The following is a 144,179-nucleotide window of genomic DNA, read 5'->3' on the forward strand; positions in this document are numbered from 1 at the left end:
TTGCAATAATAAATATATGTGTGTGTAACTAATTGGAAAAAACCAACAACTTTAGTGCGACTATTCCTGCTAAAAATAGCTGACAGAGAAGCGTGTTTCTCAATCGGGAAAATATTTTCAGTTGTCCCGGCCTATAAATCAAAAGCTCTCTTACCAATGCTTTGCTGAAGTCTAAAGATTAGGCGGCTCCTTATTGGATTCTTCCTGCAATTCTGGGTGACTAACTTCTGTTAAAAGGCCACAGGATCAGGGCCAGCTGAAAAGCTGTTAACCCTAAATGTCTAACACTCAACATCCAATGGCATTTAACTTTCAGTGTTCAGTATTTCCTAACCTATATTTTATTGTCAGCCATGTTCCACATTCTATGTATAACATACAAATCACCCTTGTCCAATTCATATTCTTTTTCATATTTTCATTGTTTGATACTCGAGCTGTTTTTCAGCTGGAGCTCACTTGAACTCAGCTCCAGCACCTCTCAGGTGGGCACCATTGCCATTCTAAGAGAACAAGTTCATGATGAAGTTCATGGTGAGCTCTGACACCTCTTTTTTTCCTCTAGAAAAATGGCACTGCCTGATACTCAGAAGGCCAAACTACATGTGGTAACACATGCAACATTCTTATCCTGTTTCCAAAAAGCATCTGAGAGAGATTGCGGCCCTGAGTGGAAGATCCACAAAGGGGAAGCGCTTAACCCTTTCCCTTCGGGGCCATTTTCCCACTCAAATCCCCATACCCTGTTAATTTTGGGAGAGAATATTAAAAAGGTGAGGGGAATCAGAAAATCAGCACCACCACAAATTTTTATGAGTCTCCAGTGTAAGAAACTATTTCCTGTCTGAAATACTCAGAAATGGTAAACAGATGAGAAATTGCAAGAAACAGCTGCCGGAGGGGTGGGGGGTGCAGGTTGAGCAGAAGTATTTCTTCTCGAAATGTGGGGCTAATTCCCCACAAGTGAGTGACACTAATCATACACTACCTCTTGCAGGCAAAACTTGCTGCTTAATATATAGAAAAGATCTCCAAACAGTGCACAGAAAACGGAAGCAACAACAGACCACTCAAACAAAATATTACAAAAATACACTGTCACGTATAAAAATGTTACATTGGTACAAAGTTGCTAATATATATAAATCAATTAATTCCACTTCCCCCCACTATTGGGAGAAAATGTTTTTAAAAGAGAAAGAACTAGGGAACCAGCACCACCATGTTTGTTTGTTTTTCCCCCATGGTGCATTCTTGCATGGGGCCGTGCATTGTTTATATGACTGACTGCCCATGATTACAATTGAATCAGGGTTAATGCCTTTAGGACTGAGTGATGGCACATGGGCTTCTCCCTGTGCCTTCATCTCATGATATTTCAGATGATGCACGGTTGTAACCCAGGGGTTTACCAAATGTTGGTCCCATAAAACAAGGTTGACCCAGCCTTGCGGTTTTATGTTTGTCTCAGTAAAGGATAATAGGTAGTTAGCAATATGATTTTGGGATAATTGGTAGTGGGGTGTATCTTACGCTCTGAAATTTGTTCCTCATAAAATATGTTAATTACCGCTGTAATTATATACCTGCCAATTTGCATCCCATTTGAAGGGGAGTATACTTTTAAGCATGTGGGTGCCCAGGAAGATGAAACTCCCCAAGACAAGCTTGTGGTGCTTGAGGTGGATTAGTTCACGGTGTGTGGGATTTCATTAGAAAGTGAACACACAAAGCAGAATGTACAGAAGGCACTCAAAAAGCACTTGATGAAGTTTCTTTTGGTTGCAGAACTGACTTTTTAACCTGCATCTCATTTCCAAAAGGGACTCTTGGAAATCTGAACTTGGATGCTTCTGAACTATTTATTTGGAGGCTATCATCTCATCCATGTCTTTATTAAACAAAGTAGTTAGGCAGATGCTTCCACCATAGCATGTTGTTCATTCCACTGATTGCAGACAAGTGTACTTAATTTTGCCTTTTCTTTCTTTCTTTCCTCGATCCAGGTTCAAAATGGCACATGATTCAAATGGCACTAAGAGTTTCTAAATGGCAAGTCTGGATAATATTTTAAGTTGCAGTGAAACAAACAAGGCTCGGCACATTTTTGAACTCATAAGCAAAAACAGAAAATTGGTTTTGTTGGACAGAAAATTCAAATTCTATCTGAGAGCTTTTAAAAACAGATATGGTACTAGGTCGAATTCAAATATTAGTCTATTAGGAAATTCACTCAAGGCAAGATGTTCATCATCATCATCATCGTCATCATCATCATCATCATTTAACCGAGGGTTGGAAAAGGCTGCTCTAGAGTACTTGTGTTTTCCCCAAGATTAAGAAATGATGCACAGGATTTCTCTGGAATAATTTAATAGCATCACGTTCATTCTTTCCAACAGTAAAGTCATTTGTAAGCTTTTTTTAGCTGAACAAATACCTGTGTGATGGTGGGATGCCCATAATTCATTGGTGCATTATCCCAATTAGCTGTGAGTCCAAAACAGTCCACACCCAAATCCTGCGTCCTTGCACCTGTATGAATTACTGATTGCAAGGACAAAATGAAGGATAATCCCAAGGATATAAAGCACACCCCTCTCTCTTGCTCTCTCGTTCAATGTGTTCCAGCTTCCCAAAGGGTCAATGAGATTCTACAGTCAGCCTAAGTCACTCATTAAAATAACGTGAGCTGGAAAGAACGTTAAAAAGTCAGCCTTGAAAAGCTTTCATGTTGCTTCGCAAAATGATTGGACCCTTGTTCTTTCACTTTCCTTTTTTTATATTGCCTAGATTAACTGAGTGAATTTGTTTCGGAGCATTTTCCTATTAACTAACATCTCCCAGAGGCTGCCTGGTATTTGCATTCAATACCATCAGTAGCAGTTGCAATGCAGTGCCTCGTATGCCATCTGCCATCTCAAGGGAGCTGCTGAGGAAATCAGGCACATGTTCCTTGCAGATGTTTGACCTGAGGCTGTTCGATCTACCTACAGTTAACTTGCTGGGGACCTCCAGACAGCAGGTTCAGTCACATATAAATGAGCTATCTCAGTGCCTGCAGTTAAGTACCCCACTCAAGGTAGCTTGTTGTTTAAGGGTGTTGAGTTCTCCCTTTTTTTAGATATACAAAAAAATTGCAATAAGTGATTATACATCTGAAAACTGCCAATGGATACTAAGCAAAGGAATTCTTTTTTGGGTGTCCAGACCAGATAGCTATGGCTACAATCTTATTACATGACTATTTGAGCATAATCTAATATTGATGCTTGGAACAAGAAGAGTCAAGGCTTTTTTTCAACTGGAACTTGCCGAAACTCAGTTCTGGCACCTCTCAGGTGCACGCCATTGCCATTGTAAGAGAACAATGGAGGCATTCATGGTGAGTTTCTTTTTCTAGAAAAACAGCACTGAGAAGAGCACTGCTGGGGCAGACCAAAGGTCCATTTAATCCAATATCCTTTTCTCACAATAATCAACTAGATGCCGGTCAGACCTCCATGAGAAAGACACAAGAACCACATCATTCTGCCAACTTGGGATCCCCAACAACTGGCACCCAGACACATACTTCTTCCAACACTAGAGGTGGCAAACAGTCAGTGGATAGTAACAATTGATAGCCTTATCGTCCATTGATTTGTAGGGATGCAGGTGGCGCTGTGGTCTAAACCACTGAGCCTCTTGGGCTTGCCAGTTGGAAGGTCAGCAGTTCAAATCCCCACAACAGAGTGAGCTCCCGCTGCTCTGTCCCAACTCCTGCCAACCTAGCAGTTCAAAAGCACGCCACTGCAAGTAGATAAATAGGTACTGCTGTGGCGGGAAGGTAAACGGCGTTCCTGTGCGCTCTGGTTTTCGTCACGGTGTTCTGTTGTGCCAGAAGCAATTTAGTCATGACCCGGAAAGCTGTCTGTGGACAAATGGCGGCTCCCTTGACCTGAAAGCCAGATGAGCGTCGCAACCCCATAGTCGCCTTTGACTGGACTTAACCATCCAGGGGTCCTTTACCTTTTTCTCTTGTTTACCATTTAGCTCCATTTTAGTATTGTGTGAGAGAGGGAGAAACTTCTGCCTGTCCCTTTCCCCTGTACCATGCCTCATTTTATGCACCTCAGTTGTGCCCCTCCTTAATCATCCTTTCTCTAAACTAGAAAACCCCAAATGCTGTAACCTTTTTCATAGGAGAGTTGCTCCCTTGCTCATGTTGGTTGTTTTTCTGAACCTTTCTGAATTCTACAGTTTCCTTTTTGAAGGGTGGCATCCAGAACTGTACGCTGTATTCTAAGCATGGTCTCAACTGTAAATGTGCATAACACTGGCCATTTTACTTCCAATGCTTTTCTTAAAGATCACTAACACAGAAGTTGCCTTCTCTACAGCTGGGTCAACATCTTCATCAAGCTATCCACTACAACCCCAAGGTCCCATTCCTGGTTAGTCACCACCAGTTCAGTCCGATTAGCATATATGGGAAATTAGGAATTGTTTCCCCAACATGCAAAACTTCGGATTTGCTTACATTCAATCACACTTGGCCTTTTAATACCCAACCTTTAAGACAGTCCCCAAATATAATTATTCTCTTATGGCGAGTCAGAGGCTACCAGTCTACCAGTAGGAGCCTTCTGAGGAGGCTATGGTGGGTTGTGGCAGGCAGGGGTGCCAACTTGAATAAAATATGGGGCAGCTGACACCCTCAAATATTTTATGGAGTGGTAAAGGGACCTCAGCCCCTAGGAGTTGGTTCCTACAGTGGCAGTGGTGATGGTGAGGAGATGCCAGGGACTGAACGTTGGACCTTCTCCAGAAAAGCATGTGTTCTACCAATGAGATATGCCTCTCCCCACATTATCTCTGCAAACAATGATTTGAGAAGATACATTTGTCAAGAAAATAGACCTTCCCCGTAGCTTCAGTTGGAAGTTTATTAGCTTCACTAACCTGAAAAAATATATTATTTGGTGTTTTCCCCACCCCTCATTTCTCCAAAGGCAAAATACTTTGGAGTCAATTGTTCCTGTTTGTGTTCAATCATACATTTTATGGTCTAAAAATGGAGAACATTCCCAGCTGCTCATTAAGAACAGGAGAAGAGCCAGATCAAAGCCCTATCTCGCCCAGCATTCTGGTCCTACATTGGCCAACCAGATGCATATGGGAAGCCTGCAACAGCACTCCCCCTAGTCGAATGAGTAAACCTCTAAGCCATCACTTGCATCTTGTGATCCTTCCCTTTGTCCCCTCATTCCCCTTTCAGCAGTATCTCGAAACAGTTTTATCAATCCATGAAGGCCAGTAAGCAGTTGGAAGTCAACCTTTCTCTAAAGCTGCTTGATCCCAGATGCTGTCTATGGCTCTGTGCTATATAGCAGAAGGCAAAGGGTTTCCTTTGCCTGTGTTTAGTGAAGAGTTCAGCAAATGAGCATGGTCTGAATCATCCTTTTAGCAGTATCTGGCTGAAGCGGCAACTCAGTTTAGATGAAATATTTAGGGAGACATGAAGGCTCGAGTGCTGTTTCAAGCCCATCCAGCATTCTGACATGAGCAGTGCTCTCTTCCCTTTGGAGCCATGGCTACACACACCAAAGGACAGGCTGGAATGCCAGGAAGAAGGCCCTAGACAGGAAACAGAAGTGGCCCTGTCTGCTCTGCTTACATCACCCACAGCCTCAGCTTGTCTGGGTTTGTAAGCAAAGTTGGGTTGCAAATAGATAAGCCTAAGCTCTCTGAATACACAGAATTGCTTTCCTCAGGCCTTAGTGTAACCCCAAGCTGTAACAACAACAACAACGGGTGACATAGCTTCTGCTTAGCTAGGTGGAAGCTGAAAGCCAGATTTGGACTTTAAGCTAAGGTGATGGAGGGGCAGTAACAGCAAGAGTTTGGATTTAGACAAATTGAAGGCAGCTGTGTCTGGCAGCAAGGTGAAGGAATCTGCTTCAAGTGGCATGAGGGGGCACAAGGAGGGAAAAGAGACAAAAGCAGGAAGGAACTAGTGTCATCATGGAGCAGAAGCATCTTGGCCCCAACTGGAGAGGCCAACTTCTGCAATAACTCAGCAACTTCATTCATTCATTCATTTTCAAATTAAGACAGCGCTCTGTATACAGTATCTGCCTGATTCCCACCTGCTCTACATATATATAGAAACTAATGTCAGTGTACTGGAACAAGCCAAGATCCCCAGTGTTGAAGCAATAATTCTTCAACATCAACTTCGTTGGACTGGTCATGTGGTTCTGATGCCTGACTATCGTCTTCCAAAGCAACTACTCTATTCTCAGTTTAAGAATGGAAAGCAAAATACTGGCGGACAACAAAAGAGGTGTAAAGACATTATCAAGATAAATCTGAAAAAATGCTGTATAAGCATGGAAAATTGGGGGAAATTGAGCACTCCAATTGGAGAATAGCCTTTACCAAAGGTGTCATGGACTTTGAAGAAGCGCAAACTCAGGACAAAAGGAAGAAACAAGCTACAGTAAGAGGAAGGCTCATTTGGCAAATCCTCACTGTGATCATCTCCCGCCTGGAAACTTATGTCCCCACAGTGGAAAGATGTGTGGATCTAGAATTGGCCTCCACAGTCACTTACAGACACACTGTTAAGACCATGTTCATGGAAGGCAATCTTACTCAGCCATGAAGGATCACCAAAGAAAGAAGCCATTTATCATAATTAAACACCAACAGCAAGGTAGGTGAAGTCTCCAGGGTTCTCCTCTTCCAGGAGCACTGGACCAGGAAGGGTACCCTAAAACTTCAGAACACTTGAGGAAGTGGTGACACAAAATTTAATCCCCAACCCAGCCTAGTCATCACTTCAGCCAATTCCAATGCTTTATTTGGTAAAGACTGTAATCCTTTGCACACTTACCTGGGAGAAAGCACCACAGGAGACAGTGGGATTTACTTATCAGAAAGCATTTGTTTCTTTTGGTCATTTCTGGTATAGAAATGTATTTAAATGAGACACATATATCACTCCAATCTACCCTTTTCCTGCTTGCTTGTGGGTTAATGAATGAAACACTCAGGTAAAGCAAGGTAAATCTTTAAACCTAACATGGAAAGCTAACATACTGGGGAAGTATGTTCTAAGTCCAGAAACTTGAGTGTATTATTGTGCAAACCTTGATGTTTACATTATTTCAGAGATACTTTCATGCCTAGATAAGATAAGATACTTTCATGCCTAGAGCTCACACACATTTTCTCAAAAAGCCAAAAGCAGAAACAGTTCACAAATGCCTAATAGAATACAGATCATATTTTGTGATGGGGAAAGTTCTCCCCCCCCCCCCACAACACTAAAATTTGGAAAAGATTTTCTTTCTCTCAAAGATGGGCATGATTGAAAAAGAAGCAGGGGCAAACTTTCCCACATGAATTTATTCCAAAAATCCAACAGGCAGGTCTATCTGATAGTCGTAAGCTGGAACAGAATTTCCCCCAAAGTCAGATTCTGTTGTATGGGGGTGAGGTTTTGACTTCCACTGAAGCCAAGCTGGCTTGTTGTTAGAACCTAATATTTCTTTCCATCTGGCATGGTGAATCTTGGTCTTCGTAGCACATTGTCATCTAAGTTAATAATAGACTGCATTCCATTCCTTCTGTTGCACAGGCTCATCTACTGGGAATATTTAGAGAATCTTGTCTCCATGGTGGAGCAAGAAGGTTTGACTAGATAATCTTCATATCCATGCAAGTTTTACAGTTTTATAGCTAATGATAAATTTGCAACACCCCACACACTGAGAGAGAGCTGTACTGCATAAGGATTTTAAGTATGTAGCAATATATTGTTTCAGAAATATGTCTCCTCCAACAACTGTCACTATATATTCTTCCATATTGTTCCCTGTCTTTGGAGTTATCTCCATGCACCTAATAATTAAAGCCACCTTGCTCTTTTAAGGGTTTTCTCAAGATCCACTTATTTTAGCAGATTTTGTCCCGAGACATTATAACCTCATCTTTCTTGCTCCTTCATCTGATTGTCCCAGCAAACAATCTTAAATTCACTTAAAATTACAGGTTATTGTTGTTTGGCTGGATGGGCTTTGGAGTTTGATAAACCCCCCCCAAAAAAACAACAACAACAACAACAACAACAACAACAACAACAACAACAACACACCCTGTAGTGGCATGCCTATAAATTGATAGCACTAAAAGATGGGTGAGGCCTTTGAAAAAGAGGTGGAGTGAAAAAAGAATGATCTTCATGTGAAGATAGCCAATGAAAAAAATTGCAGGACAAGATTGATACGTGCAGAGTCAGAAGACAATTTCCTTCCATCTTTCTTCGTTGTCATCCTCGTCTTCTTCTAAACAGCATTTAAGACTAAACTGAAATGATGCCAGACAAAAATTAAGGCCCAAGGAGTCTTGCTATTTAAAAGTCTGGGAGCGAGGCAAAGCAACAAGGTACGTGCATAGATAATGGCTGCAGTCTGAAGTTAGAAAAATTGAAACTGGAAAGAGGACAAAAACTGTCTGGACAGCAAGAACAAGTCACTGCTGGAGCAGCCCACCAAAGGAAATAGTAAATTCATCATTGCTTGCAATCTTGAATTTAAGACTGGATTGCTTTCTGAAAGATATGCTCCACTTCAAGTATGAGTTGTTGGACTCAATGGTATTCACTTGCTTCTCAGAAAGACAAGTAATTCCTTCCAGTGAATGACTACCTAGGGAAACTTTCACCATCCATGCTGGAGAAGGTCAGACTAGATACCTCTGGTACTTGAAGATGGCCCAGGAAATTTACAGCAAAACCATCACTTACTCATAACCTACTCATCTCGCTTCAGGCCGAGGGAGCTGGTGTTTGTCCAGAGACAGCTTTCTGGGTCATATGGCCAGCATGACTAAATCGCTTCTGGCACGACGGGACACCGTAACGAGTGCCAGAGCACATGGAAACACTGTTTACTTTCCCACAACAGTGGTACCTATTAATCTACTTGGACTTTTGAACTGCTAGGTTGGTAGAACTGGGACATAGCAATGGGAGCTCACCCCGTTGTACAGATTCAATCTGCCGACCTTCCAATCAGCAGGCCAAAGAGGCTCAGTGGTTTAGACTTCAGCACCACCTGCTCCCTTACCTTCCCATCTATGATACCATAGGTGGGTATAGACATGGAAGGTGGGATGGATTCCCAAGAGAAGAAGACTCTTCATATGTATACAGCCACATATCTGGAAGCCTTTCTTCCCTTTCATTTCAGCTGGGAATCCATGTGCGCACTTTCTGCCTTACTGAAGATGCTAACAAGGCAAGAATGGCTACAGAAAGCTAGTTGAGTAGACTGACAATATTAATAGTGAACCACATCTGCAATTACCAATGTAGGTGACTTTAGGCCAGGGGTAGGGAACCTGTGTCCCTCCAGATGTTGTTGGACTACTACCTCCATGTCCCTGACCATTGGCTGGAGCTGAAGAACCAGGTTCCAGTCCATACTAAGTCATGAAGCTCACTGGGCAGACTTAGGTCAGTGACTAGCCACCTGAACTTCCCCATATAATTGTTACAAAATTAAAGTAGAGTGCATGTACACTGCCCTGAACCCTCTTAGATGGGTATGATATAAATGGTGGGGGGCCATGAGGTTGACACACTGAGGATTAGACTGATACCTTTCTTCCAAATGTCCTAAGTAGTCCAATTCCTGAGCTAACTCATTTTTGTTTTGGTCAGAAGATTCACTACTTTGCTAGATTGCTTAAAACGAAGTACCGTATTTTTTGCTCTATAAGACTCACATTTTCCCTCCTAAAAAGTAAGGGGAAATGTGTGTGCGTCTTATGGAGCAAATGCAGGCTGCGCAGCTATCCCAGAAGCCAGAACAGCAAGAGGGATCGCTGCTTTCGCTGCGCAGCGATCCCTCTTGCTGTTCTGGCTTCTGGGATTCAGATTTTTTTTTTCTTGTTTTCCTCCTCCAAAAACTAGGTGCGTCTTGTGGTCTGGTGCATCTTATAGAGCGAAAAATACGGTATACCAAATATGATGATATGAGGTGCTAGTACTGCAAGGACACTGGGCCAGAATCATCCAGTCAAATATTTAGAATTGGAATGCAAATTCCACTGTATGATTAAATTGGATTCAATCCAAATAGTATTTGGATTTAACGAGTTTATGGATTTCAAACCGACATGCAACAGAAATCCCATCCTACGAATGTCAAAGGCATGAAGCTCTGAATTCACTTGTGCACTTTTTATGTTGTATCTTTATAAAGGAACTTACACTGGATAAAAGTTTAGAGCCATCTTAATCTATGTCCAAGTGGAGGAGGTCTTTGACTCCAACCCCACTCGGATACATTTTTCATATGAAAGGAAGGGAAGGCTATCTTTGTTTTAGCAGCAAGCCAAATCCACAAGTGAATGCAGCAAACATTTGCCCAAAGTCAGCCAACTGACTCCGGCACAAAGACTCCTGCAAAAACTATTGAGTTCAATTAGGTTCCTCCAGGGATGAATTCGACTCGTGGTGCTCGATCCATTTATAACCACAGTACATTTAGTTAAGACAGAAAGGCATACTGTGCTTCAAGTCTGAGTGGAATTCCACATTTACAAAGATCTCCTAATACTTGACACAGATTAGAAACCAATGCTATACAGTCTTCCCTCTCAAATTCTCCTACAGTCAATCAGAGCCTGCTGTCACAAGCACACATGGATACAAACCATCTCTCATAAATCAAAACATTGCCTTTCTTTTGCCTGTCATGTAGAACTCTGGAGTCCATGTGATAAGAATAATAAACAAATCTGTAAAAAAAAAAGGGTGCAGAAAAACCAATGGTTGCGTCAGACTTTTCCAGGGTGAACCTAGCCTCATTTGTGCACATGGGAGAGGATGCTATAAAACTAGGATGGGGACCCATGACCATTCAGGGGTTGTTGAATTCCCATCAACCCCAGCCAAAATCTTGGGGAAGGGTCCATGGGTATAGCCAGGATTTTTTTTTGGGGGGGACAAAAAGTTGCTGAGCTTTTTGGGGGAGATCACAGGTAAAAATCCCCCGAAAAAGGACATTATGGGGAACAGGCTTTTGCTAGGGGGGCAGATGTCTACTGGGGGGGGGCAGAACCTCAGTTAATTTTTAACACTTTTCAATAATGTTTGAGGATTTGCCCCCTGGCTATGCTCAGAGATGTCTTTGCCAAGGATTGGACCCGGAACGTTCCATGTGCAGAGTGTGCTCCAGCCCTGGGTGATGCGCCCTCCCCGGACAACCTAAATACTCATTTTTAAGAATAGACGTTGACCGAATATGGACAGCCCATGAGCAAAACCAGGAACAGCACCAAAACGATTTCGTTTTGTTTTCACAGCAACCGGCCCAGCACTTTTAGAAAATATTTACTCGGTGTATATTCTTGATTAATCTTTAATTCTGATGTCAATTTTTGTCTTCTCTTTAAATCACAGCACATTAAAGCACGGAAAGTTTCCTGGCAGCGCCAAGCGTTCAGGCAACCCTTCTCAAACTTTTGGACTGCCCTGTGATGTTTCTGCCATTTATTCCAATCCTCCCTTCTCCCCACTATCAACGCTTGCCCTTTTTCCAGGGTGAAAGCCCTTTCTGGGGGATCTGTTTTTTAAAAAAACAGGACAGATTTCTTACCGTGCCTTGAATTCCCCTTTTGAATTCAAGGGACCCTAATCTTGTCTGATAAGAGCTCGTGGGCAGGATTCTCTCGGGGATCTTACCTCCCTGACCGATCACCTCTTTGGACTCGAATCAGAAAACTCTCTTTTATTTATAACTCAGATAAAAAAGATGACAGCACTCCAGGAGATAACTTGTGTTCTCCTCAGCTCCCAACCATGTGTGGGTTATAAGGGAGGCATTCCTGCTCATGTATTCCTTTGCTACAATGGCTGGGAGCAGGGGGAACCCGATCAGAGAGGTGTGCAGGCCTGTCTTTTCTTGACGCCTCTGAAATTTGTAGCTCTTCCTTCCTTTTGTAGAATTATATATAAAGGTTGCGGTGCCCAGCTTCAGAATAAAATATGCACTCCCAGATGCTTTGCATACCTTCATGAAGGCAGCAACATCTATTTGCCCTTCCTCTTATTAAATGCTTCAAGCCTCAGTTTTCCCCAAAGGAACAACCTTTCTCCACAACTTCCCTATTCTTTTCTGAGAAACAAAACCAAGTCAACTGGGGAAACATTTGAGGACCTGAGAAAGGAGGGAAGGAGAGGTGGGAGGAGCCATTTCATATTGACGGACAGGCCTAACTTTTGATGACAGTGAGTGGCTGCCCCATTGCATGCCAATCACAGTAATCGGTGGGAGGGCTACTAAAGCAAATAAGCAGAGTTGTTCTTCAGGTGGGTTGTCATTGTCTGAGTTTTGGCTCGGAGAGGAGGGCGTGAGTGGCAAAGTTAGGCTACTGGGGTATCCTAATTCTTTCCCAGTAATTCTATTTCCCAACAAACAAAACTGTAGCTCTCTTCTTCTTTTCTTCTAGGTACTTCCAAGAAAGTGAGGAGAATTCTGGTGAGAAAAAAAATGGTTACTTTTCCAGTTTTTTCAGTAACAAACTCACCTGACAGTCCCAGGACATATTTGTTTGGACTTTGGCAGGATTCTTACCCAGGGCACCTCCTCTGTGTCCCAGTTGTCAAGCTAATTGCCCCAAAGACCCTTTGAGAGGGTGTGTGATTTCTGTTTCCCCACCCCAAGCTGACAAAGAAGTACTACACCCATCCTTCTAAAATTTGTCAAGCTACATCCCCTCAGAAGGGATGACCATGCCTGCAATTTGCATCCTATTTTGACGGGGCAGGAATTAAAAAGTTGCAGGCTTAAAGAGAAAAGGTTTAAAGGTTCCCCTGTATGATCCCACCCCCTGAAATTTGGCAGGTTTAATCACTCCTTTGCATGCATTTATTTATATGAAAACTGGGTGAGTCATAGATTCCCCATGATTGTCAAGGGGGCAAAACAGCTTCAGATTTCACAGAGCAGATTCCGGCCCAAATAATGAATCAGAATGATGCAAAGTGGATCAGGATGCTTCCAAATGCCACTAATACAAGGTGTATTTGGGGGAGTTGCTGCACACATCTAACATTTACCTACATGACAACCTTTAAAGCGGCAACCATGTGTGTATTATCAGGCAACATCAGAATGGACTATTTGTTGTAACAGCTTTATGATTTTGCTATCTATATACAGCAACATAGCTATTTGAAGCACACACATCCCCCCCCCCATCCTTAAAGTTACTCTCCTGAAGAATCATCTGTTGCTCAAGATACACTGGGACCTTTTCTGACAGGAAATATCGGTTCACACTATTTGCAATGTAATAATCGGAAACCATTCTTATCTCTTGAGTCCAAGCAGATGGAAGCTTCTCATTCTGCAGAGACCAGGGGGTTCACACTTTTGCATTCCAGCAAACTCTGTGTTGGGGTGTGGCTAGAGGCACCGCAAGCCCCACCAGCACCCGGGAGGAATGCTGCTGCCTTGTGCTGCCCTCGCGCTGCTTTCTTGGACAGCGTTGGGCCTGCAGGGTGCCCGAGCTGCCATGCCCCTCCTGGGTGGACACCCGGGAGAAGGAGAAGAAGAGTTTGGATTTGATATCCCGCTTTATCACTACCCGAAGGAGCCTCAAAGCGGCTAACATTCTCCTTTCCCTTCCTCCCCCACAACAAACACTCTGTGAGGTGAGTGGGGCTGAGAGACTTCAGAGAAGTGTGACTGCCCCAAGGTCACCCAGCAGCTGCATGTGGAGGAGCAGGGAAGCGAACCCGTTCACCAGATTACAAGTCCACTGCTCTTAACCACTACACCACACTGGGAGGGACATGGCAGCTCGGGCATCCTGCAGGCCCAGTGCTGCCTGGGGCTATCAACCCCTTCTGCACCCCCTAGTCGCACTGCTGGGAGTGGTTCATGCTGTGCTTCACCTCACCTGCCTTGTGCCCAGGTGAACCTCACAGAAGGCAACAAGAGTTTCAGTGAAGGAAGTTAACTTTTCCAAGCTACTGAGCCTATGGGAGAATACTGGAGACTTCTGGGGTTCTTGTAATATGTATCCATTTACTACACATGTGGGGTCAGTAGAAAACAGGCAGACCCACGTGGTGCTCCCAGACAGGGAGTTTGCTTTTTCAAAAGGGTCGTAGGGATATTTCAAATGGGTCATTGGTAATAGTCTTTTTTAACATCCGATTTTCTGCAGAAAAAGGTAAATCCTTATTAACATTACAACAATGCCATGTGGACTTGGTAGAATGAGAAGGTGCTGAAAGTACTTCACAGCTAGTCTGTAAACAAGAAAAAGAATTCTCAGAAATTTAGAGTACAAGCACCAAGGGATGTTTCAACAAGAAAAAATGTAAAGCATTATGTACCAGAATCTCTAGCACCTCCTTTGAAAAGTGTAACAAGCATTTAACAACAGAAACAGCAAGATTCAGCCAGGCGGCTGGAGTGTGACTCCCCTCGGTTTGTGTATTGGAGCATTTGCAAACAAGGTTTACTCTAATCTGTTCCCCTAGAGAGTTTCACAAAAGCATGCAGCTTTAATCTGATCAAATAAATTAGTGCTCTTGGGCTGTCCCACTGAAAATCTAATCCTCACCTTCAAAAAATGAAAGGCGGGGGGGAGGGGGGAGATAGAGAGAGAGAAATCCCATTTTGGTTAAATATTGAAAACTTCCCCCGCCAAGGATGAATGGGCAGATTAAAACAGAACGGAATCTCCATGAAACCATGACAGTGTTTCTTTGAATTGCTTCAAAAGAATATAAGTTGATTAATTGATTAAAATATGGATGGCTGATCAATTTGTTATAAATTTCCGTGCATTTGCAAAACGATTTGCAAGCTGCTTTGATTTTCATTCTCTTTAGAAAATAATTCTAATTGGGGTTTTTTTTTCAGATTTAGAACAGTAGCGATTCAACAATCAGCTGCAATTCAATGATCAGCTACAAACTCTTTGAGGAACAGAATTCCGGAGTCTGATGAACAATAATTCAGATACTCTTTGTGAGATACAGAAGGGAGCATGAAATATCTGTTCTGTCTTTAAAATCCAATTGTCAGTATATGATTAAAGGAAACCTGACAGTGCAATTCTATCCATGTTTACTTGGTGTGGAACATGTGGAGGGACTCTCTCTCCTCCACAGGATTGTAATTGCATGAGGGGTAAAATGTTCTCTGAAAGCTGATTAAACCATGCAATCTATGCAGCTCTCTCTAGGAACCCTCATCATATGCCTACCTTGTCCTTTCTAGACCACAGAAAGACCTCCTTAATCATCTGAGTTGCTTTTAACCTCTGTCTGTCGTGCTTATATTATTTATTAGTATTTTAACTAATTTTTACTATTTTTTTCTGATGTTTGTTTTAGTGTTTTTGTGAAGTCCAGAGCATATGGGGAGTGTTTTCTTCTTGTTTTGCACACTAACTAGAGGCTGCATGCACACTAAACATTTAAAGTACATTTCTCCACAAAGAATCATGGGAAGTGTAGTTTACCCACCCCCCACCCCCCACCCCACAAACACACACACAAGCAGCAAGTTCCCTCTCCGTTTGTTTCCCAGAACCAGAAGAGGGCTGAAAAGGGCAGAGTGGTGACAGGCTTCATGAAGGCACACTCTCTGATTGCTTGGGGAAAGCTCTGGAGAAGATGGTACTTAGACAGCTGTGGGAAGACTTTCAGTCTCGGCAACTGATTTTGTGGCGCAAAAGCCAAGCCTTATGAGGAACAGTTGAAGGAGCCTGGGAAAGAGGAAACTGAGAGGAGGTAGCCTTCCTCAAATATCTGAAGGGCTGTCACATGGAGGAGGGAGCAAATTTGTTTTCTCCTGCTCTGGAGGGCAAGACTCAAACCAATGGCTTCATGTTGCAGGAAAGTAAAGGTAAAGGGACCCCTGACTATTAGGTCCAGTCGTGGCTGACTCTGGGGTTGCGGCGCTCATCTCGCTTTATTGGCCGAGGGAGCCAGTGTACAGCTTCCAAGTCATCTGGCCAGCATGACTAAGCCGCTTCTGGGGAACCAGAGCAGCGCATGGAAATGCTGTTTACCTTCCCACTGGAGTGATACCTGTTTATCTACTTGCAGTTGGATGTGCTTTAGAACTGCTAGGTTGGCAGGAGCAGGGACCGAGCAATGGGAGCTCACTCCATGGAGGATACTCGAACCGCTGACCTTCTGATCGGCAAGTCCTAGGGTCTGTGGTTTAACCGACAGTGCCACCTGCATCCCTTGCAGGAAAGTAAGTTCCAGCTAAACATACAAAAACAAAAAACCACCCTTCTGACACCAAGAGCTGTTTGACAATGAAACAGTCTCCCTCAGGGTGTTATGGGCTCTCCTTCGTTGGAGGTTTTCAAGCAGAGGTTGGGTGGCCATCTCTCATGGGTGCTTTAGCTGAGATTCCTGCATTGCAGGGGGTTGGACTAAATGACTCTTAGGTCCCTTTCAACTCTTAAGATTCTATGAAAACCATCAGGAATAATGTGCTCATTAGGCCTGACACTCAGCCATGTCTGTGGAGATCATGTTTTTGCTAATGAAGAGTTAACTCCAGCTATGTGCTGTGTGATTACTGAGCATACTCTGACAGTAGGCCGGACAACAACGGGGATTTGAGCATCTTCCAGGCCCGAGCCCTCTCTGGCTTCAATTTGATAGGAAGCAGCTCTCTCCCACTCCAGGTGCCTCCTCTGCCTTATCTCTCAGGAGGTTGTTATCCAGACTCATTTTTCACACTTGGAGAAGCCAGAGAGGGAAAAGTCCACAGTCTAGGCCACTTTCTGAAGTGTTTTGATCTGGTGTTACAATGAGCATCCACATTTTGAGGATGTGGACAGATGGAGCTGTGGTCCCCTTGTGGAAACAACTTCTAAATAGGTAGCTTAGGGCTGCAATCCTGCACAGGCACTGCGCTTGCCACTGCAGGCATGCACTTCCCTGAGAGTAAGGCACATTGAACATAGTTCTGAATTGCTGAGGATTTTAAGTAGTGCAGCCTCACAACAACAACACCATCCATACATTATTGGTATGCCTGGAAGTGATTGTGTAGGGTTGCCATATGTCAAACAGTGAAAATCCGTACATTTCAGCGATTTCTGCCTGGACACTGCTTCCGACTGGATATATCCAGGAAATTCCGGGTGTATGGCAACCCTAGATACTGATATTGTAACAACCTGAATTTTAATATATTAGAACCAGGCAAAGTGTGTCAAGGGACAAAAGAGACTTAAGCAAGTCCTAAAAAGATTTGTGTGCTTTATGGATGGTCCCCGGCAGTACAATCCAGTATATGTTGTAAAGGTAAAGGACCCCTGACCACCGAGCCTAGGGCTTGCCGATCAGAAGGTTGGCAGTTCAAATCCCCGCGATGGGGTGAGCTCCCGTTGCTCAGTCCTTGCTCCTGCCAAACTAGCAGTTTGAAAGCAAATCAAGTGCAAGTAGATAAATAGGTACTGCTCCAGTGGGAAGATAAACGGTGTTTCCATGCACTGCTCTGGTTCACCAGAACCAGCTTAGTCATGCTGGCCACATGACCCAGAAAAACTGTCTGCGGACAAACCCTGGTTCCCTCGGCCAGTAAAGCGAGATGAGCGCTGCAACACCAGAGTCATCTGCGACTGGACTTAACGGTCAGTGGTCCCTTTACCTTTACCTTTACCCTTGAACATACTGGGATTTTACTTCTGGGCAAACATGCATAGGATTACACTGGTCAATGCTTCATGGCTAAATTCTTAAGTCTGTTCAAGCAAAATCCTCTGTTTTAAATTGATCTGCACTGCAGCCTTATGCATACCTGCTCAGCTGAATGGGGCTTACCTCCCCCCGCCCCCCACCTGCAAGTATTGCAACACCCCATTGCAATACTATAATGATCCATCTTAATCCTGCAGTACGGATTTGGCAGCCCAGTCCTATGCATGTTGGGACCCAATCCTATGCATTTAGTCCCCTGCATTCACTGTCACCTCCAAGTATGCATAGGATCACAGTCTTCGTTTGTTAACTTGCAATACAGACCTTTACATTTCTACTCTGAAGTAAGTTCCACTTAGTTCCATGGGGCTTACTGGGACGTGGGTACAGGACTGCTGCCTTTATCTGTTAAAGTTAAGACCACATTTAAATTAAAGCTGTGATTCTCGAAACCAAGGTCATTAACAGATTCAGTGTCTACAAAACAATACCAGATAGTAGCCGTGTAAGGTCTGGACAGAAATCACGGGCTTTGCTAAAAGCATTTTTAACAGAGGGAGTGAAAAGGTCACCCAGCCATGTTTGCCTGTAAAATGCCAATTTATTTTAATACTTAAAAAAAAAAAACACGCACGCACACAAATAAATCCAGTGATAAATGTTCATTATCAAGAATCAGCATAAAGTGCCAAATAGCAATAACTTTAACCAAAAACATATTGGAATGTCTCATTATTATTATTTACACTGCTAAGGAGGGTGGGAAAGACAACTGGGGATAAAACTCTCAGGCTGAGATTTGTCAAATGCCCCCCACCCCACCCCATCAATTCCATTCACTCCCCATCCATAACTTGAAAGTACTACTAAGACCATACTGGGCACAGCAGTCACTTTGATTTATTGTTGTCAACTTTTGCCCACTTTCGGTGTTTTTGTGTTTGGCTTTGTTTAAATAAATCCACCAGCTACAAACCACTCCCAAGGCACTAGACCACAAACAAACAAACAGAAACCCCAGGATGTTTGCCACAGTGTGCAGGAAGGAAACCCACTGATGGGAAGACTTGGGTGTTAAAAATCTGTAGAGGAACAGCAAGATCCATTACATGGGAGGGTCATTCGCTTCCTTTCAAACACAGAGTTTATCAGTGATCTTCCTTCTCATCTCAGGAGTGCCTAAAACATGAAGCTGGTTTCTCTTAACCATCTTCTGGATATTCTCTTTGGAAGTATGATGAATGATAAGCCTTTTAAACAGTCACACACAAGCATACAGAAAGGATAAAAATTTTAAAAATTAAAGAAAAGCAAAAACTTCAGGAAGCTACTTTGGGTGTTGTTTGCCTCGTAACACAATGAAAATTCCTCTCTCCAATACTTGAGCACCACCTTTTGACGTAAAGTTTAGCAGAGTCATGCAAGGTTTACACTCCTCTGTGTAACTCGGAAGCACCCAGGTTTTTGGGAAGGCTGGCTGCATTTGTATGTGGAGAAGGGTTGAGTTTTTCTTTTCTTAACAAATTTAAAATTAATAGTGTTCAGTGCTCCACAACGTCTCTGTCAAGAATTTGGTCTAAATTTCGGAATGCCGGGTATGGGGTGAAGTTCATGGGGGCTAGAAGCTTTAGCATTTCATTTTCGAAGGTTTAAGTTCCTTTACTTGTGTGTGAAGTGTCTTGTGAACAGCTAGAGTCCTGGATTGGCAAAATCCTTTCCCACATTCTTGGCACTTAAAGGGCTTTTCTTTAGAGTGGATATATCTGGGGAGAGAAAATAGAGAAAGAGAGAGAGAGATTTTAGATTTGATCAGATGACCAACATACATTTCTGTCTTAGCTTGCTAAAATGTACAGGTGGAAGGTCAAAGTTTTGGTGAAAGTTCTCAAAGGAGAACAATGATAAGCAAAGAAAAATCTAATAGCAGGGCATATGGATCTGGAAATTCCACTTTGAGCCTCCTGTGTGCTTCTGTATATCGTGGAGAATTCAGTATATCATGGAGATTTCAGTACATGGAAGTTTTTCCATTCACGTCAATATATAGTTGTTCTCCAGGTTCAAAGGGAGATGTTTTTGGAGGATCTTCTCCATTGAACTGAATGGGATCAAACAGAACCAGAGCTCCCTTGCCTACAGGAGATAATTGGACTGAAACGCTCAACTGCAATTTAGCACACAATAAATGCACACGGCTTCCAATGATTTCAATGGACTTGGGATGTACATCCTATATTTAACTGAAGTAAGTCCTGTTGTGTTCAGAGGGGCTTACTTTCAGGGAAATGTATGTCTGGTTAAACCCTAAAAAAGCACACGATCTATAACTATATTTTAGTTTGTGCCCCTTGAGTTGAAATCCCTGGTTTGTACATGGACTATCCAGTTAGCCTTGGATAAAGGGAGATGAACCATGGGAAATCTGTGTTCAGATCTCCAAATACTTTTCTTTTTATCCTAAAACAGAGCTCCAGATTTGATCAAAGCAGCAGTGATGAGAGAAAGGGATTGAAAACCGCTGTTAGCTCCGCAGCAGAAAACATACAGGCATCTGCCCCTGGTGTAAGATGAGAACCATCGTAAACTTACAGTTCACCTTAACTAAATGCATCGTTATAGAGCTTCTGTAGCAGGGCAGTCTATAAATTAAATAAGTAGAGCTTCAATCCTATGGGATCTATTACTGGGTGTTGCAGTTTCTTTTTTTAAAGTTCTTCAGAAGTTCACTCATGCTTCCCTGCACAAAATAATTGTCAGCAATAAAACAGAAGGGGGAAACAATTGTTGGGAAAGTCCTGAAACACTGAAAGTAGAATGAATATGATGTTTAGGGGGATATGATCCTTTCAGAGGACAGAGGGATTGTCCCATGGAGGAGTTTGTCATGAATCTAGGTTGGTACCTTGGCAGGTATTTACACTGCTCATTTAAACTGGCTTGAAACCAGTTTAACTCTCACAGCTTCTTCTAGAGAACTGTAGTTAGCATAATTTGTTAGGGTGCTGATCAGGGGTGTTATTAGGGAAGGTCAAAAGACCCCAGGGCCTGATCCTTTTACCCTGGGGTCTCAGATCTCTTGTTCCTTATTTTACATTTTGCTTCCAGGGCTGCGGCAAACTGCAGTTCTGGTGAGACCCACTCTATTTGCCCAGAAACCTAAAAGTACACCTATGCATAGAAATTAGCATACACAAAGTCTTGTTGCCATCTGCCCCGAGACTTTTAAGTTGTCAGGGACACTCCTGCAGCTGAGACTTTCTCTGATGTCCCTACCGTGTCCGTAGTTCCTTGGCTGAGAGACGCAACAGTATGAAATCAGATTAAATAGGTAGCATAGACATGTTTTTATTATAAATAACTGGAAGTGATGGAATCAGTAGCAGGTGGGGACTGATTTTATTATAAATGAGATTTTTGCTTATTTTTCTCCACTACCTGCTTTGATGCGAGTGATGAGCATGCCAAACCCACATATAATATCTGAATAAATAAGACTATTTGCAGACTAAGATTGCAGTCCTAGTAATCAAGAACTGAGTCCAGCTGGGCATTAGGCTGCTAAAATGTTTTGTGTCTTCAGTGGGTTTCATGCACATAATATTCATGAGTTGCCCTAAAAAATTCTCACTGTGCAAAAATAGAGGGAAAGAACATTGCATATACATCACAGAGAGTTCTAAACAAATAAATGCCCTGATCCACAAAGGAGCTATCTATGTCTATCAGTATTTAAGCATCTTCCTTCATTCCTTAATCCTAAATGGGACTAAACTCACAATCCAGTAAATCCCATTGTACTGAATGGAATGTGCTTCCACTAAAAGGTGCTCAAGACTGGGCTAAAATGGATTTCAGCTGAAATACGTGGCTTCATTTAGGCTGTGGGTAGACTTGGAATACAAGTGAGCTTGTTATTCATGAAAAGTGTAAATGCATACTCATTTTGTCTCGTATAATTAGTAGATAGAAAGGGTTGGGGCTCTAAGAGAATAGAAGAGCACATAATGTTGAGGTTCAACCCTCAACATCTGCAGCTGTTATAAGGATCTTAAGTTGGTGTGCTTGGAGAGACCTCCATCGGAGGCAGTGGAGAGGGCTTCTGCCAACCAAAGTAGGCAATATACTGTGATAGGTAGACCATTGGTCTGACTTGGTACATACAAAGCCCTTCCTATGTTCATAAGGACCATTGCACTGCTATCAACTTCAGTTGGTTTTCCCTTGCATAAGCAGTTATCTGTACATCTATATGTAGGAAGGCCATTGTCCCTTCTTAAGATTACCATCTCATGTGGGAAAGAGTAGGGTGGTGCTTGTGGACCCTGCTCTAACCCCACCCTCCATGCATGTTGGCTCCTTACATGGTTTAGAACCCTGATTGCATGGCATGGCATGTGATAGTCACTAGAGGAGATGACCAAATAAGACTTAAAGGCATCAGATATCAGGACCTAGGACCTAACAAACCAATTAGCATCTCCATCGGTCCCCCTACCACACTCTACAGCAGGGATACCCAATATGGCACCCTCAAAACATTGTTGGACTATTCAGCTTCTATCGTTCCTGGTCATTGGCAATGCTGGCTGGGGCTGATGGGAGCTAGAGTCCATGACATCAGGAGGACACAACGTTGGCTAACCCTGCTCCACATCATTCAATCAATCAGGTATTCAGGTGCAAAAGATCCACATGTATCAGTGAGGTATGCTTATCTGCACGATCCACTGGTGAATCAGCTCTAGCTTGTCATTTAACAGCCCAATCCGATTCACGTCTGCCCAGAGGTAAATTCCATTGAGTTTAGATGAGGCTTACTCCCAGATTCATAGGACTGCAGCCTGCATCAGCAATGCTCACACTTGGGAAGGAAAACAATCATCAAATATAATTTTGGCATGAATTCTCTCCTGATGCATTCTTTTCCTCCTGCCCCTGACAGGGTTTCCCTCACCTGGGATCTGATCCAGGAAGTGAAACGTTAGCTGTGCTGGGCGAGGAGCCTCAGGAGGAGGGGTTTAAGGAATGGATGTTTGTTGACCACCATGATATTCTCCATGGGGATTGTGGATGCAACCCCTGGTCATCTGCTCAGAAAACAGCCTTCCAGCCAACATCAATGGTACAACCCTGACGCAGGTGAACTTTGGTGAAATAATGTTATGCAATTACGAAACCCAAAAAACTCAATAAATGCATTTTCTGCATAAGAAAGAGAATATGAGATCCTTCACACAGATCATTACTTGCTTGGGCATGACAGTAGGAAACGGGGTGTAATAGTAGAGCAGATGTTGACTGTGGTCCTCCAGGCCATGAACCCTTTTCCCAGGTCATACCTCTCACTTGCTTCATTTCATCTCCCAAGTGTTTTTTGCCTGGCTGGAATGTATCATTGAATTCTTGCTTGCCTGGACGGGAGGTAGAGAGAGGTGTGTGTATCTACACTTGTTCTGGCTAACTATTCCCTGCTGGCATGTGGCCCTGGATAGGTTGCCCCAAATGGAGTGTGGCCCTCAAGGTGAAAAATAGTTCCCAACCTTGCAGTAGAGGATGGAATACGTCACATTACAGATCTGTTACTTAGCTGGAATTTCAGCTAGGAAACATTTTTGGATTTCCCAGCTCTACCTGAAGGAGCATCTCCACCGCCATCGTTCAGCCCAGAAACTGAGGTCCACCTCCCAGGGCCTTCTGGTGGTTCCCTCTCTGAGAGAAGTGAAGCTACAAGGAACCAGGCAGAGGGCCTTCTCAGCAGTGGCACCCATGCTGTGGAATGTCCTCCCATCAAGGAGATAAAGAACTACACAACTTTTAGAAGGCATCTGAAGGCAGCCCTGTATTGGGAAGGTTTTTTTATGTTTGATGTTTTATTATGTTTTTGTATGTGTTGGAAGCTGCCCAGAGTGGCTAGATGGTCAGTGTATTATTATTATTATTATTATTATTATTATTATTACTACTACTACTACTACTACTATTAACAGTAGCATTAAAGTCACAATGGAGAGTCACCATTAAGCATATCCAAGTGTTACCTAATGTGTAATGGGCATTTTTTACTGAAGTAGCACCATCTCATTTGTCTGTGATAACAGTTATCCACGACATATAATCGGGTATAGCTACTAGATGAGACACTGTAATTGTTGGCAGTTAAGATGGGCTTCAGGAGAACAGATCCATTAAACGCTCAGGCCTACCTGTGATCCCTCAGGTGATCTTGTCTTCTGAAGGCCTTGTGGCAAATGTCACATGTGTACGGCCTTTCGTCCGTGTGGGTTCTTTCATGGATCAAAAGGTTGTACGACTTGGTGAAGTGCCTGCCGCAGAATTTGCACACAAATTCCTTCTTGGTTTTGGAAGGTAGCCTTCCCCGCGTGGGTTTCTTCTCTGGTGAAAGCTTGGTCACCTCGAGCAAGGAGCCAAGGCCCGGAGGGGAACCTTGGCTATCGATCTGTCCCAGTTTCGAGTGATCCTCCTGAGTGGCTGCCACAGCGAGATTGGCAAAGTCAAATCGGGGCTTGGCTTTGAGCGGCATGTTGGCAGCTTCGTGTTTGGGATGGATGACATGCGGGAAGAGAGGGAAGGCGGGCAGCTGGAACCTGGCGTCCACCAGGCTGGCCACGCCGGGCACTTTGGCGAAGGACGAACGAGGCAAATGCATGGCCGGGTAGCCCAGCGTCCACTGGTGAAGATGAACGGCGTGGAGGGCGCTGAAACCATAGAGGTTGGGCAGATGTTCCGAGGGCACGGCGGGCAGGCCATTGAAAGCTTGCAAGAAGGAATAGTTGGTGAGCTGGAGGGAGGGGTGGATGGGCACTGGAGCTGGCAAAGTCTTGCTACCCATGATAGCCGAGAAGCCTGGCAGCAAAGGCTGTAAGAAAGAGAGAAAGAAGGGAGTGGGGAAACACACACACAAACATGTCTGATTACTGGATGGAACAGAAGAAGAAGAGTTTGGATTTGATATCCCACTTTATCACTACCCGAAGGAGTCTCAAAGCGGCTAACATTCTCCTTTCCCTTCCTCCCCCACAACAAACACTCTGTGAGGTGAGTGGGGCTGAGAGACTTCAGAGACTGGCCCAAGGTCACCCAGCAGCTGCATGTGGAGGAGCGGAGACACGAACCCGGTTCCCCAGATTACGAGACTACCGCTCTTAACCACTACACCACACTGGCTCTCACACTGGAACAAATAAAGCTGTGAATCTGAAAGCCACTTGTTCAAATCTCACCTCTACCATGAATTCACCAGAGGGGGTCATAGACAAGCCTCTCTCTCAGACTCAGCCACCCACCCCCATCTGCAACAACACAGGGTAATAGTAAGGATTCCAAGGATACCAGTGGGACAGACAGCCTTTAGTTGATAGAGCATGAGACTCTAAATCTCAGGGTCATGTGGGTTCGAGCCCCACATTGGGCAAAAAAATTCTGAATTGCAAGGGGTTCGACAAGATGCAGGGGTGCCAACTTGAATAAAATATTGGGAGTCCCAGGTAAGCCCTATTCTGCATAATTGATCATGTGCCTGGATAGCTCAGTGGGTTAGAGCGAGGTGCTGACAAAGCCAAGGTTGCAGGTTCGTTCCCCGTATGGGGCAGAAGCATATTCCTGCATTGCAGGAACTAGATGATCTTTGGGGTCTCTTCCAACTCTACAGTTCTGTTATTCTATGACATGGCACCCTCACACCATTTGAATGGCAATGCCCATCAATTATGGGAGGGCAGGCCCCCTCAGATATTTTATTGGGAGGGCGGAAGGGACCTCGGCCCCCTAGGAGTTGGTTCCTATGACAAGATGACTCTCATGGTCCCAACTTTGCAATTCTATGAATGCATGTGAAGTGCTCTGAATACTTGTAAGTGCTATACAAGCATTATGTACGGTGGTACCTCAGGTTACAGACGCTTCAGGTTACAGACGCTTCAGGTTACAGACTCTGCTGACCCAGAAATAGTACCTTGGGTTAAGAACAGGATGAGAACAGAAATCGCGCGCCAGCGGCACGGCGGCAGCAGGAGGCCCCATTAACTAAAGTGGTACCTCAGGTTAAGAACAGTTTCAGGTTAAGAACAGACCTCCGGAACGAATTAAGTTTTTAACCAGAGGTACCACTGTATTCTTATTTGTCTTTTAAAGGAGTTATTTAAAGGAGTATACAATGTATGCAAGAATGTTTCCTGTCCCAAGTAGAAAGTAAGAAACTAAGAGAGGCGAAGGAGAAGCGCTCAACAGTGGGCAATGAACAAGATGAGATCTTTTGTAGAAACCACTGGCACTCTCAGCTGTGGCTCCAATTCACAAGAAGCTGCTGTTTGCTACTAAATGTATTGTGATGGGCATCAGACCTGTGCTGTCCATTGGGAAGGGGGAGGGAAAGACAGGAGATTTGGGAGGCAAAGAACTGGTGTCCCCAAATGTTTTTGCCACAGTAATAATTGGCAGGAGTTTCTAGCTTACATATAGAAAGAAACGCCCCTTCTGGAAGTTGGGATGAATAGCTGTGCCCCTGATTTCTTGATGGTAGAACTTCTGCTACTCTTTAGCCACCAAAATTAGCTTCCTCTTGTGTAATTTAACAAGAGCCGAGTCTTACACTGAACGTAACTAAGAGACTCTATGATTTTTGGGGGGAGGGAGAGAGACATTGCACGTTCTTTTGTAATTCAATAAAATATTTAATAAAAAATATTTTCCCCAAAAAACACAAGAGCCACTCAGCTTCTCAAGGGACACCACCGATACAGAGGCAACATCACAAAAATGCCTTGTTTCTTGGTCATACCAAGGGTTGATGGAACTGCTTTTTATTTATTGTGTCATCCCCTAAACCGCGCATAGTAACACGCAGGCGGTGTTTCCATTGGCCCTAGGACCTTTGGACGCAAAGCAATCCGAACAGATGCGCTGCAAACCCGCCAGCGCCCCTTGGCCCCACCCAACTAGGTGAGAGTCCGGTTTGGTTTTGGAGACCAGGCAGCGCGAGGTCCGTGCCGCTGCTGGCGAGAAGACCTGGACCTTCACTCAGGCAGGAAATTCCCCGCTTTGCTCGCGGCTTCTCTGCCCTCTCCTCTGCTCCCCGCTCCGCTTCAACTCTGACCTCCAATTTGCTTCGGAAAGCAGAGTACAAGGATTTAACATAGCTGACTTCAAAGCTCTGCGTCGGGGCCCCCTCCTTCCTCCGCCTCGTCCACTGCTACAAAACGAGACAAAAATCCCACACACCCCATCAGGGGTGCCAATTTGAATAAAAGGGGGGCAAGCCCCCCTTTTATAATCGATTACATAGGAGCCAACTGCTAGGGGCCGAGGCATAGCTGTCAACTTTTCCCTTTTCTTGCGAGGAAACCTACTCGGAATAAGGGAATCTCCCTTTTAAAAAAGGGAAACGTTGACAGCTATGGGCCGAGGGGGCTCCGGACCCCCCAATAAAATATTTGAGGGGGCTGGGCCATAGTCAGGATTTGTTTTAGAGGCAGGCTTTGTGTTGGGGGGGGGCAGAACCGAGTTATCTGTGATGCGGTTGGTCAGTTAGTAAAGTTTTTTTTATTTATTTACTTGATTTAGGGGGCAGCTGCTCCCCTGCACCCCCTGACCACGCCCATGGACGGCCTTCCCCAAAGTTGATGGTCATTGCCATTTAAATAGTTGCGTCATGCGATTGATTATCGGGGCGGGGTTTATCGGGCCCCCACGCAGTATTTTATTAAAGATTGCACATCACGCGGGACACTCCATTTGATTGGCAATGCCCATCAACTTGGGGGACAGACCCCTCAAATATTTTACTGGGGGAGCGAAGACGCCCATGGTCCCTAGGAGTTGGCTCTTATGCACTCCATTCCTTAGGGGTGAACAGGAGCCGTCTAAGCAGGGAATGGGACCTCGCAACCCTAATGCACGCCCAGGAGGAAGTCAGCGCTCCTTGCCGCTACTTCGATAGGCGCCTCCTTACCTCCTGTTAAGTGTCCGTGGGATGGCAGTTGATAGCAATAGTAAATTAAGAGCTGTCGCCTTAGAGCAGAGCGAGAGGAAATTTAGAGGAGTTTTCTAGGCTGTTGGACGGCCCTAGGGATCGAGCCACGTGCACAAAGCGAGCAGAACGACCTGTGCGCCCTTGTGTTTGAGACATAGGAGCCAACTCCCCGGGGCTAAGGTCATGGGCGTAGCCAGGATTTTCTTGAGGAGGGGCAGACTTTTGTTAGGGGGGCAGAAGTGAGGTCCCTTCGCCTCCCCAATAAAATATGTGAGGGGGCCGCCCCCAAAGTTGATGTGCATTGCTTTTCAAATGGGGTGCGTGCACCACATCTTACGATCAATTGTTCGGGCAGGACTTACCTATCCCTCCCCCCAATTTTTTTTTTACTCAGGTTGGCACCCCTGATTTCGGATCAGCTATAAAAGCTAGAGAGTGTTTCTGTCAATTCTGGGGGAAGCAGGAGTTTTAAGCCAAGGCTGTACTTTTCAGTCTCATTTCTCCAGCAGAAGGAGATGGATGGGGGATGAAGGAGAATGACTGTCCTAAAATACGAAATAAAACCTGCAAACGATCGGACTTTTTATGCACGTTGTTGAAATCCAGGGCCCAATGGTCACGGATGTGATTGACACACACACACCTGCGGGCTGTAATTCAATAGGCGCCCTCGGCTCTCCGATTGAAGCCAGAAGCGTGTTTTAGGATAGGGGCAAAAGACTTGGGTAGATTCGGGGACTGGGGTCAGAATTGCACTCGCAGGACAGAACGCTGCCCTTCGCTTTCAAAGCGAGAGGTTGATTTCGATTTCCATCAGTCAACTAGCGCCTCAGAAGCGTCCTCCGTGCGGCGGAATGGTTAGGTTTGCAAAGGTCGCTGACGGCCTCGGCAAGCTGTCCTTTAACCAGTTATGCCGGAGTTCAGATGCTTAAAGATCTGGAGCTTGATCCAGAAAAAATCAACCCCTACCAAAGTCCTGCAGATTTCTGCGAGATTTAAAACACGTGCATTAAGGCTGCAGCCGAAAACGTATTTCGGCAATAATTGTGCGGGAGTGCCTGTACTTTCCATGCTTGGGGAAATAAAACATTCCCCAAAATATCTTATAATTGCATTTACATGGGGCTTGGTTCTTATTTACGATCGTTGCACATGTTCGGGTTTAGACCTTGCTACTTATTCTGAGCCCGCAGCAGATTAACGGCTGCTGCAAAACTGCGGCCTTTTACTTCTGAGTAAACATGCTGGGGACCGCGCTGGGCGTACCCACGACGCAGCGCAAACTTGCAACCAGAGAGAGCATTTGCCTCTGCTCAGCGCTCAACGAGTTCCTTTTATAGTTTGCATTTGACGTAACGGTGACGCGTAGCCTTGCCCCGTGACGTCACGCCCATGCTCTGCCACGGGTGCTTGGAAAGCTCTTCCCAAACAAAATAAAAGAAATGTGGAGGGGGGATTTTGAAGCCTCTCGATCTAAACATATTGTTGCTAAGTTTGCTTTTTAAGTTTGCTCCCCCCCCACACACACCCAAAGCTACAGCAAAACAAGAGCGCGCGCGCACCAAACTGCTGCAAAAAAGGATCGAAGCGAAAGCGCAGGGATTGTTCACGAGCAGCTGAGATGGGATGGATCAGACGCGAAGCCGAGAAGATTAAAGGGCGACGCGCTGTTTGTCTGGCGGTTCTGCTGTTCACGGATCTTCTCACTAAAGATGTGCCCCGAGTCCACCTTTCACACCACTTTACATAAATCAGCCTTAAGAAAAGGCGGGGGGGGGGGAGGGAGAAGGAAAAAGGAAAGTCTACAGAAATTCCATCGCACTGACCCAGAATAAACGAGTGTGACATTTGGCCAAGATTTGCCTTTTCTAATTGGATAAATTTGGTATACCGGTCGATTAAAACACACACGCTGCAACCTCCCCCCACCCCTCAGTTAAATTTAACTGTTTAAGGACCAGGGTGCTGTGTTTTTTAAAACGTGTCCCCCTCCATTATTATTTTTTTAAATATTCGCATCCACAGCCGCTTATTACCAAAAGATATTGATCAAACTCCTTATGTTTAGGCCACATTTGAAATAGAGCCGGGCAGCTGACACGGGGATGGATCCCGTTCCTTTTCAGACGAGACGATAAAAGCAGATTTCCTAAACACCGTTTGCAAGGAAGTACCATGTCCCGTGAAATCAATAGGACACTTCTGAACAAGTGCTTTTAGCGTCAGAAATGGCATATTCTTCAAGGAACGAACACGTTGGACCCGTTCGCGTTCCTCCTCCTGAGCATGTGAATCCGTGCAGGGTCCAATGGGAAGATTCACTGCGATCGGAAATCGTGCCTCAATATATTGGTTTACAGGCTTATTTTGAAGGCTTGGTGGTGGGCGATTTATGGAATGCAGTTTAATTCGGAAGGTGGAGAGAAATCTCTGCTACGGCATATCCCCATGTACTTTAAGTCCTGCCATGTGTAAATATTTACAATCCGATTCACAGCCCAGTAAAGTCCTTGTATTTTATTTAAACGCGTGTATTCACCTGATACTTTTACTAAGAATTAAGGCTCCAATCCTAGGACTATGCGCTCCACTAAAAACAGTTGCCTTGCTTCCGTATGTGTGTGTGTTGAAGGTACGGATTTCCCAGCATACAGTATTATTATTATTATTATTATTATTATTAACTGTCAACGTGCTTAAGCATGCACCCTTCAGTTTTCAGAACTGAATTTATTTTTTAAAATCGTTTTAAATCCAAGGACTGTGGTTTAACCGGATGGATGTGTTACTCGTAAATCTAGCCCTGTCAGAGAATGTCGCGCTGGGGCATGTGTGTGTGTGTGTGTGTGTGTGTGTGTGTGTGTGTGTGTGTGTGTAACAGAGAGAGAAAGAGTGGAGAGGGAGATAACTTTCAAAGTTTTAAGTCACACCAATCGCATAAGAAGCGGCCTTTCACCGGTTCTCCTGAAAGGAAGAGGGGAGAAAAGAAACATCGTGATTCATAATAGCATCCATTGTGCTAACGATTTTGGTCGCTAGAAGCAGTTTAGCTTAAAAACAAAGGGGAGCGGAGAGAGAGAAAGAGAGAGGAGTCAGGCTGTTACAAGTTTGCTGGCCTTGGTCCAGATCTGTAAGTTACACTTTTCCTCTGTTACAACCGAGGAAAGAGACAGAGAAGGGGACGAGTAACTTGGGGGGGGGGATAAGCGAGTGGCGGGACCCTTTTAGGACATCAAAGCCAACGATTCTCTGGAGGTCTGCAGTGACACTCACACCCCCCCTTGCGCTCTACTTTCCTCCCCACCGCAGAGCCGGTTGATCCTTTTATTTCGGTGTCACCTCCACCTTTCAATTCTGCTTCATGTCAACAGATCTTTATCGGCTCCCCCCCCCCTTTCTTCCCCTAAATGAGAAGAGTCTGGGAGTTCTCAACCACCTTTCCTCTGCCCTCGGTGGCAATAAACAGAGTCCCGTTTAAAATAATATTTCTTTCTTTTAAAAATAAAATAATAAAAAATCAGGAGGCACGTCTCGCTGGGTAAATTGAAGCAGCTACTCGGGGACTTAACAACTTTGGGGGTTGGTTGTTTGCAATCAAGCGGTATGTAAGTTTTGTGAAACAAATAAATAAGCAACAGGCTAACCAAAAATAAAACCTTCCCTACTACACACACACACGACTGAGACTGCAACCTCAAACACGCCTAGCAAGTAAGCCCTTTTGGACACAACGAAACTTACTCCGGAGTAAGCGTGCCTACACCGACTCTGCAGTCGTGCAGTCCCATCTGCGGCGCTTTCCTTGGAGGGCAAGAATGGGCGTAGCCAGGATTTATCTTAGGCGGGCAGAACTTCAGTTAGTTAAGTATTTTTATTTATTGGGGGGCAACTGCCCCTCCCTGTCTCTCCCCCGCTAGGCCCATGGGAACAAGCTCCCGTGGACTCAAGCGAAACTTACGGTACTTCCTAGGTAACCTGTCGTATAGGCCCGTGCCCAAAATAAGCGAAAAGCCTTGCATGCGCCTTAGGCGACGCAACTGAGGTTAGGACATCAGCTTCTTTTCTGACTAGAGACCCCTTCCAAGTGGGAAGACGGGCCCCATTGATTTCAACGCAGGCGAAAGTCTACGGTCAAACTTCCCTGGACCGACAAACCCATTGGCTCCATCCTAAACATGTTTACAGTTTGATCCCAGCCCTGATTCACTCCGTGAAATCCTTCCGTCCTATCGCTTTCAGTGTGGGATCGCTTCCGACCAGTTTCTACGCTTCGGACTGAAGTGCTAGACGTGAGCTCCCCCCACCTACAAGCTTGCTAGATTAGCGTGCTTAGGATCGTAGTCCCGCAGCGCAATCGAACCTATGCATGTTCACTCCGAATCGATAGTCCCGTTTGCTCTCCGGTAAGTGGGTCTAACATCACCATCCCAGACGCATCTGCTCAAAATTAAGGAAGGAGGCCCCTTGAGTTCAATGAGACTTACTCCCAGGCATGGGCATAGCCAGATTTTTTTGGGGGGGATTGGTCAATTAGTTATTTCTATTGTTTTATTGATCTGAGGGGGCAGCTGCCCCTGCCCCCCCCCCCGCTACGCAGGGGGTATAGGATTAAAGCCGAAGCCGTCCGTCCGAAGTGTTGCATTTTACCAAGTCTCACTCAGAGCAGACCCTCTGAAATTAATGAAGACTCAGTTGACTCCCAGGGGTGCCAACGAATAAAACATTGGGGGGGCCAGGTAAACCCCGCCCCGCATAATCGATCGCATGATGCAGTGCACATTTGAATGGCAATGCCCATCAGCTTGTGGGGGGTGTCCCTCGAGTATTTTATTGGGGAGGCCAAAAACCCCTCGGCCCCTAGGAGTTTGCTCTTTTGTTGACCACCGGCCTGAGTTTCTCCTTACAACCCAATTCCAGCTAGGACCCTTAGCAGGGTTACTTGGAAGTAAGTCCTTTGAATTATATTTAGTTATTAAAACACGCACATCCCAATAAGTATATAACAGGTTGCAAACCAAGCCAGATCCACGCAGGCTTTGTCTCAAAGGACTTGCTTCCAAACGGATGTCACCACCGGGATGCGAAAGGAAGCCCACTGGAATCTACAGAGAAGGAGGGGTGCAAATCTTACCCTGTAAATTCGGGCTGTAAGTCCACCCGCATCTTGATCCTCGCGATAGCAACCAAATCCCTGCGCTTCCAATGGAACTTTGCGCGCCAAGGCAAGAAAGGTTTGTCTACATTCGGAGTTTAGCCCGGATTTGGGCCGAGTGGAACCTGTTGCGCAACATCTGCGCTGCAACCCTGTGGAAAGGCAGAGTTTCCTTTCTCGCCCCTCCCCAAGCCCCCTTCAGCCGTTGCTTTCTGTCCGCCTCAAGCTTTTGAGGAACGGAGGAACATCCCTGGTGTATCTTAACAAGGGGGTGCCTGTTTTACGGGAGCTTTTTTTTTGTAAATAAAGTCACTTTCCGGCTTTAAAATAAAAATAAAGATTGCGAGGATGTTTGGGAGGGGGGAGTTGAGAAGAACGCTGATGCAGAAAGATGCCCCTTTTACTCCATAATACATAACCCTCTTTCCCCTTCCAGAGCGCCGACGGATGCAAAGGCGCACTCGAACGACTGGAAACTGCTTCACAGAATCGTAGGGTCGGAATAGATCCCTAAGGGTCATCTAGCCCAACCCCCTGAAATGCAGGACTATTTTGCCCAAGGTGGGGCTCGAACCCTCGACCCAAGATTAAGAGTCTCATGCTCTACCGACTGAGCGATCCCATTAAATTCATGAAAATGTAATTGCGATGCATTTGACCATTGGCGTCACTTTGATCTGTAACTGCCTGTACTTGAGAGACGAGAGGCCATCTCTCTTTCAGTGCCCTAGTCCTCACACGGGAGGCGCGACATAGATACCTTTTCTCCTCCTGTGGGGGGTTGGGAGCTGAGCGAGCAAGCCTGGCAGCTTTGTTTCTTCACCCCTGCCACCCTTTTTGCTGTAACTTTGTTGCTTTGGGCTACAACTTCCACCCTCCGCAGCTAGCAGAGGTGTTCTGCCTGAGGCAGGTGGGAGCTAACTCTCACCCAGATTGGCTGCGCTGGAGTCTCCATACGGTTTGCAGGTGATGAGAAGTAACACCTGCCTGGAACGTTACTTGCCTGGGACTTAATTTTAGGCTTCAGCAAACAGAAAAAAGATGGCAAATGTTCTTTAAAAAGAAGGGACAGACATAGGCATTTTTATGGCATTGTAGGGCCGGCTTCAGGAGCAATTGGATTAAAATATAATAAATAATAATAATAATATTAAGGAGGAGGAGGAGTCCAAAGCGGTCTTCACCACCGACATACTGCTCTATCTGTGGCTTGCCAGGCCACGGTTCTTACTTAGTGCGCTACTCCCGTGCAACTCCGATCTTATGATGCATGCTGACTCCGAAGTTGTGTTCAGCCATAGCATTGCAGCCTTACCGTCCTATCAAGAGGCGTTCAAAATCAGGCCCGAGGTTTGCATCTTAAAGGCTGTCCATCCGAACTCCACTTACCTGGGAGTAAGTCCCGCTGAATTCAAAAGGAGTTACTTCTTCGCTAGGATCGCAAGGCGCCAGTAACATCCTTTATGAGTTAAGATAAGATAGACTGCAACAGGCAATGGAGTGTTACTCGTTGGAGACAATAAGCTCGCTGACTTTCAAAGCAAACTGTCTCTTGAAACCAAGAGGTCTTGTCAAAGAAGGAAAGCCTAGCAGAAAGAGGGTTTCAAGGTGGCTGGGATTCAAGTGGCGGTAAGTTCCGCCGACATCCATGAAAGGCCTTTCCAAACTCACTCTATCCATATAGAATTGTAGAGCTGGAAGGGGTTCCGGGGGGGTCATCTAGTCCAACCCCCTGCAGTGCAGGAATCTCAACACGGTGTCCTCCGCTCCAACTATACTCTGCTCAACTGATTTACGCACTGAGATCAGTTCAGGCCTCGGGAAGACTTTGGCCTTTGGGAACTGCCAATCCATATCAGCCTAAGGCACTATGTTTTGGAAATAGTAGTGGAAATCGCATTTTTCTAAGCCCCAACGAGGAAGTCTCTCCCCAAGGGCGAAAACCTCGCGCTGCCCTTCTTGTCTCAGGATTGCAGTGAAACTCTCCCCTTAATTTTATGGTCATCTTGTGGTTAGTTTGTTTTTTAAACTTTAAGCCTAAATTATCCACGCGCCTGGCATATCTTTTTTTTTTCCAACGGCGGTGGGGGGGGGGAGAGGATATTTGCAGATGAAATACTCGACTCATAAATAACATGTTGGGCTCTTTTAGCCCCCCCCCCCCCAATTAGTTACACATGCAGAAATGGCCGAGGTAAATTAAGTCGCTGCCTTTTCGAATGATAAAATCCAAGCAGTCCAAACTCGCGCTCGCCTCTCCAGTCGCAATGCCACAGGCGTCGCGAGCAAAGCCCACGGTCAGCTCAGCTATAGGATTTCAACGCGTTGGGGTGGACAGAACTCTATGGAGGTGCTGCGTCTGGGTGTGCGCGCGGGGGTTAATCTATTTATGCTCAGTTTTTTGTTTTGTTTTCACCGTTTCACAAGAAGCGAAAAATAAAAAGCTCCTCCTGCTCCAGATCCTCTAGGCCCTTGAAGCCGAGCCAAAGCTTCGATCCTATAACCACTTGCAGTTCATCTTAATGGGATCTGTCTTGGGTAGCTATGTCTAGGATAGCAATGCCTTAAATAATGATTGCAACCTTATTTAAAAAAACAAGCACAAACACTTGGGAGCACCGCCATTCATCCAAAACACAGAGCAATCTCTATTAAATAAGATTTTTGTTTTTCATTTTATAAAGGATTGGGGTCGTTGTTGTTGAACGGTTGTTATGAGAAACCTTCGTATTTCCTCCTGCCCGCTTGCGTTCAGTTTGTAAGATCCTCGGGGCAGGGGGTGCGTCGTGCGCCTTTCGATTATGTCACCTACGAAAAACGCTCACCGCGCTAAATTTTTTTTTAAAAAAAAGTCGTTTCAGACGAACACGTGAAGGAGATCCTACGGATTTCCTTCCCCAAGCCAGGGTGCATGGAACAGCAACCCGGCCAGAACTAGAAAATAAACCGTCTCCCCTTAAACCCCCGAAGCTGGAGGGACACTGCTCGTTCGTTCGTTCTCTCCCCCGCCTCCCCTTCCATTGCTGCGAGCAGCGCAGGAGGAAATCGAGCGTGGCCTCTACCTGTGTTGAGGAAACAAAACAGGAAAGGGGAATTGGCGTGGCCGGCGGGCGGGCGACTCTCCTGGCTCCAGCCGCGCGGAGCATTCCGCTTTCTGCAAAGGGTGCGACGGGATCTCCTCAAACGGAGTTATGTACGGCTCTAATTGAGCGTGAACGAGTTAATTGCGTCCCTTAATGAGCGCTGGAAGGACTCCAGCGGCCTCTGCGCCTTTGCCTGGCGGAGCCGAGCTAAACAGGCTTCGTTAATTTCTTGCTTTCCTTTTTTTTAAAAAAAAATAATAATAATCACGTTTTATCGTGCAATCGGTGCTGACAAGCCCCGCGGACGCCCTCGCAGTTGTTTGCTCACACACCAGAAATCAACCCCTTCCCCTCTCCTTCCCCCCTCCTTGCACCCTCCCCCCCCCACCTAAGCTTTGAATACTACAGATCGCCAGGATCAAGTGTTCACAACAGCCGTTTGAAATCGCTCCTACTGTCAAGCGGCGGTAGTTATGAGCTGCAAAACAATTCTGGGACATTGGTCTCTCTCTCTCTCTCTCTCTCTCTCTCTCTCTCTCTCTCTCTCTCACACACACACACACACACACACACACACACACCACTCCCTCCTACACAGAGGAAATAATGGGGCGCTAAAATCTTAAAAGGTATCCTTGTGGTTAATGGAGAGAGGAAAGCAAAAGAGCAAACAAACTGCTTTTCATCTGATGTCCCCAAATTCTGGAAATCCAAATTAAATAAACAGCTCGAGCCTAAGGCTTTGCAGGCAAGGCGAATCTAGATTTATGGGACGTAGTTCTATACAGATGTCCATAGAAATTGGAGGTGCCAGCGTCACTTGGTGAAAATGTCAGCCTGCGCGTTTAGTAGGCCTTCAAGATATTACTGACCGAAGCAGCATAACCAGACTGATGCCAAGGGACTTTTGAATCCACAAATTAAGCGGCGGTGTCCTTGGAGGCAAGAGGGATCTTCTCACCTGACGCTAAAAAGTGCCTCTCTCCCTCTGTTTCGCCCGCTTGTGTGAATGGGGATGCAGGACAGAAAACGAGAGACCGTTTTTTGAGGGGACAGTTCTTGGTTTGGTGGCTTATTTTGCTTGGTTACTCTGTTGAGGGGATGGAGCTGTATAGATAATAATTATGACCGTTATTTTTACTCCGCGGGATCATTATCTATTTGAGCCACCTCTGTCCCTCTCTTCAACATCCCATAATCGTGTTTGCGCGCAAGCTTACTAGCTTACAAGACAAATAAAAAAAAGCGCAAGTCAGTCCTAAGTTACTGTGCCAGTAGCATTACCACATTGGGGAATCTGGTTTGGGGAATGAGAAGGAAGACCAGGAATTAGAAGCTGCCATCCTAAACACAGCTGCATTTACTTCTGAGTAATCGTGGTTAGGATCGGGCTGCTGATGTCATGCATGGGAATTCTCTCTCCCTCCCCCCCATCACAACCACAACCCCTGACCTAAACCACATGACTTTGCAGCAACTTCCATTGGAGGAATATAACGCACTGTGGATTGCTCATGTTTACTCAGAGAGAAGCCCCATCGATATTAAACGGGATTCACCCTGGAGTAAACGCGCATCGCAACCCCGATGGTCTGCTAAACTGTAATCAAATCCTACGAAATAAAAAGTATCCCGTTCTGGACGGCGCTTTTGCTAATTGCAATAAGGAACCGCATTCTAGGACAGCTAATGGCGACTGATAAAATTAATAATAATAATAATAATAATAATAATAATAATAATAATAATAATAATAATAATATAGCAGCTGATTGAGGAAATAAATAATGGCTGGGGGCAGGGAAGCAGAAGGAATGCTTTCAACAGTCTTTGCTTTCCTCGATCCAAAATATACATTGTTCCTGGATAATGCCTGAGGCTGAAGATGCTGACTTTCCCTCCCTCGATCACATTACTTGGAAGCTGAGCGCCACTGGAAGTGGATCCCGCTGACTCGAAATAATCATTTCAGGTCTTCGAGATGGAAACGAATCTATATAGTTTTCGGACATGTACTGCTTCTGCCTCTCTCCCCCCACCCCCAAACACATTATTTACACACTAATTCTGAAAAGAGACTGAATTATTCCCACAAAGGAAGCTACTTCCCCCTCCAAAACAAAACAAAAACCCCTGCACCTCTTTAAACATGCAGACAGACATAGACCGGCGCTTTCGGTGCCAACGTTGCGCAAAGAGAGATCTATCTGTCTGTGGGTCGATTTAAATCAGCCAGTTCGCTCGAAGTACTTCTGTTTATTTAACCAGCTGATATTCACAGCACAAGAGTATTTCGGATTAGATCGGCTCCCCTACATCTAGCAGTGAAAACGGATATGAAAAACGCGTAAACCCGAAGAGCTGCTGAAAAACTCCTGCAGGCCTGGCGGCCCCGGGTGAATAACACCATCTCTTGCGTGGCAACGAGAGGAACACCCGAAGTTTCTATCCGTTTACGATTCGCTACTGGTTAAATAAACTGGAAAGGAAGAGGGCTGCATTCGAAATGAATGGAAGTCTCTTTCCCTTCAAGAGGGTGAGGATGAAAAGCCTTTAAAACGGAAAGGTTACGAAGTTTTCAAGGCAGGTAAGGTGTAAGAGACAGGCCCACACAGCAATCCTTCAACAGACAGACGTGATCTGAGATGGATCAGAAGAGAACCCAGTGAAACCGAAACTTCTTGCCTCGCTATACCCCGAACATTTACACACGCATTTGTCCAGTCGATTGCGAGATCCGCCATTGCATTTAAAAGTTCAGCCTTGCACGAACTCAAGGAAGCCTTGCTGGGAAGGAAACTCCGCTGAAATTGGCGGGGATCGAGCGCGATTCTGAAATCGCAACTCCACGAGAACCTACTTTAAGGTGATCTCGTGGAGAATTTTCAAGTAAGGGTGCAACCCTGTGCACATTCTCCGAAAGACTCAACACTTCCCAGTTAAATATCCCCAGGGTGAGACTACATACCTGCTGCAGAGACATCGCCCCAAATTACAGCAATGCCAACGAGTTGTGGCTGTGGTTTATATAGCAAGCAAAGCGAAGGATATAGAAATCCCCCCTTGTACTATCCAACGGCTCAGAAATCTCTGTGTACTCTCACATATATACACCAGTCCTAAATTCCTTTTGGAAGTATGCCTCCTTGTTCTCTGCTGAACTCGTTTCCAAATATGCTATCTGCTTAGGACCCAACCGTTTCCCCCTCCACCTATGCGCAGGCAAGTAGGTACATTCCATATCACGCCCAAAGACGATGGTTTGTTGTTGTTGTTTTGCTATAGTCCTCAGTGGGCTATGAATAGCAGGCGCGAGCGAGTGATCGCGCAAACACACACACAAAATCGTACCCACCCACGCATAATTACGCTTGGTAGCAAAAACATACCGGTCTCTGGTGCGCGTGGAACTGCCAGGGTTTAGTAAAATCAGCAGCCCGACCCTTAAGCGCATTGGCACTGCGATCCTAGAAACAGATCTGGAAGGACGAATTCCCGACCTGCCTTCTGAGGAAACACGTTAAGGATCGGGGTCTTAAAAAAACAAAAAGTATGCCAGGCTCAGCAGACATAAGTTCCTCCTGGAACCAACGGGAGGAACTTCTGATAATATCGCGCGTTTAGGATGAGGACGAGGGCTCGGATCGCCCTGTGGCCCTTGTCTGAGCGCCTAACTCGGATAACAAGCCCGATCGCCTAGGCGGGACTCGCTTGCACTTAATCCACATGTTTAGGATCGCATCCTGGTGACATCCATCTCCCCGTGGGACTTTTATTGCCCAGTTCGCCCTAGAAGCGTGGATAGTTCAGGAACAAACTCGTATCTCTGAACGCAACGAGGCTAACTTCCCGCCAGGTTTAGGATTGCAGCCTTGTGGGGTTAAAGAGGACCAATTCTGCCAAGGGGAAGAAGGGGCATAAGAACTGCAGGGTGGGCTGCTAACTGCTGGGACGCCTGCCTTAGTCGGACCGCTTAGCAGCTGGCGCCGAAGTAGGCAGACCGTGCTCTGCCTCGGCAAGAAGATCCGAGCATCTTGGTAGCTAAGAGTTTATCTGGGGGGCGGAACCAGACGGCCTAACTGAACTCCGCGAACTTCACAACAGGACCTGAATCTCGTGAAGCGACCGGAGAATGAGGGCACGGGACACCCAGCGAGAGAAGAGGGGGTTTTTTTTGGGGGGGTGGAAGTGCCAGGCAAATCTAAATATTTACCTAATCCCGATCTCCGCCGCTCCACCGCCGGCAGATGATTCAAGATCCTCCGTGGGCGAAACTGCACAGCTTCAAAGTTGGGCAAAGTGGTGCTGCCCGCGCCGGGCCAGGCCCTCGGCTCGCCTGCTCTCCCGCTGGCCCGCGGCAGATCCGGTGGAAGGGGCGGAGAGGCGGGCAAGCGAGCGGAGGAGCGCACCAGGTAGCGGAGAGCCTCTCTGCGCCGCGCTCTTTCTTTCGGCTGGCTTGGAAGGGCTGCAGGCAAAAGCGCCTTGGAGCAAGGCGAACGCCGACTGAGCGGATCCCTTCCCTCGGCCGCCTCCTTATTTCAACCCCCTCTCCCCCGCCCCCCCTCGCCTTCCCCACCCCTGGGCATGCGCACTGGAATGGGGGGAAAGTTTCTAACTGGGAAACTCTTACTTCGGCCGCTCGGCTCCCGGATACGGAGCAACCAACGCGCTCCGCCTTCGCTCCAGTGGCATCCCTCGCTGCCCCCACACCACGCTCGCACCTCGAACAAGCCTTGGCAGAGAGTCAAGAGGAGCCCCAGGGCAGCCGAGTCTGGGAGACAACTAGGGCGCTAAGCTCTTAAGTGATCTCCCGGGAATGGAGAGAGTGGTCGCTCCCATCTCCCATCTTAGGTTCAGAGCTTTGGCGGAGTTTTCTCCAACGGATCGCGGCTGCGCTCAAGCTTAGCAGGATCCACTGCTTGGGGGGGGTGTGTGTGTGTGTGTGTGTGTGTGTGTGTGTGTGTGTGTGTGAAAACACCAGAGATTCCGTGCTTCTGTATTCTCGATTTGAACCGGACTACTCTGGAGTAAACTGGATATGTGCGGTAGCTATACAGTCTCCGCTCCAGAAATCGACTGATGCTTGTGGAGTAAGCTTTTAAAAAAACACCCTCCCACTTACAGATCTCCCGTGGAATCCGGTGGATCCACATCTCCTAGAGGGTAATCGATAGTAGCTCCGGATACTAGCTGGCATTCAGGACCCACCCTTTCCTTTTCCCCGCAGATCCCATTCCAGGGGGCATCTTCACTTCCCATTCCACCCCATAATAATGACCCCCACCGTCGGAGCTCATTCTGATCAGGAGTTGATCCTGGATCGCCGACCTGCATCTTCTGGTCTGCGTGGGCACGACAGATCCCTGCCTCTCTGGGTAGAATCAATAGATCTCAAGCCCGGTTCAGAAAACTGAGTATCCTGTGAATCAAGCTACCCACCTCAGTTTCCTAAAAGGGTGATTTGGGCTTCAATCCACACTCGCAAAGGCTTCAGGCAATCTAGGCGAAGCCCGGCAGCCGGGCGTGGGGGGTGGAGAACGGTGAACCTCCTCCCAGCGCTCCCGGTTTTCGCCTCGATTTAGCTCGGCGTCTACAGAGGGCAAAACGGCCTTTCCGAACAAGGTAGCATCTCTCAACTAATAGGGAGGTGAAGACAGATCCGTCCCGATAAGACCAGCTGGGGTTTCAGCCCCGGCAGATCCTGCTTAGTGTCATCTAGTGCCTGCCACCGTTTGAAAACCGCTTCAAATTGCCCATTTTACAAGCGGGGGCGCTGGGCTGATTCCAAAGGCACCGACCGGGTCAGAGGAACAGAAGCGAGACCCGAGGACTAGAAGAATTGCGTGGCTGCTCCTTGTTGCGCAGTGACAGGAGCGCACCTTAATCGGAGCGCTCAGCGAGCTAGCTGATGTCCCGGTCCATTTGCCCTCTTAACTTGGCAGCCAGTTCCCAAGGAGCAAACTTGAGGCTTTCTTTTTTCGGAGCTGGGGCTCCCAGCTGCTCCTTCGAGGCGAGCGCCTCGCTTAATTCCGCGGCACTTACCTCCAGAAAAGGAGGCACAGAATCGGGCTCATCGCTTCTGTTAAGCAAGAAGGCTAGCGGATCACTTTCGTAGGAAGTGGGTAAGAAAATCAAACAAACGAACCTCGACGGGAACCAACAGCGACGGGAGGAGACACCGAAGCTCCCCGAGAGCAGCCAGTGATCGTCGGAACGCAGCTGCGGTTCCCGTGACTTCGGCAAAAGTAAAATCAAAGCAGCAGCACAAACGCTTCTTCTTCGCAACAAGCAACGCGGCCCGCTGTTAGTAGCTGTCATTGGTGGCGGTGGGTCTTTAAACGTTCAACACGTTTGCGCAGATTTGGGTCACGATCCTGTTCAAAGCATCGCCATGATTTCGGCGGGGGAGCGCGAAAGCGCGCGCTTCAAAGTTCCCATATGCTGAATTGGATCGCGCGCTGCGCTCCCAGTGCAAGGCTTTTTCCCTCCCTATTTTCCCTCCCACTTAAAAATAAACATGGAATTTGAAAAACCCTTGAACTCTGCACCTGGTCAAAAAAAAAAAAGTGAAATGGAATTCAACAATTATTTATTTAATTTTAAAAAAGGAAGCTTAACCACAAAGCAATGTGGCGTTCCTCTCACCTGCTGACCTCTGGATGTCCCCCGCTTTCTTCCTTTGCTCTTCCAAACACACTAATAATGAACGCGTTTTATTTCAACCAAATAAACCTGTACAACAAAAGACACCTTAGATCCATGGGTGCTGTCTAATTCCTTCCTGCGTTTGATTTATAGCGTGGTCCCACAATCTAGTGAAAATAAAAGAACGCTGACATTATGTGTCATTAAGCTAATTTTTGGAGTGATTTACTCCCCGGGAAGTCTGAAATCCCGAGCAGTCACCCTGACCCACTAAACAGTTTTACTTGGAAAGAAGCTGTTATCTGACTTAGTAAGTGCGTTTAAAACTACTTGCAAGTCAATGCCACCGAAAGGTCTACTCAGAAGGAAGTCCTATTGCATTCAATGGGGCTTACCCCTAGATAAGCGGGGTTAGTATCCATGGAACCAATGGGATTTACTTCCGAGTCGAAAAGTATATACTTGCAGCGTATACGGGGTAGACCCCATTGAAGAGAAGGGGACTTATTTTTGCGTAAACCTGCCTAGGTTAGCGCTGTTACCCAAATGCGTTTAGGACTGGATGTGTGTTTGAACTTAAGTTGATAGATAACGCATCCCGATCCTAATCGCACCTACCTGCAGCCATTGTGCATTTGAAGGTGATTTTACTTCCCAAATGAATGGAAGAAAAGAAGGGAGTTGTTCAGAGAAGCAACAAGAGGGAAACCGGTTTGAATCCAGAAAGCGGTTTTGGTTGCATTTCAGATGGCCGGCTTCCTTACCCCAGTTTATAACTGAAGTGGTGGAAGAGAATTAACCCGGCATGCTGTAAAACGGATTGCGGCGGGGAATTGAGTCTTTAAAAACTGAGCTGAGTTTCCCTCTGGCTCAAAGCTCCCTCGGAGCACAGCGATGTTTGTTTAAAACAGAAATATTTGGAATAGTCTCGCGGCGGAGAGGCTTGAAAGCGAAGCGAAGCGGGGAGGTTTAGACACGCCGCCTGCTTACTATCTCCTGATTGAATAATCGCTCCAGAAACCTCCAATTCTCCCGCGTGTTCAGTTTTGGTTTTTATTACCTCCCTTGTTCTGTTCACGTCTATTAATAAATCCGCGCTCGCTCGAGGCAGAAAGGTGACAGCCCCTCTTTTCCTCTCTCCCTTAAACACCGCGAACGGATTTTTTTTTTTTTTTAATCCCACTAAGACATGGAGAGACTATCCTTTCCTTTCCCCCAGCGAGGATCTGTACCCGATTAGGAAAGAAGAGTCGGATTTAAAGAGTCTCATAAAAACTTTTAAAAGAAAAGGCACCCGCTTCCTAAGATGTCAGGAAACATGCAGAGCGATCTCTGTAAATCTACTCAGAAATAAGTGCCACGGAATTAAGTGAGATTTATTTCCATGTAAGTGTGCAGTAGGTTGTATCCTTGGAGAGCGAGATGATGATGATGATTAAATCAATAATGCTATTAATTAAGAATACCGGAGTAGAAAATTTCCCTCTTAAAAATCTAACTATTTCAAGCGGCAGGCGGGGATAATCCGGGGCCACATTAACCCGAGCGCAGGAAACGATCCAAATGAGCTTTGATCCTCTGCGGGCAAAATCAGAAACACGGAAGTCAACGGGAGATAGATATATGTTTTGCCACGGTTTTCAATGGGGACGCGTGTGTATGGATGGCATCCGCGCGCCCTCCTGTCCTGCAATCTGGGCACGCGCGATCCTAAGTGCGCAAAGCAATCCTAACCACGTTTTCTTATTCAGCTGTCAGGGCAAGAGCTAAGCACTGCCCCATCGACACCAGCTGGGACTTCAAAGCGCGACGTTTAGGCTTAATAGTGACCTCTGTGTTGCTGTTTAACCCCCTCCGGTCCGGGCTCCTCAGTTCCCAAATGTTTTCAGTGATAGTAAGCGCTACAAATTTGAAAGTCAATAAGAATCGCCCCAAAAGAGTCTGTGCGAGTGGAAGTGTGAAGCCTCTCCTGTGGAAAAGCAGCGATATCTGTTTCTGTACACACGGGCAGGCGAGCGGAGCGCTTCTAAGGTCTAAAATGGTTCACACGTTCCTCGGGCTGACACGGTTTCAGCCGATTTACGGATTGCTAGCACAACCTTACTCTAAAGTTAGTCCCCCTGAGTTCGATGGTGCTTGCAACCCGGTTGCGCAGGTAACCCCAGTTACTTGGGAGTAAGCTCCATTGACTTCAATAGGACATCCTTCTAAGTAGACATAGTTAGGATTGCGCTGTAAAATAGTAACCAACAGAAACGCATCAGGACCCCAGCTAGGACGGTCCCGTTGTGTCCCATCTATCTAGTATTTATCTAAGTAAACACGAGTCGCTGTTTTTAGGGGAGACACCCGATTCCTTTGTATTTCAATTGACCCTATTTATTAGGAAGTTGATTGACCTCAGTTCTGGATCATTTTATTTCGGCCATAAAGCTCCTCAGATCACGGACTTAACAGAATTGTGGAGCAGAGGTCTGCATGTTGAAAACTGAATTATTTCTGTTTAAGCAGTCTGCGGCTTTGTTTGTGAGGTGCTCGCAGCCTGATCCTAAAATACTCCAGAACGAGTCCCGTTTAGTGATGCCTGCAACATCCTTGTGTGCGCAGGACAGCAGCCGATTCACTTCAAATCCTAGTGCCACTTACGCACGGCTATCCATAGCATGTTTGCTGATAAAGGAAATCGCACTGCACTACACAGCGTCCACAGATAGTCCCTTCCCCAAAAGATTTATGCAGTCGCAGCTTAACAATGTAGAATTTCCCCTCCCCGTAACCCATATATCCGGAGTCAAACGGAAAACCTGAGCCGTGTAACCCCTTTTTAGAACGGCGGGAGAAGATCAGGGTCAATAAGGGATTAAGGCAGGTCTGAAAATCGTAGTTTACGGTGCCAAGAATCCGGAGGGAGTGAAGTAGAAAGATCGATTTACTCCCACTTCAGTAACTAACTGTGTAGTCCTCATATGAACCCCGTTATAATCTATCTATCTATCTATCTATCTATCTATCTATCTATCTATCTATCTATCTATCTATCTATCATCTATCAAGTGTTGGAAGCATCATCTGGGAACATGCAACTGTCGCATTTGGGGATCGAACCTGCAACCTTGGTGTTATCAGCACCATGCTGATTTATCTCTCTACAATTAGCAATAATCATTGCCTCGGATTAACCTAATTGACTATACATATTGGCTATATTGTTGTTGGCACCTGTCTGTTTTGGGAGCCCCATGGAGGAGTGCACCTTTGTGGGTGAAGTCAAACGGTTGGAAGGTTACAGCGCCTGCTGTGGCTGTAGAAACCGATATAGGAAAGACATGTTTTATCGCAGCTGGGGCAGATGAAGGCGTCAAGTTTCTTCTCTCTGCGCTGCTCCCAGTGGTCATTCCTCCTCTGGTCACTGCTATGAATAAAGGACCTGACTTTCACAAACACCCACACACCCACACACCCACACACATCCCTAGAATAACTGTCACACTGATACACCTGGAGGACCAGCCCAGACCACTCTAAGGGTCAATTTGCTTTCGCTGCTTGCTCGTGGGAAAGGGAGACCCGGGCAAGGGCGTCAGACAAGAGCAAGCGATCGGGTTCAGAAACTGACCGGGCATTGAACGTGGGCACTGAAATCCAGATTTGAGCCTCCGCCGGCCGCATTCCGGGCGCTGCTGCAGGAAGCGCGCTTCGCTGTGCGTGCGAGTATTTTTAACGAGGTTCCCTGCCTCGCGATGAAAGCTCGCTTCCTGCCCTGTTTCGCTCTCCCTGGAGGGCTATTCTTCCTTGCTCATCCTGGATCCGAGCACACATTGCCTTCGGCGTTCAGAGAGCGCCACCGATTTTAGCTGCTGTGTCACCGCTTATACCTGGGAGTAAGCCTCATTAAACACAGCGGGGCTTGCTTCTGAGTAGACGTGCGTAAAGTGTTAAGCGACTCCCCGCGTAAATCCCCATTTTTTTTTGGGGGGGGGGGCAGGGAATCTGTTGCAATCCCCATCGGATATTGATAAGCAAACAAAGGGTAGGATCGGAGTGCAGTTTTATTTATTTTTTTCAAAGGGGAATTAAAAGACCGCTGCAACCAGCCCCTAAGATGTTGTTGGTTTGGCTTTCTTAAAATGGGGAGCGGGGAGAGAGCCCACTGCAGGGGTGCCAACAATATTGAAGGGGGGGAGGCAAGCTCCGTCCGGCATAATCGATCACATGATGTGGCACATGCACACTATTTGAATAGTGCCGATCAACTTGAGGAGGGGCTCAAATATTTTATTGGGGGCCGAGGAGTCTCTAGGAGTTGGCCCCCTTGTCCCACAATGTTTAACACTCTGCCTTTAATAAGAGCCCAGAGGCTCTACGTGAGGGGCAAGATGACGCAATGAGGATTAGTTACTCCTTTTTGCACATCAATCCTTAATTATTATTTTTTTTAAAAAAATCTCGGATTCAGCATAAGGTGCAGGAAGAGCTGGAAGGGTGAATCTTTCATTCTGCTTCCGTACAATAAGGAAATGATACGGTTTTTCGTCGTCCGCTTTATTGGAGGTCACCTAATGAAAGGGTTCCACCACTAGAAGTCCCGCTCCTCGCCACTTCTCTAGAGGTCGACTCTTTGCTCTGGTCGTGATCGGAGGTCATACGCAGTGGGGGAGAGCGGACGACGACAAATCGTATCATTTCCTTATTGTACGGAAGCAGAATGAAAGATTCACCCTTCCAGCGCTTCCTGCACCTTATGCACGATTAAAGAAATAAGATTGATGTGCAAAAAGGACTAACTAGTCCTTACTGCGTCATCTTGGTCCTTATGAAGAGCCTCTGCGCTCTTATTAAAGGCAGAGTGTTAAACACTGTGGGACACAGGAGCCTTTGAAGAAGGACCATAGGTCATGAGTAGAGTATCTACTTTCCATGGTCCCAGGTTCAACACCGGAATCTCCAGGTCCGACTAGGAAAACATCCCTTCGCTGCCGAGAGATCGGAGCTGGAGGGAACGTTTTTCTCAGGACACACACACACAGAGAGAGTTTTGCAGGCCGTGTGTGTCTGGCGATGCTTCAATACCACTGTATGGGACTTCCATGAAAACCAAATGCTAGAGAAGGTTCATAGGATCGTATTGCTCACAGATCACTGCAGATGGTGACAGCAGTCACGAAATTAAAAGACGCCTGCTTCTTGGGAGAAAAGCAATGACAAACCTAGACAGCATCTTAAAAAGCAGATACTTCACCTTGCCAACAAAGAGCCGCATAGTTAAAGCTATGGTTTTCCCAGTAGTGATGGATGGACGTGAGAGCTGGATCATAAAGAAGGCTGATCCCCGAAGAATTGATGCTTTTGAATTATGGTGCTGGAGGAGACTCCTGAGAGTCCCATGGACCGTAAGAAGGTCAAACCTATCCATTTTGAAGGAAATAAGCCCTGAGTGCTCACTGGAAGGGCAGATCTTGAAGCTGAGGCTCCAATACTTTGGCCACCTCATGAGAAGAGAAGACTCGCTGGAAAAGACCCTGATGTTGGGAAAGATGGAGGGCACAAGGAGAAGGGGACGACATGGTTGGATAGTGTTCTCAAAGCTACCAGCATGAGTTTGACCAAACTGTGGGAGGCAGTGGAAGACAGGAGTGCCTGGCGTGCTCTGGTCCATGGGGTCACGAAGAGTTGGACATGACTAAACGACTAAACAACAACAACATTGGTCACAGAAGAGGACATTCCGCGTGGCCAAGGGCATATCTTGACCTCAAGTCGATTGGTTGCCTATATAATGGTCTTTAGATACGTTAATGGGGAGGGGGGGCCTCCAGATATCGTTGGACTACTACAACCCCCATCTCCTTGACCCCTGGCTGGGGCTGATGGGAGTCCAACAGCATCAGTAATGCGCCATATCCACTACGCCCCTCTTTAGTGGTTAGCCTTCCAGACTTTGGACCCGGGGTGAATATTGAATATTGATGGGGGTTAAGCCCCACCCCACATAATTGATCACACGACACGGCACACATTTGAATGGCAATGCCCGTCAACCGGGGGTGGGGGCGGCGGGGCTGGATCCCTCAAATATTTTACTGGGGGAGGGCAAAGTGATCTCGGCCCCTAGGAATTGGTTCTTATGCTCTGGGCACCAGAGCGCACTTTCCGCGCAAACTGCGCTGGTCAAAGGGAGGTCACGGCAGTTGGGACTGGGGCACGGTGAGTTGTGGAGGGTCACGCCTGAGGAAGTAGGTGCTAGGACTGGAGCCAGGAGGAAATGACTTCTCCCAGTAAGGAAACGAAGGAAGGCGAGAGTCGCAGATGCGCGCACTGTTCATCTCCCGCGGCCGGTCCAGCGAGCGCCAGCGGCCGTCGACACATTTAAGGTGCCCAGAGGGTACCAGGCTTGCTGTAAACCCGTCCACCCCAGATCTCTGGATCTGGCCCGTTTCCATCTGGACAAGCGTTTCACCATCCTCCTCCCCGACGCCTCTCTTCCTTTCCCAGCTGGCGGTCCTCGCAGCGCGCTCAGAAAACGCGTCCGATCCATCTGAAATGACGCCCACCCAGCCTCGTCCTCACCGTCCCAGATTTCAACTGACACAGTTCCGGGGAAAGCTGGGGTGGGGGTGGGGTGGGGAGGAACAAACAACTCCCGACAAATTTGCGAAAACGATACTTTTTCCTAAGGGGGGCGGGGCTTGTTTATTTCGCTCCAAAAGAACAACAACTAAACAAAAACGAAATGGCCAGACAGAAACTGATGTTCACAACATTATCATCTTTAAAGTTGGGGTTCTTAGAGAAATGTTTCATCCTTGAAACCTAGGGTACCAAAAACCCAGGGTACCATTTTTTATTTGAGGGAGAGAGAGAGAGAGAGAGAGGGGGGGGGGGACACAGAGTCTTGGGACACTTTAAAGACCAGCACATTTATTGTGACATATAAGACATTAAAGCTTATGTCATACCAAACGTATGAGATGCCACAGTACGTCTTTTCTGCTGCAACAGACTAACAATGCTGGTCAGAAATCACTGGTAGAAGGCAGTCTTCACTGGGCGCTTTTATACAGAAGTCAGCTGTGCAAAAGTATTTCTTTTCTCTCCCGATTTCTCTCTCTCTAGGTGAGGGTTAGTGGCTGCTGTTAAATCCCAGGAGTCTTCCTTCCAGCTTTCTTTCGTTCTTTCATTTGAAAGAGGAAGCCATCTATCGAATTTTATTTTACAAGAAGAGTGAAACAAAAGGAATTCAGTGCAGGGCAGTGGCATTTATTTCACAGCACTCTGCTTTATAGATTCGTCCTGAGATATGAAAAAGAGGAGACGCAGAGGAGAAAAAAATTACTAATGGACAAAAACTGAACAGCCTGTTTGGAATCTAGAGCTCCCCTCCCTGAATCAACGTGAGTCTGCAAAAGATAACTTTTTAATGCTTCTATAAAAATCTGAAACCCATCACTTGCCAGTAACTCATCCATAATGTGAATGGGGTACCTCAGGGGTATTTGAGATCAAAATGACCAAGTTATCGGACTGCTGTGCATAAGCGTGAATATGCATGAGCTGTTTTATATGGCTGCAGCTGTTTCGCCTGCAGATTTGGGTCTCTTTCCTCCAGCCCCCTTTAGTGCATCCTGTACAGCAGTCAAATAATCTGAGGATTTAGATGTCCCCGAACAGTCATTTACATGATGGATTGTAACGACTCAGTGGCTCCTCTGGTCAAATACCAGCTTTTCCAAACAGAAAGGGCTGCAATCAAATGCACAATTAAACTTTTTATATATATATATAAAAAGATCCCATTGAATTCAATGCATGGATCGTTCAAGCACCATCTCTCTGATTTTCAGCGGGGTTGAAAAATGGGCCCAACAGAGCTCAGAAACAAGTCCCATTGAGTTCAGTGGGCCTTACTCTCAGGTAAGCAGCTCTAGGATAGTAGTTTAAATATCTTAAACTAAATCAACATACCCTGATCCAGAAAAAGAGAGCCATGTGCAGAAGCCGATATCCACACGTACAGCTGTTGCAAGTATGAATACTACGAGTAATAGTAATGTTGTTGCCTCCCGCAGTTTGGTCAAACTCATGCTGGTAGCTTCGAGAACACTGTCCAACCATCTCGTCCTCTGTTGTCCCCTTCTCCTTGTGCCCTCCATATTTCCCAACATCAGGGTCTTTTCCAGGGAGTCTTCTTTTCTCATGAGGTGGCCAAAGTATTGGAGCCTCAGCTTCAGGATCTGTCCTTCCAGTGAGCACTCAGGGCTTATTTCCTTAAGAATGGATAGGTTTGATCTTCTTGCAGTCCATGGGATTCTCAAGAGTTTCCTCCAGCACCATAATTCAAAAGCATCAATTCTTCAGAGATCAGCCTTCTTGATGGTCCAGCTTTGAATAAATCATTTATCTGTAGGAATCCTGTATTCAAGGCAATTTGGATGCACCAAATGGACTCTCCACTCTGTGTGTGCGCATGCGCGACTAGAGCCCCACTTCCCTGTCCATGCCCACTAGTTGCATGTGACAAGAATTGTACTAGGGCTTGGTGGTAGTTGGAACTCACTGAGATTGGTAGGGCGGAAGGCAGGGTGATCAACATTAAATGGAAGCAGTCAGGGGTAGGCAGAACCAAAGCAATTTAGCCTTTACCTTCCACCCTGCTGAGTTCTACAAGGGGTACATTAAGACTGAGGAGGAAGCTGCCAGGCAGTGTTGCCCTCTTGGGCTGGTTGTATGTAGCCAGACAGGCAAGTGGGGGCTGTCTGAAGGCAGATTGAGGTTGATGGAGCAGTGCCTCATTTGCCCTGATGGACCATAATATGTTCAACAGTAGAACGGACTCACTCAGGAGGTTGTGGACTCTCCTTCATTAGAAGTTTTTAAGCAGAGGTTGGATGGCCATCTGTCATGGATGCTTCAGTTGCGATTCCTTTCATTGCAGGGTTCCCTTCCAATTCTGTGATTCTATGAGACATCAGCTATAGCAATATCTACTGAAACTCTTAGGGTTTATTGCTGAGAAAAGAGGCTAAGTTAAGAACTTAATTCGTTCCGGAGGTCCATTCTTAACCTGAAACTGTTCTAAACCTGAAGCACCACTTTAGCTAATGGGGCCTCCTGCTGCCGCTGCGCCACCGGAGCACAATTTCTGTTCTCATCCTGAAGCAAAGTTCTTAACCTGAGGTACTATTTCTGGGTTAGTGGAGTCTGTAACCTGAAGCGTATGTAACCTGAAGCATCTGTAACCCGAGGTACCACTGTAATATACATGAGAATGAAAAATACTCATGCGATTATGTAGTTGGACATCAGAATTGGACATTTGCCCATTATACAAAGCTTTACAAGTCCACTGGGCAAAGTCTGGCACTGTGACTTATTCAAGGACTTTCAGAGACTTCAGTTTGATAGTTTTGATGTTTTGCACTATTCCATAAAGTTTTAAATGCTGTAATTGTTTCTGGCCATTGTGTTGCTTTTGATATTGCTGAGTCATATTTTGCAACACAGGGGTTTGTTTGTTTACGCCTAGAAGCTTTAGCTGGTGCAAAACATCATGAGCCATCTCCAACGGGGATGGGATTACCGGGAGCATGTTTATACCAGTGCTCCAGTTTTTGCACTTGAGACATCCCTATAGTATGTTATGCATAATGCAAGCTGTTTAGGTAAAAAAGAAGAAGCTACGATACTGGTAATGTCAAGACCCACACCAAGTAACTGTTGGGGAACTTCTCCAATGGGAGAAATTCAGTGAAATGTTTTTCCCAATTTCCGAGAAGTACTGGCTATGCTTGCCATAGGGTGTGGACTCTGATGGTATATACAGTGGTACCTCGGGTTACATGCGCTTCAGGTTACATACGTTTCAGGTTACAGACTCCGCTAACCCAGAAATAGTACCTCGGGTTAAGGACTTTGCTTCAGGATGAGAACAGAAAATGTGCTCCGGCGGCGCGGCAGCAGCAGGAGGCCCCATTAGCTGAAGTGGTGCTTCAGGTTAAGAACAGTTTCAGGTTAAGAACGGACCTCCAGAACGAATTAAGTTCTTAACCTGACATGCCACTGTACTATCTAGATGGACTTCTTCCTTCGACTTGCACCAATTTGTTCATCAGCTTTAACATTCTTGAATGGCACAGAGCATTGTAAAGGTAAAAGAGGTAAAGGACCCCTGGATGGTTCAGTCCAGTCAAAGGTGACTATGGGGTTGCAGTGTTCATCTCGCTTTTCAGGCCGAGGGAGCTGGTGTTTGTCTACAGACAGCTTTTCAGGTCATGTGGTTAGCATGACTAAACTGCTTCTGGCGCAACGGAGGACCGTGACGAGTGCCAGAGCGCACGGAAGCACCTTTTACCTTTCCGCCGCAGCTCTACCTATTTATCTACTTGCACTGGCATGCTTTCAAACTGCTAGGCTGGCAGGAGCTGGGACAGAGTGACAGGGGCTTGCCCCATCATGGGGATTCAAACCAACAACCTTCCGATCAGCAAGCCCAAGAGGCTCAGTGGTTTAGACTACCCCACACACAGCAAGGTCAGACTTGTCTTTCACTCTGGTAATTAAGCATCCAAACAGATAATAGCGTCCAACGACTTATTCTTTTGAAGGAGATCAGTGGGATTGCTGCCTTGGAAGAGTTGAGAGCAACCACCAATAACACATATTGGAAATATCTTTCTGTGAACTTGAGTGGTCATCTAAATGTTGTGAACTAAGCTCCCAGGTGAGAGCTGGGAGGGGATACAGTGGTACCTCAGGTTACATACGCTTCAGGTTACGGACACTTCAGGTTGCAAACTCCACTAACCCATAAATAGTACCTCGGTTTAAGAACTTTGCTTCAGGATGAGAACAGAAATTGTGCTCTGGCAGCTCGGTGGCAGCAGGAGGCCCCATTAGCTAAAGTGGTGCTTCAGGTTAAGAACAGTTTCAGGTTAAGATCGGACTTCTGGAATGAATTAAGTTCTTAACCTGAGGTACCACTGTACGCTTCTCTGTATGTGGATTGAAGATTAAGATATAATTGCGCTAGTTATATTTCTTTTCTTTTCTTTTTCTTTTCTTTTGCTGTATTTCTTTAAATTATTTCTCTTTAGACTGGTTTGGTTTTTATTGCATTATATGTTGAAAACTTTAAATAAAATTAATGTGGGGAAAAATGTCCTGAACTGAGAATTACTCTTAAGTCAGGCTACCTGCTGAAATGAGGGTACAGGTGGTTTGCAAAATATTTGCAGAGAGAATTGGAGTCTTTGCAACCCCACTGCCAATCTGATTAGTCTAGCATTTGACACCTGCATATTATGTTTTCAGGACCTGTTCCTGTGGTTGTAATTTGTGTTGATAATTCTTAATATTTAATTTTAAATTGTTGCAACCTGCCCTGGGATCTGATGGTGAAGGGCATGTAATAAATTGAATGAAATTATGTTCAATTTAATTTAATTTATTATTATTAAATTAAGGATGGAGAAGTGGGGCTGACACGCCACGTTGCAAATGTACACTTCACCATGATTGAGGACTGTCTCACTCCTCATAGCAAAACTGTCTAGCATAACTATCTAGAGTTTGAAGCACTACTTTTTAGCTCATCACAATATTCTCACCTTGAGATCTTGCCCTTCCTAGCAAAACAACAACAACAACAACAACAAACCAGTAGCCCAGGTTCAGGTGTTCATATACATCACTCATTGCCTTTGATTGCCCTCACTTGCCCAGGCAAATGATTTTTTGGAATTACCATTTGGGTTTTAAATTCTTGTCTTATTGCATTTTTAATGACTATTTGTTGGTTTTGAACTTTAACTTTGAAATTTATATATTGTGTGAGTTAATTTTATTCATGCTTTTATACACTGTCCTGGGACCTTTTGATGAAAGGTAGTTAAGAACTAAATAAGGAAAATTCGATATTGTAAGGAACGACAATGACAATGACAACAATTTATTATTTATATGCTGCTCATAGAACTGGGTTGCCCCAGCTACTCTGGACGGCTCACAGCAAAAAATGGTAAAAGCACAATACAATGTTGTCGTTGTTGTTATTAGTTTATATACCGCCCTACGTAGGGATGCGGGTGGCGCTGTGGGTTAAACCACAGAGCCTAGGACTTGCCGATCAGAAGGTTGATGGTTTGAATCCCTGCGATGGGGTGAGCTCCCGTTGCTCAGTCCCTGCTCCTGCCAACCTAGCAGTTTGAAAGCACGTCAAAATACAAGTAGATAAATAGGTACCACTCCAGCGGGAAGGTAAACGGCATTTCCGTGAGCTGCTCTGGTTCGCCAGAAGCGGCTTAGTCATGCTGGCCACATGACCCGGAAGCTGTACGCCGGCTCCCTCAGCCAATAAAGCGAGATGAGCGCCACAACCCCAGAGTCAGCCACGACTGGACCTAACGGTCAGGGGTCCCTTTACCTTTACTTTACCGCCCTACACCCAGAGGTTTCAGGGAGGTTCACAGAAAATATCACAAAATATAAAACCAGAATAAAAACAACTTAAAACATCCCCCCCCCCCCAGAAAAGAGCCACATTTTAAAAGGGTATAGGATGTCAAACAGATCAACCAAAGGCCTGGTTGAAAAGGAACGTTTTTGTCTGGCACCTAAAGGTGTGTAATGAAGGTGCCAGGCGAATTTCTCTGGGGAGAGCATCCCACAGACATGGAGCCACTGTAGAGAAGGCCCATTCTCGTGGTTGCCACCCTCTGGACCTCCCACAGGGCTGCCTTCAGATGTCTTTTAAAAATCACATAGCTGTTTATTGTTTGACATCTGCTGGGAGGACGTTCCATGGGGTGGACGCAGCAACCAAAAAAGGCCCTCTGTCTGGTTCCCTGTAAGAGGTGAGGCCCTCTCACAATGAGGGAACCACTAGAAGGCCCTTGGAGCTGGACACTGGGGGTGGAGACACTCCTTCAGGTATACAATATAATTCTCATCAACAACAAAACATTTAAACCTGGGTTATGGTTCGCCCAGTTTGGGACTCCTTTGCCACTCAGAGTTGCTAGGCAGGAATAAATCTGACCAGCACAATGTCTCTCATCACTGCTGAGCTGTGGTGCAACAGACTGGGCTTACCAAATAGCTTTAAAAGGCATAGGAATCATTAGTGGATAAGGCGTTCAAAACTGTAGCCTGGTTCTGTAATCCTCTGATCTAGTACCTGTCCCCCACTCCCAATTTAGTGTAGATGTGGTTAGCCACTTGTTCACAGTTTCCCCGTATAAACACAAGCCAGTGAATCCTTAGCACCTTCATACTGTAGCTTAAAGGATTAGTAAGACTTCAAAATCGTATTAGTTAGAAGTGTGATCTGGCATCAAAACCTGGAGTGCAATTCTACACAGCTGCTTAGGACTAAGTCTCACAGGGCTCAGAGAGGCTTACTTCTGTGTAGACATGTCCAGAATTTCACTACAACCCTACTGATTGTTGCAAGGATAGAGTCAAGCTCTAAAAACACTCAGCCAGGTTAGTCCAATAGCTGTGAAAAACCTAAAAAAGGTAAAAAGGTAAAGGACCCCTGGACGGTTAAGTCCAGTCAAGGGTGACGATGGGGTGCTCATCTCGCCTTCAGACCGAGGGAGCTGGCGTTTGTCCACAGACAGCTTTCCGGGTCATATGGCCAGCAGGACTAAACCACTTCTGGCGCAATGGGACACCGTGATAGAAGCCAGAGCGCACGGAAACACCGTTTACCTTCCTGCTGCAGAGGTACCTATTTATCTACTTGCACTGGCATGCTTTCGAACTGCTAGGTTGGCAGGAGCTGGGACAGAGCAACAGGAGCTCACTCCATCACAGGGATTTGAACTGCCAACCTTCCAATCAGCAAGCCCAAGACCACAGTGCCACCTGCGTCCCTGCTGTGAAAAACATACTGCAGCTGGGATGGAGATACCAGTGGCTCCCTGTGTGTTGCTGTCGTCCAACCTCCACTGGGACCAGCCAACCTTACCAATGGTCAGGGATGCTGGCAGCTGTAGTCCACCAACATCTGCAGGGTCAAAGGCTTCCCATCTCATCTTAGATGAGGGGTTGGATACGCACATCAAGTATGTATTTTGGAAAGTGGTTTGCCTGTTTGTTTGTTCTCCCGGTGTCCAGAAACCTTGTGAGATATCATCGCCAAACTCATCAAAAAGGTTTCTGCTGTGGGGCTGGTGATTTTTGTTGATGTTGGGCCACAAACTGCCTCTGTCAACCAAGATGGTGGACCAAAATATCACTTTGGTATGACTTCTCCTATTTTGGGGCGTAGGTTCAGCCACCTCTCAAAATACTGTTGCCAAACTCGGCATGGAGGTTTCTAAGATGGGAATGGCAGCCTTCATCAATGTTTGGACATCGGTCCCTATTTTGAGTCAAAATGGTGGACCTAAATGTGACTTTGACCATTTTTGGTGGGCAATAATTTTGTCCACCTCACATGATATTGCCAAACTCAGCACAAGGGTTCCAAAGGTTTTGTGGTGGCGGTCAACATCAATGTTTGGGTGCCGGGTGCCATTTTGATTCAAGATGGTGGACTCAAACATGACTTTGGTATAGCTGTGCCCATTTTTTGGCACAGGTTCAGCCATTTCTTGGCATATTGTCCTCAAACTCAGCATGAGGCTTCCAGAGGTGGGGATGGCAGTGTGTGCTGGTGTTTTGACACCAGGGACCATTTTGATTCAAGATGGTGGAACGAAACATGACTTTGGCATGATTTTGCCTTTTTTGGCATAAGTTTGGTCACCTTTTGATATATCATTGCCAAACAGTGCACAAGGTTTCCTGGGGTGTGTGAGGCAGTCTTTGTTGATATTTGAATGCAAGGCACCTTTTTGGATTAAGATGGTGGACTAAAATGTGACTATCTAATACTATCTATTTAAAAATAACAACATATATTTGATTTCTAAGCATTACAGGGCAGTGTCAAAGACCCTCTACTAGTAATAAATAAATGAACAATTTTTCTAAGCATTCTGCTTAGGCAACGACTGGCAGCTGGGCATGATGTATCCATATATCCTGTCCATACTTCATGGATATGAATAAAACAAGGTAATAATGTGGGAAAATATGAACAAAGTGTTCCTCCTAGAAGATTTTGTAAAAGCCAGCTAGGGTGGGACTTGCAATTGGGTTCTAGATAAGGGACATGAGCCCAGTCACTCATCTGGAAGTGACAATTGTGAACATATTTTTTTCAGTCTCAACAGAATGATTATTCACATTTTAACCTTCCGGTTCTTATACTTTGATCCTAAACTGGATGTTGTGACTCACCTTCCTTCTCTCACACACGTAGAAGTGTACCCAACTGTCATTTCCTCCTCAACGACTCTGGGGAAAGTTGAAGTCAGAAAGAAAACGTAGCAATGATTGGATGATTCAGTAGAGGTGAGTGCCCTCGAGGAAATGGCTGGAACAACCCAGAGGACATGTAGATCTGCTATATACAGATCCCCAGATTGTGGCCATTATGTGGAAATCACATCCATTTGATTTGATTGAATGCATGTCTAGGTGGAAGGCTTCACCCATTTTTCTCTCATGTCCTGCTCATCAGCTAAAGAAGAGATAGAGAACCAGTAGCCCTCCCGATGTTGCTGGATTCTAATCCCCATCAGCCCCAGTCAGCACAGCCAGTGGTTAGGGATGATGAGAGGACCACAGAAATATGTAGAGGACCACGGATTCCCCACCTGAGTATTAAAGGCATAAGAGCAGTCTGCAGGCTGTCTTCCACTCAGGCCACTTACAAGGCAGCAGGAAAACAATGCCTGGTGCCTAAAATCAAAATTCCAAGGGTGACTGGCATCCAACCTTGGTTTTTGAAATCTTAGTTGGATATCACCCCATGTAGATGCATCTTGTCAGATGCAGCAGAATTGTCAGATATTTGTTATGGTGAAGGATTGCACAGACCCAACACCCACCCCCACCCAAACTCACACCTACACCCACTCTTCATTTTGCAAAGGCTAGCATTTCAGTACAACCTGTGACTGCATATTTCGCAAAGTACTTGAACTCTGAAAGATATCTCTAGCTTCCTCTCCTTCCCATTTGTCATATAAGCCTTGCATCAATGTACACAGGCTGAGACCCTACCTGCCCACAAACTGCCTTGCCAGAGTGGTGCATACTCTGGTTATCTCCCGCTTGGACTACTGCAATGTGCTCTATGTGGGGCTACCTTTGAAGGTGACTCGGAAACTACAACTAATCCAGAATGCGGCAGCTAGACTGGTAACTGGGAGCGGCCGCCAAGACCATATAACACCAGTCCTGAAAGATCTTCATTGACTCCCAGTACATTTCTGAGCACAATTCAAAGTGTTGGTGCTGACCTTTAAAGCCCTAAATGGCCTTAGTCCTGTATACCTGAAGGAGCGTTTCCACCCCCATCATCCAGCCTGGACACTGAGGTCCAGTGCCAAGGGCCTTCTGGCGGTTCCCTCGCTGCGAGAAGTGAGGTTACAGGGAACCAGGCAGAGGGCCTTCTCAGTGGTGGCGCCTGCCCTGCGGAACACCCTCCCAGCAGATGTCAAGGCAATAAACAACTATTTTACTTTTAAAAGACAACTGAAGGAGGCTCTGTTTAGGGCAGTTTTTAATATCTTACGCTGTATTGTTTTTAATATTCGGTTGGAAGCCGCTCAGAGTAGCTGGCGAAACCCAGTCAGATGGGTGGGGTATAAATAATAAGTTGTTATTATTATTACAGTATTATTATTATTATTATTATTATTATTATTATTATTATTATTATACTAACCCTCAGACTGACAGGTCCCCAGGATGCCAGCAATGGAAGCCAGCCACAATGCAGCATGAAAGGTTAAGGAGGTTTCACTTCTGGGTCAAGAGCTCAAAGTGATACACGTCAAACGAACCACAATTATTGGGTTCACTTACTAAACACACCTTAGACTTCCTGTTTTTGTAAGACACTAAAGATAGATTTCTTTTGAAGTTGTAAAAATAAATGCACATTGACACAATCACAGATATAATGCTAAGACTCCAGCTGAAACCTGGAAAAGCATAGAGGAAGTCATCTCTTAATATAGTCCCTTATACTTGGAGTAGTGCATATAAAGGTCATCCAACAGAGGTTGCCTCTGCCTCCTGACCTTCGGTGATCAGAAATACCAAATGTGATGCAATGCCCAAGTCTTATGGGGGGAGTTAAGCAACTGGCAGAACATTTAATCTCCAAGCAAGAATTATCCGCTCTTCGCAGTTCAAGGTCAGACTCTCGAGGTTACTTTAAGATACACGTCGAGTACAGACTTGTACTTGAATAAGAGTTTTCTTGAAGGATGGAGAAAGTTTTTTTTAAAAAAAGTGCCACAACAGCAAGAATCTTGAAGAAAATGCGCCACCTGCTGGTTAAAAAAACAGACTTGTTTCAATTACGCTACACTCAAAGTAGAGGAATTTCATTTTAATGACTTGAACCATTCAGTTAGCAGTTCAATATGAGAATATATATATATATATATATATATATATATATATATATATATATATATATATATATATATCAGATCATTGCCCCATTAATTCCAGCCCGCGGAGAGAAGACTTGTCTTGCTATGAGCTTTGCACGGTGTCTTCTCTTGCCTATTTGTTTTGCAACAAGGGAAGACACAGCGCAAAGCTATTTACGCTCAAGTAACATTCTTTGTGTCCAGTTATAATTGATATATATTTCAACCACAGCCTGTATTTTCCCCATAGTTTTTAAGGGTGATCAAATAAAATAAAAAATAAAATAAAATAAAATAAATAAAATATAATAAAACAACATTTCTGGTTAATTTTTGCTTGTGCTGTAGGTTTATTTCTGAAATAGTATGCAAAGCACATATACCCTTTGTAACTCTTGGGCCTGCCAATCAGAAGGTCGGCGGTTTGAATCTGTGTGACGGGGTGAGCTCCCATTGCTCTGTCCCAGCTTCTGCCAATCTAGAAGTTTGAAAACATGCCAGTGCAAGTAGATAAACAGGTACAACTGCAGCAGGAAGGGAAACAGTGTTTCCGTGCGATCTGATTTCCGTCATGGTGTCCCATTGTGCCAGAAGCAGTTTAGTCATGCTGGCCACATGACCCAGAAAGCTGTCTGTGGACAAACGCCAACTCTCTTGGCCTGAAAGCGAGATAAGCACCGCAACCCCATAGTCGCCTTTGACTGAGCCATCTAGGGGTCCTTTACCTTTTACCTTTGTAATTCAACTGAGATGCATACATTAGTGAAAAATATATAATGCATTCTTATTGAGAGGAAATTGCTTACAAAAATGTGTACATCAGGCAAAGTGGCACATAAAATAAGTATCTTAGGATAAATTGACATTTAAAAAGTTGACAAATTTTCATGAGGACTTAAAACGAAAATTGCAATGTGATGCAGAAAAGTGGAGAACTAAAGAGTGGAAAAGCAAGAAACCAAGAGAAACAGATATTGACAGATTTGTGCATCTCTAGTGCACAGCTTGGATAGACATGATTTGATCTGACACCAGACCTGATGTCGAAAGACTGAATTTATAGACTGAAGCTTATTGTACACACTGGTGTCCCTACATCTTCCAACCAGTGTTGCAGTTTTGACTCTTTCTGAAGGCCAAATTCTAACAACTATTTTGCCCAGGCTGTATCGATCACACCACAATTCATGTAGGTTGCATCCAGTGACAACCTGTTCATTGACCATGCAACCTGATTTGTTAGCACAAAGTTTTCAGGGTGATTAGATGATGTTGGTTGTTTATTGAACATTCGTTCTTCTTTGTTGCATGCAGGCTATATACAACACCACACAAAGCAATTATCAATCACCTCACACTTTCCAGTGCATTTTCCAGCCATTTTTCTTATTGTAATACTTTTTTTTTGGGGGGGGGGAGCTTGCTTGTTGTGTACCAAATCCACTTAAGTTGCACAAACTGGGTTTGCCAGTCAGCAACTCAATTCCACCTGCAAAATAGCGGGTTTCTGGAAGCAACCTTACCACTGAATTATCACACCTGCCAAAGACCGTAGCAGAAAAAAATAATTATTAATAGAACTACAGGCTGCATTAATAATTGCCAAATTGTCCGTGAATCACAATGGTCTCATAAAGCCATGGTATGTGTCTTGGAGCAATTCCATGTGACCAGATTATTCGGCCCTGCTCATCTAGTGACAACAGTATGTTCATGAGACAAAGGAAAGACTGACAGTTCAGAATGTTTCTGAACTTCCTAAATGTCATGTGTTTGCAAGAGATACCTATCAGGAGCTAGAAATAGTTATCTAGCTCACTGTGAATATGAACACAAAGGCCATCATTTATTTTTAGATGTTTTGTAGGGTGCAATGTTTCTATGTTGAAAATTGTATTGCACTGAGAAGAAAGGCGTCAATTCATCTTTTTAACTTGACACACACAAACACGCACACACGCGCGCGCGCACACACACACACACACACACACACACACACACAGGCTCTGTTTGGACAATTTGAAATGTCACTGAAAATTTCCATTGGGCAAGCCACTATCCCTGAGTCTAAACTGCCTTACAATGTTGTAGTGAGGATGAAACCCATGTCTGTTGTACTGGAGATACCTGGGTGAAAGACATCTTGAGGCATTGGATACACATCACTTGGGAAGACAGGTGAACAAATATCAGTGTACTGGAAGAAGCAAAGATCACCAGTATCAAAGCAATGACTCTTCAACATCAACATCTTGGACTTGTCATGTTGTGTGGATGCCTGATGATCATCTTCCAAAGCAACTACTCTATTCCGAACTTAAAAATAGAAAGCGTAATGCTGGTGGTCAACAAAAGAGCTTAAAAGACTCTCTCAATGTAAATCTAAAAAAATGTAGTACAGTGGTACCTCGGTTTAAGTACTTAATTCGTTCCGGAGGTCCGTTCTTAACCTGAAACTGTTCTTAACCTGAAGCACCACTTTAGCTAATGGGGCCTCCTGCTGCCGCTGCGCTGCTGGAGCACGATTTCTGTTCTCATCCTGAAGCAAAGTTCTTAACCCGAGGTACTATTTCTGGGTTAGCAGAGTCTGTAACCTGAAGCGTATGTAACCTGAAGCGTATGTAACCTGAGGTACCACTGTATAAGCACCGACAACTGAGAAACACTGGCCTGGGAATGCTCCAATTGGAGAACAGCCTTTACCAAAGGTGACATGGACTTTGATGATGCTTGAACTCAGGAACATGTGAAGAGGAAGACATGTTTGGCAAACCCTTACCGTGATCAACTCCTGCCCGAAAACCCATGTCCCCACTATGGAAGGACGTGTGGATCCAGAATTGGCCTCCACAGTCACTTATGGACACTGTTAAAACTGTGTTTATGGAAGACAATCTTACTCAGCTACGAGTGATCGCTAAAGAAGAAGAAAGAAAAAGGTATATGTGAAGTAATAGGAGCCTGCAACAAAATGCTGCAGTATATACTTAGCTTTACAAGGGTATCCCACTACTTCACACACACCTTCTTCTTTCTTCTTCTTTGGCGATCAGGTCTTACACTGGTGCAAGATTCTTTTGCTCTTGGTTCAGCCATCTGAGCCCTGACTAAGCTGGGGATGAGGTGTTAAACTGGCACATTTCATTTATGAATTTATTTATTAAAATTGTATAACACCCTATACCTGTAGATCTCAGCACAGTTCACAACATAAAATCACAACATATATATCTGCAGCTTTGCCTGGCTGTAGGGCTTAGGTCAGCATAGCCCGGCTGTGCCTACTTCACAGGGTTGTGGTGGGGATTAAATGATGATTGAGTCTCTATAAATGCCATAACAAATAAATGAGCAAATGAGCAACTTAAGTCAGAGATCTGCTGGCTCCTTACTTGCTCATCCCAGCAGATCTTGGGTTTGCAATGTTCCCTTCGATTGACTTTATTGAGCTGCCCACAGCTCCAAATGGGATCCAAAATGCAGCAATCTGATTGGTCCTAGAACAATAGGATCCAAAATGCAGCAGTCTGATTGGTCCTAGAACAATGCAGCAGTATGATTGGTCTGCAAGAGCCACCCAATCCAGCTCCAGATGGAAGTGAATCCACAACCTGATTGGCCTACAGGAGAATCCTGGAATTAGCCAATCACGTGCAGCCCATTGCGTAAATAATGTATATAAAGCAGATACTTTGGGGGGACTTTCATTCCTCCTCACCACTATGAGCTGAATAAAGAGCATGAAATCCACTCTCGACTCTGAGTATATTTCAACACCCTTGAGGGACAAAGCAGGAGCAGCTTCCTATCGCTGCCCTTAACTCACCTTCCCAGCCAGCAGAGATTCAGCTGGAAGGATGGCCCCCTGTCACAAATTCCAGTCCAGCTGATGGGGAAAACTGGATGCAAACGCTGCTGGCGGCCTCAGCTTGGAGCTTTTCAGAAGTGCTGCATCCAAGGACTCGAGCTCCGAAAAGTTCCGAGCATTCCAGAACACGGCCTCTCTCTCCCCCCCCTGCAACATTTGGAACTGCGACGACGGGTTCATTGTGGTTGGACGCCACTGGTGACGCGTGGAAGCGCATAGAATTCTGTTCATGAGCTGGCAACCGCAAAGTTCGCACACGGCCTCGCGCCTCTGGCACTCATTTAGTCATGCAGGTAAACATGCGAAGGGAGGAATTAAATTCCGCCCAGGGAACACAATCCTTAGAACAGCACCGTGCGGCTCACGAAACAATGCAATCACTGGAGACCTCTCCAGCGTGCACAGCTTTATTTATTTAAGCAATTTTTAGTACCGACCAAGCCTTCCCCAAACAGCTTGTCGCTGCACATCACGGAGGGGGCCTGCTTGGTGGGATGCGAGCCCTGAAGTCTACCCCCACCCCCCCGTCCACTCCACCTTGCCCCTTTCTTGCCTTCCTTTGCCAGGCCGTGCCTGGCTTGTGTTTGCCTTGGAAAGGCAATCAAACAGAGGGACCGACGAAGACGGCGCTGATAATTCCTCAGCCTCGCTTTTGCTGAAATGGAGATGGAAACCACAAGAATCTCTTCGCCGGGGCTTCTGGACAGGTCACATTACCATTTGGGATCGCGAAGCATCTTTCAGAGCTTCTCTAATGTCTGTGCCGGGTAGGAGAGCCAAAGCGCTAACCACAAAGCCACTTGCACCTGGGTCCTGCTGGGAAGCACGAGAAGGTCCAGCTATTTTGAACACAGGCTTTATTTTGAATAGGTTTTCCTCTCCCATTTCCAAAGGCCGGCGATTAAAAAATATTTGCTTGCTGTTCCGTACGGCTGACTCCCTTTTCCATCTGCTGGCCTGGTCTTCATCCCGTGAGTGCGATCCCATCAATACGGAACATTTGAAAGTCCCAGGTCACATATTTTAAAGCACATGGCTTCCTCTAAAGCTGGCACTCCCAAACTCGGCCCTCCATATGTGAGAGCCAGTGTGGTGTAGAGGTTAAGAGAGGTAGACTCGTAATCTGGTGAACCGGATTCACTTCCCCACTCCTTCACATGCAGCTGCTAGGTGACCTTGGGCTAGTCACACTTCTCTGAAGTCTCTCAGCGTCACTCACCTCACAGAGTGTTTGTTGTGGGGGAGGAAGGGAAAGGAGATTGTTAGCCGCTTTGAGACTCCTTCGGGTAGTGATAAAGTGGGATATCAAATCCAAACTTTTCTTCTTCTCTTGGGACTACAACTCCCATCATCCCTAGCTAACAGGACCAGCAGTCAGGGATGATGGGAACTGTAGTCCCCAAACATCTGGAGGGCCGGGTTTGGGGGTGCCCACTCTAAAGAATGCTGGAAACTGTAGTTTGCCCATCCCAGAGCTGCAATTTCCTGCACCCTTAAGAAACTACACTTTCCAGGATTCTTTCCTTTGTGCCAAGGGGACCTACATATTTGAAATGTATTGGATCGTTGTGACCACTGTGATTTGGCAGCATTGCTGGTGGGGGAAATAGGGACATTCCAGGATCAAATCAGAAACTGGGATGGCTTTCATAATTCTGGGACTGTCCTTGGAAAATTGGGACACTTGGGGGGTGGCCTCTGGTTGGTCCCTGTGCTGGACTAGATGGGCCATGGGCCTGATCCAGCAGACACTTCTTATGTTCTTATTTCAATGGGAGCGGGTAAATCATATACAGTGGTACCTAGGGTTACATATGCTTCAGGTTACAGACGCTTCAGGTTACAGACTCTGCTAGTCTAGAAATAGTACCTCGGGTTAAGAACTTTGCTTCAGGATGAGAACAGAAATGGTGCGGCGGTGGTGCGGCGGTGGCAGTTTCAGGTTAAGAATGGACCTCCAGAATGAATTGAATTCTTAACCCGAGGTACCACTGTAGTTAACCATGTCCTTTATATTGCAAGGCCACTCCTAACGAAGTATGTATCGTAGGGTGGGGAATATCTTTGGGCCTGTGGGTCCCATTGCTCCTGGCAAACCTTCTGGGTGTTGTGTGTGTGTGTCACATGCCAAAAGTAGGCAGTGCAGGAAATGATTGATTTGATTTGATGTGATTGATTGATTGATTGATTCTATTTCTATGCTGCTTTTTATTCAAATAAATCCCAAAGCAGCTTACAAACAAAATATAAAAATAACATAATGGAACACTGCGAATACAGCATAAATCATATGGAATACTTAACAAATCATCAGTAGAACAATCCCAAATCCCATATATAACAATTACCATATATGTAACACTATTAACAAAACAACTAAAAAATAAGATACCCGTATTTTTCGCTCTATAAGACGCACCAGACCACAAGACGCACCTAGTTTTTTGTGATGGAAAACAAGAAAAAAAATATTCTGAATCTCAGAAGCCAGAACAGCAAGAGGGATCGCTGCGCAGTGAAAGCAGCACTCCCTCTTGCTGTTCTGGCTTCTGGGATAGCTGCACAGCCTACATTCGCTCCATAAGACGCACACACATGTCCCCTTACTTTTTAGGAGGGAAAAAGTGAGTCTTACAGAGCAAAAGAAACGGTAAACATCACAGTTACACCAAAAATCATAGGAGTCATAAAGTACGACAGCATTCATATCTATAAAACAATATTAGCATTAACATGTTGCTATTAGTGCAATGCAGGAATCCCAACGAAAGTATCCATGACAGATGACCATCCAACCTCTGCTTAAAAACCTCCAAGGAAGAGGAGCCCACCACCTTCTGAAGGAGTCCGTTCCCTACCCCCCCTTTTTTTAAATAAATATTTTATTAAGTTTTAGAAAAACAACAAACATAAGAAAAAACAAGAACAAATACATAAAAATACAAAATTATAAAGTACATAAAAAATGAAGAAAAAATAGTTTCAAAAAAGAAAAGAAAAAAAACATTTCAAAGAAGAAAGAAAAACACAAAAATCCCTCTTTTTGCTTCTCATCTTTGATTCACTTATTTTCTTGACTTCCTCACATCTCCCTCTTTTGTATCCCTGTTACAAATTAATTCAGCAAATTCATATCCAATTAATTTGTCTAGTTATCCGTCTAATCTTATTTTTAACCTCATTGCTAGAACCCCTTCAGTTCATTTCAATGCCATTAACTTTCAAAAATTTTACAATATTTCTGTAAGTACGTAGATTTAAAATTTCTTCCAATCTTTTTCCACCAACTCTTCTCCCTGGTCTCGGATTCTGCCAGTCATTTCCGCCATCTCCATATATTCTATTACTTGCATCTGCCATTCTTCCAGAGTGGGTAGGTCTTGTGTCTTCCAATGTGAAGAAGTCCGTTCCACTGTCAAACAGCTCTTACTGTCAGAAAGTTCTTCCTGATGCTTAGCTGGAATCTCTTTTCTTGCAACTTGAATCCATTACCTTCCGGAGTAGGAGAAAACAAGCCTGCTTCATCTTCCATGTGACAGCCCTTGAGATATCTTCTCTTAGTCTCCTCTTCACCAGGTTAAGAATACCCAGCTCTCTCAACAGTTCCAGGCTTGGTTTCTGGACCCTTTATCACCTTGGTTGCCCTCCTCTGCACACGTTCCGGATTCCTTACATTTCCTACGTGTAAAACAGAACAGCGCTTGCTTGCAGCCATCGTTAACGGATGCATATATGTATGCATTGGGCTTAGACCCCCTTAGGTCTGCTGCATATAATCATGGGAGGAGCATCACAAAGGAGGAGCTTCACAAAAGAGCCTCACAAAGTCTTAGTGATTTCAAAGGGAGTGAATGCATTGCTGTTAACAGTTGTTAATGCAATGCTCATACAACATATACTTGAGGTACTAGCATCACATTCAACAAACCTAATTTATTTAAGGGTAAAAAGACTCAATTGTTCTGAATCACAGCTGAGCTCATTGTTCTTAAGCATACTGATATATTTTTCTTGCCATATATATATATATATATATATATATATATATATATATGCCATAATTTTGGGGGGCCCAGCTGCAATCCTTACCTGGGAGTAAGTGCTGCCAATCACATTGGGAAACACCTCTGAGTAAATTGTTCTATTCCATTATTTATATTACTTTAGTACGGTGGTACCTCGGGTTACAGACGCTTCAGGTTACAGACTCCACTAACCCAGAAATAGTACCTTGGGTTAAGAACTTTGCTTCAGGATGAGAACAGAAATTGTGCAGTGGCAGCGGGAAGCCCCATTAGCTAAAGTGGTAATAATAATAATAATAATTTATTATTTATACCCCGCCCATCTGGCTGGGCCTCCCCAGCCACTCTGGGCGGCTTCCATAAAAACCAAAAATACAGTAAAATATCACACGTTAAAAACTTCCCTGAACAGGGCTGCCTTAAGATGTCTTCTGAATGTCAGGTAGTTGTTTATCGCTTTGACATCTGCTGGAAGGGCGTTCCACAGGGCGGGGGCCACTACTGAGAAGGCCCTCTGCCTGGTTCCCTGTAGCTTTGCTTCTCGCAATGAGGGAACCAGCAGAAGGCCCTCGGCGCTGGACCTCAGCGTCCGGGCAGAATGATGGGGGTGGAGACGCTCCTCCAGGTATACTGGACCGAGGCCGTTTAGGGCTTTAAAGGTCAGCACCAACACTTTGAATTGTGCTCGGAAACATACTGGGAGCCAATGTAGGTCTTTCAAGACCGGTGTTATATGGTCTCGACGGCCGCTCCCAGTCACCAGTCTAGCTGCCGCATTCTGGATTAGTTGTAGTTTCCGAGTCACCTTCAAAGGTAGCCCCACGTAGAGTGCATTGCAGTAGTCCAAGCGGGAGATAACCAGAGCATGCACCACTCTGGTGAGACAGTCCACAGGCAGATAGGGTCTCAGCCTATGTACCAGATGGAGCTGGTAAACAGCTGCCCTGGACACAGATTTGACCTGTGCTTCCATGGACAGCTGTGAGTCCAAAATGACTCCCAGGCTGCGCACCTGGTCCTTCAGGGGCACAGTTACCCCATTCAGGACCAGGGAATGCTCCACACCTGCCCGCCTCCTGTCCCCCAAAAACAGTACTTCTGTCTTGTCAGGATTCAACCTCAATCTGTTAGCCGCCATCCATCCTCCAACCGCCTCCAGACACTCACACAGGACCTTCACCGCCCTCACTGGTTCTGATTTAAAAGAGAGGTAGAGCTGGGTATCATCCGCATACTGATGAACACCCAGCCCAACCTGAGGTAACCTGGTACCTCAGGTTAAGAACAGTTTCAGGTTAAGAACGGACCTCCAGAACGAATTACCGTATTTTTCGCTCTATTAGATGCACCGGACGATTGGACACACCTAGTTTTTAGGGGGGTGGGAAACAAGAAATAAGAAAGGAACAGAAAGCATCCTGAGCTAAGAGGGAGCGCTCCTCCATCTTTGCTCAGGAGGCTTTGCGGGGCTACCCCTGAAGCCAGGAGAGCAAGCGGGATCGGTGCGAACTGATCCCTCTTGCCCTCCTGGCTTCAGCGAAAGCAAGCTTACTGGCTTTCCTCCCGCAAGAGGGCAGCCCTTCTCCCTCCTTGGGGAAAAGCCCCCAAGAGCCACACACATGTTCCACTTGGCTCTTTAAAGGGAGCTCTGACAGAGCCTCCCGCCTGCATTCGCTCCATAAGGCGCACACACATTCCCCCTTACTTTTTAGGAGGGGAAAAGTGTGTCTTATCGAGCGAAAAATACGCTAAGTTCTTAACCCGAGGTACCGCTGTATTGGCTTGTCAGTCCATTAAAATAGTTTTACTCTGGTATCAGTCCCATTAGATCTCTTCCTCCCCTTTCCTTCATAAGTCTTTGCAGCTTAAAAATCCTACCAACAGCTGTTCCTGATCAAAAATAGTGAGCAACCACTCTTGATAGATGGATACTAAGGTTTGAGGCTGTAAACATTTGAAGCACACCTTGCAAATAATCCTGGGAACTGTAGTTTGTTAAGGCATCTGGGAATTTTTGCTCTGTAGAGTATAATTCCCATGCTTCTTTGGGGAGAAGTCATGAGCTTTGAATGCATGATGTGCCTAAGTCCCAGTCCCAGTCAGGGAATACAAATTCTTGCACGTTCAACGTGCCCTCACCCTGTTGAGGTCATCTCCATTCAAATCCACCCAGCCTTTTCCTACAGGTCTGGTGGAGAAACTGATCACCTTCTTCACCAGACTGTCTTGCGTTGTTTTCGAACAACGAATGCATACTACCAGAAACTCACTCAGACAGGTCTGAGTTGGTCCAAAGCAAACAAATGAAGCAAAGGGCTATGTCATAGGAGGGATTTTGTTTTATTTTTGAAATCATTTCATCTGCTCGCCTTTCATGTTCGCTAGGAAGAGGGTAATTGCTGGCCACTTAGCATGGTTTCCTCATGAAGGAAAGCAAAAAGCGCCTTCTACTCTCAGTGCACCCTTAGTAGCCAATGTGGTGCTTTTCAGAAGTTCTCGTTGGATCATAGAGTTGGAAGGAACCCTGAAGATCATCTGTTCATACAATGCAAGAATAGCAAGCTGTCCCTTATGGGGATCAAACCTGCAACCTTGGTGTTATCAGCACCACACTCTAACCTACTGAGCTATCCAACAGTGTTGTGATACAACAAGTCCCATCACCTCCAGCCAATATGATCCATCACCATGGGTAGTGGGAGCTCTGGTCCACAACATCTGGATGGCTTCCATGTTGGATATCACTGCTTTATATTATTAGATTGTAAGAGGTGGCCTGAATTTATTAAACTGTCATGTACAGTGGTAACTCGGGTTACATACGCTTCAGGTTACAGACTCCACTAACCCAGAAATAGTACCTCAGGTTAAGAACTTTGCTTCAAGATGAGAACAGAAATCGTGCTCTGGCGGCGTGGCGGCAGCAGGAGGCCCCATTAGCTAAAGTGGTACCTCAGGTTAAGAACAGTTTCAGGTTAAGAACAGACCTCCAGAACGAATTAAGTTCTTAACCCAAGGTACAACTGTACTAGTATTTTCTTTTAGAGTTGTCAAGCATTATTCAACGTTGTAGAGAAAGATCAGTCGAACGTGAACAAATGTCGTAGTTACCTGGGCAGAAGGCCCTTCCAACTTCAAGTTCCAAGGCGGCATTCACTGTGACGGAATCCTCTTTGCAGTAGATCCCCAGCTCCTCTGAGGTCCATGAATTTGTGAGTGAGGCCATGCCCTGGGTTCACCACTGAGGAAGGATGATCTACAATATTCACACCACATGCACAAGATTAATTGAAAGCTTGGAGCAGGAATGAAGTGGCGAATTCACTTCAGTCTCTCTGTATTAGGTGTGTGGAACTTGTGCGTCTACAGATGGTGTGAACTCCAGTTCACATTAGCTCTAACCAGTTTGGCCAATGGTTGGTAATGATGGGAGCTCGAGTCCTCAGCGTCTGGAGGGCTAGAGGTTCTCCACCCCTGATCTATGTGGTCCCTGGGCATGTACAAACTGCATGCTCACAGCATCATACAAGCAGCCAGGGATCATGCTTTCTATACTGTTCCCATCAGCATGTACAGGCATACAGTCTGCACATGCCTAGGGGCTATACAGATGATCAAGCAAATGTGAATAGGTCAAGGTGGGGTTTCTCACTCCCCTCTAACATGCGCATCACACAAGTAAAACTTCTGTTAATTCCGTTAGCCACAATTCCACCGCTAAACCTCCCCCTCTGAAAAAAAAAAAAATCACCGATAAACATCCCAGCAGCCTTTAATGACTCATCACCAAAGTTTTTCTCTTGGCAGGAATGCATACAATCATTAATTCAGCATAAAAACAAGGCTAATCAGTGCAATGACAGTATTTATGTGCTGGATTCATTCTTTGAACAGAGGAAAAAAAGAATAACTTTATCCTGCTTCCCTCACCATTAGAGAGGAGTACCTAATTACGTTGCTTTTCCTCATCAGATAGTTCCGTGAGGAAAAAATCCACAATGCCAGGGCAAAATTAATCTTTCTGCCCCTGCAGGACCTCTTCGAGGGGAGAAAGTAACTCTTACCTCACTAACTCTATTATTCTAGAGTTGTCAGAGATGCCCAGAATACTCCTATGTTAACTATCAACATTAGATTTGTACCCTTCACTTCCACCAACTAGCTTAGAACCACATTCTAGCTTACCAAGGTCCCCATAGCCACATCATAGTTTCCATTTTTTAGTACTCTTTTATCTTAGAACTATGGACATTGTCGTTCCCCAGTGCCTGGATCCCTTGAATTTATCTTTTGAGGTATGTCAGTGGATCTTGCTTTTCTTGGTCCATTAAAACACAAATGGATTGACCCCAATCCAAAGATCCTCATGCACAGTGCTCAGTGCATACATGCTGCTATGTATGATGTTCAGCACATAGGTGCCCACCAAGTAAGGGCTACACAGCCCACCTGTTTCGAAAAGTGGCAGGAATCAGGGCTTGGATCGCGTGCCTCCAACATGTGCCACAACATAGGTAAATCGCGTTGTCAAAGTTGACTATGCCAAACATTTATTGGGACAGGAGTGTGGAACTTGTAGTTCTCCCATAGTCATTGGACTTAAATTCCTATACTGTAATCCCTTGTGGCCATTGGCCATGGTAGCTGGAGGTGATGGGAATTAAGAACCCCTTGGCCTGAAAGTGGAGATGAGCACCACACCCCATAGTTGAATTTGACTGGACTTAACCGTCCAGGGGTCCTTTATCTTTTACCTCAGGCATAGGCAAACTCGGCCCTCCAGATGTTTTGGGGCTACAACTCCCATCGTCCCTAGCTAACAGGACCAGTGGTCAGGGATGATGGGAGCTGTAGTCCCAAAACATCTGGAGGGCCAAGTTTGGCCATGCCTGCTTTACCTTTTACACAAATCAACAAGTGTACACTCTTTCACACAAACACTTGCAGATGTGTAGAGACACCATGTACCTGTGCTCAGTATAATGTGTAAACAAGCTTATAGTCCATTCTACCACTGCAGGTCTCTGTCGGATCAGAACCTACCTCATTCTGAGACCTATGTAAACCAGGCCTTTGCTGTGAGACATTGAGGGTTGAGTAACAATGTACATGTATGTGAGAGCTGCCCTCCTTTGATACCTCCTCACACACACGATCATACAAAATGTTGCACTGGGCCTATTGTGGGAGAACCAACAACGCAGCCCGCACAATTTGCCTTGGTCCCTGTGGATCAGTTTCAGCAGCATCTGCAATCCCTTCTTTTGTGTATACGATTGTGGGCTCTGGATACACTGGAACAGCGAATACGATTCCACCAATTACAGCCATTTGGACACATCTTAAATCTGACAGCACAAACCCCTTTTGTGGCCCTGTCAGCTCATGGCAAAGTTTTCAACAGTGTCTTGAGCCTCAAGCAACAGGTAAGAGGTGGCAGCATTGCTTTTGACAGGGAAGTTGCCGAGTTGCCATCCCACGAAACAGTTAAACCCAGGAAGAAGTCAAAAATGGGAGAAAAATGTACCGTAATCCCAGCTTGATGCAATTACTTTGACATGAATTTAAAATAAAATTAAAGTTAACAGTTTAAACTGATGTTTGAGGGTTTTAAAAAGATTTAGTTTCCCTTGGAAGCCCGGCGTTATTTGATCCAGTATAATCTCAGTGTGCGCTGCTCATAACTTCTCTTCCCCAGTGCCGTAAGCACTAGATTACGCCCATCGGGCTAAGTTACAAACGTCTAAAAAATCATAAAATTATTCAACCTAGATTAAAGCATTCAGAGAATATGGTGTTATTTTAGTCTCCTGCCATATCCTACATTCACTATAAAATGGCTCTGTTGGCATTTGGAGAAAATGTCATAAAGCAAGTATGTAAGGAGGTGTTTTTGGTTTGTTTCAGGGCAAAGCGAGCCAAGTTAACATGGCAACCAAAATGTGTAACAGAAACACTTAAATGTTTTTTTCATAAACTGGAAGCCTTGTAAGTCCATGAGTACATGTTGGCTTCTGGGCAGAGAGTTAAGTGGAGATTATGTGTGCGTGCTCTGCTACTTCATCCCACGTTATATGTATAAAAAATTAACTCTCTGGAGTGGGAAGGAACGTATTTTGGAGGCTGCATTCAAGGAGGCTTACTCACGTTGCATAGCAACCCATTCCCACTTGTGTCATGTGTTGATTTCGGCATTCGTCATGAACTACACTCAGGGAGAAGCCAACTAGATAAAGGACTCCTCTGATCTCATTGGTGATGCTGTAGAGCAATGATGGCCAAACCTCAGGTTGGGTGGGGGGCTGATCTGACCCTCGCAGTGAATTGAGCAGCCCAGTCCCATCTCATGGGCACTCAGTCATAGGTCGGTTATATTCTGTTTTGTTCAATTTTTTAAAAAAATGCACAGAGAAGCCCACATTTAAATTGCACATACCCCTTTTGTGTGAAATGTACTTATTTATTTCCCTGTGAAATGTGCATTTTGTATGCACTCTAAACATGAAATATGTACTTTGACATGCAATTTTTGGGCACTGAAAAGGCATTGCAAAATCCAGGTAAATGCAAAATCCGACTTTGGTTCCAATCTAGACACGTTCAGCAGAACTGGAATCGGTTGGTTTGCTGCAAAAGGGGAACTGAACAAATTTCTTCCACATCCCTATACAACCCCTTCCCCCAATTTTGTTCCCCACAAGACCCCCACCCCTGTTTTAGTGGTAGTGACAAAACCAAACCTGAGGACTGGGGTGGATAAGGATGCAAACTGCCCCTTTCCTAGTAACCAGATCGACCAAATCAACTCAAATATTTAATAAACAGGAAATTGGAATAGTGAGGTAGGAGAGCTGGAAAAAAAATTACTGCTGGCAACCAATGCACCCCTATGGGTTCAGATAATACATGGCTAAAAGGTAAAGGTAAAGGGACCCCTGACCATTAGGTCCAGTCGTGACCAACTCTGGGGTTGTGGCGCTCATCTCGCTTTATTGGCCGAGGGTGCCGGCGTATAGCTTCCGGGTCATGTGGCTAGCATGACTAAGCCGCTTCTGGTGAACCAGAGAAGCACACAAAAACGCCGTTTACCTTCCTGCTGGAGTGGTACCTATTTATCTACTTGCACTTGACATGCTTTTGAACTACTAGGTTGGCAGGAGCAGGGACCGAGCAATGGGAGCTCACCCCGTCACAGGGATTCAAACTGCCGACCTTCTGATCAGTTTAACCCACAGCGCCACCTGCGTCCCTATAATACATGGCTAGACAAGTCTAAAAAGCCTGGGACACAAATTTTCATGGCCATCTAGGACTACGGTGGCTCATTTACCAGAAGTAATGTATTTAGTGTCAACCCTGGAAGTGTATACTTGATTCTGATCAAACTAAGCCTGAGCTCTCTCAAAAACTTGGTGAAATAGCAGCCTAACAAGCAATAAGGGGTCTCAGCTATCCTGCCTCATGTTGAAATCACCTATGCACACACAGACAGAATTCATCTGCATGATGTTTTCTCCATTCTCTGCAATGAAAGGGCCACTTCTATATTTTCACTGCATTGAGCTCTTGAAGTGAAGGGGGATTGCCACTGGAAGAGAGGTATTACACTTTTGTATAGGAAGTCATGCACTAACAAGAGGAAGGGCCATAGCTCAGTGATAGAGCATGTTTTGCATGCAGAAGGTGTCGGAAAATTAAAACATAACTATGCACGTGTGCTAGTGCATGAAGTGGTTAAGTCCACAGAGTTGTTTTGCAAGACTCAAATCACACTCGCTGACTTCTGGTGAGGGAGGAAGTGAAGCTTCTTCTCTTTTCTTTCCTCCATCCTTCTTTGCACCGTGTAATCAACAAGGAAGGCTATGCATGTTTGAAACCATCTTTCTTTATTTGTACCCAAGAGTATTCTACATGTGTTCTTGCTGTTGCATGGAATAACACATGACTCAGACCTTTGGATCTTTGTAAGTAAATCATTTTAAACTTACTCAATAGTGTGTGTGCTATATTCATCGCCAGAGGTGTACTGCTGTTTAACTTTGTAACTGGGGTCTCTCTCCTGCTGAAGAGCTGAATGTTTGGATCCCGGGCATCCAGCTGGTTCTTTTACTAAATCCCCACACGTGGGTCACAGATCTTATTTTCCTTCCACAGAAGGTCCTAGGTTCAACCCCCAGCATTTTCTAGGCAGGGCTGGAAAAGACTTGTTTCCAGGACAGCTGCTGCTAGTCTGTATATTCAATACTATAGCTGGAACAATGATCTAATTCATTATAAGGCAGATTCCAGTGGATTGTATCAAGTGGTGTTCTTCTTGTGGACTAAAGGCTCTTTGATGCAGTGGAGGCTTCTGTCAGTGGAGGGAGAATCAGCAGAAATTGCCTTCTTCCCTGTTCCACTGATGGAAACTATCATTGGATCAAAAAGCCTTCCACTGGCATGAGGGACACCATTAAGTAAAAAAACCCCAAAAACCCATTGGACTGCACGTCCCTCTGTTTACACCATTAGTTTCTTTATCCCACATTATTCAATGCTCAAAATAAAATCTAAGTAGATTTCAAAAAATGGAATTATTAACTGACTAAAGAGATATTCTGTCCTTCTGTAAAAGAAATATCCATTCTCTGCTTGGCTTCGAGTAACTAAAAAGGGGGCAATAATGTATCATATCACACCTCGTGGGTTCCAATTTCCCAGAGGCATAGGCTGGCTCCCAACTGGTGGTTAATATAATTATCATTATTCTTTTCAAATATTAGTACGATGTGGTTTTAATTTTTTTTTCATTATTTCAGTTTACAACCATATTGCGTATGTTCTACATTAACATTCCAGAGCTACCCAGTAAAAACAGTTTGGATCGAAGCCCATTTGTTTAAAAAAAAGTAAAAGCAAAAAAAGAAGTTTACAATTTTTTTTATTAAAAAAAATTCTAATTATAGTTAACTCTTTATAAATAGTTTCGCAGAAGCTGGGGAAAGTGCTAAGTACTTTCTGAGCCCTGCCTTCTTAATAAGTCACTGTAAGGTTGCACCTAACACATTTCAGCTGCCCAAATCCCTCCCAAATCCAATATATATTTGTAATTTCCCTTTTCTTTGTTCTGGAGGTCTTAGAGGCTCCCAACGCACTTTATAAGAGGAAACATCTCTCGTACTTCTTGATCCTGCTGGCAAATTTCCATAACCTCTATGCCCTCCAGCTGCTCCCTCAGAATCTTGTGTCTTCACCTTCACTAAAAGAACCACAGAGTTTTTCATGCATCGGGCAAAAAGTACCAGGACAATTAGAAGAACACATGTGCTTCAACAAGCAAGCAGTTGGAGAACAAGTGACAAGCCTACAGGGATGTGCATCTCACCCTATCACTCATGATTTCAATACTCAACTCTCATAGCTTTGGGCTCTGCAAAAGGTATTCATGTTGGCTGCTGTTGCTGATGATGCAAGTTTTGTCTGGAATGCCTCACTCACCTCTGCGACTCATCACCGCGCCCAGGGAGGTTCCAAATGTGAGAGCCAGTGTGGTGTAGTGGTTAAGAGAGATTGACTCATAATCTGGGGAACCGGGTTCGCGTCTCCGCTCCTCCACATGCAGCTGCTGGGTGACCTTGGGCTAGTCACACTTCTTTGAAGTCTCTCAGCCCCACTCACCTCACAGAGTGTTTGTTGTGGGGGAGGAAGGGAAAGGAGAATGTTAGCCGCTTTGAGGCTCCTTCGGGTAGTGATAAAGCGGGATATCAAATCCAAACTCTTCTCTTCTTCTGGTCTCTGGAGCTGTTTTCCCAGTTTCAACAGAGCCACCAAGCTACAGTGACACAGGCTTTCCCACATAACTTGTCTATGGTCTGTGGTTGCACTGATACTCCTCTCTTTGCAGTTTGTCAGCCTGTATCAGGCTCCTTTGTCATTAGGCCCTTTTGTTTTGCTTTTAAAGAAACCCCCACCTTTCCAGCTACAGCTCTCGCTGAACATGAAGCTCGCTCTCAGAGCCAGGTACTTCTGCAATTTTAAGACCTTAGTAAGTAACATCTTAACTAAATTCATATGGAATGTAGCAGCCCCGGCCAGATATATGACATCTTTTAACATGTTCCAGTTGCATGAAATACTAATTAAAGGCACTCATTGTGAACAGATATAAATAGACCCCACTTTGCCTGCTATAGGTGTGGGTTGTAAAACAAACAATTATGTGACAGATGATACATGTTAACACAGGGAGATTCTATAATGACATTTCTGTAATTCTGTAACCTCTTCAAGCCGCCATGTGTTCTGCGTTAAAAATTAGCTGGGGTGCTGATTGGAGAAGTGATGTACTCTTCCCGTTTGTGACTTCTCTGCTAAGAAAGTGAAGTGCCTTCAAGCGCCCCGAGCATGATTTACATCGTATGGTTGATTCAGGCCCTGAAATCATTAAATGCACACTTGAGTTTTAACGGTGATGTGGGCTTCCCATTCCATCGGCGGGTGCCAAACAGCAGCAAAATGCGCAGCTGCCCCCACCGATTATGCCCTATCCTGCCTCAAGAACTGGGCAATTTGAGGCAGAGAACCGACTGCTTTTCTATTTTGCAAGCCCCTTGTCCCATCTGACTGCTTTCTGGTCTTCCCGCACCGAGATTAAAACATCACGGCAAAACAGGAAATAGACTGTGAAGTGTGTGCCTTTCGCAAAGCGTGTCCTCTCGATTGGAGCCTGATCACTGGATAGGAGTAATTCTCTGGCACTTGAAGAAAACACACAGCTTAATTCAATTATACAGACACCGCGATCCAGCTCACGAGTTTAATGTTTGAAGCAGGTGTCTTCACTGAGAATACATATGTGCACCAGTGTTTATTGGCGAGCGCATCAGCCAGGCTTATATCCCTCTCCTTTCTCCATTCTTCTCATTCAACACACGCAAGGAAAGGTTGCACCGCTGCTTCTTTCAATAGCCAATTTGAGAAGGAGGGCTGTGTTGTTGTTGTTTTCTTTTGGGGACTTATACTCTGGGACTCCGGGACTGTTTCTCTCCAGAAGGGTTTCTGTGTGTTGAACAACTGCTCAGCTGAGACCCAAATCCAACAGGCAAAGAGTCTCAATTACTACCATTCAGTGGCATAGCGTAAGGGGCCCTCAGAGGGGCTGTGGCCCTTGGGCACAAAATTCTGAAGGCACGCAGGCACCAGCTTCCACAGGGATCCCTATCCTGCCCTGGTGAAGGCAGTGGAGCAGCCCATGCCCACATTGAGTGGGTGCAGAGGGGGGCAAAGGATGACCCCAGCATGACCCTGGGCACTCCTCTCTGTGGGCATCGGTGTAATCCGTCTGCCAAGGGTCACACACCTGGCAGGGCTCCCCCCTGCACAGGCAGGCAGGTGGCGCAGTGCAGCCCTGCTTCACTCCAGCGGGGGCGGGGGGCACTCAGGTGGCACCAGTGGCTTGCCCTTCCCAGGCACTGGCAACTCACACGATGCAGCTGCTCCCATTTTGTAGTGGTCAGTCCTGTCCCTATTATATACTGTAAAAGACTTCCCTTGTTTCTGGTAGCGATTCCCCCACTTCAGAACTGATGTCTCTTTTGAGAGAGAGAGAGAGGGAGAGAGAGAGAGAGGGAGAGAGAGAGAGAAAGAGAGAGAGAGAGAGAGAGAGAGAGAGAGAGAGAGAGAGAGAGAGAGAGGACTAAGAGATAGGCTCAAAACACGGTGCTGTCTCTATACACTCTTGGTTGGCAACTCATATTCTCATGGTCTGTGATGTGAGAGCTGAAATGGGGATCAAAGCTGATGCAATGATGACAGAGGGAGCAATCCTATAGCAAGATCTGCCAGGATGAGCAGGTTAGGATCCAGTGGATCTCCGGTTGGGCTGTGAGGTTCCCAGAACAGTCCGGCTATACTAGCGTAACTCCCTCCTCCTCAGCTCAGCTAGAAATAGCCAGTGTATGTCCTTCATCCTGGTTCAGCCAGGACCCAGGAAAATAGCTGAGCCCAGTGGGTCTTAAGATGGTCTAAACCCTGAAAAAGGAGTGTTTGAGGGGTGGGACCAGAGAGGGATGACTTAGACTGGAACCTAACTCTGTCCTGCTATATCATGTGACCTGGCAACTTGAGGTAAAAACTCATGCACTATTAAAAAATAATTCTTCTCCCTCTTCCAGGTTTAGGCTCAGCCAGCAGAAGCTCTGCTGCCCAACAGAGTTGGGATCTAGTGTAACTCTAGAGTAGTTTCACTTACACCAGCTTGCTTTACACCAGCTTCCTGTGTATAGGATTCCTCCCGAAACCAAAAACATTTGTTCAGAATTCTGAGAAGATGAGACCACTTCTAATTCAAACTTTAATTAATTAGTAGCTAAGTATCCAATAAAAGGGATGCGGGTGGTGCTGTGCGTTAAACCACAGAGCCTAGGGCTTGCCGATCAGAAGGTGGTTCGAATCCCCGTGACGGGGTGAGCTCCCGTTGCTCGGTCCCTGCTCCTGCCAACCTAGCAGTTCAAAAGCACGTCAAAGTGCAAGTAGATAAATAGGTACCACTCCAGTAAGAAGGTAAACGGCTTTTCTGTGCGCTGCTCTGGTTCACCAGAAGCAGCTTAGTCATGCTGGCCACATGACCCGGAAGCTGTACATGCTGGCCCCATGACCCGGCCAGTAAAGCGAGATAAGCGCCGCAACCCCAGAGTCGGCCACGACTGGACCTAATGGTCAGGGGTCCCTTTACCTAAGCATCCAATTGCAAGGGGAATGATTTGCTTGTAGGAGTCAAGGAGAAGGAAGAAAAGTTGCTACATGTTAGGAGCTTCAGAATTTTGCAACGGTTGAAAATTACATGCCTGGCATTTCAGTAATATGAAAAAGGAATACAGTTCTCTGGGTGTCTAATGGTACATGCCCACAATTGTTCATTTCCTGCTCTATGTGGCCAGACAACATTTTGCACATCCCAGCTTGAATCCACTTTTTTTTTTTTTTAATCTGTTTATGTTTTCGTAGTTCATTTGCAGGGCAAGGACTAGAAAAGAAGAAAGTTTTGCAAGGGAGGGATTTTTTCTTTTTATGGTGGTGTGAACTGAGTGGTATTCGGCTGCTAATTAGCCATTCGAGGTCAAAGGTTCGGGAGCCACCTGTGGAAAGAGTATCCTTTTCGGGATAAAATGGGCATTGGACGAGAGGTGTGTTGAAGTTAATGTTTGTGGGAAGGCTAAAAATAAAAGGGACCATTGCCTGTGAGACATTTGCTTCCTACAGCATGTCAGTAGCCAATCGGCAGCCAGGTGGCTTTTGGCCACAAGGAGGTAAAAGGGCATTGGTCAACTGTATGGAACTTGGCCTTCCCTATGGTTACTGGAGAATTTATTTATAGACTAGGTAACTGAAATTGAAAGGAATTCACCTCTCAGAGTTTTGTTTCCTCTTAAAGTGCAGAGGGCAGGCTAATAAAAAGTACCTGCCATTCAGAAGGGAAAAGGCAAAGGTAAACATTTATCCCTTTTCTGGATCCACATTCAACAGAGCTGGACACCGAGCCCCATCCATAAATCTCTCACTTCTGGTTTCAAACCTGACATATAAAAAACATGTTGACAACAGCAGAGCAAGTAGCCAACTTACAGGAAAGTGCTTTTGCCCTGACCAAGAGTTGAAAGGGCTGTGGAGAATTGCACACTAACAAATAGCAATGTAGGAACTGGGGGCATAGCTGTCAACTTTTCCCTTTTCTTGCGAGGAATCCTATTCGGAATAAGGGAATTTCCCTTAAAAAAAGGGAAACATTGACAGCTATGACTGGGGGTGTGCAGCAGAGTTGAATGAATCCCAAAACAAGTGGCTGCTTCAGACAGATTTAGGATTGGTCTCAGCTAGGAATGCGGAAGACATTCAATCCAGTTCTCAATTAAAGATAAATCTATCAAATTCTCACTTTTTTGAAACAATATAAGAACCAAAACATAGCCATCCTTTCAAATTTGCACTTCTCCAAATGTTGCAAGTGTACAAAAATGTATATACTGGGGTTAAAATGTGCATAAAATGCACGTATTGGTGAAATTAACGTTCAAATATGCATTATATTAAGGGAGATTGCAAAAATGTGTATAAGTCAAAACTATATACAGTGGTACCTCAGGTTACATACGCTTCAGGTTACAGACTCCGCTAACCCAGAAATAGTGCTTCAGGTTAAGAACTTTGCTTCAGGATGAGAACAGAAATTGTGCAGTGGCAGTGCAGCGGCAGCAGGAGGCCCCATTAGCTAAAGTGGTGCTTCAGGTTAAGAACAGTTTCAGGTTAAGAACAGACCTCCAGAACGAATTAAGTTCTTAACCCGAGGTACCACTGTATGTATATGAGAAAATTTGCACCAAAACGCTGCTGTATTTTCATGAGGATTTTTTTTTTAATTGTGAATTGTGCAAATGTGAAGCACTGAATTTAGACAGGAAAAACGAGAAACTTAGAGAACAAAAATGGACAGATGTGTCCCCTTGTCCTGTTTCCTGCTGTTAGACTACATTTCCCAGCAAGCAGTGCTTTGGGTTCTGCGGCTTATAGGGCTACTGTATCCCAGAACAAAACAATCGGGCAGCAACTGTCATGCAATGATCCATCTTCCATTTCCTGCTAATCTCCTTGATGATCTGAACTTCCTGAGAAAAAAGCTGGGCATTGCCAGGTGAACCATCCGTCTCATTTCTTCTTCATTTTTACACTGAGAGCCAGTGTGGTGCAGTGGTTAAGAGCGATAGATTTGTAATCTGGGGAACCAGGTTCGCTTCCCCGCTCCTCCACATGCAGCTGCTGGGTGACGTTGGGCTAGTCACACTTCTCTGAAGTCTCTCAGCTTCACTCACCTCACAGTTTGTTGTGGGGGAGGAAGGGAAAGGAGAATGTGAGCTGCTTTGAGACTCCTTTGAGTAGTGATAAAGTGGGATATCAAATCCAAACTCTTCTTCTTCTTCTACACTTAGAAAACGCCTGAACTTTTGCTTCCTTGCCTTAGTGGCTCAGCCTGACAGAACCTGACAAACTCTGGGCTTTACCCACTGCTATTGTAAACCAATGTAGCAACCGTACCAACGTATTTATACTAGCTGAGAACCTGACTCTTCCCAGCCTGGCTGCTTTGTGGCTGTACAGTGTTGCTGTAAGGGATCTTTTGACCCTTCCCCTTGATTTCTTTCCTCCAAAGCACAGTGGAAGAATAGGTAAATTACACCTCCGCTGCCCTGGCAGCACAAATAGCCCGAGGGCTTCTAATATTCTGCCGTTGCATGGTAGGCCCCTTCTGCAAGCCTCTGGGGTTGCTCTGACAATGATCCCAATATATTTTGTTTCAAATGAAAATAAACTTTATTGCAACTTTCTGAAGCAGCGGGACCCAGGAGCCTATATTAGAGAAGCCTAGTGGGCAGCTGTGTAATCATTAGCAATACCACCGAGACCAGGACCTAGGATCAGTTTGGAAGGCTCCTCAGTCCAGCTGGGAGTATTATTTACTATGCCACCATCACAAGACCAACAAGTTAGCATAAGAAAAGCATGTCAGGAGGAGTGATGGTAAAACTAAACCAGCCAAAGCTGCAGCAGAAACTTTTTTTTGACGGGGGAGCTCTTAATTAAAAGTTCTGTTATCAAGCATGGCAGCTGCAGAGAACGTCCAACTCATTCATACTCTTAAAGAGTCATTGGGAGAAATTGTGCTTATAGAGGAAGAAGGAGGGAATTCCTCACCCACACAAAACTTTGATTAACCTTTAGTTTAAAGAGTGGCTCGCAGTCAGAGGAATATATTTTTTCCAGGGATTGTCCAACGACCCCAAAACAAACTTCTTCCCAATCATAGCTCAGTGGTAGAGAATGTGCTTTGCTTGCAGATGGTCTCACATTCAATCTCTGGTATCTACAATTTAGGCCTCCATGTAATGTGGGGTCACATGCACTCTGACAGCCCAGAAAAAAAAAAATAATATCTATTTTGGTCCTCTAGGACTTCATGTTCCACTTGGGGCAGGAGGGGAGGCGGGGAGAGCATGGATGTGGAGGTCAGGCCTTGGTGGCTGTCTTCTACCGTGAGGCTAGGCCAGTTCAGGCTGGAGAAACCTGCCCACTGAGCCACTGCTTGCCTACAGGCCGGCCACACATTCACCCCACTTGACAGGCCGGCTGGAGGCAGAGGCAGAGGCGAGGCAGGAGGCAGGCAAGAGGTGAGACTGAACCATCTTGCTGGTGCTTTGGAGATGCATCTTCACCCACCATACAGCCATGCAGGAACCTCTTGTGATCTGTCTGCACCCAGCACTTGTCCTCATGCCTCTCCTCCTGGGCTGTGAAACCTCCACCGCTGGGCTCCATTGGAGCAGCACTGATTCTGCCAGGTGAGCGGTAGGCACCACTGTTTTCCCCACTGAACTGGTCCCAGGGCTAACTTGGTGATGGTCTGGGAGGTATTGGGGGTCATGCTTCTCCTGCCTTGCCCCGGGTGCTGGCAACCCATGCTATGCCACTGTCAGGAAGGGACACTAAGATGAGGTTACAGCTAGATATGGAGCCACTGATGTATAGCACTCAAGAGTCACCAGCTCAATATACTCAGCTACTTTTCATTATTTGTAGTGGGCAGCAATCTTTAGGATTTTTTTTATTTTTTTTGAGAGAGAGAGAGATGCATGCTAAAAGAAAAATGAAGCAAGCACCACTGCCAAGAATAATAGAATAAAGGAGACTGTATTATTGTTCTCCCAGTCTGACCAGTCAGCTATGAGCTCTTTGTAAAACCTACACCTCTGTAATTGTTAGGCTGCCAGAGACACATATGGAAACACCTTTTGGGTTAATGAATATTAATTATTGTAGCAAAGTTGGAGGTAAATACTATACACTAACCTTGGCCCAGAAGATGAAGACTCTCCATCATAGTCAGGAGCCCTGCCAGAGACACTCAGAGTGAAGCCACTAGGGACCACAGAGCTCAGCGTATTTGATGGCAGTGGCTAAGGAAAATGGAGATAAAATCTTGATGGAGTCCCACAGTCTTGCCAATCCACTAGGCATGTTAAGCCACCACCCAAAACTTTGGTCGTGGAGGACAATTTCTTTTTTAAGAACTTGGAGGTAGCTGTGTGTAACTGCCTTGGCGATGACAAGTGGTTCAGGTGAAATAATACCCTTGTTGCCCTTGTTCAAAAATCCAGACAGTCCCTTTTCCCTGTTGCCAGTTGAGTCTTCCTTCAAAAGGGAAATGAGGAGTCACACATCAAAATTCCTTTGCTAGAGAGCATCTCGTTGCATACCAAGATGTACCAGTGATTGCTGTTTCTTGTATATTTCAGTTCTGAAAACCAAAGTGCTTAACATTTTACCAAATGAATAAGCACTTACTCATAGTTAACTATTGACTGACTGGTCTTTAAATGTTTAGATACTACCCTTCATCGAAAGACCACAGGGCAGCTTACAACACAGAACCTAATGAACAATGGATGTCAATATATAACATAAGAAGAATATATAAAAATGCATTTTTCATGTTTTCTATGGACTGGGTCCCTGAGAAGAGACTTCTGCCCAAGTAATAATTTTTCTTGCTGCAGAATCCGCATGGATTCATAAAGTTCCATCCGTTAAATATGTGTGTTTGTGTGTATTTATACATATATAAGATGTGTTGTATAATGCCATTTTTATTGCCATCTGCCTTGAATCAGTCACCTGTGGGGGAATGACAGCTACCGCCACTAATTCAATTACGTGCAGCACCACCATGTTGGCTGAAACACGCCCTGTTGCCTGAAATGTGTTTTTATTTTATTTCTTTTGCTCGGGATCTCTAAGGCTGTGGGCTTAAGCGAGTAGAACTGTGATTGGGGCGAGCCTTCCCCGAATAATAATAAATAATAATAATGAAAGAATGCTCAGTGGGTATGTTTACATTATAAAGAAAATTTAAAATTAACACCTTGGAGAGAGCACCTCTGAACCCTGGACAAATGTTGCAATAGAGGTCCAAGGTAGAAAAAACAGGCGAAGGTTAATCCAAACACCAAACCAAATAAAGAAGAATTACAACTGCCTAATAGACTGTTTTCTTGTTTCAACATCTGGAAAGATGTGGGAGGCAAACTTCATTGTTTTTGTACACATTCCTGATGCCTAATTTCACCCACACCTGTATATTTTTAAACCTTTGTCTTGTTCCCATAAAGCCAACTCATTTGTGCTTAGGTACCAAGGTCTGGATGGCTACAGAATATTAAAAGCTGCAAATGTGCCCATTAACATGAAATGGCGCCCCATCTCAGAAATCCCAAAGAACTCTCATTAATGTTGCATCTCTTCAAGTAACAAGGAAGTGAAGCAGGATGCTTCTGCGTTTGTAAGAACTCGATAGTTTAGTGTGGCAGTGCCTAGACTTTGAAATTCCCTGCCTATTGAGATCAAGCAGGCACCATCAATGTACTCATTTTAGCACCTGCTGGGAACATTCCTGTTTAGACAAGGCTACCCAGGTGCTTAGAAAGTTGAGGTACTTTTAATCTGTTTTAGTAGTTTAACTTTTATATGTTTTAAAGTAGGCTTGTAATTTTCTCTGGATTTTACTGTTTTATGTAAACTGTTTTGAGATTTCTCGCAATCAAGCTGTATATAAATTTCATTAAGTAAGTAAGTAAAGGACATAACCGGTGGAGTACGAATCATAGCCATGGCTTATTTTGCATATATGTAGATATTCTCTCTGGTAGAGAGCTTTTCCAGTATGAAGCCTGGGAACGAGAGGTGGTAGCAGAATTTTCAGCAGAATTTGGGCCCTCTGACCTACTCGCAAAGAGGACACTGATTTGCATAGCATGTGCACATGAATTGTATCATATGCAAATTTGCATCCTCTTTTACAGGCAGAATGCAAACCACCCTGAGCAATGGACTGCTTCTATAATGGCTAGCCATTGTCTCTAAAGCACTGAGACTCAGAGGGGAAGCCAAAGTGAGGCCTCCAGAGATTGATGGACTCCCAACTCCCATCTTCCTCAGGCAGCAAAGCCAATGGTCATGGCTGAAGGGAGTTGTAGTCAAGCAACATCTAGAGTGTGTGTCATACTTTCCCTGCATATGTTCCTGAATTCAACCAAAGCTCCTGGCGGAATCTTAACCACTTCCCATTACCATCTCGTATTTTCCTGATTCTTTATGGATATCTGGACCATAAAGAAGGCTGATCACCGAAGAATTGATGCTTTTGAATTATGGTGCTGGAGGAGACTCTTGAGAGTCCAATGGACTGCAAGAAGATCAAACCTCTCCATTCTGAAGGAAATCAGCCCTGAGTGCTCACTGGAATGACAGATCCTGAAGCTGAGGCTCCAATACTTTGGCCACCTCATGAGAAGAGAAGACTCCCTGGGAAAGACCCTGATGTTGAGAAAGATGGAGGGCACAAGGAGAAGGGGACGACAGAGGACGAGGTGGTTGGACAGTGTTCTCGAAGCCACCAGCATTAGTTTGATCTAACTGCAGGAGGCAGTGGAAGACAGGAGTGCCTGGCGTGCTCTGGTCCATGGGGTCACGAAGAGTCGGACACGACTAAACGACAACATTTTCCTGATTCCTAATCAGAAAAATCATTTAAAACTGCCTTTATCATTTAAAGCTGCCTTCTCTAGCTTCAGAAAAGCAAAGTCTTATTAACCGATTCCTGTTGTGCTTGCTGAATGTTGCCTCCTCTAATCACAAGCGCATTGTGGCCTTCCTTTGTTTGTGAATCATCGAATACATCAGCCTCTTTCAAGTTGTCTCTCCACACTGAAAACCTTTTCTCTGCCAATCTCCTGAAAGTACGGTCTCCAGTTCTCACATTATTCAGCTGCCATTTTCTAATACATTAGATCACCCAGGCTATGCCAGAGCTCTCATTTCCGTGGCGATTGCTTCCTTTCGTATCACAGAATGACTTTTCCCAGACTATGAAGTATGTTCTGAGTTTCAGGTCCAAATAAAGGCAAAATCCCACAGTGAGGCACACTGGAAAAACGGCCAAGTTTTATCTGGTTTTATGTCAAAATCATGTGAAAATGTGGCACGTAAATCTGCCAGGTTTTACACAATGCTGGGCCCAGGTTCACTCAGAAAGGGGGAGATTCTAGTGAACCTTTAGATAAACCTGGTCTCAGCTTGTCAGACAAGGAGACAATCAGGTCTCGCATGATGTCGACATACATTAAATACAGGCCACATTGTCCCATTCATATTAACTATTCCTTGTTTGCTTGAAGTACAACTTCCAAGCTCCCATTCCCCCCCCCCCCATAGTGTTTGGCTACACTATGGGCAACCTCTTCCTGATTTATTCTGTGGAGCCAAGACCTGCTGGAATCTGTTCATCAAACAACTCTAAATCTTGCTAAAGCCAGCCTTGTTACATTTTCACTTTCTCATAGCCACCCCCCACCTTACTCCGGTTGCATAGAAAAATCTGACATTTGTTGAATCAAAAATTCTCGGAACTTGTCCTAAAAAACGATTCACAGAAAAATGCTTCTCCTGAACAGTTCAGATTGAATGCTCTCCTGAGTATCTTTTATTTGTCTGAAAAACACTCAGCACACCAGTCCAGGCATGCGCTAGTAGCCCCATGTCAGAGAAATCCATCATTTCAATTGTAAACTCCTAGAGGCAGGGGCCTCTCTTATATCAAGTATGTTTCAGAGAGTTTGTGCTCAGTCCCTCCTCAGCCACTGGGCCTCAGTGGCTGGACCACACCCCTGGCACTCAGAAGTGATGTGGCAAATTCCACAGCGTGACTTCTCCATCAACTGGTTAAATATCCATTTCCAGCTGGGTGAACTGGAGGCAAGCTTCTTGGGTGAAAAGAGCCTGTGACATACACCCCCCAAACATTTCTCCAGTGAAAATAGGGATGTCCTACTATACCCTCCAACATTTCTCTGATAGAAATAGGGATGTCCTAAGGAAAAGTGGGACATTCCAGGATCAAATCAGAAATAAGAATGGCTTCTGTAAACCCAGGGCTGTCCCTGGAAAATGTGGGATGTAAAACTGCAGCCAAGTACAGTCATACCTTGGGTTACAGATGCTTTAGGTTGCGTTTTATTGGGTTACGGACTGCCGAAACCTGGAAGTACCAGAACGGGTTACTTCCAGGTTTTGGAGGCCACGCGTGCACAGAAGTGCTGAATCGCAATCTGCAAGTGTGCAGACACACCATTGTGGGTTGCGAACGCTGTGGGTTGCGAACGTGCATCCCACACGGATCACATTCGCAACCCGAGTGTCCACTGTACAACATTCCTACAGTGGACATGTTAGGGGATGTTTTGTACTACTCAGGAGAAGACTTCCTGTTTCCTCCTGAGCTGGGGCAAACTTCCACTAGATGTGACTTGAAGAGGGTGTGGTCTGTTGACCTAGCATGGAGGAGCACACGGCTCCATGTTCTGATCAGTGTGTGTTCTCCATTTTGTATGTTGCTGTGTGTTTGGAGAAGTGACTGCTTAGTCGCAGATACTTGGGACTAACTTCTTTATGGAATAGTTCTAGTTGTTATGTAACCTAAGCCTGCCTTCAGGGATAGGTCTGTGAACCTGAATGAATCGGTGAGTAAACTACTTTTATATTAATGTTAGTCAGATTCTTGTGTTTATTCTTTTTAAGAGGGATTAGAAGGGATTTTACCAGGAAGGAATCTTTAATAGTAAGACTCAGATGAGTCAGCAACAAGATGATCACTGCATAATTTAAAAAGGGGGATGTTTGGAACTCTGCTAGAATATGGAATTTGCTAGCGCAAGTTAGGAAGGATATCATTAAATAATGTATCCTCTCCTGCCTCCCTAATCATCCCCACAGAAAATAGGGACACTCGGAGGGTCTGCTGTGATCCTTAGTCCTAGTGAACTCTGACCAGGGAGACCTTAACCTGGTGGTAGTGCTGGAGCCGATCTCCCTGCTCAGATGCCACTCACTTTTCTAGAGATTAGTTATGCTGTCACATGCACTATAGGGCTGTTCGGAGTCTAGCTTTCCCCCCTGTATTTAGAGCCTGGCTCAAGCCATTTTGACACCTGAAGCAGAGCACCAAATTGCATCCCCTGCTGCTGCCCCCTGAATTGCCAACAGCTGGAAAGAAAGTCGGGGGTGCCTGCTGCCCAGCCAGACACTCCATGCAAGTACCCAACTGGACCGACTGAAAGCTGAAGCAGCTGACCTAGAAGTTGGGACCCTGAGTCTCAAGAGATTTGGCCAAGTGAGGCTTAGGGAAGGCCTACAGGAGGTCTCTCCCCATACATTCTGGCCTCAATTTGGGGGCAGCTGCAATCACGGAGCTCCAGTAGAATGCTGCTCAGCAACTTCAGATTTCGTGGATCAAAATTCCCATCACCTGTGAACATTGCCCATGCTGGCTGTGACTGTTGGGATTTGTCATCCAACAACATCTAGAGGACTTCACATTGGCTACACCTGTTCTAACCATTAAACAACATTGTAGCTCACACAGAGTTGTTACACAAGACTTTGTGTGGCAAGGCATCCCTCCTGCCCTTCGGTCCTCCCCAATACCAAGAATAAGAGGCATGCCAACAAATATTTGGGTGAAATCAAGCCACAACTTGACTTCAGATGTAAGATGTTTGGCATAGGCATTGGGTAGACCCCACCCTTCTGGCCTGCCTGCCTGCTGGAAGAACTTACATTCTGGGGTCAACCAGAAATGAGAGAGTCCCTGAACTGCATCAAGGAGTAAGTCCCCCACTGGATTGCACCTGGGGAGTGCTGTGGTCCCTCCCACACATAGGTGTCCAGATAGAAGTATGTCCCCTGGATCCATTTAACGGGATACCCCATTTTGGAGGGGCCAGGCAGAGGCTACAACCTCCCCTCTGTCCAAGACTACATATCCTGGCACGTGGGGGAACTCTGACACACAATCGCACCCACCAGAGAGGGTAAGCAGACTTTTAAAACAATAGACCAGGCATAGGTGAACCTGGTCCTCCAGATGTTTTGGGACTACAACTCCCATCATCCCTAGCTAACAGGACCAGTGGTCAGGGATGATGGGAGTTGTAGTCCCAAAACATCTGGAGGGCCGAATTCGCCTATGCCTGCAATAGACATACAGATCTGTACCGAGCACATTGCAGAATTGTCCTTGTACTTTACAGGATGATAGGAAGACCTAGCTAAGCTTCGTCATCTTTATAGGCTCCTGCTCTTAGCTCTCCCTCTGTGAAACGCTGAAGCAATGTGGGAAGTTTTCTGCACAGTAGGTAAACCCTCTGAGAGCCATATTAAGGAAGGAGGCTTGACAGCATCTCATTACATCCAAGTAGAATCAGGGCCCCAAAGAGTGGTTTTTACCTCTCAACGTTTCTTGTATAACTTTAGCCGCTCGCAATCAGAAAGGCCGAAGACTCTGAGAAAGTTCCGATTGATGACGGATTATTTAAACTATGCTGTGAAACACTTTCAGCTTTAAAATGTTCTATGCCCTGAAGGATTTCATGAAGAATGGCTGCATTCCACAGCAGGAACAGTGTTTGGAATGCTTTTCCTCGACTCAGTCTGCAGACAGTGATGATAAATTTAATGCATTATACTCCGTATGTGCACATGCATGTGCGCAAAAAAAATTCTCTTCTTATTTTTTGGACAGGTGTTTTTATTTGGTTTCTTTCGTACTGAAAAAAAGAAAAGAAAAGAAATGCCTCGCTTTTTTTCTACCAGGAACATGAAGATTGATTCCTTCCATATTACTGCCTCTAGGAAACCGAGCAGAGGATATAAAAACAGCACAAATCAACGCACATTGAACGCCAGCAGAAACACTCTCAAGCGTTCTGTGTTGGCTGCATTGGAGACGCCATGTTAAACTACAGTTCCGCATTATGCATTAGGGCATTTAGCATCCTGAGAACAAGGCTGTACTCTCAGTCTTTTCGTCTTCCCTCCAGTGGTGGCACCAAAAAAAAATAAGTTCGGAGGGAGGGCACAAAAGGGGCAAAGTATGTGTCAAGGTGAGGAACGTGGGTGGCACTGTGGGTTAAACCACAGAGCCTAGGACTTGCTGATCAGAAGGTTGGCGGTTTGAATCCCTGTGACGGGGTGAGCTCCCGTTGCTCAGTTCCTGCTCCTGCCAACCTAGCAGTTCGAAAGCACGTCAAAGTGCAAGTAGATAAATAGGTACCGCTCTGGTGGGAAGGTAAACGGCGTTTCTGTGCGCTGTTCTGGTTTGCCAGAAGCAGGTTAGTCATGCTGGCCACATGACCCGGAAACTCTATGCCGGCTCCCTTGGCCAATAAAGTGAGATGAGCGCCACAACCCCAGAGTCTGCCACGACTGGACCTAATGGTCAGGGGTCCCTTTACCTTTACCTTTATGTGTCAAGGTGGGCGAGCTGTGTCATACACATTAAGATATACAAAAGAAAAATAGCAGTATATGACAGGGATCCAGCAAGGGGGGAACCTCCTTGTTTTGGATATGCTTGCCTCACTGACCTCCTTCTTGCACCTCCCATGCTTCCCTCCACTGGCATGGTCATGATATTGGCAGTTTCTGCTTATATTTTTGATTCACCACAGTGTAGCATCTGAACCTTCAAGTATGGTTAATCAATAACGTTTTGCTTAAAAGCCAGCTTTCTAAACGATGGGTTCAAGTTATCTCATTTTAGCAAACCCTAGTTAAGACTAGGGCTGTGTCTGATTTGGCTTAGGACTAGATTTGGTGATGTGCATTGGTGGGCAATTTAGTTTGGATTGATTCAGACCTGGCTTATACCCTGAACCAAAATCAAATATTTGGAAATCTGAATTCTCGTTCCTTCCATTGACTTGCATAACTTTCATCCCCTTACATAGGTACATGGACTATGAGGACATGGTAGCTAGCCCCTTAAGAGACAATTAACTTTGCTGAATTTCAGACAAGTAGATTCAGGGTTTTGTGTGCCATCTTAAAATTTGCTCTTAAAAAAGTAAAATGGCCATAATTTTCTTGTTCCATCACATGTATTTATGTGTATGCAAGTTTGGAGACTTGGTAGCTGTCTCCAGAAGGGATTTAGCCTAGCGAATTGCAGACAGGTAAGTCAAGGGCTTTTTCTGGTAGCCTCCTTTAAAGCCCCCCTGCCATATTTTTTTTAAAAAAGACCCTATAGACTGTTGAGCAGCACAATTGCTATCTAGATAGTGCTAAGCATTATCATTTCTACAGTTACTGTTCATTTACTATTTATGCTGTGTACAATATACTCACAAGACACAAACACCCACACAGCAAAGACTCCACTCCAGCTCCCTTTCCCTCATTGCTCCCTCCTTACACAGTGTTGTTTTGCACTTTGGAGACAGGCTGTCTGGTTTTCTTAGAGAGTGCTTTGAGCTCCAGTTCAGCCCCAAGTGCTCTGGATTGATTTGGAGTCGTCCAATGCACTTCAGACCGACTCAGAGATGGGCTTTGGGCCAGGACTACTTTGGACTGAATTGGCCCAGTTCACTTTGGAATTCAGGATTTGCTCAAAAAGCGGTTTCACAGGCCTACTTAAGACTAACTCTTTATTGGGTTTGGGTCTCTTAGACAGAGGACTCAGCTATACAGCTGCAAATATAACGTTTTAAGTGCATTATACCAAAGTGACACTAGATGGGGGTGGTGAGCTAATGGCAAATTCCATATATATTTCAAAACGTTTTTTTTAAAAGCATTTTCACAGTGGTTATTTTTAAAAATATGTGTGTGTAGATTCAGCCAGAGCATACTCAGTACCTCAATAAACTATGACTTCCGAGATTTTTTTTAAAGGAAGCAGTGGAAATTATTATTATTTTTTAAAATAATATTTATTACTTTTAAATCTTACAAAAAAAAGAAGAAAAGAAAAAGAGAAGAAAAAAGGCAAAAGAAATACAATACAATACAATACAATATACAATGCACAACACAACATTAACACATTAAACTAAACATAAAAAATAAAAAATACATCATACCGTTTCAATGCCCTATCTTTCATTCCCTCGTTTCATCGACCTCCTCTCACCTCCCTTTTTGTATTCCACTTCTATTAATTATTTCAGCAATTCCTTTCCCTCTTTCTCTATTTTCTGTCATATAATTAACTTAACTTATTTTAACCTTATCTTCCATTAATACCATAATACTTATTTATACTTAACACCTTATAACATTTCTACTAAAGCCATATAATTTCATTCCAACATTTTTCTAACACTCATTAATTTTACAATATTTCTATAAATAAACTTTAAACTTTTTCCAATCTTCTTCCACCGTCTCTTCTCCCTGGCCTTGGATTCTGCCAGTCCTTTCCATCTATTCCATATGTCCATCAACATGGTGATCTTCTGTCCGAGGCTCTTAACTCTTTTCCAATCCCTTCTGCAGATCTTCTTCATATTTATACATGCACTTTACTTTGTCTTCTGTTGATCTTGTTCTTAATTTCCTTCCTTTGATGCCGAGGAGTAGATCTCGGGGAGGCTCGAACCTAGCAATATTTTTATTCTTTCTTGACAGGTCAGCCAAATCTCCGTAGTTAGCACTAATGTCCAAAAGATGTTTCAGGACGTGTTTCAAAATCCCTCCAAAACTGAAAGTCCCCACAGCTCCAATCTCCTCCTGGCCCAAGTCCAAATCCCAAAGGTCAGTACATCCCTGCATGAGGGAATCTATCCAACTTTCCTTCTCAAATCCAAGTAGGGTTCCAGTCCTCAAAATCTGACTTTCTCTAAATTCAGTCATAGAAGGCAACAGCTTATATTCATCAAATTGCCTCTGTAAGACTGGGACTCTCTCCACTTGTATTACTTTAGGTTCAACAACAACTTTCTCCCTTGCCTTCTCAACAATTTGCCATGTCAAAGTAGATTCCTGAAACAATTCCTGAATAGTTTCTGTATAGATGTTCACTTTTTGTCCCAAATCAGTCACTTTTTGTCCCAAATTGTCAATTTTGATAGTCATCACATCCGTCTTCTTATGAAGCTGTTCCAATGAGGCACTTATCTTGCATAATGCAATCACCAAGGCTTCTTCTGTCGACATTCTTACCAATCCAAGGTCAATCCCTGGTTCAGTTTTTTTATCTCTGCAGCTGGTAATCCCCCCAGCTCCACTCCTGTAACAGTTTCAAAGGCTCCCTCTAGAGGGAAACAATTTCTATTTGTATCAGTCCTTTTAAACACAGTTCAAGCAACAAAATTAGTTTCAATTTTCAGTTACTTTTACTCCTTTTTAAACGCAGAAGGAAACAATGGAAACAACATATTTCTCTTATTTAGCTATCTGTCCACATACGTTTTATTCACAGTCAATGAATTTTCCCAAAACGTCAGTCTTGCTAGCAGCCCTTTTCCAGGTTCAAAGCGGTGGTAATTTATCTTTCTTCGCTCTCTCTCCTGCAGGCTTACACGATCCAAAATTTCCCCCCTCTTCTCCTGCTTCCAGGGGGGGGTTAATGATTTTAACCAATGGAGGTTTAATCCTTTACAGAAGACTTTCCAAGACTTTAGCTTGCAGCCTCTTTGCTTCAGTCTATTTACAAAAGGGGAAGGCGGACTTCCTGTTTTAAACCTCCCTGTTTCGGTGCCAAATTAAGACGTTTAAAAATCCAATTTTTCGTTCTACTCACGGGTAGTTGTTTTAAGATCAAATTGTCTACAGGAAAAAGTCAGTGCTCTCCAACAACAGCTATGCGGCTTCACTCCGTGAAAGAAGCAGTCAATTCGAAGCACCGCGCCACTCACCCCACGTCGCTCCGGATCCCCGAAACCGGGTTTCCCCGTGAGTAGGGGAGGCGCAAAAGGTGCCAGCCGAATCCCACGTTCACAGGCTTCTTCCGCCTGTGATTTTTGGTGGGTCCCCGCCTTCGCCGTGGCGGCCAGACTCTAATTTCCACAAAGCAAATTCCTCCCAATCAGAGGAATTCAGCCATTGCTGGAGGCGCCAACCCGGAAGTCCGGAAGCAGTGGAAATTAAACTGGTTTAAGTTTGATAGAGAGGAGGGAGGGAACAGCATAACCAGTCAAACTGAGGCAATTGCAAGCAGCTCCACACAGCTTCAAGGAGGTCTTGGTTGTGCCTGCCCTCTTAAGTCCTTCTCCCCTCCTCTCAGGCTTCCCCTCAGCTTCTACCTCTGCCTCCTTAGCCTCCTGTCCCTCATCCTTTACATCTTCCTCAGCCTCCTCTCCTTCTTCCCTTATCCTAATTGTCATCACACTATAGTTCACAGAGCTAGCACCATCTGCCAGCAGCCACATGAATTACACTGTGATGACAATCATGCACAAATATATATTAGAATGAAATAGCTTGTGCTGGAAAAAAAAAAAGAGGAACAAGAAGGTGTAACAGGAAAGTATAGTTTGGCTTCAGTTTCAAAAGTGAGAGGTGCTTTCTTGTCTCTAAAATAATCTGTAGAGGAGCCAAGTTTAGAAAAACTCATTGATCAGCTTTCCTAAGTAAACTTCCTTGCGTATCGGCAGCTATTATGAGTCCAAAATGACTGGAAACCTCTTAACCCATTAGATGTCTGTTCATTCTTTCCTTCAAATCCCATCAAGAATATTTAGTTCAACTTTGGGTCACTTATGTCTCCCCTTTGGCCAGAAATTCCAGATGTCATAACGATCTGAAATGTAATTTGGGAATGATAGCAGCAGGACAGAACCAAATGAGAGATCGCAAGTACTGCACAAACCCCTGAACACCAGCCAAGCCAATAAATCCAGGGATTGTGCAGGTTGTATTGACATTGCATATTTCAACTGGAATCTCCAAGCTGATTGGTTGGTGGTCACAAAAATGATCATAAATAACACAGTCCTGCACAGCACGAGTAGCCAAGGAATGACGTTAAAATGTTAATCTTTCTCCTGCCCCCTCCCTATTTTCTCCAAGGCCAGCATCATTTACATGCCAAACACCATAAAAAGGATATACTACTGGAAACCAGAACAGCTAGAAAGTGATCACCAGAGATTTGTGCTCCCGCAATCAAATTTTACTAAACTTGCTTGAAAAAGTTAACAAGCTGCAGCTGAGCAAGGCCCAAACTGAAGCCTAGAGGGGTCCTCCTTACAAAATAATAATTTTAGGTGGGGTTTTAACAAGATGTCCTTGTCAGTCTGGTTTGACTGCTAGGCTTACTCTCCTTGCAAAGGGGTCCCTCAGATCTGAGACCAAAATTTAACATACGTATGCAGTCCACAACCCATGAGTTGTACCACTTCAGAATATCGTGTGGAAGATTCACACCTTTGAATAGTCCTTCACATTAAACACCAGTCAATCAATGTACCCAGAAAACCAGCACAAGTAAAAGCTAGGTTTTGGTTCCTGAAACACTAGCTTTCTGTGAGGTTTTGATGTTGTTACTATAAAGTTTACATGTTATTAACAACAATAAGACTTTTATTATTTATATGACACCCATCGGACTGGATTGCCCCAGCTACTCTGGGCGGCTCCCAACAAAATATTAAAAACACAATAGAACACCAGCCATTAAAAGGGCTGCCTTCAGATGTCTTCTAAAACTCAAATAGTTGTTTATCTGTTTGACAACTGATGGGAGGGTGTTCCACTGGGTGGGCGCCACTACCAAGAAGGCCCTCTGCCTGATCCCTGTAGCTTCATATCTCACAGTGAGGGAACCACCAAAAGGCCCTCAGAGCTGGACCTCAGTGCCTGGGCTGGACGATGGAGGTGGAGACGCTCCTTCAGGTATACAGAACCGAGGCTGTTTAGGGCTTTAAATGTCAACACCATGTTCTGTTTAAGGCCTTGGTCTTAACCTATAATGTTCCATTTGGCTTAGGTCATATGAGCTCCCCCAGTAACTGAGATTTAGATAATAGAAACATGCTTAGACTTCCTTCACCACAGGAGGACAGATTTACATGGTCTTTATGGAAGTGGCGCCCGCCCTGTAGAATGCCCTCCCATCAGATGTCAAGGAAATAAACAATGACAGTGGACACTTGGGTGGTGAGTGTGATCTGTATGGGATGCACGTTTGCAACCCGCAGTGTTCGCAACCTGCAGTGGTGTGTCTGCGCATGCGCGGGTTGTGATTTGGTGTTTCTGCTCATGAGCGACCCCTGAAACCCAGAAGTAACCCGTTCCTGTACTTCCAGTTTTCGGCGGGTCCATAACCCGAATAAACACAACCTGAAGCATCTGTAACCCCTAGGTATGACTGTATCTGACTTTTAGAAGACATCTGAAGGCAGCCCTGTTTAAGGAAGTTTTTAATGTTTGATCACTGCATCATTATTATTATTATTATTATTATTATTATTATTATTATTATGTTGGGAGCCGCCCAGAGTGGCTGGGGAAACCCAGCCAGATGGGTGGGGTATTAATAAGAATAAGAATAAGAAGAAGAAGAAGAAGAAGAAGAAGAAGAAGAAGAAGTGTCCCTTGTGCTTTGGAGTTCAAAGCAGGCCTAAACCAAAACCCACCTCTTCCTATTCTTTTTGGAAGAAATGGAAAACCAGATAACCAGATAACCAATTAGGGACCATGGCTACTTCCACACCCTTTATCTCTGAATTCCAAGAACTGGGAACAAACAATCAGGGCTCATCCTGCCATGGCTCATCCTGTGTGTAAAGTTCCTTGGGCTATCTGACTGATGGTTGCTGGAAACAGAATATGGATTAGGTGGATCTTGGTCTGCAAGGAAAAATTCTTATGTTTTTTGTATCATTATTTAGACAAGCTTTTAAATGCACATGTCTGGTTTTGTTCTTTTAGAATATTTTGTTCTATTGTTTCACTTTATTGCCTGTTCTGCACTTTGCTTTTATGATCACCTCCTAGAGTGCTTTGGCAAATTGGTGGGCTAGACACTGTGAAAATAAACAAATGAATTATTCCTTTCTTCAGAACAATTTCTGTTGGGGAAGTGGGCGGGGAAAGCTTTAGTAGGTCAGCTAATGAGTTAATGAATGTATTATTATTATTATTAATAATGATCTGAATAGGTGACAGGGCAAGGAACTGCTGTCTTGAATTTGCAGCACTGAATGACTTCATAATGTTGGGCAGTGATTAGGGCCATCTACCAACAACAGTCCTGGCGAGGTGGATTCCAGTAGAACGAAGATGCCAAGGAACTTCTCCAGCTGGCTTCTACCCTCTGACTTGCTCCACAGGGCTTTCTTCCATCGTGAGAAGGGATCTGATGAATGGTTATATTTTTATAGAATCGTAGAAGTTTAGAGTTGGAAGGGACCACAAGAGCCATCTACTCCAAACCCCTGCAAATGCAGGAATCTTGCCTAACATGGGCTTTGAACCCACAACCCTGAGATTAAGTGAATCCTGTTCTATTGATTGAACTATCCCAATATAACAACAACAACAATAACGCTTTTATTATTTGCCCCACCCAACTGACTGGGTTGCCCCAGATACTCTGGGCAGCTTCCAGCATATACAGGACATAACAAAATATCAAACATTAAAAACGTCCCTATACAGGGCTTCTAAGGTAAAGGACCCATGGATGGTTAAGTCTAGTCTAAGATGACTACGGGGTTGTGGTGCTCATCTCGCTTTCAGGCCAAGGGACAGACAGCTTTCTGGGTCATGCGGCCAGCATGACTAAACCACTTCTGGTGCAACAGAACACCGTGATGGAAACCAGAGCACACGGAAACTCTGTTTACCTTCCTTCCACAGTGGTACCTATTTATCTACTTGCACTGATATGCTTTCAAACTGCTCGGTTGGCAGGAGCTGGGACAGAGCAAAAGGAACTCACCCTGTTGTGTGAATTTGAACTGCCAACAAGGCTTCTAAATGATGTCTTATAAAGACTATAGTTACTTATTTCGTTGACATCTGATGGCAGGGTGTTCCACAGGATGGGTGCCACTACCGAGAAGGCCCTCTGCCTGGTTCCCTGTAGCTTTACTTATCGCAGTGAGGGAACCGCCAGAAGGGCTGAACAATGGGGTGGAGACGCTCCTTCAAGTACAGTGGTATCTCGGGTTACAGATGCTTCAGGTTACAGATGCTTCAGGTTACAGACTCCACTAACCCAGAAATAGTATCTTGGGTTAAGAACTTTGCTTCAGGATGAGAACAGAAATTGTGTGGTTGCGGTGCAGTGGCAGCGGGAGGCCCCATTAGCTAAAGTGGTACCTCAGGTTAAGAACAGTTTCAGGTTAAGAACGGACCTCCAGAACGAATTAAGTTCTTAACCCAAGGTACCACTGTATACAGGGCCAAGGCTGTTTAGGGCTTTAAAGGTCAGCAACAATACTTTGAATTGTGCTCAGAAACATACTGGGAGCCAATGTAGGTCCTTCAGGACTGGTGTTATATGGTCCTGACAGCTGCTCCCAGTCACCAGTCTAGCTGCTGCATTCCGTTTAGTTGTAGTTTCCCAGTCATCTTCAAAGGCAGCCCCACATGATTTTACCCTTGTATCTTTATGTACGGTGGAAGCTGCCTTGGAAGGATTTGTACACTGAAAGGTGGGGTACAAATAATTGCAATGATTAAACAAATAGCAGCAGATCAAACTCTTTTGCACACCTTCATCTCTTTCGAAGCTAGACGGTGTACCTTTGCCTTTCTTTGCACATTTGATCCCAGGCATTGGAGTCAGGGAAAGTGGATACCTTCCACAATTCAAATCACTCACTGCTCACTGAAGCAGTGATACTTGTTCCACTGCAAACTGACACATTTAGCAGCCCCAATAGGAGTTAAAAACCAGATTGGAGTCTCACAGGTGAGATCACCTTGATGACTAAAACATAAACTGAGGAGGCTAGTGTAGTCTCCACCCCCCCCCCGAACCATTTCACAGCATAAAGTTCCCATTACACAGAATTGCCGTACCTCTGGAATTTTCCTGGACATGTCCGGGATTTCAATGGCAAAATTAGCGTCTGGTGGGAATTTTGAAAAATTGTCAAAATGTCCAGGTTTTTGCCAACAGAAGAAGGAAGTATGTGTTTGACTCCTTGCCTATTTTGGTGAATTCCCCCAAATAGCTCAACAATTATGATGTTGATTTCCCCCCAAAAGCTCAACCACTATGATGTTGATGTTTACTTCTTGAAATACGGCAACCCTGCATTAGATCACTGTGTAATAGGATTAACAGGGGATAGCCCAGTTCGCAAGGTATGGTGTGAGTTCAACACCAAGAGGGAGAAATTTCACAAGTAGGGTAACTGTGCCATCATCAGCACATTGCTTGAGTTTTCTTAAACTAAGGCCCAATTCCATTTTACTCCAGAGCATACTGCATCGCTAGAAGCTTCTGTTATTTGAAGGGCTCATACTTCCATGGTAGAGCAAGTGCATTGTTTTGAAAAGAAATAATCCAGATTTTGTACTAGGAAAGGCCTCTGACTCAGACCTGAGGGCTGCTACAAGTTGTCATTCAATTCTGTGTTTGAGTCCTGCCTGAAGGTTTCCCATAGTCTTCTGGTTGGTGACTGTAAGAACAGGATGCTGGACTACATAGTCCATTGGCCTGATCCAGCAAGCTCTTCTTACTTTCTTATGTACTTTAATGGCAAAGATTGACTTTTGCTCTGAGCTGGAAAATGCATCGTTTTTTGAGGCAGTGAAGCTTGTGGGTAGCTAGGAAGACAATGGGTCCAGTTGACAGTCTGGGGAAGATACCTAGAACTGGGATCAATTACAGTTCCCTCTGTTTGAGGCACACAGACAGAGATGGGGAGTTGATCTGGGTCTGGAGTTTGGGACAAGCAAGAGGGGCAGAAAAATGCTTGCAGGACCATGGGTAGATCATGGTGAAAGGAAAGTACTCAGTTTCCTCTCTAACTGATGCCTCAGGGGTTGCCAAAATGGCAGCCTCCAAATATTGTAGACTACAACTTCTATCTTCCCTGTCCGGGCTGCGCAACAGTTGTGAAAATGGCAAATTCCATGCTTGAGATTGAAAACAAAAACTGCCAATATCATGATGCTATTATACAAATCTATGGCGCAACCATCCTTAAAATACTGTGTGTGATTCTGGTTGCCTTGCCTCCCTCTTTCTTTCTTTCTTTCTTTCTTTCTTTCTTTCTTTCTTTCTTTCTACCTCACCCTCCCCGGCCAAAGCCGGGCTCAGAGCGGCTAACGATAAGTAAATATAGCACAGTGTCCATAAAATCACACAGTCAATTAATTAAAATATATTATAAAATCAATTCAGAATCAAATTAATGGCAACCATTGGGCTAGAGTTCTATGAGGATTACAGAAGGAGGGAGAGGGTCAGACTGTGCCTTGGCCAAAGGCCAGGCAGAACAGCTTTGTCTTGCAGGCCCTGCGGAAAGATGTCAAGTCCCACAGGGCCCCAGTCTCTTGTAACAGAGCATTCTACCAGATCAGAGCCACAGGTGAAAAAGCCCTGGCTCTGGTCGAGGCCAGCCTAACCTCCCTGTGGCCTGGGATCTCCAAGATGTTTTTATTTGAAGACAGTAAGGTCCTTTGTGGAACATACCAGGAGAGGCAGTCCTGTAGGTACGAGGGTCCTAGGCCGTATAGGGCTTTAAAGGTTAAAACCAGCACCTTAAACCTGATCCTGTACTCCACCGGGCACCAGTGCAGCTGGTATAGCACTGGGTGAATGTGATCCCGCAGTGAGGACCCCATAAGGAGACTTGCCACAGCATTCTGCACCCGCTGGAGTTTCTGGGTCAGTCTCAAGGGCAGCCCCAAGTAGAGTGAGTTACAATAATCAAGCCTGGAGGTGACTGTCACGCGGATCACAGTGGCTAGGTCAGAGTGAGAAAGGTAAGGAGCCAACTGCTTAGTTTGGCATGCATAGGACTGCACTGTTGATGGATTTAATTTACTGCAGAATGATTTAATGGACAAACATCATTCTCTACGCTTGAGAGAAAACTGCCAGCTTTACCTTAACTCATCTAATTTTATTTTGCCCCTCTAGTACAGTGTTTCCCAACCGGTGTTCCGCGGCACACTAGTGTGCCGCGAGACGTTGCCTGGTGTGCCGTGGGAGGGAGGCGGGCGAGTCGGGCAGCGAGAGGCGGGGCGGCGGCGGCGAGCACACGCGGGGCGGGGAGCGAGCTCCCTCCCACATCCCATCGCCCCGTGCTCCGCGCTGTTGTAGGCCAGCCCTGCGCACCCGGGGGACCTCCCCCCGAGAGCGCAAGGCTTGCGGGCGTCAGCTGGCAGCGCGGAGCACGGGGCGCCCTCCAGAGGACGCCCCGTGCTCCGTGCTGGTGTTGGCCAGCCTTGCGCACCCGGGGGATCTCCCCCCAGGAGCGCAAGGCTTGCGGGCGGCAGCTGGCAGCGCGGAGCACGGGGCGCCCTTTGGAGGACGCCCCGTGCTCCGCGCTCGTGTTGGCAAGCCTTGCGCACCCGGGGGGGCGCATGGGGCGCCCTGAAACAGAGGGTTCCCCATGCTGCGGACTGTAGCCTGCCGCCGGACGCGCGGGGCGCCCTGAAGCAGAGCGCCCCTCGCGTCAGGCAGACATGGGCCAGCCCCACAAGCTCGGGGGACAGCGGGGAGGCGCAGCACCGCCATCCCACTGTTCCCCGACCTGGTTTTTTGGGGGGGAAATAAAGGAAAAAATTTTTTCCTTTATTTCCCCCCTCAAAAAAGTAGGTGCGTCCTATGGGACGGAGCGTCCTATGGGACGAAAAATACGGTACTTACTATTTCATAATAAAGTAATTATAAAATACTTTCTTTGTGTTTATTTGATTCCTATTAAAGAGAGTTACTTTATATATAGTCAATATAGGCACAGAGTTAATTTTTTAAACATTTTCTAATGGTGGTGTGCCTCGAGATTTTTTTCATGAAACAAGTGTGCCTTTGCCCAAAAAAGGTTGGGAAACACTGCTCTAGTATATACCTTTCAATGTGGGGTAATGATGGACTTTCCCCCTCCCTCATGGATTTTAGATATTCTATACCAAGTCTTGGGCTAAAATGAGTTTTCACAGCTGGGTTATAAACCAAATCAATGGAAATGTTGACACAGCATTAGGTATATCAGTCTAAGCAGGTGTCCCTTTAACTGCCCTCATAAAAGAAACACCTCCTGACAGAACTCAAACTGCTTTTCAAGGATTGCGCTGTAAGGAGGAAGCAGATTGAAGCACTTCATTAGCAATTTGCTATGATCCTGTCAAACTGAAGACAAGTTCTTCCATGTCCTGTCAATTACGGCTTGATCAGGAGCCACCGTGCTTAACCATGCATAGAAACTGCGGCAGTGTGTTCTCTGGTTTAATAAAGAAAATATTGCTAAAACCAAGAATAGCCCAACTAAACACAGTATTATGGAAGTGGCAATCACAGGGGGAGGAAGCTTGCAGGATTGCCACTCACCTCTCCTTTAGTCAGATAGCATTTGGTAGAGATCATGCTCCAGATCATGAAGTTAATAATACCTTTATTGTCAATGTACAACCTGTGTAGAGGGACGCGGGTGGCGCTGTGGTCTAAACCACAGAGTCTAGGGCTTGCCGATCAGAAGGTTGGTGGTTCGAATCCCCACAATGGGGTGAGCTCCTGTTGTTCGGTCCCTGCTCCTGCCAACCTAGCAGTTCGAAAGCACGTCAAAGTGCAAGTAGATATATAGGTACCGCTCCAGCGAGAAGGTAAACGGCGTTTCCGTGCACTGCTCTGGTTCACCAGAAGCAGCTTAGTCATGCTGGCCACATGATCCGGAAGCTCTACGCCGGCTCCCTCGGCCAATAAAGCGAGATGAGTGCCGCAACCCCAGAGTAGTCTATGACTGAACCTAACAGTCAGCGGTCCCTTTACCTTTACAACCTGTGTACAATGAAATTAAATGAGCCCCCCCCCCGAAACACTCAATCTCATTGCACACTGTGTGTTTATTGCACAACACACCACCTCGCAAGTCAGTTGCGCTATGTTATTTTCTGTTCAACAGCCTAACAGCCCACAGATAGCAGCTATTTTTTAGCCTGTTGGTACGGCTGATTATACTTCTATATCTCCTGCCCGAGGGTAGAATATTAAAAAGCTGATGGCTGGGGTGTGGGTCATCCCTGAGAATTTTTCTCGCTCTCCTAAGGCAACGATCCCTTATCCCTTGCGATGTCATCTAGCGGATTCAAGGGACAGTCCATGATATCATTATGCTGTATTCACCACCCTCTGTAGATCTGCACTAGATGACTTGCCGACATTTCTGTGGACACTGATAAGCACTGTGTTTAAGAGGATGCAGAGTGATATATGACAATCCTATCTCTGATTGTGTATTCATACCTGCAAGTCACAATTTGCTGCTGTGATCACGAATTGATGAGCAAAATTTGTGAATTAGCCCTTATAGCTATATCCAGCTCTCCCCCCCCCCCGGGTACGCACAGTGCTTTTTTTCTGGGGGGATGGGGTATGCAGGGGTACGTATACCCCTAAACATTTTGTGAACCTAGGTTTGCCCTCATTGAGGGGGAGTATTTCAATATGAGTAGGAAAATGAGAGTACCTCTAAACATTTTTTTAGAAATACAGTGGTACCTCAGGTTAAGTACTTAATTTGTTCCGGAGGTCTGTTCCTAACCTGAAACTGTTCTTAACCTGAAGCACCACTTTAGCTAATGGGGCCTCCTGCTGCCGCCACACCACCGGAGCATGATTTCTGTTCTCATCCTGAAGCAAAGTTCTTAACATGAAGCATTATTTCTGGGTTAGCGGAGTCTGTAACCTGAAGCGTATGTAAGCTGAAGCGTATGGAACCTGAGGTACCAATGTAAAGCACTGGGTATACGCAGTACCACCACCTCTTTTTGTCATTGTTAAAAAGTGTGGCCCTTACTGTAACAACTTCATGGTGATTACTTGCTGCTATTTTTCTAGAAAAAAACCACTGGCTATATCCCAGAAGATAAGCTCTACCAGATAGCTACTTGTGACCAACTGTAGACATATTCTTAAGGGACAAACTGCTTATGAACATCAGAACAGTCTTATTGGCCACGAAGTCCCTCACTTGTGTGGTTCCAAGAGTACTTTTGGATTATACAAAATAAACGTCTACAACAGTGTATTGGAGTAGTTTAAAGTCTGCTTAGAGCAGGGGTTGTCAACCTGGTTCCTACCCCCCACTAGTGGGTGTTTCAGGATTCTAGGTGGGCGGTAGGAGGTTCTATGGCACAAGCTGAATCCTCCTTCCATCGAGCACTGATGGGCGGTAAGGAAATTTTACCATCAAGAAAGATGCATTAGTGGGCGGTAGGTATAAAAAGGTAGACTACCCCTGGCTTAGAGAATCTATGGCAGCGATAAGCAACAGGGTGTCCTTCTGATGTTGTGGACAACAAACCCATCAGCCTCAGCAAGCATGGCCAATGGTCTTGGATGATATGACTTGTACTTCACAACACCACATTGGCCTTTTCTTGATTTATAGCAATTCCTGGGCAAGGATCTGGCAACTTAATGAGACTGCAAGACATCTGCCAACCCAATTTGTCCATACATATTCCCATACAAAGGGTTGGGGGAGAGCTAACATTTTAAGGAAATACACATTTAAGGTTGCTTTTGTTCTCTTCTGTCTATGGTGCTACTTAGTTTTCCCTCTGGGGATTTTAGCAGATTGGCATATATTTGTATGCGGGGTCTCCCCTCCCCTGCCCCAGTAAGATCCCACACACATTCCAGGAAAGATGTTGGCATCGTTTCATAGCTAAAAATATTATTTATATTATCTTACTGCAAATATAAATATATTAAACACCACTTGACATTCACATTTGTTATTGTCTTGACATCACAAAACCCAAAGGGAAGCCAGTTATATTTCCCTTGTAGTGTTGCCAGGCATTGATCTGTCTTTGATTTCCCGTCTGCATTCAATATGTCCAAACATTTAAGCCTTCTAGGGGCTGACTAGATAGTGGAGTGTATATCACCTGCTCTAACTGTTCTGGAATGGTAGAAGCCAAAAGCACCAAAAGGCCAACAAACAAACAAATAAAATGCTTGTAACCAGTCTTAGCATGGCCTCTGCAGAGGCTGAAACTCAGGTTTGATCCTTTTTAACATACCATTTGAAATACATCCAAGTTTCACATATGTGCAGAGCTCATAAGATACTCTCTCTGTGTGTGTGCATGTGTGTGTGTGCAGTCAGCAAAATGCACACAATTGCCTGACTTTTGGCTAGTAAAAAGCAGTCTCAGCCCTTTGGCCACATCAACACGGATCTGCGCATCTGTACTGTCAGTAATGCTTCACCATGCACCTCGCTTCTTACAAACACATGATGTTCACTTGCACAAGAAAACCAGTAGCGAGTGGCCTGGAGCTCACAATGTGTTAGTCTAACGTATTTGGATTTAAAAGCCACTGCTGGGGTAAGCTTCACAAACAAAATGGCACGTTAGTGGTGTGGCTTGAGTGAATCCAACGGGCTGGATCAGACACTTTGTTCCAAGTCTAGGTCAAAGCCTTCTAGGCCACAGCTGGCTCCCAAGGGAGGTTTTGGTAGTCCTCAAGACCCTCCAAAAATTGTCTTAAAAACCATGGGTTTTTGCTTTGCTTTGCTTTGCTTTGTTTTTAAAAAACAACATTCTTCCTATGGTTCTCCAGCTGTGATACTATGATGCCAAAGGTTTTTTGCACCTCCACTAGAACCATCCAAAAATTTCTATCAAGTAAAAATGTTTTAAAATTAAATTTACTATTTAATGTTTTGTTTTACTGACTGCTACTATAGGTATTCCACTGCAATGCCAAAAGTATGTTTTCATGGCCCCAAGCTGCCCAAAATTTGTCTTTTTAAATATTATTATTATTATTATTATTACTACTACTACTACTACTAAAAATTACTGACCCTTCTTGTAGGTCCCCTGCTGTGATGTCAAAAGTTTTCTGATCCTCAAAGACCTTCCACAATGTGCTATTTCACAAAGATTGTTGGCCACACTCATTCTTACATTTCACTAGAGATCGACTTCTGAAATCTACTCAGGTCAGTTGGGAGATGATCTGAAATCTTCTGGGGGAAAACACAGAATATTTTTCTGAGCAAATCTGAGGGCTTGAAAAAATGGCTCCCTGCCTTTCTTTGTCAGCTCTTGCGATGTAAGAAGAAGACTACAATGGTTGGTAAATTAGGCACAAAAAATTTCTACTGACTTGGTCAACAGGAAATATTGCAAGTATACAAACTTGAAGAGGTGCATGTTTATAACACTATGTTTTCTGCTCCTCAAAGCCCATCAGCATGGGCAGAGGGAGAAAAGGGAGCAGGCTGGTGGGGAGGAGGTGTCAGAAACTGAAGAGGCAACTGGGTTCATTGAGCAGGAAGAGTCTGTGGCAGAGAGCAGGCCAGACTCAGAGGCAGGAGAAGAGGGGGACCAGGAGACAGAGATGAGACAGGCTGTGGAAGAATCCAGGGAGTCTCCCCCTCCTGCTGCAACCAACTCACCTCCCAGAAAACACAAAGGAATAAAGAGGGTGGAGCAACAAGAGGCAAGACAATGGAGTCTTGGGCTGCTAGGGAAGGATCCTTTGAGAGCATGGGAAGGCAGGGACCTTCGGTCCTCGCAGCTGCTTCATTGGGGCAAGGCCTTCTGGGAAGAGTTGTTGTGATCAGTAGGCCTGTGCTGTTTTGGTTTCTTTGACTAAAGAGTTAACTTCACTGACACGGGTGTTTTTTGAATTGCTGACCTACTCCTATACTGGCAGAAAAACCTCCTGTTTTGCAGTTGGACCTAGCTAGGTGTATCTGTTGCTGGTTCAAAAGCCCTTTGCAGGCTAGCAGTGCAAAGGTCAGAGGGAGACAATTCTAAGCCAGAGGGCTAAATTCATTCATGGATAATCTACTTAGGAAATGGAAATGGATGTGCCACTGGTGGGAAGGACCAGAGGCAAAAGTGTACAGAGCAATGGAGATGACTCTTACAGTAGGCTACATGCAAAAACAAGAGGTTTCTTCACACATCCATCTGCACACACAGCCTCTATTCAACCATGTGAAAGGCATTTTCAAGGGACACTGAGAGAGGTCTTAGGACTGGGATGTGCAAAGCTGCTTAGGACTGGATGTGCAAAGCTGAGTTCTTTGACTGCCCTATTTTGTGGAGCAGGCAGTTCATCATCCCAAACCCAAAGGATGGGGAGACGTCTAACATTGATAAGGAGGATAATTACACTAGGCCTGCTACTCCCCACTCTCACCCCCCCTCCCAGCCTATTGGCAGCCTCCATCAGTGTTGATTCATTACAAGGGCTGGGATCTGCAAGCCATTTGCTAACACTGCAAGCTGCTACTACAACAAGCAGCTGCAGTTGCAGTTTGCACGTCGCTGGGGGGTTTGAAGTCAACCCACCCACACTACTCTGGGGGAATAATCCGGGACAAGCTGCAGGTGCTATGGATATTTTCATTTAATATCCTTTCTTGCAATTCAGCACATTCGGCGATCCACGTGGTAAGCTGTTACTTACATTTCTCCCAGTAGGATTGTGACCAGATGCCGAAAGGAAGGCTGACCACGGAAAGATAGCGCTTCTTCTTCGCTCTGGAGCTTGGGGCCTTTGGAGAGCTGCAAAACAAATCTGTTTTCTCAGAGTGAAAATATGCGGAGCTCAAAAGAAGAAAAAGAAAAGAAAAAGAAAAGGCATTTTGTTGACACAAAGTAATGATAAATATTTCCAGAAATTGCATGTTCTGCATCTATTATGGAGTGCTTTCTTTCAATGGATGGGAATCCTCTGAGACATCCGGGGAAAACTCGTGATTGTGCCAAGAAATTAGTATCACAGCTTTGCTTAATGGGGAGGTCAAGAAAGTCCAGGATAGCAGCTCGTGTTTTGCAAGATTCTGGCTTGTGCGTACTCAGTAGTCTAATATATGTTGAAACTCTGGTACAGGTGGATGGGTAGGCTGCTTAAAGCAGGAATGCCCACATACATAGACCTAGGGTTGGGGTGAGACTAGTACGCATTAGGTGACCATTGGTCAGATCGGATGGGCTGGTAGAAAATTTTTGGAGGGCCCCAGGCTGCTGTAGGGACACTATTGGACTATGACTCAAACACACACACATACAGCACATAGAGAATATACAGTGGTACCTTGGTTCTCGAACGGCTTAGTTGTCGAACAAATCGGCTCCTGAACACCACAAACCCAGAAGTGACTGTTCTGGTTTGCGAACATTTTTTGGAAGCTGAACATCCGGCGTGGCTTCCGCTTGAGTGCAGGAAGCTCCTGCAGCCAATCGGAAGCCACACCTTGGTTTTCAAGAGGTTTCGGGAGTTGAATGGACTCACAGAACGGATTAAGTTCGAGAACCAAGTTACCACTGTATTGTGCTGTGTTCTCCCATGAGTATTATTGTATCCCGAACCAACTTACTGTGAATTCCATTATTAAAAGGTAACTGTCTACAGGCTTCAGTCCTCAATATGGAGGGAGGTTTAACTCACCCCCTCTCTAATGGCATTCCATAATATGGTCAAAACTTCTGCTTTATAAGTACTTTTGGGCAGTTAGAGGCTTTAATTGCTATGGTTAAATTATTTGTGACACTAGTTTGCATTTCCCCACTGCCACACTCTTTTAAATGCTTGTGGCTACTTATTGTTGCAACCCAACTGTTTTCAAAATTGTCACTGTTTTAACTTACACTGTTATAAAGCAAGCAAGCAAGCAAGCAAGCAAATAGGCTTCATCTATGTGTTCCATTTCACTCTTTGGCAAGAGACTTATGTATGGTCGTGACTCTTGTCCCTGAACCTGTAAAGTTAAGAGATTAGCTGAACACATGGAAAAGGAGGGAGGGGAGTAAGAACTGGAGAGTCTTGACCACTGGATTTCCCAAGGGTGTCGCTACTCCTGGAACACCTGAGCTAAATAACTTTGTGTCAAGTCAATACGGCCTGCCATATCCCAACATTTCTCATTTCCTACTTGTGGTGAGCTGTTGCTGCAAAAAGCAGGGAGAGAGGAAAGGAACATGTGACTACCATGGTTCAAGGGCATTTAAGGGTTGCCTTTTTTGAGGATATACTTTATGTAAAAAAAAAAAGTTAGAAAACCAGATGCAGTTAATATGTGTAACAGAAGTGACAGACGAGACATGGAATATAGACACTCTGGATAAATGCTAGTTTAAGCCTGGGCAAGGAAGAGGCAGTGATGGGGAATCTCAGGCTGACCTCCAAGGTTACTCCAACCCCAACAACAGAAGCTGTTTAGATCCCACCTGCTGCTGTGCCTGCAGCCGCCATGATGAAGGGAATGGCAAGGACATGGGACTGATGGTTCTTTCGCCCACCCAACATCTCTCATCTGTACCTTTGCACATTGCCATGGGCTGAGTATGCAGATGAGATGCTGGTGGCGCTGTGGTCTAAACCACTGAGCCTCTTGGTCTTGCCGATCAGAAGGTTGGCGGTTCAAATCCCCACAACAGGATGAGCTCCCATTGCTCTGTTCCAGCTCCTGCTAACCTAGCAGTTTGAAAGCACACCAGTGCAAATAGATAAATAGGTATCGCTGCAGCGGAAAGGTAAATGGCATTTCTCTGTGCTCTGGTTTCTGTCACAATGTTCCATTGTGTCAGAAGTGGTTTAGTCATGCTGACCACATGACCCGGAAAGCTGTCTGTGGACAAACACTGGCTCCCTTGGCCTGAAAGTGAGATGAGCACCATAACCCCATAGTCACCTTTGACTGGACTTAACCGTCCAGGGGTCCTTTACCTTTTACCTAATGCAGTTGAGAGAGAAACTTGATTCTGTTCATATTTAAGGGTGAAGCTATCCTACCAGGCCCCAGAAAGAGGCCTGCCCCAAAGCCTGCTGGTCTAGCCTATCACCGGCAGTCAGTCAGCCAAACCCTAACCCCTTCACTGGATCACTGCAGAGCCTGTGGACTGCCTGCAAAACCCACCATTTAAGGTAAATGGACTTCCTGAAACAATACACAAATGAAAAAAAAACCACCCTTCAAAACCAGCATGTATCTGAATTTTGTCACGAGGATTTAAAATTCTATCACAAAATGATGTGGAGAACTGAAGAGTGGGAAAAGAGACGTCAAGAGAAATCAACCTTGACCGATTCACCCATCCTTACCTGAGTACAAGCTTGGCTTAGGGCTCATCCTGAGTTTTTGGCATGTGAAGAAACTACCTTCTTGACCACTGGCCCCGATTACTAGAGTTCTTTTTCTGCTCATGTTGCATTTCGGTTTCCTGTGATGGGTGCACACTCTTTTTCATCACTGCACTCGAACGGCTTCCTAACATTGACATCTAAGAGTGTACAACAGCTTCTAAGGATGTCCTTGTCAATCCTCTAAAACCCTACCCTTTCCCCTCAGAGGACTTTTGAAAACACACCTGCTTCATCAATTACCCCAACCACAAGAACCACATGAAGCCCTCTGCTTACTGTGTTGCGTTAATTGTTGCCACTGGACTGATTTTCCAGGGTATGGATTATGTAGTTAAAGAATTTGTTGTCTTTTGTTATGGGCCACATTACAAATCTCACACTGTCCTAGTGAGTTGTACCAAACACATCACTTTGATATCTGAAGCCCTCAGATCATGATGTAAATCCGACAGGCAGTCTAAACACAGCCTCCAGTTCTTTCAGGTTTGCTCTACCCTCCCTTATTCAGGGACAACAGTACAAGGGAAAGAGTAAATATTCTCCTCAGAGTCTAGGCCTCCTGAAGTTGTCATTATATAATTTAGCGAGCCCACTGTCCAATTCATATGCTACCTTGGTGACTTGGCTACTACTACAAATGTGCTCTCATTTTGTGTTTTTATGTTTTGAATTGTCCTGTGATCTTCAGATAAAGGAAGGTATACAAATGTAAATGTTGCAGATAATAGTAATAATACCTCAATACCTCAATTTAGGTTGGGGAAAAACCTTTTCATTTTTGCTAGTTGGAAATACATGTGGGTCCACTGCAACTCAACCAGAGATCAACTAGTAGATCCCAATGTCCTTTCTGTCCACTTCTTCTACAGCAGCCTTTCTCAACCTGTGGGTCCCCAGATGTTGTTGAACTACAACTCCCATCACCCCTAGCTAGCAAGGCCAGAGCCCAGGGATGATGGGAGTTGTAGTCCAACAACATTTGGGGACCCACAGGTTGCGAACCACTGTTCTATTTTTTTTTTAATAATATTTTTATTAAGTTTATGAAATACAGAAAAAAGAGATAAAGACAAAAATAGAAAATAAAGTAGAGAAATTACAAATTTCCATAATCCTTTTTTCCAGCACATCTATTGGACTTCCCCACATCCTCCAAACCCTGCATTCTCTGTAATACAAAACATCAGCAATTTGTTAACTTATTTCAAAGCTTATTGTATCTTTCATTTTATCATGTTGCCTAATTTCAAAACTGTTGTAACCCAAATCTTATACGTTTTAGCTTAAACATAATAAAGTTATTTCATTATTCCACCTCTGACTTCTTGTACCTTAATTTCCATTTCATTAATTTACAAATGCTGAAGCTAGAATTTCTAAAAAGTGCATTTTTTAACATTCATACAACTTGTAATGTTTTTTCAAATAGTCTTTAAATTTTTCCCAGTCCTCCTCGATTGTTTCTTCTCCCAAGTCTCGGATTCTGCCAGTCATTTCGGCCAGTTCCATATAGTCCATCAACTGCGTCTGCCATTCCTCCAGCGTGGGTAAATCTTGTGTCTTCCAATGCTTAGCAATCAGGACCCTTGCTGCTGTGGTAGCATACATAAAAAAAAATTCTATCTTTCTTAAGTACTCTCTGGTCCACAATGCCCAGAAGAAAGGCCTCCGGTTTCTTAGGTAAGGTAAATCTAAGTACCTTTTTTAGTTCATTATGAATCATCTCCCAAAAGGCCTTCACTTTCGGGCAAGTCCACCAGAGATGGAAGAATGTCCCTTCCGCCTCTTTACATTTCCAACATTTATTGTCAGACAGGTGATATATCTTAGCAAGTTTGACTGGGGTCATGTACCACCGGTATATCATTTTCATAATATTTTCCTTCAAGGCACTACATGCCGTAAATTTCATTCCGGTGTTCCATAACCTTTCCCAGTCTTCAAACATAATGTTGTGCCCCAAGTCCTGTGCCCATTTTATCATGGCGGATTTGACTGTCTCGTCCTGTGTATTCCATTTAAGCAGCAAGTTATACATTCTCGAAAGTAGTTTATTTTTTGGCTCTAACAATTCTGTCTCTAATTTCGATTTTTCCACCTGGAATCCAACCTTTTTATCCACTTTAAAAACCTCCTGGATTTGAGCATAATGCAACCAATCTCGCACCTTGTTTTTCAATTTTTCCAAGCTCAGCAACCTCCAATTGTCTCCAATTTTTTCAATTATTTCCCAATATTTAGGCCAGTAGGCTTCCATGTTAAGTCTCTTACGTGCCTTGGCCTCCACCGGTGAGAGCCACCTCGGAGTCTTACTCTCCAATAAGTCCTTATATTTTGTCCAGACCATCAAAATTGCTCTTCTGACAATATGGTTTTTAAACAATTTATGAACTTTAACCTTGTCATACCACAAATATGCATGCCACCCAAAAGCATTATCAAACCCCTCCAGATCTAGGACATCAGTGTTTTCCAATAAAATCCAATCTTTCAACCAGCAGAAGGCTGCAGATTCATAATATAACCTCAAGTCTGGCAGGGCAAATCCCCCTCTTTCTTTCGCATCAGTTAGTATTTTAAACTTTATTCGGGGCTTTTTGCCCTGCCAAACAAACTTGGAAATATCCTTCTGCCACTTTCCAAAACATTCCACTTTGTCCACGATCTGTAGGGCCTGGAACAGAAATAACATTTTCGGCAATACATTCATCTTTATAGCTGCTATTCAGCCCAACAAGGAAAGTTTCAATCTTGACCATATTTCCAAATCTCTTTTAATTTCTGACCAGCATTTCTCATAATTATCTTTAAACAAATTCAAATTTTTGGAGGTCAGATACACCCCTAGGTATTTTACTTTTTTAACCACATTTAATTCCGTTTCTTTCAGGAACTCATCTGTTTCTGTAGTTGTCAAATTTTTTGCTAGAACCTTAGTTTTTTGCTTGTTCAACTTAAAACCCGCCACCCGACCAAAGTCAGAAATTAATTCTAACACTCTTTTAGTACTAGAGACTGGCTCCTGTAATGTTAATACTAAGTCGTCTGCAAAAGCTTTCAGTTTACAGTGGTGCCCCGCAAGACGAACGCCTCGCAAGACGGAAAACCCGCTAGACGAAAGGGTTTTCCGTTTTGGAGGCGCTTCGCAAGACGAATTTCCCTATGGACTTGCTTCGCAAGACGACAGCCCATAGGGAAATCTCCGGGACAGTGGGGAAGCGCAGCTCGTCTTCCCCGCTGTCCTCGGACCTCCTCCGAAGCCTGGCGGCGGGGCGGGGACACCTCCTCCCGCCGCCGGGCTTCGGAAGGATGCCCCGATGCCGGGCGGTGAGGCGGGAACGCCTCCCCCCGCCGCCCGGCATCGGAAGGATGTCCCGAAGCCGAGCGGCGGGGCGGGAACGCCTCCCCCCGCCGCCCGGCATCGGAACGATGTCCCGAAGCCGGGCGGCGGGGCGGGAAAGTCTCCCCCCGCCACCCGGCATCGGAACGATGCCCCGATGCCGGGCGGCGGGGCGGGAAAGTCTCCCCCCGCCGCCCGGCTTTGGGGCGGGAAAGCCTCCCCCCGCCGCCCGGCTTTGGGGCGGGAAAGCCTCCCCCCGCCGCCCGGCTTCGGGGCGGGAAAGCCTCCCCCTGCCGCCCGGCTTCGGGGCAGGAACGCCTCCCCCCGCTGCCCGGCTTCGGGGCATCGTCCCGATGCCGGGCGGCGGGGCGAGAAAGCCTCCCCCCGCCGCCTGGCATCGGAACGATGTCCCGAAGCCGGGCGGCGGGGCCGCGAAGCCTGGGCGCGCTGGCAACTCTCCGCAAGGAGCGCTCCCGCTGCTTGCGGAGAGGTCCGTGAAGCCTGTCCTGGACCTCTTCTGAAGGCAGGCGGGGGGCAAAAGTCTTTGTCCCCCCCTGCTTGCCTTCCCAGGGGCTTTTAAATCGCCTGGACAGCGGAGAAGTCCTCCGCTGTCCTGGGCAATTTTAAAATGCCGCCCGCCAGAAGAGGTCGGGGGAAGGCGGTTTCCATAGGAACGCATTAATTGATTTTCAATGCATTCCTATGGAAAACCGTGCATCGCAAGACGAAAAACTCGCAAGACGAAGAGACTTGCGGAACGAATTAATTTCGTCTTGCGAGACACCACTGTATATTGTTTCACTCCGACCTCAATTCCTTGTACAGACCGGTCCTTTCTAATCATGTTCAGTAGCACCTCCAGGACTGAAATAAACAATAGGGGGGATAGGGGGCACCCCTGTCGTGTCCCTTTTTCTATTTTGAACTCCTCTGTCACCACATTGTTAACAATCAATTTAGCTTTTTGCTCTGAATAAATTGCTTCTATTCCATTTTCAAACCCCCGCCCCACTCCCATCCCTTCCAAATTTTTCTTCATGAACATCCAAGAAATGTTGTCGAAGGCTTTCTCCGCATCAATGAAGATTAAAACCGCTCTAGTATTAAGATTTGTTTGTAGGAGTTCCAAAATGTCAATAATATTTCTTGTATTATCAAACAAATGCCTACCGGGGAGAAAGCCGGCCTGGTCCTTATGGATCACTTCATTAAGCACCTTTTTAAACCTACTTGCCAAAATATCCGCAAAAATTTTGTAATCCACGTTTAGGAGTGAGATGGGGCGGTAGTTCTTAAGCTGGGTCTTTTCAGTTTCTTGTTTAGGTATCAATGTGATGAAGGCTTCTTTCCACGTCTCCGGTGCCTTCCTCCCCTCCATAATCTGATTGCAGACCTCCATCAGAGGTTGTATCAAATAATCCTTCAAAACCTTATAGTATTTGGAGGTAAGTCCATCAGGACCTGGAGATTTGCCTAATTGAAGGTTCTGGATGGCACTTTCAATTTCTTGCTGGGTGATATTACTATTCAGGATGGTTCTCATTTCCTGAGTTATTTTTTGTAATCCATTAGTTTTAAGGAATTGATCCATCTCAAAGTCTTTCTGTGGCCCTTGTGAATAGAGTTCTTTAAAATATCTCTGGAAACACTTTCTAATTTCCTCGGGTTTCTGAACCATTCTCCCTTCAATCTCTAGATTTGTAACTGTGTTAAGTTTTTGTCTCTTTTTCAACTGCCATGCTAGCAGTTTCCCACACTTGTTTGCTGATTCAAAGGATCTTTGTTTCATCTGTTTAATTTTCCATTCCACCTCCTGATTTATCAATTTCAAATATTGTGCCTGGAAAAATTTCACTTCTCTGAGCACTTCCACCGACTTAGGCCTAGATCTTAATTTTTTCTCTCCTTCTCTTATTTTCTCCAATATCTTCTCCTTCTTTTCATTCCAGAGCTTTTTCTTAATCGTATTTTGTTGTATTAGAAACCCTCTCATAACTGCTTTACTTGCGTCCCAGATTGTTCTTTTTTCCACAGTGGTGTTTAAGTTTATTTCAAAATAGTCCTTTAAAGTTTTTTGGGCCTTCTTAACAATCTCCTGATCCCTTAATAAGGTGTCATTCATTTTCCATCTAAAGGATCCGGTTATGTTTAGTCTCAATTCCACTTTCAATGCATTATGGTCGGAGCAGGTTTTTGGGCAGATTTCCACTTTTCTAGTCTTAGGTGCCAGTCCTCTAGTTGTCCATATTTGGTCGATTCGTGTCCATGTCAGATGAGCTTCAGAAAAGAAAGTTCCTTCTTTTCCTAAGGGGTTCTTAACCCTCCATATGTCAATTAAGTCCATATTGTCAGTCATTTCAAAAAAAGTTTTAGGTAGTCTGCCATCTTTCGTTATGTTAGCACTTTGCGACTTATCCATGTTTACAGATACAACCCCATTCATATCGCCCAACATAATGATGTTGTTATAGTCTAAGTAGTCCAGCATAATATCATGCAGCTTCCTAAAGAATTCCGATTTTCCTTCATTTGGAGCATATATTCCTAATATCAAAATTTTTTCTCCTTGCGTCTGAATTTCAATCGCCAAAATTCTGCCATGTTCATCTTTAAATAGAAATTTCGGTGACAGGCTCTCCTTTGCATAAATCACCACTCCTCTTTTCTTGACTTTATCCGAAGAAATAAATTCTTGGCCTAATCTTTTATTGATTAACACTTTTCTGTGGAGCCTTGTCACATGTGTTTCTTGCAGGCAAATAATGTCCAATTGTTCTGAACTTCAGCAACAGTATCGGCAGTTTGACAGTTCTCTATTACACTCTGGCAGCCCGACGACTAGGTTGTCCCTTTTAACTCCGTATAGCTCAAAAATAGGAAGAAAGTTCCAAAAATTGAATCCACAGGTTTCACAAAAGTTTCCCTTTTAACTTCTAGAAACAAAGTCTATCAATGCACCTTTGTTCTGCTTTTACGATCCTTTTTGGGCGCTACAGCGCACTTCAGCCCTTGCTTTGATCTAGTTAGCAGGATCGGAAGACGGACTTCCTGTTACTCGCCTTCCGTTTTCAGTCAAAATCCATAAAATTAGTCCAAAATTTAGTACCCCTTACTCACGGGTATGTAACTGTCAAATTCGATGTTTTCAAGAAGAAAGGTCAGCGCTCATCGGCAGCAGCAGCGCGGCTTTGCATCCACGAAAAGAGCGATGAACTCACAGCGCCGCTCCCCCTTTCACGTTCTGGAGCCCCTTACGAGGTTCCTTCTTCGTTTCTGGGGGGGCTTTTGGCGCCCGCCGAGTCCCACGGCCACAGGCTCGCTCTGCCTGTGGTTTTTCTTGACGGGTCTCCGCTTTGCCGCAGCGGACGACCCTTTTTCGCGGAGCCCCTCTTCACAGAGTAAAGAGGACCGCCATTGCCGTTTTGCACCGCCTCCGGAAGTCCGCGAACCACTGTTCTACAGTGTCACGTGTTTCTTTGTGGTAGGTAGCAAAGGGATAAAAACTAGTCTTCTGCTAGCTGATTTTGTTGGACTCCAACTCCCATCAGCCCCAGCTAGATGACCAATAAATCAGGGAAGCTGAGAGTTGTAGTCCAACAACTTCTGGGGTGCCATTTATTTCTGACCATCTGTGTTTACAATTCCTTTCACATTGGGTGGCACAGCCACTGATTATACATGAGCTAATAATGTAAGCAGGTCCTCAGCCTAGAACCACCAAAGCTTTGTTGACTCATTATTTGAGATACGTTATCCCATTAAGAAAGCATTCCACGGCGGTCCAATCTGGGGGCACTTTTGTAATATATGACAAAAACAAATACAGTGCTGAATCAAAACTTGGTAACAATGAGCTCCTTCCCCAAGGGTGAAGACAGATGAAATAAAAAAACAAACAACAAGGCCACCATATGTTCTAAGAGTTCCAAGCCCATCTGCAGAACAGAACTCTCCTTCCTTGGAGGTTTTTAAGCAGAAGTTGGATGGCCATCTGTCATGGATGCTTTAGCTGAAATTCCTGCATGACAGGGGGTTGGGCGATATGACCTCAGGGTCCCTTCCAACTGTAAAGTTAAAGGTAAAGGGACCGCTGACCATTAGGTCCAGTCATAGCCGACTCTGGGGTTGCAGCACTCATCTCGCTTTATTGGCCGAGGGAGCCGGCATACAGCTTCTGGGTCATGTGGCCAGCATGACTAAGCCGCTTCTGGCAAAACCAGAGCAGCGCACAGAAACACCATTTACCTTCTCGCCGGAGCGGTACCTATTTATCTACTTGCACTTTGACGTGCTTTCGAACTGCTAGGTTGGCAGGAGCAGGGACTGAGCAATGGGAGCTCACCCCGTTGCGAGGATTTGAACCCCTGACCTTTTGATCGGCAAATCCTAGGCTCTGTGGTTTAACCCACAGTGCCACCCACATCCCTCTTCCAACTGTACAAGTCCATTATTCTATTACTTGCATAAGAGCCCATCAACCTTGACCCTGCCCACTCATTCTCTGCCTAGATATTCCTGCCCACTCCTCTTCTGGCTGTGGGAAGATGCCTACCAGTGGGTGCCTAGAATGCTATTTCCAATCTAGCCACCTGACTGCGGGGCACTGGGGTAAATTTATTGAGCTGGTGGAGCAGGAAGTGAAAACAGTGGGAGCAAATTAGAGAGCAGGCAATGGTTGGGAGGATAGGAGGGCAAGATTATTTAAGTCAGGGATCGGCAAGGTTTACCTTTCCTGGGCTGGTTCACTCCAGTGGAGATCCCTTCATGGGCTGGATCACGGGTGTGCGCCCACCATTTCTGGCGTCTGCACAGATGCGATTTCCGGCACCATGAAAGCAAGTCCCTGTGCCACGCTGTGCCGGTTTAGTGCAGCATGCGAGGACTCGCTGAGCGGGCGGCTCAGTTCTGGGGCGGCTCGTGGGCCGGATAAATGACCCCCGTGGGCTGCTTGTGGCCCATGGGCCTTAGGTTGCCGATCCCTGATTTAAGTCATTGTTTGATTGGCTGGTAAGCTTGTTTATCAACCCAACTGCAGAATGAGTCCTTTGTTAGCTTACGTCCAAGGAGTTAATGGCAGTAGACATGGTTTTCCCCACTTTGCATCTGATCCTCAAAACAACCCTGTGATTAGGTTAAGTGGAGAGATACTGACCGACCCAGGGTTGCCTGGTAAGCATCATGGGCTGAGTGCAGATTTGAATCTCTGTCTCCCCAGTCCTAGTCACTCTAACCACTATCCTATGTAGACAGACACACTCTCTCTTTGTTTTGTTTGCACAGAGCAGAGATAAGCATTGGAAAGAGTCCAAAATAATTGAAGAAGCATTATCTTCTCTGGTCGTTTCAATTTGTGTCGCCTCAGGGACTCCCATCATGCCTGGCTTATATATCAAGCTGGTGCATTTATGGTCCTTAGGACAAAACCAACAGTACAGAAGCCGTGTGAGGATTCTTAACCCTTTCCTTGCCTGCTCCTTCAAAAATTCCCACATCAGATGCGTTCCCCTTCCTGTAGGGTTCTAGATTCATGCTTGTGATATTTGTGAGACCTGGAACCCCAGGAAATGGTTCTATTTTTCAGGGCAAACAGCAGAAAGTGGGAAAGATACATGTTGCTTCAAGGATCAAGTAACATAGTTGAGGTGCAAGATAATGTGATGTTGTGGAATTTATTAAAGGGTACGAAATGAAAATGACAAGTTTAAAATGTGCCCAGGGAGGCATAATTCCTGAGGATTAGAAAGTGGCAAATACAACTCCATTAGTTTTAAAAAGGTCAAGAGATTAAAGACCAGGAAACTGGAGATCATTGCATTTCACATCTGTTGGAGGGAAAGCTTTGGAAATTGTAACGCATATGAAGGCTCGGAACACCTGGAAAAGCATTTTAGTTAAGTTTAAGCAGCACAGAATCAAGCAGTTTATATTTAAGAATCTATAAATGCCTGACCTACTCCATTTCCTAGAAGATTTCACAGTCATCACCCTAGGAGAGAAAATGAAAACTTGGAAAAGAGAACAAAGACTTTTGCAAAGCAAAACAGGACATTTCCACCAAAAGAAGATTCCACTTGAAAGTGCTCCTTTATACCGTGGAGTGTTTTTAAGCCAATTGGCATACTTTGGTCTTAAGAAAGACATTGTTGATTCTCATCAAAGAAGGGCTGTTGGGACTATATGACACATTGTACAGCAAGGGTCACCAAATTTACACTCAAACGGCAACTACAGACAAGACTTCCTCAGAAGTCGAGGCCACTTCCAGATTTTGAGGCACCCAAAATAAATTGTTTAAGTGACACAAAAACAAAATAAGGAACAAAAAAAAAGAGTGAGTTTATATAATCAGCTAGTTTGAGAGACCGTGTTCATCATGGTCTAATCTTGGGTCATCAGCACCAATGTATTCTTACTAAGATTTGTAACTTTTCAATATGTCGAATTAGTTTGCCTGTCTTCTCAAGTGATGTGTAAAATTTTTCAGAGACACCATTGATGGAATCTTTTGAGGAGTTGGTGTTTATAAGTGGTCCATGTTTCAGTAGTGTACAGTAAAGTTGGTAGTGAAGTAGCATAGTAAACAACAGCTTTGTAAAAAGATATGGTACACCTGAGCAGGCAGATCGAGTTGTTATGTCTGGTGTGGTTGATGGAAGAATATTCTACTTAATTGAATGTATAGCTCTCCCCATATGTAAGGCTCTGAGCAGGATTGTATCCAGTGTTCCCTCTGCTTAGTTCCACTGCTGCAATGGGACTTCTGTTTCCTTCAACGCATCCCCCACATCTGTTCCAGAGGTCTCCTAACCTTCTGGAGATGATTTTGAAGGTGTGCAAGGGTCTGGAAGGGACAGGAGAGGAAGAGGAAGTTCTGCTGCATGCACAAAAATCTGTTGCACCAGTGGAGCTGAAGCCCTGGATACCACGTAATTTGTCATAAACCAAAATACAGCCAACTACTACAATATAATAACTGCCTTTAGGGAACACTGAAGGTTCTCTCCTGAGTTGATGTGATCTTTTCCACATTGCTGGTGCCTAGGAGTGCCTGGACAAATTCCCACTCTTTTCCTGTTACTGAGTTTGCACTGTCAGTTTGCTAAAATGAGGCTTGGCTTCTTCCCTTTCAAGAAAGTGCACTTGTTGCTGTTCTTGGACAAGAGCCAGGAGAATCTAGAAGGTTCCCTGCTGTAGGACACTGGAGCAAACATAATATTCCCTCTCTCACATACTCACATGCACACACTTCCCCTCATTCTGCTCCTCCATGATATATGACACCTGGTTTATCTCTGTTGAGCCCTACTCAACAAACAAATACATAGAACTATTTGGTGAGGTTGAGATGATCTTCAAGCACTGTATGTTCTTGATTCTTCTGAGTCCAATGGGAATGAACTAAAGATGAATCACTACACTGGGTGAGTCCCCAGATCTTTTTGCCAGATCACCTCCATCTGTCAAAGGAAGTGGGTAATTTCTTGCAACCACAGTTGCTATAAAAAAATAAGAAGCACACATTTTATGTTACAGAAAACAGTAAAAAAAACAAAAACAACTAGCTAGACAGTCCTAAAAGGTAAAGGTAAAGGAACCCCTGACCATTAGGTCCAGTCGTGGCCGACTCTGGAGTTGCGGCATTCATCTCGCTTTATTGGCCGAGGGAGCCAGCGTACAGCTTCCGGGTCATGTGGCCAGCATGACTAAGCTACTTCTGGCGAACCAGAGCAGCGCATGGAAACGCCGTTTACCTTCCCACCAGAGCGGTACCTATTTATCTACTTGCACTTTGATGTGCTTTCAAACTGCTAGGTTGGCAGGAGCTGGGACCGAGCAACGGGAGCTCACCCCGTCGTGGGGATTTGAACCGCCGACCTTCTGATCGGCAAGCCCAAGAGGCTCAGTGGTTTAGACCACAGCGCCACCCGTGTCCTAGTGGTACACTTTTGCTAAGAGGCAGTCCTAGTGGTACACTATTGCTAAGGAGCAACTACAGGAAAAAAAGATCAGAGGTTTGAAGACTTGGACTATTATATTTCCTAAAGCCATTCTGCAAAATTCCAGGTGAATATAAGCAGGAGCACCTAAACATAACTTTACTGATCGACATGTTGAATAAACAATTAATGAACATTTGATAATACAGGTATTACAACTTTTATTTAAGATACATTAGAGATGCTAAAAATATGAGGAAACTGGGCAATGAAACAGTAGACAAAAGGTGGAATCAGCCAAAGCCTCACTCATTTTTCCAAGGCTGGCATTAAAAAAAAACATGTGTAGTTCAAACACTTGCAGCCGCAGAAGGATGCAACTCAAATGAGTGTTTGCTAATTCTGGCAAGTAAGAAAAAGAAGTTCCATGGATAAATAATATCCAAACGTTTCACTGGTTGTCTTCAAATTTGTAAGAACCATAATCTTTGGGTTTTCTTTAAAAGAGTGCTATTAAAAATAAAACACTAGTCAAGAGAAGAAATCTAAGAAAGTGAAAAATAGAACTGTACCCTTAACTAAAATGCCCCACTGGGGGATATGGGTAAGTCCTGTTTGGGGTTTCTTTTTTAAACTTGATGGTGCTTAAAATTGACTGATTGGGATTCAGGAAGCTAGTTGGCATCCTTAGAAGCTGGAAGTCATTAGGTGCCTGAATTGTTCTGTAAAAAAAAATCCCAGACTGTAGATCTTCCCTAAGATTTCCATATGATGGTAGGAAACCAGGAGCTGATTTGTAAAAATTGTTTGCAAGTAACACCACTGTCCTGACCAGTGTGCAAATATAAAAAGAGAGCAAAGGAAATTCATTGTAATGGTCAAAGTCATCTTAGAACGAGAGAAGATCAATCATATTTTTGTTAACATTCAGGCTTTGATGCGAGAGAGAATTTCATGAGAGGGCCAAACAGGGACAGCCATAGTTGAAAGTGAATGCATTTGGTCCATGATCGGTTGTCTTCCAAAGGCTGAACCCAGATTCTCAGAATATGAGCGTCTACTATTAACCTGTCCACGTGCAACTCTTATCACCAATAGAGCCACAAATCTTGGTGCAACTGAAGTTAGGAGACACTGTCAGGAATCCTCAGTATGGAGAACATGATTCATTCTTTTTGACAGTTCTTTAAGTCCCTGCAGTAAATTTTACACTGATTTTTATTTGATCCTCTCCTTGTCCAATAATAAATCTATGCCCATTCACACACTTAAAACTGAGGATTATTTACTTCCTTCCAGATCAAGAGACATAAAATTCCACATCTATTACATATTTATCACAGATGTTCCCCCCCCCCAGGACAAACCAGGTGCTAAACATATTTTATTCCAATGGGTAATTTTTGAAATTATTGCAATCAATGAACTAACAATAATGGTGGCCAATGATTAAGCCAACTTATTATTACCTATTACGTTTAATCATTGACAGCAAGTCAATTTGACCTAATTAGAGAAATCATCCTTAAGTAGCATAGAGCAGATGGCAGACATTCATTCGCTCCTCCGCTTGTAATGTTGTATAACAAAGTCAGAGATGAAATTTGGGTGAGGCAGCCAAGAAACGTGGCTAAGCAAAACACTCTTGACTGCACAGTATAACTTACATACGATCACCTAAATCTCAAGGTATAGAAGTATTTACAAGGCAACAGAGGCAAGCTAAGATTCTTTCCAGTTGCTTTCAACCCAGTTTCTGTTTAATGGTTGAAACAAATAAGAGGGCATAGCTGCACTAAATCCTAGCTTTAAGTGTTAGCTATCTCAGGACTAGGGACGCAGGTGGCGCTGTGGGTTAAACCACAGAGCCTAGGACTTGCCGATCAGAAGGTCGGCGGTTCGAATCCCTGCGACGGGGTGAGCTCCCGTTGCTCGGTCCCTGCTCCTGCCAACCTAGCAGTTCGAAAGCACGTCAAAGTGCAAGTAGATAAATAGGTACCGCTCCAGTGGGAAGGTAAACGGCATTTCCATGCACTGCTCTGGTTCGCCACATGACCCGGAAGCTGTACGCCGACTCCCTCGGCCAATAAAGCGCCTAATGGACCTAATGGTCAGGGGTCCCTTTACCTTATATCTCAGGACTGGCTAACACGATTAGTAACTCTGATATAACCATCCCTTAAGTCAGTTCTTCAGGTGCATCTATCTACACTTAAATGCATATGCACAAATATACACACCCATTTGATTGAGAAATCACATTTCCACATCAGTTTGTGATTTATTTTTATATAAAAACCCTAGCAAAAATTGATCGGCATTTTAAGTATGCTGTTTCAAAATACACATTATTGTATCCATTTTTTTGGGTGGGGGGTCTTTTGCCAAGCAATTTTCCTAAATGTAACCCATTTTTGTATATGATTTCACTGATGCATGCATTTTATGCAAAAAAAAATAAATTATCTTGCGTGGAAAAATCTGGAGATGCTGGGAAACTATCATGAGAATGTGGCAAGTTTGAGGAATGCGTAATGAAAGTGATGAATACGGATGATTTACGGGACAGCTGAGGGAAGTATGAAAGAAAATGCAGTGATGAAAATGATATGAAACTACTGTATATATATATATTATTTTTCGTTGTTGTTGTCGTTTGTCTTGTTTTATGTTTAATAATAAAAATTATATGGGAGGAGAATGTGGCATGGAATACATTTTTACTTGGCAATAGATTTCAGAGGAAAAAAGACAGATATATTACATCAGTTATGAGAGAAGTCAGTTATGAGAGAAGTCCTTGTAGACAAATCATGGCTTTCCATTCAACATACCTGAGAGTAGTGGTCTGATACCATTATTATTATTATTATTATTATTATTAATCTCATTTATTTTAAATATATACTTTTATACCGCCTTTCTGAAAAATGTCAAGGCATTTTATAACAAGTCAAATATAAGAGCAGCAATATCATATAGGTAAAAGGTAAAGGTAAAGGTCAGTACAAAACAGCATTTACCTTGTTGGGTACCAATCAATTGGTGCCACTATTTGGGGATGCTGCATTAAGGTAAAGGACCCCTGGGCAGTTAAGTCCAGTCAAAGGCGACTATGGGTTTGGGCGCTCATCTTTCTTTCAGTCCAAGGGAGCCAGCGTTTGTCCACAGACAGTTTTCTGGGTCATGTGGCCAGCATGACTAAACTGCTTCTGGTGCAACGGAACACCGTGACAGAAACCAGAGGGCACAGAAACACCCTTTACCTTCCTGCCACAGCAGTACCTATTTATCTATTTGCACTGGTGTGCTTTCAAACTGCTAGGTTGGCAGGAGCTGGGACCGAGCAACAGGAGCTCACCCCATCACAGGGATTTGAACAACTGACCTTCTGATTAGCAAGCCCAAGAGGCTCAGTGGTTTAGACCACAGCGCCACCCGCGTCCCTCTAGCAATATCATATAATATCAACACTGCTAGAAAATCTGAAAGGCCATTTAAAAAGGTGTCTAGAAACCTTTCCCCAAATCAGTAAGATTGGAGACTGATTGTGGCTCCAAAGGGAAGGCATTCTGCAATCTGAGAGTAACACCAAAAAAGACCTTGTCATGCATGCCCAATAAGTAGGCCGGCTCCGGATTTATGTCCTTCTTACAGCAGTCCCATTCAGACCAGTGGGATGTGCTAGTTTTTATTAATGCAAGTACAGCTGATTTCAGGGGTTCTACTCTAAGCATAGAGACGCTGGTGGTGCTGTGGGTTAAACCACAGAGCCTAGGACTTGCCGATCAGAAGGTCGCCAGTTCAAATCCCCATGACGGGGCGAGCTCCCGTTGCTCGGTCCCTGCTTCTAGCAGTTCGAAAGCACGTCAAAGTGCAAGTAGATAAACTGGTACCACTCCAGCGGGAAGGTAAATGGTGTTTCCGTGTTCTGGTTCACCAGAAGTGGCTTAGTCATGCTGGCCACATGACCCGGAAGCTGTACGCTGGCTCCCTCGGCCAATAAAGAGAGATGAGCACCGCAACCCTAGAGTCGGCCACGACTGGACCTAATGGTCAGGGGTCCCTTTACTCTAAGCATGACTAAGTCTGAATTCAACTTCTTCTTCAGATGCATATTACTATATCCTAGCCTGCTGTTTAGGATATATACCTTCCCAAAACAAGTTATAAGATAGGTTGTTACTTGCCTAAGTGCACTTTGTAACTGACAATTTGTCCCCAAGCACAAAATACAGCAATCCCAAGTCTGCCATGATATCCAGCTGTGCAGTGCATTAACTTTGATGTATGTGTACAATGCACTGTGTCAGTTATCTTTCCATGTTAAAACTACAATAATAAACAGTAGAGGTATAGCTCATCCTGATCTGCTCCAGAAGCAAAATCTCCTCTCAGCAACTCTAAGGGAAGTCTGGCAATGGAATAAGCTGCAAAAGAAGAACTTGGCACCTCTTCTTAGTGAAGTTTCAAGTGTATTCATAGAACAGCTTCTTACCACCCCCCCCCCAGCCATGTAGGAGCCTTAAATGTCACAAGCAGCATGGCCTTCCTTTTGACTACATTTCCCACAGTCCACTAGTGTTCCCTGCCTGCCCGCCGCTCAGCTTCCACTCGCCTTCTCTTGCTGCTCTGCGTACATTGCTATTTCCCAAGTATTCCCTCAACTCCTTTATATCGGTAGCTATTTTTACAAGACTTCTGTTACTCTTAATCATCTGAGCTTCCCTGCTTCCCTGTTAAAGTAGAGACTGGAAAAAGTAACGAGTTGAAAGAAAGAAAGAAAGAAAGAAAGAAAGAAAGAAAGAAAGAAAGAAAGAAAGATAGATAGATGAGGGGAAACCTGTACATACGTACAGTTTGCTATTTGCGCGTCGATGTCCCCAAGACACCCCAAATAAAACACAACGACACTTAAATTTTGTTTAAGGTTTTTGGCATAATTTTGGCCACAGCTTTTTTATTAAAATTACAGCAATGTGAGTGGTTGCTTAGGCATTAGTTGCAACTATCTGACCCCGCACGGGGTCAGTCTGACATTCGCACCCCCTGCGAAGTCAGAAAGGGTAAGTCACCTGGGGAGAGAGACGGGACTGGGAACCATGCCTCACCTCTCCCAAGAATGCTCCCAGGGGCTTGCGTGGCCCTAGCCCCTTGACAGGGGGTTTCAGACAAAAGCGTGGCAAAAGCAGACAAAAGCAGCAGCAGCATTTTGGAGGGGCAGGCACAGCCAAATCCATACCCCTCCACCAACCAATTCCCAAACCAATGCCTAACCGCAACCTTACAAGTTGTGACTATTTGCTACGCAGTAGGCAAAAACCAAATGGCACCAGCCAATCAGCCAAATGGACAAAATTCCTACCAGGCCCCTGCCCCAAGAGCAGACGACCCCATGACAGGCATAGCAAGGTCAAGCAAACAGCCAAACATTAGGGGGGGGGGCGGGTGATCTGATGCACACAGCGAAAAGAGGAAGCTTGACGCTGCGTGCAAGGTATTTATCAACCAGGGCTGTCAATCAAGAAATGGCAACATATAAAACTCCCCAGTAACGGCCAGCCCCCTGTTTAAAAATGGCCAAACTCTTTCCCGCTCAGCAACAGTAGGGTGTGTTGCCAGCCCCTACCACAACACGTGCTTTCCATGAGGGAGAACACACTTTATTAATATAATTTCCTACCCACCCTTCACCATTCAATCCCACAGTGAATTACAACAATGACCGCTCCCCACTTAAAACGGGGGACGCCCTTTGCGTGGACGCGTGCAGCCCTGGATCTGGAGTGGCCCCATCAGCATAGGCTTTGCCTTCCCTAAGGTGGGATACCTGGAGGTCCCCGCCTACCCCAGTGAGTTGTCCAGTCCCACCTGGGGGAAGCGTTGCCAGGGAAACCAGGCCAGGTAGGGGGAGGGATTACCTGCCCACACAATAGAGGGTGGATCTTACCTGGTAATCCTCACTTGGCTCCAGAGCTTCTCCCACCCTACCCACCCTCAGTTAATGTCTTCTTTTGCAGGTTAATTTTTCTTCATAGGTTTTGCAGGTTAACCTTTCTCCACAGGTATGCGGGCGCTGCTACGTTAAGGTCGCTGTTAAAGGGCCGGAAAGGAATTTCCCTGCATTGGCAGGTTTCGCCTTTCCCGTAGCAAAACGTCACAACTTTGGCGGTATCAGGCCTTGGGTGGAATCCTTTAGTCCATCTTCCTCTTTGCGGCGGCGATACCAGGGTTCCCCGTTAAAGGGGTTTTTGAAGGGAGGCTTTGGCCGTACGCCGAAAGGTCGTCATTGCTCTCCCCTGCAGCGGAGTAACAGGGGCGGCTATCTCTGCTTGAACATATGTTCTCCAGAGCCGGCCCATCCCCCCCCCACACACACACTGGATAACCCTGATGCTCCCTAGGTCCCCGGCTGGGGACTGGGGAGGGAGAACGCCCAATGCCTGAGCCAAGGTCTACCCACATTTGAAATTTAATAAAGTTGTGGCCAATTTAATCCCATAGCACGTTGTCTAGAGTCGTTATTCCACATGACGGGGGGGACCACTCGGGATCTGGGGACTCCGCCTGTCCACGCAATGTAATTGACACTTATGAAAACAGATCAAACTGTTACAGTGATATAACAAGGAAAACCCATTCGAAATGGAACAGAGCAGTTTCAATTGAATGAAAGTGTTGCGCTTGCGTCCCACACCAGTCATCCCATTTGAGCCAGGCCTTCGGCTCGTGCTATGAAACTTCCTACTTTCCTCCTCTCCCTTCATGCGTCCCATATTACACACCCTTCAAATGTGCCCTGGAAGGTTGGGGGGATGATGACCCAGAACAGAATATAATTACAGTTATATTATAGTTTAATTACTTTTTAGCTATTACCCTTTTATGTTTTTAGCTGTCTGTGTTTAGTCTGTGTTGTTCTTGATTTCTGTAAATCACATTGAGTCCTGTTTCTGGGGAAAAGGTGGGATATAAACAGTGCTTTTGTCCCTGGGGGGACGCAGGGTTACACATACCCCTAAACATTTTGTGAATCTAAAGTTTGGCCTCATTGAGGGGCAGTATTTCAATATGTGTAGGAAAATAAGAGTACCCCTAAACTTTTTTTTTTAGAAAAAGCACTGCATATAAATAATAATAATAACCAATGCTTCCCCCGCCTTTTTTAAGGTTGCCAGAACTCACCATGAAGTTACAGTCATACCTTGGATCCCGAACGCCCTGGAACTCAGACGCTTTGGCTCCCAAACTCCGCAAACCCAGAAGTGATTGTTCTAGTTTGTGAATCTTCTTTTGGAACCCGAATGTCCAAGGGGGCTTCTGTGGCTTCTGATTGGCTGCAGGAAGCTTCCTGCAGCCAATCAGAAGCCGCAATTTGGTTTCCAAACGTTTTTGAAGTCGAATGGACTTCTGGAACGGATTCCATTCTACTTCCAAGGTATGACTATATTACAGTAAGTGCCACACTTTTAATGGGGTGTGTGTGGCTTGAGTACCCCCCCCACACACAAAAAAGCACTGATGATGATGATGATGATGATGATGATAGTAGTAGTAGTAGTAGTAGTAGTAGTAGTAGTAATACAATAAGCCTAAATAAGACAAGGGCACTGAGGCCACAGTCTGGAGCCAAAGTTATATCCCATATAAGTTCAGCAACAGCAGTGGGATTTTTCCCCCCCTTCTGGGAAAGAGAGTGGCTTGCTGTTGCCAAAGGGAAATCTCTGGGATTAAATGCCATCCTAACGGTGGGATGGATATAACTGACTAAGCAGTACAGGCTGGTAGACATAAGTTGTCCTAAAACCACCTGTGGTGTCTAGGAAGTAGACTTCTTAGTCACCTACGCAGTCTGGAAGGCAACCATCTAGTGTGGGCAGGAAGCAGTTTTCTCTTTGCTGATTTCAATGTGAATGGAAAATCTTTTTGGAACACAAGTGCACATCCTCACTTAGGGAACCCTGTGATCTTTTATGCAACCATAGCATTGCTTAATACATGGCCCTTTTCATTTGCTTTCCTGTTGATTTTCCCTCCCTCCCTGTTCAAAAAGCATTTAAATTATACCTACTGTGTGAGTGTACTTAGGTTTTCTTCCAAGCTCCTTCATAAACTTCAGTTTAGGAGTCCTTTAGAAGAATTCCAGAGGTACTTTGAGCCCCAAACATTGCTTTCAGCAGGAGAATTAAGCATTAATTATTATTACTATTTCTTAAATTTATATACCACCCTTTATCAAAAGATCGCAGGGCAGTGCACAAGATTAAAAACACATTACAGAACATCAGTAATCAAAAGCATAATAAAAAAACATACTGACAGACAGACAAATAGTTAATAATATTCAATCAATGATTAGTAATCAGTGGGATGCCAAATTATTTTAACATAGATCACATCCATTGTAGTTATCAACTGTGGTAGGCAATCTCAAAAGACATAGAGTTTAAGTGAAATGGCAGGACAAATCTGGGAATGGCTAGAATTCAGAAATATACTGAGATGGGTTCAAGGTAAATTAGTTGCACTTTGTTTCCACTTAAATCAATGTGAAAGGATAGCCATAACTAAATGAAGTCCCATTAAACTGGAAGGGAATTAAGTTCAGCTAACAGGCTGCAATGCCACACACCCATATCGGGAAGGAAGTCCCACTGAGCTCAATGGGGAACACTTAGTTCTATATGACTTCACTATTAGTCTGGATCCAGACCAGAAGTGCCCAGGGCATTTCTGAGACAGTTAAAAATTTGGAAGAGGGAATAAAGTTGCACTTAAGCAAAAAGTATGGCTGTCACACAGTAGTGATGTATGGAAGTGAGAGCTGGACCATAAAGAAGCCGAAGAATTGATGCTTTTGAATTATGGTGGTGGAGGAGACTCTTGAGAGTCCCATGGACTGCAAGAAGATCAAACTTATCCATTCTGAAGGAAATCAGCCCTGAGTGCTCACTGGAAGGACAGATCCTGAAGATGAGGCTCCAATACTCTGGCCACCTCATGAGAAGAGAAGACTCCCTGGAAAAGACCCTCATGTTGAGAAAGGTGGAGGACACAAGGAGAAGGGGACAACAGAGGACGAGATGGCTGGACAGTGTTCTTGAAGCTACCAGCATGAGTTTAACCAAACTGCAGGAGGCCGTGGAAGACAGGAGTGCCTGGCGTGCTCTGGTCCATGGAGTCACGAAGAATCGGACATGAATAAATGACTAAACAACAACAACAACAACAGGGCTGTCACACAGTAAAGTATGTTTCAGGTGTTCTTTAATCAGTCTGTTAATTGATTAATCAATTAGATTTAAATGCATTTCCATATCACTAAATCCTTAATAGAGAAAATTTAACTTACAATTATATTCAATAAACGAAAGTTATGTTAATCATTTTTGAAGAAAAAGGCCACCTTTAAGGTTGAGCGTTTCATTTCTTGTAATAGAAAACCACTAGAATCAAATCAGACTAAAAAATAAACACATTTGCCTTTGACTCATAGACCTCCAGATGTTCTTGGATCCCAACTCCCTTAAATTTTGACTACTGGTCATGTTGACTGTGGCTGGTGGCTGCATTTATCTTGTTGATGGACCTATCTATACATTGGCAGACCTACCTTCTGGTCATCACTATATTTCCTCCTATTTATACTACGTTAGTTCTTCATTCACTAGCTTTTATAAACGTACCTAGTCTGTGTGCAATTCCATGTCACCATTCATAAAATTGTCCATTTCTGCTTCTGGTACTGACTTATTTGAATAGCTTTTCTATCAGTAGGCTACCCCACATCTTCCATGTTTGTTCTGCCCACTTCTTTGAAAGTTACTGGGTCTTTCCATTTTTTGTTCAACGAAAAATATTGCTGCTGCCAGAAAAATATCCACCGTTTCCTACTTTAAGTTGCATATGAATGGAGCTGAGCCAGAGCTTACTGGAGTCAATAGCGAGGTGGTTTTTTTCTACTGACTTCAATGGACATTGGATTGGGCTCGTAAAAGCTAACCGGCCATAACATTCTGCGGTGATTGCTGCAGATGTTGTTCTTATTCTCTTTTAATCCCCAAATATTCTCATGAGGAGGCTTCTGTTTAACGTTGGAGAAGCCATCGCATAATCCCTCTTCCCACCAGAGGAACATCCTCTTTGCCAACATATGGCATGCAGGTGGTACTCAAGGCTTCTCCATGTCTTCCATCCAACTGCAAAATCCTTTGAAGGCCTGCGCTGGCAAGACCGATTCATCATTGGGCACAACTGAAAATGGAAACTTGAATCAGAATTCTTAACCACTGGCCAGGCATCAGACCACAGTCTTTTTGGCAGAAAGGAACTAAGTGGGTGAACAAAATATTTTCTCTCCACTGAACCATCCCGAATCATCACACTGAGGGACAAAGGCTAAGCCTAGCTTGTTTTATCGACTCACCAGTTTGTGACATAGTTAAATCAGACCATTTGTGATATTTTAGCCCAGGAATGGGGAAGATCAGCCCTGGAGGCCAGGCCTTTCCATCTGGCCTTAGGTCTCTTTAAGGACCACCGCCCTCCCCAGCCATACCCTGAGGCCTTTCTTCGTGTGCCTCCTCCACGAGCGGTCCGGAGGGTGGCAACATGAGAACAGGCCTTCTCTGCAGTGCCTCCCCGTCAGTGGGATGCTTTCCCCAGGGAAGTTCACTTGGTGCCTTCATTATACACCTTTAGGCACCAAGCAAAAACGTTCCCTTTTAACCAGCATGCAGACCTAGTGGTGGGAGGAAAAAATCCTTAAATAAGAGACACGGGGAAATGATTAATGGACTTCAATGTCTGTACACTAATGCGCAAAGCATGGGAAATAAACAAGATGAGCTTGAGCTCTTGGTACAGCAAACTAAATATGACATAATAGGCATCACTGAAACCTGGTGGGATAAGTCCCACGATTGGAATGTAATAATGGAGGGATACAATCTATTTCAGAGAAACAGACCAGACAAGAAAGGAGGAGGAGTAGCGTTATATGTCAGGGATGTGTATACCTGTGAAGAGATCCAAGATTTAGAACCTCAAAGCCAAAGTGAGAGCATTTGGGTCAAAATTAAGGGAGAGAAGAATAACAGTGACCTCATTGTGGGAGTTTACTATAGATCCCCAAGCCAAAGGGAGGACATAGATGATGCCTTTCTGGAACAGATGGCCAAGCATGCAAAAGGAAGGGAGATAGTAGTAATGGGGGACTTCAATTACCCGGATATTTGTTGGATGTCAAACTCAGCCAAGAGCATAAGGTCAAACAGATTCCTCACTGGCCTTGCAGACAACTTCGTTGTCCAGAAAGTGGGAGAAGCAACAAGAGGAACAGCCATTTTAGATCTGGTCCTAACCAATGTTGATGACTTGGTTAGTGGGGTAGAAGTGGAAGGATCATTAGGCGCGAGTGATCATGCTCTTCTGAAGTTTACTATACAGCGGAAAGGAGCAGCCAAGCATACTAGGACTCAATTTCTTGACTTTAAGAAAGCTGACTTCATAAAACTTAGGGAAGTGCTGGGTGAGATCCCATGGACAGTAATACTAAAAGGAAAGGGAGTTCATGATGGCTGGCAGTTTGTTAAGAGGGAGATAGTAAAAGCACAACTTCAGGCAATACCAATGAGACGGAAACATGGAAGGTGCCTAAAGAAGCCAGGGTGGCTATCTAAAGAACTTTTAACTGAGTTAAGATTAAAAAAGGATGTGTACAAAAAATGGAAAAGGGGGGAAACCACCAAAGAGGAATTCAAACAAATAGCCAGCACGTGTAGACACAAAGTCAGAAAACCTAAAGCACAGAATGAACTCAGGCTTGCTAGAGAGGTTAAAAGCAACAAAAAAGGCTTTTATGGGTATGTTTGTAGCAAAAGGAAGAACAAAGAAACAGTGGGGTCACTCAGAGGAGAGGATGGTGAAATGCAAACAGGGGACACAGAAAGGGCTGAACTCCTCAATGCCTTCTTTGCCTCAGTCTTCTCCAATAAAGAAAACAATGCCCGACCTGAAGAATTTGGAGCAAATGATTCAGCAGAGGAAACACAGCCCGGAATAACTAAGGAGATAGTACAAGAATACTTGGCTAGTTTAGATGTATTCAAGTCTCCAGGGCCAGATGAACTGCATCCAAGAGTATTAAAAGAACTGGCAGGTGTGATCTCAGAACCACTGGCAGTCATCTTTGAGAATTCCTGGAGAACAGGCGAAGTCCAGGCAGACTGGAGGAGGGCAAATGTTGTCCCTGTTTTCAAAAAGGGGGAAAGAGAGGACTCTCATAATTACTGCCCAGTCAGTCTGACATCAATACCAGGGAAGATTCTGGAGCAGATCATTAAGCAAACAGTCTGTGAGCACCTAGAAAGGAATACTGTGATCACCAATAGTCAGCATGGATTTCTGAAAAATAAGTCATGTCAGACTAACCTGATCTCGTTTTTTGACAGAATTACAAGCCTGGTAGATGAAGGGAACGCAGTGGATGTAGCCTACCTTGATTTCAGCAAGGTATTTGACAAGGTGCCCCATGATATTCTTGTAAAGAAGCTGGTAAAATGCGGTCTTGACTATGCTACCACTCAGTGGATTTGTAACTGGCTGACTGACCGAACCCAAAGGGTGCTCATCAATGGTTCCTCTTCATCCTGGAGAAGAGTGACTAGTGGGGTGCCACAGGGTTCTGTCTTGGGCCCGGTCTTATTCAACATCTTTATCAATGACTTGGATGATGGACTCAAGGGCATCCTGATCAAATTTGCAGATGACACCAAACTGGGAGGGGTGGCTAACACCCCAGAGGACAGGATCACCCTTCAAAACGACCTTGACAGATTAGAGAACTGGGCCAAAACAAACAAGATGAATTTTAATAGGGAGAAATGTAAAGTATTGCACTTGGGCAAAAAAAAATGAGAGGCACAAATACAAGATGGGTGACACCTGGCTTGAGAGCAGTACATGTGAAAAGGATCTAGGAGTCTTGGTTGACCACAAACTTGACATGAGCCAACAGTGTGACGTGGCAGCTAAAAAAGCCAATGCAATTCTGGGCTGCATCAATAGGAGTATAGCATCTAGATCAAGGGAAGTAATAGTGCCACTGCATTCTGCTCTGGTCAGACCTCACCTGGAGTACTGTGTCCAGTTCTGGGCACCACAGTTCAAGAAGGACACTGACAAACTGGAACGTGTCCAGAGGAGGGCAACCAAAATGGTCAAAGGCCTGGAAACGATGCCTTATGAGGAACGGCTAAGGGAGCTGGGCATGTTTAGCCTGGAGAAGAGGAGGTTAAGGGGTGATATGATAGCCATGTTCAAATATATAAAAGGATGTCACATAGAGGAGGGAGAAAGGTTGTTTTCTGCTGCTCCAGAGAAGCGGACACGGAGCAATGGTTCCAAACTACAAGAAAGAAGATTCCACCTAAACATTAGGAAGAACTTCCTGACAGTAAGAGCTGTTTGACAGTGGAATTTGCTGCCAAGGAGTGTGGTGGAGTCTCCTTCTTTGGAGGTCTTTAAGCAGAGGCTTGACAACCATATGTCAGGAGTGCTCTGATGGTGCTTCCTGCTTGGCAGGGGGTTGGACTCGATGGCCCTTGTGGTCTCTTCCAACTCTATGATTCTATGATTCTTTGATTCTACCATCCCATGTACACACATAAGCATCTGTCTCCAGCCTAAATTGAAGTCAAGGCTACTGAGAGGATCTTTAAACCCCAAAGAATGCTCCTCTATCCCCCAAATGTTGAAAATGTGACCATCTCATTGCTTTTGTTGCCTGACCTGAACACACACACAGCCAGACCCAGGGCTGGCCTGCACATGAGGCAAGGTGAGACAACTGCCTTGGGTGGCTGGATCCATGGGTGCAGCAGAGCCTGATGTATATCTTTATTTCCCCCTTGTTTCGTCTTTCTTGTTTCCCTTCTTCTCTGGTGGGGTGGGAGGTACCTTTTTGTGGTTCACCTCAGGTGCTAAAAATATTCCTGGACTGGTCCTGACCAGATCCTTAAGTAAGTGTTTCTCTGGCTGGCTGCTCTAATTAAAACTGCATACAGTGGTACCTCAGGTTAAGTACTTAATTCGTTCCGGAGGTCCGTTCTTAACCTGAAACGGTTCTTAACCTGAAGCACCACTTTAGCTAATGGGGCCTCCTGCTGCCGCTGCGCTGCTGGAACATGATTTCTGTTCTCATCCTGAAACAAAATTCTTAACCTGAAGCACTATTTCTGGGTTAGCGGAGTCTGTAACCAGAAGCGTATGTAACCTGAGGTACCACTGTATCTGATATCCTTTCACAATCAAGAATGGGAGCTGCCTTCTAGGAAATCTTCTAAAACCCACTTCAGGTTGAAATGAACCTGTGGCAAGCCAGTAATGCAAGCAAGCCCATTGGAGAAGCTGTCAGGGGTACACTATGCAAAGGGAGATTGCTCTCCTGAAGGCAGCTTCTGTGGATCATGAAGTGGGAAAAGGTCACCTGGCCTCCCAAGCTTAAAACTCTCCCTCCCTGCATGTTCAGAGCAAGCACACAGAAACTGAAAGCATGTGGAAGGATGTGTGAGCCGGTGTGTCTGTGTATGCACTTGCTGTTCCATTTTGAAAGATTGAAAATGCTGATAGGTTGCTCGCGAAGGAACAGAATGTTTTCACACCTGTGCCAACTGAGCGCCAGTCCAAGCTGTTTCATAATGGTGCTTATTTATGGAATCAGAAACAGGTGCCAAGTCAGGTGGGTAAATAAGGAGAAGGAGGCTGAGGTCATAGAAAGACTACCAGAGGAGGGGTGTAAAAGATGCTCTTGTCAAGTTTCACGGTAAGAGGAGGTTAGGCGGAAATTATAAAAGGAGATTAGAGACCGTAAAGAGTAACGGGAGTCAGCACAGGGAGAGAGCTTCAGATTTTCCCTTCTAAAAGCCAGGGGTAAAGGAAACAAACTATACACCAGAAAAACACAGACTGGCTGCTCAGCCTTGCCTTCTCGAAGCAGCTCTAGATATAACAGAAAGTGGGGGGGGGGGGAGAGAGAGAGAGAAAGGAGCACAGCCAGCCTTGACCTCCCCAAACATGGATCAGTGCCATGTGAACCAATGCAAAAGCAAAGACCCACCTGGATGTCAGTAGAATAATGGAGATGCCGTCTCTGCTATCTGGATAGGATACAGGGTAAGGGAAAAGGGAAAAGGGAAAAGAGAGGACTTATTCCTCAGTCGGGGGGGGGGGGGGGCTGATCATGCCCCACAAGCAAATTCTTCTGCCCACTGATCTTGTGGGTAGCAAGAGCAAAAAATAAACGAGTAACCAAATTACCCTCAGTGCTATGGGTGGATGGAGCTCAGCACCTAATAAGGATGCAAATTGCCCCCTCCCTGGTTCTGTGAGCAGAGAGAGAGAGCAATAAACCCCCTCCTCAGTTGATCTGCATGGATCAACTGAGGAAGGGAGATGTCTGTGTGGTTGCTTCTGTCTTTGAGAGAATGGGAGTGTGAAATGGCCACAACCACCAATGGCATGTGGCAGGCTGACCAAAAGTAAATGTGTCTTTTGGGCCAAACAAGATTAGTGGACTAATCCTTAGTGGACTATCCTATTAAAAGGAGACCTATATGATACTTCATGGTGTTTTTATATTCTGTTGGGAGCTACCCAGAATGGCAGGAGCAACCCAGTCAGATGGACGGGGTATAAATAATTTATTATTATTATTATTATTATTATTATTATTATTATTATTATTATTATTATTCCTCTGGTTGCGAACGGGATCAATTCCGGAACCCCATTCACAACATGAGCAGAACGCAACCCATGTGTACGCATGCACGGATCACGATTCACCACTTCTGCGCATGCATGTGACATCATTTTGCACATCTGTGCATGCGCGAGCAGCGAAACCTGGAAGTAACCCTTTCCAGTACTTCCGGGTCACCGCAGGACGCAACCTGAAATTGCACAACCTGAAGCAAACGTAACAAGAGGTATGACTCTATTATTATTATTATTCAGTTTAGAACATGGACTGTCCTTTCAAACAGTAGCTGGAGGTGTGTGTGGGGGGGGAGAACACAAATGGTGAGTCATAGGCTGAAATCAGAAGGAGTTTTAAAAATTAAAAAATTAACATAATCTATGCCCTCCTCCATGAGGCGCCTCCATTTTGTCTCTCCGAGGCCCCAGCATTCACTCTTCATTTGACAGCACCACCAGCCTATCTTCTGTAATAGCTCCCGTAATCCCCGGTCCTTTTCCTGTCAGCCTTGCTAAAGGCAAGCACTATCTATCACTTCTCCCTCTTCAGCATCACCTCAAAATATGTAGCTTTCCATGGCTTGGGGATACCAGCTTTAAAAGGACACACAGATGACCTACTAGGACAGCAGGCGATAATTTTCTGTTGAGTGTTCCTTAGTGGACTATCGTATTAAAGAGACACCTATACGATATTTCATTTACCACAGGTATTTTGAGTAAAACTGGGCACTTCATACACACATGTTCTCCTGTCCATTTATAGAAACATATGGAAGCCTCAGTGGTCTGAACCTCTTCATTCTCCCGATGCACTCTGCATCCTATGTGGTCCCATGCCTCAAATGTCTCTTCCATCTGAGCTTCTGACAGTCCAAATGTGTTGCACGTCCCCCAAGGACAAGCAATAACGTGGTGGTGGCATATCTATGAAGTACTCAAAATAAGAAGGAATGCAAGAATATTAAAAACAACAACACAACAGAGATGTTTCTCTAGTGAAATATATGAGATGGGAAAGGAGTCTTTTGGGCTGAGTCTTGTAAGCTTTTTGAGACAGTTGTTATTATTATTGTTATTATTATTATACTGCTTACTGACAAAATGGGCTTCTAAGTATAAAAACAAAGATACACAAACCACTAAACGAGAAATACCCATAATTAAAATGCAGACTAGAAGAGTACCATTAAAACAACATAGGGATAAAATACGAGAGATTCAGATTGAGGGATTGAGGGAATGTCTGTCTTTAAAAGCTAATGAGATGTCAATGCAGATTAGGCCTCTCATCAGAGCACATTCCATCACACTGGTGCTACCAGTGAAAAAGGACACCTCTGTATTATACTATAAACCAAAACACAGGTCAAGATAGTAAATATGAATCAGTGCAGGCCAAACTGTTTCACATGCATAGCACAAGTCACTTACAGAACACTTTTTGGTATGTAAAGATAATGAAGGAAAGAAAGAAAGAAGGAAGGAAGGAAGGAAGGAAGGAAGGAAGGAAGGAAGGAAGGGGTAAATTGGACAGGACAAGTGTCACTAACTAATATATTGGGCATGACTCACACCACGCTTTCCAAAATGCTTGTCCAACACTGGCATGGGTAACAGAAGCACCCATGTCTTTTATGACAATCTTACAAGGTGGGTATCTGAAAGAGTGTTGCACACAGACCCTAGTTACAGACACACTGTGTCAGAGCGGCAGGCACCTGTTTTCCCACCCAGATGCTGTAAATATATGAGTGAATAGTGGGAGGAGAGATACCACCTTCAGAGGAATCCTTCTTCCATTTGCCCATGGAAGGTCTCCATCAGCGGTGGTAGCTCAAGGGAACATCCATGTTTAAAGGTCTTTGGGTACCATCATCCCAGATGATGGACAGGAGAAACAGTAATCTTATTGGCCAGAGGCACTGTTGGAAAAAGAATGCTGGACTAGATGCACAGCAAAAGAGGTGAACGTCCTGTCCAGGATGACATCATCAGGAGGGGACAACCTTGTTTGGGATTGAGTTGCAACAAACCACATGGAACAGTCAGACTGGTGTGACGCATCAAATGCTTTCTTTTGCAATTCTCTGCAAAACTAGGATCTCATATTTGGTCACCTCAAGAAGGTTGTTGGATTCAATACCCTTTTGTTAACCCCCCACCACTAGCTCACCTCTCAGACTGGTTTACATGCGTTACTCTAGTAACCCTACTTGGGAATGAAGATGTGGACCCCAACCTTATGCGAGGAGAGAGAGAGAGAGAGAGAGAGAGGAGAAAAATACTTGAAATGTTACCATGTTTGTTTAACATTCCTTAATGAATACATGTTGTGTGGACAAAGACTATGTTTTACAAGTTTTCACATTGCATTCTGAAAGAAGTGTTTTCTTTATAATCTGTGTGTCTTTACATAGGCTGAAGGCCAGGTTAAGCAATGTGGTGTAAAGCCCAGGCAGAGGGCCCTCGCTCACAAAGGCGCACTTATTTCATGGCTATCTGCTGACTTTTACAGGCAACAAATAATGTAATGTGCCACCAGTGCAGCTGCCCAATATCTTAACCGCAGTAACCAGCACACTGCGGAGGGGAAGGCACATTTCTCATGGAGGACAGCATGAGGTAGCATTTGAGACGAGGGCATCGGGCACTGCCTCAACCTTTTAACATTCTCCACCTAGAAGCCGGCAACACTCCATATATTAATGGAGGGATTTGAAAAGCCCTCCAAATATTTGTGTGTGTGTGTGATTTGCAATTAGCCTCCTTCCTGTCCTCTTTCTCCCCCCCTCCCCTGGGTCTCAGATACAGGGGAGACGGGGTCGGCTTTGCACCTTTCTCTCCTTTGTTCCCTTCTACAGCCTGCCTATGGACTCTGGAGAGCAACAAAGGCTTCCTTTTGGGCCTAGCCCTAGTCATCTTTACATCCTTGCCAGCAAACAGTCCTCTGACTCAACATCCTGGTTGCCCTGGCAATGGAACCATGGTTTCCAGAAGAGGCACCTCTTACCCACATAACACCGGTCTTGAAAGACCTACACTGGCTCCCAGTACGTTTCCGAGCACAATTCAAAGTGTTGGTGCTGACCTTTAAAGTCCTAAATGGCTTCGGTCCAGTATACCTGAAGGAGCGTCTCCACCCCCATCATTCTGCCTGGACACTGAGGTCCAGTGCCGAGGGCCTTCTGGCGGTTCCCTCACTGCAAGAAGCAAAGCTACAGGGAATCAGGCAGAGGGCCTTCTTGGTAGTGGCACCCGCCCTGTGGAACACCCTCCCATCAGATGTCAAAGAGAAAAACAACTACCAGACTTTTAGAAGACATCTGAAGGCAGCCCTGTTTAGGGAAGCTTTCAATGTTTAATAGAGTAGTGTATTTTAATATTCTGTTGGAAGCCACCCAGAGTGGCTGGGGAAACCCAGCCAGATGGGCGGGGTATAAAAAATAAATTATTATTATTATTATTATTATTATTATTATTATTATTATTATTATTACCCAGCATTTGACATTGACGGTATTTTGTTTTGTAGGACTCAGCCACCCCCTTTGTTCAATCTATGCTATTCTGCTCTTTTTTGGGGGAGGGGGGGGCTGTTTTACTTTTTTTTACAATTGTACTAGCGGGAAGTGCCCAAAATAAATAAAATAAAAAATAAAATAAAATTCTGTGGTTTTTTTTATGGATACTGTAATTTCTGGGTATTTTGGCTGTGCACATGCATACAAACTCAGGGTTCTGACCTGACCTGGGAGCACCTGTCATGACCATGAATCTTTTTTGGGGGGAGGGGGGGGGAGAGGAGTAATGCTATATTAGGGTTAATTCGATCTGCCCTCTGGAGTCAAAATGGTGCATTGAGCAGTCTGCTATACTTGGTCAGACTCTCCGTGTACAGTCAGGGATATGAATTGCATAAGGAGAAATTCACACTAAAATACTGAAGAATTTTCATTAGGATTTTAAAGAAAGACACGTGTAAATCCAAAACTGAATATAAGATTGGAAAAAGGAGAAACCAAGAGAATGGGTGACATCCTCAGCGGGGTCACCCTCAATTTCTTCCTCATGTGATTCTTATTTTGTGTGTGTGAACTATTTAAGTGGGCTCATATGACTACTCAGAAGTAAACCACACTGAGTTTCTCTCTAGTAAATGTATATAGTATTGTAGCCTAAGCCAAATGTATTAGCTGCATGATGTTCTTACCTCATTCCATACAGATTGGTATCCTCTCGGGCATTTCCCTCCATTCTTTTAAAGGTCCTAGGAGCACAGTATAATTGCCACATAAAAGTGAGCAAACCTTTTATACATTTTCTACACTTAGAATGAAATTTTATTTCAATTGATGCAGAGGGAATTCCATGTTTTACAAAGACCAGTGTTTTAGTCATTAGGAAGCTACCCTTTTGCTATAAATCTTAGACATTCTTACTTAGGGCAAGATATGTCAGATATGCAGCTAGTCACTTGCTACGCACTTTCATCCGAAGGGATGTTTTGAATAGAACACGGCAGACTTTTGTGGTGCTGCTATACTTTCAAATATATTACTAATAATGGGTCCGACAGAAATCAACATAAGCACCTTAACATCATGTTCTTTGTGATTTTGGAATATGTGCATATTCAATCTCTCTCCAATAAGACTTTCTATTTATTTATTTTTAAATCCCAAACAAACTGTTTTTATTGAAAGCTTTGTTTTTCCTCCATTCAGTAAAAAACAATCTAATGCATAACACAGATTCCTGAAATAGGAAGGAAGGATGGAAAGAAGGAAAGACCAGTATTATACAGGTCACCTGGGAACACACAATAAACTCACTGAAGTAATCTGTACATGGTTATCTCATCGAGGAACAATAAAGAATGTGACTGTTAAGCAGAAAATGAGTGTGTGCATATATTTTTGGAGTGTTAACTTTTTAATAGCGGAGTATTTGTACTTCACAAATAGTTTCTAC

At 44.9% G+C, this 144,179-nt stretch overlaps 1 protein-coding gene and 1 long non-coding RNA gene across 2 annotated transcripts; both read right to left on the minus strand.

Moving 5' to 3' along the window:
- Window positions 1–18,393: 18,393 nt before the first annotated feature.
- OSR1 (odd-skipped related transcription factor 1) lies at window positions 18,394–24,732 on the minus strand. Its single transcript, XM_081857435.1, has 2 exons — window positions 23,950–24,732; window positions 18,394–19,509 (listed from the first exon to the last, which is right to left on the minus strand). The coding sequence occupies exons 1-2, from the start codon at window positions 24,594–24,596 to the stop codon at window positions 19,374–19,376; spliced, it is 783 nt and encodes a 260-aa protein (XP_081713561.1). The 5' UTR covers window positions 24,597–24,732; the 3' UTR covers window positions 18,394–19,373.
- Window positions 24,733–49,533: 24,801 nt separating this feature from the next.
- Window positions 49,534–121,495, minus strand: LOC309339441. The gene is made up of 6 exons (XR_014155354.1): window positions 121,460–121,495; window positions 110,675–110,784; window positions 109,491–109,588; window positions 107,872–108,036; window positions 84,881–85,222; window positions 49,534–49,904 (listed from the first exon to the last, which is right to left on the minus strand). It is a non-coding gene; the product is annotated as an uncharacterized lncRNA (long non-coding RNA).
- Between the last annotated feature and the right edge of the window lie 22,684 nt (window positions 121,496–144,179).

This window comes from Podarcis erhardii, assembly GCF_964252035.2.
Source record: "Podarcis erhardii genome assembly, chromosome: 3".
In the NCBI taxonomy this organism is placed as follows: domain Eukaryota; kingdom Metazoa; phylum Chordata; class Lepidosauria; order Squamata; family Lacertidae; genus Podarcis; species Podarcis erhardii.

Excerpts from the sequence above, each read along its gene's own strand:
- OSR1 (XM_081857435.1), bottom strand. The coding sequence starts at position 24,596 with ATGGGTAGCAAGACTTTGCCAGCTCCAGTGCCCATCCACCCCTCCCTC. Across the intron at positions 19,510-23,949 it reads GATCACCTGAGGGATCACAG|ATATATCCACTCTAAAGAAA; the intron begins GTAGGCCTGAGC and ends TTCTCTCCCCAG.